General features: G+C 34.9%; 6 protein-coding genes, 1 long non-coding RNA gene and 4 pseudogenes across 8 annotated transcripts; 7 read left to right on the top strand and 4 right to left on the bottom strand.

The window, feature by feature from the left end:
- The first annotated feature begins 23,020 nt into the window (after window positions 1–23,020).
- LOC120171283 lies at window positions 23,021–24,678 on the top strand (annotated as a pseudogene).
- Window positions 24,679–29,940: 5,262 nt separating this feature from the next.
- On the bottom strand, window positions 29,941–32,637 carry LOC120171273 (annotated as a pseudogene).
- A 19,329-nt stretch (window positions 32,638–51,966) lies between these two features.
- LOC120171303 lies at window positions 51,967–54,894 on the bottom strand (annotated as a pseudogene).
- A 221-nt stretch (window positions 54,895–55,115) lies between these two features.
- Window positions 55,116–57,411, bottom strand: LOC120171263 (pentatricopeptide repeat-containing protein At5g27110-like). Its single transcript, XM_039178998.1, has one exon. It carries the CDS (start codon window positions 57,324–57,326, stop codon window positions 55,350–55,352), a length of 1,977 nt encoding a protein of 658 aa, XP_039034929.1. The 5' UTR covers window positions 57,327–57,411; the 3' UTR covers window positions 55,116–55,349.
- Window positions 57,412–58,690: 1,279 nt separating this feature from the next.
- On the bottom strand, window positions 58,691–60,094 carry LOC120171293 (pyrrolidone-carboxylate peptidase-like). Its single transcript, XM_039179017.1, has 4 exons — window positions 59,819–60,094; window positions 59,322–59,426; window positions 59,183–59,230; window positions 58,691–58,968 (listed from the first exon to the last, which is right to left on the bottom strand). Exons 1-4 carry the CDS (start codon window positions 60,077–60,079, stop codon window positions 58,729–58,731), a joined length of 654 nt encoding a protein of 217 aa, XP_039034948.1. The 5' UTR covers window positions 60,080–60,094; the 3' UTR covers window positions 58,691–58,728.
- Window positions 60,095–61,589: 1,495 nt separating this feature from the next.
- LOC120167111 (DNA-directed RNA polymerase subunit 10-like protein) lies at window positions 61,590–63,366 on the top strand. Its single transcript, XM_039176221.1, has 4 exons — window positions 61,590–61,652; window positions 61,750–61,808; window positions 63,066–63,160; window positions 63,264–63,366. Exons 1-4 carry the CDS (start codon window positions 61,617–61,619, stop codon window positions 63,287–63,289), a joined length of 216 nt encoding a protein of 71 aa, XP_039032152.1. The 5' UTR covers window positions 61,590–61,616; the 3' UTR covers window positions 63,290–63,366.
- A 920-nt stretch (window positions 63,367–64,286) lies between these two features.
- LOC120171247 (CRS2-associated factor 2, chloroplastic-like) lies at window positions 64,287–68,652 on the top strand. Of its 2 annotated transcripts, none has more exons than XM_039178990.1 (6): window positions 64,287–65,017; window positions 65,109–65,236; window positions 65,987–66,122; window positions 66,252–66,379; window positions 67,031–67,172; window positions 67,961–68,652. In XM_039178990.1, the coding sequence occupies exons 1-6, from the start codon at window positions 64,387–64,389 to the stop codon at window positions 68,419–68,421; spliced, it is 1,626 nt and encodes a 541-aa protein (XP_039034921.1). In that variant the 5' UTR covers window positions 64,287–64,386; the 3' UTR covers window positions 68,422–68,652. The 2 variants fall into 2 exon arrangements, with proteins under 2 accessions (XP_039034921.1, XP_039034915.1); XM_039178984.1 differs by having other exon boundaries at window positions 65,897–66,122.
- A 4,984-nt stretch (window positions 68,653–73,636) lies between these two features.
- On the top strand, window positions 73,637–74,094 carry LOC120167792. The gene is made up of 3 exons (XR_005520075.1): window positions 73,637–73,789; window positions 73,893–73,926; window positions 74,006–74,094. It is a non-coding gene; the product is annotated as an uncharacterized LOC120167792 (long non-coding RNA).
- Window positions 74,095–74,268: 174 nt separating this feature from the next.
- Window positions 74,269–75,158, top strand: LOC120167455. The gene is made up of 5 exons (XM_039176465.1): window positions 74,269–74,355; window positions 74,457–74,525; window positions 74,617–74,708; window positions 74,794–74,841; window positions 74,926–75,158. Exons 1-5 carry the CDS (start codon window positions 74,284–74,286, stop codon window positions 75,041–75,043), a joined length of 399 nt encoding a protein of 132 aa, XP_039032396.1. The 5' UTR covers window positions 74,269–74,283; the 3' UTR covers window positions 75,044–75,158.
- Window positions 75,159–76,395: 1,237 nt separating this feature from the next.
- On the top strand, window positions 76,396–77,613 carry LOC120171237 (F-box/kelch-repeat protein At1g23390). Its single transcript, XM_039178977.1, has one exon. It carries the CDS (start codon window positions 76,449–76,451, stop codon window positions 77,583–77,585), a length of 1,137 nt encoding a protein of 378 aa, XP_039034908.1. The 5' UTR covers window positions 76,396–76,448; the 3' UTR covers window positions 77,586–77,613.
- Window positions 77,614–84,728: 7,115 nt separating this feature from the next.
- On the top strand, window positions 84,729–102,850 carry LOC120171226 (annotated as a pseudogene).
- The last annotated feature ends 41,329 nt before the right edge of the window (window positions 102,851–144,179 follow it).

Raw genomic sequence — 144,179 nt, 5'->3', positions numbered from 1 at the left:
AAACACCAAACTTAGTTAGAATCTTAATTATTAAGTTAGAATCTTAATTATTAATATATTTAATAAAAAAAATAAGTGATTAAATAATATCACGAAAAATATTTTGGTTTTAAAGATTTTTTTGTTAAAAATATGTGTTTAACGTTTTCTTAGTTACATTTTTAGGTTCTTTGTTTTTTTTTCATTTTTTAATAATAAAAAATATTTAAAAAATAACTTAAAAACCTTAATTTATTTATAAAAAAACCAAAACTTTTAAAATGAAATTATCAAAAAACTATAAAAATTAAAATATCTCATTTCAACTCTCATTACCAACTGTCGCCGACCATCTCCAGCCAACATCGTCTTCGAACACTTGAGTTTTGATAGAAATTACAAGGTGGTTTGAATAGTAGTGATGGTGTGGCTTATGGATGTCGGGATCGGTTGGAACTGACAAAAAACAGTGGCGGTGGTTTAAAATCCGACGAACCTTTGAATGTTTCTCTAAGACAAACGGTGACACTTTACAACGAAAGGTCAATGGGTGTTTGATCGGGGGCCTACACCGGTGCCGATGAAGGTGACAGTTACAGTCACGAATGGTTGGCCGAAGACTATGGAAAGGGGAAAAGAGAAGGGGGAGGGGGGACGCGGGTTGAGTTGTTATTTTTTTAATAAAATATATTTTTATTTGTTTAATTTTTTAAATATATTATCAAAATTACCATTACATGACAAGTGTCACTTAACGGTTAAATTTAACGGCTGTTACGGTCCAAGCACCTAAAAGTGCTCCGATGAAAACGTTAGACACCTATTTTTTTAGTGAAAATTTTCTTTAGACACTAAAACATTTTTCGAGACAAAGTTTATGCACTTATTTTTGTATTAAGTCATATAAATATAGATATTGTTTTCTATTACACTATAAATGTGATAATAAATTTCAGTAGTATTTTGTGTTGCGGCCAAATGTTGAATTACATTTTTAATAAAATGCTCATATTGTGATTTTTTAATTAATTAATTAATTAATTAATTAATTAATTTTACATTATTTAAATTTATTGTTTAAATGAAATTTGGGGAAAATATTTTAAAAATTTAGAGCCAATCAGTTTAGAATATATATTTTCCAAATTTTTAAAAAAATATTTAAGATAGTCATACCATTTTAACTTAAGTAAGTCAATTGAATACGACTAATATCTTCAATTAATATAAAATAAAAATGATGAATAAAAATATTAAATACTTTTTATGAAACATTATAACATAATACTCCTTAAAAAATATTATAAATATGCTCATTAAAATATATTATATATAAGATGAGAAAATTATTTGATATAAACGTTGAGTAATTTTTTTATACAAATAAAAGTAATTAATTTTATTAGTAAATATGGAAAATCTAAGACCATAAACGTAAATTAAATATATAATTAGAACATTTTCTATAATCATTGACACAAGAAATTAATCACTTGAGATCATGTAATGAGCATATAAGGAAAAAGTTAAAATTCATCTAAAATCTCAAACAAAATATAATTACAAATAGATCTGATTGCATCAACAAACGAACCATAATAGAGGATTAAACTACTAAAAGACTATTGATAATCGCAAATTAGAGTCGAGCGTCGTGAGAAAACTATATTCGAATATAAATCATGTATCTAAATCTAATATGAGGATCCAAAGCATGACAAATCAGCATGATAACAAACAAACGACATCTTGATCAGTCGAGGCAACATTAAATCCTACACTGAGAAAATTAAACGAAGAGAATGATCGTTAAAAAAAACCCAAAACGTGTTAAAAGGTAGAGGAAAACATGACCTAAAAATAAAGAAAAATGTCATAAAAGTAAAGTTATTAAAAAATAAAAAAAATAAACGTACAATATAAAAAAATTATAAATATTAACAATCGACGATTAGCACTAAAATTGATATCGATGCTAACTAACAAAAAAAGAAAAAAGAAAAAGGAAAGAAGAGAGTAAACTAAGGCAAAGGAAAAGGATAAACGGCTCACATTGAGTAAATTTTATCATATCTCATTTTCATACTTCATAATTTTAATTTCTAAAATCTATAATTTAAGATTTATATATATTCTATGTATAAAAAAATTACTAGATATATATTCTATGCATCAAAAAAATAAATAAAATTGTACAAACATTAATTTACATATTCTATGCATAAAAAATTTATTCTTATATATATATATATATATATATATATAATTAGAAAATACTGAAATTTAATTGCTTAATTTATTAGATGTTGATCTAGATAACATTAGGTTCATTAAGGACAACAATGGTGTTCTTTTAGTGAAAGATCATGATATTAAGAGGGTTTGTAGTAGTTACTTCTTTGGCTTATTTAATGACAGTGCCTCCCCCTATAGAGATAATATCGTTGATGGGTCAGCCGACCATCATACTACGACCAATGACTGCCCTACAAGTAGGATTGGGTTTGAGGAAGTCAAAATGGCTCTTAGAAAGATGGGGAGGGACAAAGCTGTCGGTCCAGATCAAATTCCTATCACTGTGTGGTTGGCCCTAGGAGAAGAGGGAGTTAAGTGGTTGACCAATATCTTTAATAGTATTTTAGAGATTGCCAAGATGCCAGAGGAGTGGAGAGAGTCTACGGTGATACCAATCTATAAGAATAAAGGAGATCCCCAACGTTGTGGTAACTACAGAGGTATTAAACTACTCAGTCATACCATTAAGCTATGGGAAAGGGTGATAGAAGCTAGGTTGAGATAGGTTACTAGGGTTTTGGAAAACCAATTTGGCTTTATGCCAGACAGGTCTACTACGGAGGCGATTCATCTACTTCGACGGCTTATGGAGAAATATAGAGAAAAAATAGAGATCTTCACATGGCATTCATTGACCTTGAGAAGGCGTATGATAGCGTTCCCCGCGATATGATATGGAAGACCTTAGAAACGAGACGGATCCCAACTGCTTATATCTGGGCGATTTGTGATATGTAATGTAGATCTACTACATACGTTAGGACTATAGTTGGCGACACCGAGGCATTCCCGGTGGAAATCGGACTCTACCAGGGGTCGACTCTTAGCCCTTACATCTTCGCCTTGATTATAGACGACATCTATTGTTCGACACCAGACGGTGTTCCATGGTGTATGCTTTTCGCTGACGATATTGTCCTAGTTGCTGAAACAAAAACTGAGCTGAATAGTAGACTGACTACCTGAAAGACTGCTTTGGAAGAAAAACGTCTAAGGATCAATATTGAAAAGATAGAGTATTTATGTTCAAACTTCAGTGGGAACCAAAACGATAAAGATGTAGAGGTATGCATCGAAGGACATGTTCTCCCCTCAAAGGATTATTTCAAGTACCTAGGAACTATGATACATAAAGATGGAGGTGTAGATGACGACGTTACACACCGTATAAAGGCAGGATGGCTAAAGTGGAGGGTTGCTACTAGAGTTTTGTGTGACAAGAAAGTGCCTCTAAAACTTAAGGGAAAATTTTATAGAATGACAATAAGACCAGCATTGCTGTATGTATCAGAATGTTGGGCAAGCAAGAAGGATCACGTAAGGAGGATGGAGGCCGCAGAAATGAGAATGCTTCGATGGGGATGTGGTAGGACTCTGTGGGACATGACATCAAACTCTGCTATTAGGATGTCCTTGGGGGTAGTGCTTGTATCCGAAAAATTGAGGGAGGGAAGACTACGGTGGTTTGGGCATGTCCTTAGGTGACAACCGTCAGATGCGGTCAGGAGGGTAGAGTCAGTTACAGTCAACGGTGCCAGAAGGAGAGGACGACCAAGGTGGAAATGGGAAGACTGCTTGAGATCTGATTCGAAGGATTTAGCCATTACCGAGGACATGACCTCTGATAGGAAAGTATGGAAACTTAAGACCAGGGTAGCCGAGTAGTGCGGGTCACATCTATAGGGTTTATCATCTATGTCTTCTTTTAATGCCTTTGTAGTAATTTCCATGACTTATACTTTTTATATGTTTCTGCCATTTGACTTTATTCCTTATCGTAGCTTGCTATCGTTGACTTTTGTGTATCATTCTCTGCATGTTTCCTCTTTTTAAATTTAGTCGGGTCTTACGTTTCTGTCTATATGCAGAGATTTTTAGACAAGGATTTATTTGCAGGGATTAGTTCCCATTACAGACGCGCATATAAAGACTGTTCAACTATGTATTTATTTATTTATACATGCATTGCATTTTATCTTTATTTTTAATTTTCTTACTGCCGGAGGTCTTCCACGGAAGCTGCTCTCAGCTTGGCGTTGGGGGCAACCTACTACCCAACCTCCCCTTACCCCATTACATATGAGAATAGGGTTTTGTTGTTGTTGTTGTTATTGTTGGGTTCCTTTTTTTTCCTCACTTAAATTTTTTTCTAATGTTTTTCTATAGCTTTCTTATTTCTCTTTGATTTTTTAGTCATCGACAACACTAATCTTAATATTAATTTCTGACAGTCGATGATTATTATTTTTATTACTTTTTTATATTATGTCATTCTTTTTTTCCTTATTTTTTTTCAATTTTAAATAATAATATATGTCTTTGTGATACATTTTTATCTAATTTTGTGACATTTTTTCCTCTAATGTTGTATTACATTTCTTATGACTTTTGTTAAGTTTTTCGTATATCTCTACTATCATATTAGTGCTTGCACAAATATCCTCAATATATTTATTTTTTGATTGGTTTGTCAGTGGTCATGTATTGTCAGTTTCCTTATTTGGTAAAATGTTGTTTGTCGATATAATTAGAATTGTGTAGCGAATCAACTTGTCAAATTATTTGGTTCGCTCACCACTCCTTCATCATTTCATAAAGTGTCTCGTTCGACAAAAATATATAATTTTATGAAGATTACTGTGTTATTTTGATGTTGGATGTCATTCTTAATTGAAGGTTTCGTTTTTCTTTGTATATTTAGTATTTTTGTTTTATATATTAGTTTTATGGTGATTATTATCTCTGTTTTTCTTTCTATGTTTGAATGCGTTAGAATTTTTTTTATTAATAAAATTCAATTGCCATTGTTAAGAAAAAAAATACTAAATGCTGTTTTTTTATTATAGAAAATAATATTATTTTAACCAAACAATTTGTTGTTTGAGAACTCTGAATTACCTTGTCACTCCATGTGAATGATGTTTGAAGTGACGACAACTAAGCAATAATTAAATAACATAAGGTCCTACTAAACAATTGATTATTTTTAATGACAGAATGATTGGATACGGATTTTACTTGGGATTCAAAGAGTTAATCTAGAAGTGCTGAATAGCATAGGCGGATGCACGCTATGTTATAGTATGTATGTTTCCCTTAAATTCAGGGATAAATACAAATTTTATACTATGAGTAAAATTTTATAATTTTAAAATTTTAAAAAGTGATTAAATTATAAAATTTTAAAGAGAAGAAAATAATTATTAATAAAAATATAAGATATATGATAATTTAAAATATTTAAAAAACAAATATTTCTAACTATCATTCTCTTAGTTTATCACAACTTAAAATTTAATTTCTTTTTAATTAACAATATATTTTATTGATTGTCCACCTCCAAAAATATTTTGAATTTGTCATTTGCGGATTGGCGTTGTAAATACTAAACAAAATAAAGACAAAAAAGTTGAGGAGGTCAATTGAGTTCGGAACATTCTATGTTTGGAGTTGGCTGCTTGTAATAAAGTCAAGGTCAAGGCGGGGACGCACACATGACACACCAAGTAAGACCATTTGTGTTAATTTGTTATTATAACCATTTAAGTTCATTAACCCAAGTTGATGTCCTAACTCTATTGTGTTTGGACAAAAAGAAATTAGGTTTTTCTTGGTAAAAAGAAGAAAAAAACTGACTTTGAATTTTACTTGGTTCATTCTTCCATACAGTTTGCAAAACTTAGATTTTAAATGTAAAGTTAGATTCTTTCAGGGTACACTACATGTTTAGTAAATTTATTACTTTTATTTTGTTTTGGTACTTAATCTTTATTTTTTTTCCTAGAATCATACCTAACGTATAGTTTAGGTTTTATTTTGGTATCTCACCGTTAAAAATTTAACAATGTTATTGATGTGTCACCATAAGATAATGTCATGACATCCTTGAAAATATAAAAAATATCACATTAATAATTTTATTAATTACGAAAGAAGCGAGGGGTCTTGTCACTCACATGGTAGATGCTTATCCTTTCATTGAGGAGCGGTTAAAGGAGATCGAGGAGATGGCAAAGGGGTGGCCACAGAAACTGAAACACGAACTGCATGAGGAGCATGAGCTGGAGCTCACTCGTCAACATTCTTTCATCTGCGATGGATGCAAAGAATCAGGAGAAGTTTGGTCGTTCTACTGCAGAGAATGCGACTTTGATCTGCTTCCAAAGTGTGCCCTGGATAAAGATAAAGAAACCAAAGCTGATGCAAAGGAGGAAGGAAATACAAAAGAAGGTTGGGTCTGTGATCGGTAGGTGTGCACTAGAACTTGATGAATTATGTCCATTATATATATATATGCACTAGTTCCTGCTGCTGCTGGTAGGATCATATATTTTCTATATAATAAAATGTCGATTATATGTCTCCGGTTGTGCTGCATTCAAGTATGAAGGAAGTAGTTGTAGATGCTACACTCCATAAACAGTAATCATTAGAGTTGCTGCTTTGCGAGCAACATAGCTTTTCTCCGACAGAGGATGCGCTGATAGGAAACATTTGTTGCATTCTATGAACCATTGAGCCGACAAGACTCTGCTTCTCATTGCTCATGAATGCTCCCACTGCCTCGAGAAAACCTTCATGCCGCAGAAACATTGCTTTAGCCTCACCTTTAGACCTGTAACATGCATTTCAGGGAAAAGAGCAAGCTCAATTAATTCAATTGTGATGAGTGCAAAAGAAGAAAAGCACCCTAATAGTTACCAGACATGAACAGCAACAGAAATAGTGTCCATAGTATAGGAATGATCCCGAATGAAAAATCCGGCAAAAAATATCCGCTTAAGCCCAAATTGAAGTGCATTCAAGTAAGAGATCTGGCCACAAAAGTAGAGGAAAATGCCCAACAGAACAGCTATTAGTACTAAGTTTCTTTTGCTCTAATATACTAAAGCATGATGATGCATGCAACATACTATATTAACAAAGCATAAGTATATAAACCAGTTAGGCAAAACAAGAGTTAGAATTAAGATCCCAAGATTATTTATTTATTTATTTTTGCTCTCCAACCCAGGGAAGTTGATAATACTTGAACAGATTTCCAAAATAAGGTACCAAGTACCAACCACTCATGAGAAGCAATATCTATCAGCATTGAGGTCAAAACAATATAAATGCCGGGTTGTTCCAAGTTTTCTATTTTAGTAAGATTCAAAGTTATTGTTATTTCTGGATATCCATTTGATGTTCTATATGCCAGAAAACCATCAGCACCTAACCTGACCTATATTGTTTGAAATCATTCGTAAAAGAGAACGGGAGATATCGTAAGATGATTGTTTTATTTAAATATATATGTAATCTATTGCTTCTTCCATAATTTTCCATAATTTTCTATATTTTCATTATTTTTCTAATTTAATCATATATCTGATCTATTAATTGATTATCTCAAATTGCATTTTGCATTGACCTATTACAGGGTTAACCCTACCGATATAGTTTGCTCCATTCACAAACATTAAGATTCAAATTCCTATTATTGTTTAAAAAATGGGTAAAATACCAAATGGTCCCCCGACTATAAGATATTACTTTGTTGAGTCTCTCGACTATTATAAGTTACAAAATGGTCACCCGACTATTCATTCTAAACTCGTCATTTTTCGTTAAAAAAATTAACAATTGTTTGAGCTGGACGTTAACATACTAACTGAGATATGATAAGCGTTTGAAATTATGAGATCATATTTTATCATATTTCAGTCAGTAGATTAACATTCAACTCATAATGCTATTAATTTTTTAATAGAAAAAGACGAGTTTGTAACATAATGAATAGTCATACGACCATTTTGTAACTTTTAATAGTCGTCGAACTCAACAAAAACAACTTTATATAGTCGAATGATCATTTTGTAACTTTTAATAGTTACGAGACTCAACAAAATAATATCCTATAGTCATTAGACCACTTATGTAATTTACCCTTAAAAATCTAATAAATTGTACTTTTTTGTTGTTGATATTTCCCTTTTTTTTCTCTCTTTTTCAAGGTATTGTTTCAATCCCCCATTGCCTTTAACTTGGTTGCTACTATTGCTAATGTAAACAAAATCATGAACAAGATTTTCAAGCTTGTTTTTATTGCTCAATAATTTGAATTTTAAATATTTTAGTTTTTTCTTTAAAAATAAAATAAAATTGGGTTTTTGGTGAGGAATATATTTTTCTTGAAATTTATTAATTTTTCCTTTTTGGGCTGGTTTTTTTTACTTAATAGGGCCTAACAAAATAAATACATGTGCAAGATCTTAAGGGTGCGTTTGATTTATAGAATGTAAGATTACTAGTAGAAATGTAAGATTACCAGTGGGAATGTAAGATTACCAGTGGGAATGTAAGATTACCAGAGAATAAGATTACTGAGAATGTTATATTTTGTGTTTGGTTGGTTTAGCAGGAATGTAAGATTACCGTGTTTGATTAAAGGAATAAAAGATTATATGAATGTATATTTGACCAACTTGTCCTTATTATATATTTGTTTTTTAACAAGTTGGAAAATATCTTTAAAAAAATTAAATTTATAAAATTTATATATTTTTTTTACAAAATTGAAAATATAAAAAGGTTTAATGAAAGGTAAAATTTTATTTTAATCCCTGAACTTCATATAAAATTTTAATTATAGGTTTTTTTTTTTTTGTAAATATAAAACAGTTTAAGGATAAATTTATAATCTAACATTCATAGAATTTTTATTATTCAATGACTGAAGAAGGATATTTTTGGAAAAAAAATTAAGGGCATTTTAGTCCAAAACGCCGGTAATCCAACAATACTTAAGGAAATGAAGGTAATGACATTCCTGGTAATATACCCAAAAAACTACTATTGATAATAAAACATTACCGGGAATGAGATTCCCGACCAACCAAACATGAGAATGTGGATTTCATTCCATAGGAATCTCACATTCTTTGATCCAAACACCCCTAAGGGACTGCAAAACGCTGAAAATTTAGTAAATCAAAACAAAATTACCACAACAAGCGGAAAGGAACTTTATGTTTAGCCATATCGTGCATAGGCAAGTTTCACAGAACATTCACAATATTTTATGATACGAAATAAATTTATAAAATTATAAGGACAAAAATATATTATCATTAGAATTTAAAATTTTCAGGGATGAATGTCTTATATGTTCCCTTTATGTCCATCCCGATGTCCACTGCCATCATCAACGGGATTAGTCTCACCATTCAAGTCTCCCTGCCCGGGCTTTCTGAATCCAACGGGGTCATCATTTCCAGGCATTCTAAATCGTACATAATCCCCATTTTCAGGCATTCTCAACTCTGGATATCAGGCATTCTCAACTCTGGATATCCATTTCCAGGAATTCTAAATTCAGCAGGCTCCACATGTTCACTTACTCTGAACTCACTGTGATCTCCCTTACATCACGACATCAATCTCTCTCAAATCCCTGCCTAGATCGGATTTCTCATATTACTTTCTAGTTGGATTAATTTAAGATCGGATTTTTCTTCAGCGCAAATCCAGGGGCTTCTTTTACAGACTAGTTTTCCCTATTTTTTCCCTCTCTTGCTTGGTTGTTTCGTGTCTTTTGATCTATCCATTTTATTTCTTTTAGCTTCTATTTTGTATGATTTAACTAACATAATCTTATTTTTCTATTAGTTTATCTGAGCTTTTGTTTACGATTTCCTTTTAGAAAATAGGCAATAAATTTTTGGTAGTATTTTTGCTAGTCTCTGTGTTTCCCACCCCTTCTTCTTCTCTATTTTATTTGCTAATTACGTTTATAGTTCCATTGAGGAATTCTTTCCATTGTCTATGTACTGACCGTGAGCTCTTCTTAATTATAGTTATTTTATTTCTCTCTTTTTTCTTTGAATTTCTCTAAGATCTATATCTGTTACAAAATAAAAAAAAAATTCTGTTTGTGTTTTACTTCCATTGAGCTTGAATTATTATTGATCCTTTTGTTTATTTCATTGATCTTTTGTTGCAGATTTCTTGGTATCTTAATATTGGTATTTGTGTTTGATTTTAATTGTTATTTCTTCATTCTTTTTGGCATGTTAAAAACTGAGATTTATTTTTCTTCTCTTTTAACATTAGGCTTTTAGCAATATTAATAACAATAGTATTTTATAAATTAAAAACCTATTTAGTAACCAACTAGGCTTCTTAGTACCCCTCAATTCTCTAGCGTTTTTATTGGTGCATCTTCTGTCTTCTTTAGATTCCTTTTGCATAGTTCCTCATAGCTTCGGCTATAGATGATTACTTGAGGTCATGTCATTCTTTTAGATCCCATAGGGCGTATAGGGGGCAGGCTCGACAAACTGATGTCAATGGGAATAGACTTAGAGTTTATACGTTGAATGTAAGCACATTAAATGCTAGGCTATTGGAGCTGACAGACGTACTAAGTAATAGGAAAATAGATTTTGCTTGTATTCAAGAGACTAGGTGGAAAGGGGCTCGCGCCAGAGAGTGTAACGGGTACAAGTTGTGGTATTTAGGCATAGATAATGCTAGAAATGGGATGGGTATCTTGGTATCATTTAGGCTCAAGGAAAATGTAGTTGAAGTTTATAGATACCGTGATAGAATCATGATGATTAATGTTATTATAGAAGCGGAAGTGGTGAATGTCCTTTCAGTGTACGCCCTCACGTTGGCCTAGGGGAGAGGGAGAAACATTGCTCCTGAGATTCGTTAGATGATGTACTTAGGAGCATTCCGAAGGACCAAAGAGTTTTCATATGGGGAGACTTCAATGGTCGTATAGGTAGTGAAATCGATGGGTATGCCAATGTTCATGGGGGTTTCGGTTTCGCTAGTAGGAACGAGGAGGAGCGTACGTTGCTTGAATTTTCTACTGCACACAATATGGTGGTCACTAACTACTTCTTTAACAAGAGAGATGTGGACTTGATTACGTTCCATAGTGGGGGACATTGTACCTAAATCGACTATATCCTGGTTCAAAATCGGGATCGATGGGCTTGCATTGACTGTAAGGTGTTCCCTGAAGAGGCATGTGCATCACAACACAGATTGTTGGTTTTGGTGTTCCGCGTACGCCACGGGCGGAGTACTTATAGGAGGGCTAAATTAGGTAAACCTAGGATCCTTTAGAATAACTTACATGGAGCGACAACTGATGACTTTAGGAGTAAGGTTTTATCTCATACAGGTTTTGGAACTAAAAACTCGAATAATGCAAATTTGTTATGGAAAAATATGATAAATTCCATCATAGAAGTGGGCAAAAACACCCTTGGGTTGTCGACAGAGAAGGTCAATGATGATAAAGAATCGTGGTGGTGGAACAACGAAGTCCAAACTAAGGTGAAGACAAAGCAAACTTGCTTCAAGGAAATTCTACAATGCAATGACGACGAAGAAAGATCGAGAGCTAAACAAAGATACAAGGAGACAAAGCGGGAAGCTAAGAAAACAATGGTTAAAGCAAAGGATAAGGCATACGAGGAAATGTACATGAGATTAGACACTAAGGAAGGACAAAACGACATCTTCAGGCTTGTAAAATCCAGGGAGAATAGGAAAAAGGATCTAGGTAGCATTAGGTTTATTAAGGACAACAATGATGTTCTTTTAGTGAAAGAGCATGATATAAAGAGGGTTTGGGGTAGTTACTTCTTTAGCTTATTTAATTACGGTGCCTCTCCCTGTAGAGATAGTACCGTTGATGGGTTAGCGGACCATCATACTACGGCCAATGATTGCCCTACAAGTAGGATCAGGAGTGAGTAAGTCAAAATGACTCTTAAAAAGATGGAGAGGGACAAAGCTGTCGGTCCATATCAAATTCATATCACTGTGTGGTTGGCCCTTGGAGAAAAGGGAGTTAAGTGGTTGACCAATATCTTTAATATTATTTTAGAGTCTGCCAAGATGCCAGAAGAGTGGAGAGAGTCTACGGTGATACCAATATATAAGAATAAAGGAGATCCCTAACGTTGTGGTAAATACATAGGTATTAAACTACTTAGTCATACCATGAAGATATGGAAAAAGGATATAGAGGCTAGGTTGAGACATGTTACTAGGGTTTTGGAAAACCAAATTGGCTTTATGCCAGACAGGTCTACTATGGAGGTGATTCATCTACTTCGACGACTTATGGAGAAATATAGAGAAAAAATAGAGATCTTCACATGGCGTTCATTGACCTTGAGAAGGCATATGATAACGTTCCCCGCGATACGATCTGGAAGACCTTGGAAACGAGACGAATCCCAACTGCTTATATCCGGGCGATTCATGATATGTATTGTAGATATACTACATACGTCAGGACTATAGTTGGCGACACCGAGGCATTCCCGATAGAAATCGGACTCCACCAGGGGTCAGCTCTTAGCCTTTACATCTTCACCTTGATTATGGACGACATCTATAGTGCGACACCAGACGATGTTCCATGGTGTATACTTTTCGCTGACGACATTATCCTAATTGCTGAAACAAAAATTGAGCTGAATAGTAGACTGGCTACCTGGAATAGTGCTTTAGAAGAAAAACGGCTAAGGATTAATATTGAAAAGACAGGTATTTATATTCAAACTTCAGTGGGAACCAAAACGATAAAGATGTAGATGTATGCATCGAATGACACGTTCTCCCCTCAAAGGATTGTTTCAAGTACCTAGGGTCTATGATACATAAAGATGGGGGTGTAGATGATGACGTTACACACTGTATAAAGGTGAGATGGCTAAAGTGGAGGGCTGCTACTGGAGTTTTGTATGACAAGAAGGTACCTTTAAAACTTAAGGGAAAATTTTATAGAATGGCAATAAGACCAGCGCTGCTGTATGGATCAGAATGTTGGGCAATCAAGAAGGATCACGTAAGGAGGATAGAGGCCGCAGAAATGAGAATGCTTCAATGGGTATGTGGTAAGACTCTGTGGTACATGACACCAAACTCTGCAATTAGGATGTCCTTGGGGTGGTTCCTGTATCCGAAAAATTAAGGGAGGGAAGACTACGGTGGTTTGGGCATGTCCTTAGGCGACAAGCGTCGGATGCAGTCAGGAGGGTAGAGTCGATTACAGTCGACGATCCTAGAAGGAGAGGACGACCAAGGAGGAAGTGGGTAGACTGCTTGAGATTTGATTTGAAGGATTTTGCCCTTACCGAGGACACAACCTCTGATAGTAAAGTATGGAGACTTAAGACCAAGGTAGCTGAGTAGTGTGGGTCACATCCATAGGGTGTAGAATTTCTGTCTTCTTTTTAATGCCTTTGTAATAATTTCGATGAATTCTACTTTTTATAGGTTTCTGTTAGTGGAATTTATGAAGGCTTAGAACTAGGGTAGCGAAGTAGTGTTGCCTTAGTTTTTAGGTTTTAACCCATTTGACTTTATTCCTTCTCGTAGATTGTTATCGCTAAATTATGCGTATCCTTTTCTGCATGTTGTCTCCTTCTAAATTTAGTTGGGACTTACATTTCTGTCTATATATAGAGATTTTTACGTAGGGATTTATTTGCAGGGATTAATTTCAATACAGAGGCGCATATGAAGACTGCATATGAAGATTGTTCAACTATGTATTTATTTATTTATTTATTTATGCATGCATTGTATTTTATATTTATTTTTAATTTTCTAACTGCAGAAGGTCTTCAACAGAAGCTGCTCTCAACCTAACGTTGGGGGCAACCTACTACCCTATCTCCCGCTTACCTCATTGTATATGGAAATAGGATTTTGTTATTGTTATTGTTGTTGTTTGTTTTATTGAACTGGTAATTTTCAAGTAAGTAGTTTAACAACAAAATTTGATAATATTATTTAATGGATTAACTTTTCAATTTTTATAAAATATGAAGAATAATTTTTGTTAAATTAAAATTAAAAATAATTTCTTAATTCTGATAAAATAGAAGGATTAAATTTGTAATTTGACCAAGCTATTTGTTTTTTTTGAACTACCAAACTAAAAAAATTAAAGTTCGGGTGATAGAGTACTTTAATTAAAATCTCAAAGGAAACTTCAAAGAAATACCACCCTATTTGTCTATTAAAAAAAGAGAAAATAACTTTAGTGACCGAAAATGCCTTATAATATACGATTTTAACCAACTTTTTTTGGATTTGCGAAAATAACCAACAAATTCGCAACACGATCTCAAATTCGCAACGTGAACTCCAATTTTGCAACAAAGTTTCCAAATTCGCAACGCGAATTTCCCAGATTCGCAACTCAGTTTTGAAATTCGTAACTCAAATTTCTTTTCCGCAACGTAATTTTCCAAATTCGCAACACAAAAGTCAAATTCGCAACACAGAAGTCAAATTCGCAAAGCGCATTTATTTTCGCAACGCAGATTTTATTTTCGAATTCGAAACACGAATATTAATTTCACAACACAAATTTAAATAGTATATCCCATAATTCGCAACTCATAATCTAAAACCCTAAATCGTAACTCAGTCTCATCTTCATCTCTCACTCTCTACGGTGACATCTGTCCCCATCTCCGACGACATCCGTCCCCATATCCGACGACATTTGTCCCCATATCCGACGACCCCCTCTATCTTTATCTCTCAGAGTCAGCCTCTCACAGCCATTCACGACCACAAATGGAAAATCAACCACCGAGGGTTAGTTTTTTTTTTTTAATTATTTTTATTTTGAAAATTTTGTATTATTATTAGATTTTTCATATTTAAATTGATGATAAATTTACTCGTAATTTCAATATATAGATTAACCATTTCACTTAGATTGCTTAGTAAATTCATTCGGTTGCTGCCAATACTACTAAACTGTTTAGTCTTGAACTCTGTGAAGTTAGTATTTGTCTTTTGGTTGAAGTAATGCAATTCATTCAAGTATCAATTTGCAGAAGAAGAGTAGTTTTTGAAACTTAAATTCGCAACACGAAATTCGCAACGCGATTTTAGTTTTCGCGTTGCGAATTTCATTTTCGCGTTGCGAATTTCATTTTCGTGTTGCGAATTTAAGTTTTAAGAATAAACTACTATTCTTCTACAATTTTAAACTTGAATGAATTGTATTACTTCAACCAAAAAACAAAGATAAATACTAACTTCACAGTGTTGCGAATTTAAGTTTCAAGAATAAACTACTACTCTTTATGTTGTCCTGGAACCTGCACTAAACCTATGTGTTATCCTTTTAATTGTTTATATAAGTACTTACTTCTAGAATGTTATCTGATGCATTTTTTTGAACTATGATAGAATAATGACTAGGGTGAATACCAGGCTAGTTTAAAACATATTTGGCTATATTTTCCCTGTTTAATATCATGTCTGTTTATTGTGTATAATTTGTAGTTTATGGTATATCTAACTTGGGATGTTTATTGTTTTTGTTGGGAATTTTTTTCGGCTGCATTGACTTTAAGGAATAAATTAAGCCTAGCCACTACAATTGCGTCGACACTTACACATGTACAAAGAAATTTGTTTGAGAATACTTGTTTCGGGCCATGGATGAAAGTACAATATCCAGGTGGAGATGCTATGTTGACTCATTTGTTTTTTCAGACCATGACTAACGATCTACCCGAGGGGATACAACGTGATGATGAGGTGATATAGTTTCATTTTCCACCGGCATATACTTGTTTTGGGCGGGAGGAGTTTTGATTAGTCACTGGTCTACGTTTCGGACGACACGATGAAGTAAGTCTGTACACTAGTCATATCGCCGACCCATCATGGTTATTTCAGGTTTTTCCTGAGCTGGCAAAGGTGAAACCCAGTTTACACGTCGATGATTTGAGAAGATTACTTTTTAAAGATGATTTTACTCGGATGGATGACCTTGATGTTGTCCGAGTATGCCTTTTATTACTTTTGAATGCCAGCTTTTTATCCAAAGAGGGCAGACAACCTATTTCTCAGGATTTAATATTATTGGTAGAGGACCTAGATGCATGGAATGTGTTTTCGTGGGGTTCATATATATGGAAAACTACCTGAAAAAATTGTTGTCTACCTTTGAAGGCCGTCGTAGTTTGTGTGGCTATGGTTCCAAATACACTTTGGTAGGCTTTATTTGGGCCTTTAAGGTAAGAATTTCTATATAATGTTTCCAAAATTATAATTAATTATTTAACAATTACTAAAATTAATGTTTGTGTATTATATTGTTTGTAGATTTGGATATTTGAGGCTTTTCCCAGCATGCGTACATATACCATCAAAAATTCAAATGATATTCCTAGGGCTATTACCTGGAGGAGGATCCGGCTTTTAGAATGGGAAGATTTACTACCATATACGACGATGAATGATGTAAGTTAACACAAATACTACCATATATAAACAAGTTATTACTAGTAGACGTTCAACTTTGTTTGGGCTTTTATATTGTTAGGAGGCAAACTATCCATTACAGAGGCTGACACCCACAGATGATGAGCTTGCTGCTGATTGGTGGCAAGCTAGTAGGCGTTTTAATGGGACGGATGATGAGCACCCCCTACTTCGAGATCCATCACCTGATCGAGCCAATTCTACAGCTCGACACAGAGAGCCATCACCTGATCGAGCCGATTATACACCTCGACACCGAGAGCCATCACCTGATCAAGCCGATTATACACCTCGACACCGAGAGCCATCACCTATTCCATCACATCATCGAGCCTCTTCTCCACCATCACCTCATGATAGACGACCGGCAAAGATGCCACGATATTTATCTCCCCGTTCTCCACCTCAACGGGATGAGTTAGGGGAGTTACGTGCTGAGGTCAGTGCTTTGCGTGATGAGGTCTGTACTTTACGTGACGACAATGGTTCATGGCGTGATGAGGTAAGGTCTTTACGTGGAGAGGTAGCTATTTTACGCGATGACAATGGTGTTTTACGTGGTGAGGTATCTACTTTACGTGATGAGGTAGCCACTCTACGTGAGATTGTTTCATCGTTGCATAATGAGATTCATACTCTACGCAATGAGGTAAGTTTGTTTAATTTTATAAGAAATACTATACTAAAAATGCAAATAATTTTTTTTCGCATTATTTATTTATTTATTTACTGATTTATGTATTAATTTATTTTTAGCGACCCAATAAGGTAGGTGCTTTACGTCAGATTTTTCTTACACAATGAGGTTCATGTATCAGACGTCGTGGACGTGCCATTACGTCTCTTTTTACCCTAATAGTTCCAAGACTGCGTAAGAAGAAGCCTGATCCACCTACCATTGTTCAGGATCCACCTCCCATTGTTTGGGATTCACCTGTCATCGTTCAAGAGGCCTCTCCCATCGTTCAAGAGGCCCCTCCCATCGTTCAAGAGGCCCCTTCCATCGTTGAGGATCCACCACCCACCGTTTAGGATCCACATGGCATACTATGTCGACATATTGGTAAACCTCCTCTTGTGCCTGGTATGATGGATCAGAGTTGGCTTTCGTATCAATTACCGGCCAGTACCATTTCTCAGCACGAGATGAGCATACTACCGAACATAATTATGGATAATACCCTTTGGGCTAAGACCGCAGTTGATTTTTATCTACATGAGCGGAGTCAAGGGTGCTACACTGACATATGTAAAATCGACAATATACATTTGTTTCTTAAGCGGTCTTGGTAGGGTGTTTTATTAGGGGTTGAAGAGAATAACAATTTTGAATGAGGGTAAGTATTATATTCTTCTTATATTGATTTTGATTATTTTTTAAAATTTATTAAATTCACTAATATATGTATTTTTTTATATAAAACAACATAAGGTTAGTATTTATTTTTGCATATTTAAAAGTGTTCATAAAATTTATTTGATGTGCGCAGTTGGATTATTATTTATTATATTGCATGTATTTATCCCTGTTATGGAACGTCGTCATTGGATTCTCATCGAATTTCAGCTCCCATCCCTGAAGACAATAGTATATGACAACATGTTGAATTACATACAATTTTCTGATTTGAAAGATATTATTTGTAGGGGATGGAGCGATCATTTAGCTAAATACTTGGATGCAATTGATTATTGGACTAATTCAGGAAACAAGAAGCCAAATAAGTTAAAAGTTACAATGATGAGAGACGAGACAACTCCACAACAAACGTTGGGAGCCAGAGGGGATTGTGGTCCTCTTGTATGCATGTTCTTGGAACGTATGACGATAAGAGGTAAACAGTTTCTACCTCTGGCAGATAGAGATAGAGGTGCAGTAGGGTTGTGGTTTCGGCATTTTATGGCTAAAGAGATATATGCAAGACGTTGCCTACCTGCATCCAGGTGCTGATATTGTGCATAAACAACCATTTGTTATTGGTAAGTTTAAACAAGTGTTGTTAACATATATACTCTTTGTTTTAGATGAAATATTTATCAAAAGTAGTTTGAAAATGTTTGGTTAAGTACCTCAAATTCAATAATTTCAGCTCATATTTATTGGTTTTAGATGTGTAGAAAATCTCATGGCTATAACGTGTCTGCAGGTTAATCTTTCAATTGAGCTGCATGAAATTGATGTATTTGGATGTAAGCTCCCTATTTTTAGGAGCATTTGGATGTACTGTCTGGGGAAAATTGATGTATCAATGTGCTGTCAAGTGTAAATAAGAATTATTTTTTTTGTTTAATTGATTTGTTGTTTAATTTCAATCTGCATTATGTTGAAGGCAAAAAAGACATGTTGAAGGTACATTACCTTTAAGAAAATTGAATTCGTAATGCGAAAGTCAAATTCGCGTTGCGATTGTTACGAAAGTCAAATTCGCGTTGTAATTTTTATTTTCGCGTGTCGAATTCGATTTTTGTGTTGCGAATTTGATTTTCGCGTTACAAATTTGACTTTCAATTCAATTCAAGACAAACACCTTCAAAAAGATAACAGACAACAATCTGATAAGTGATAATAACTGAACAGATCATAACAATGTTCAAAATCAAGTTACTAATGCATGTCTAACTGAAAATGTATGTATTCACACATAAAATACACATAATACAACATTTGCATTTAAAAATCACCTAAGTTAATAGTCCCAAAAGGTGAAGCCGGTTGTGATTGGGATTTTGATTTGATTGCGATTTTGATTTCCTTTTGCTTGACACCATATGAGCTTTGGGTTTTGATTATGATCCATATTTTGGTAGAGGAAAATATGATTATAATGGCACTGGGGATCTACATGTCAACCTTGTATGACCACTTTCCTTGCACCGACTACATGTCGATATCTTTTTCTCTTCACCCTTAGACGGTATACGATCATGATTTTTTGGTCGGCCAAATAGCCTTCTGTCCATGACTGGTGGCAAAACTGTTTGTAAGTCATCTGGTATGTCCCACTTAGATGGATGTGGAATAGAGTAGACAATCTCGGCATAAGTCTGTCGATATACTTCTGTAGTGTAGCAATCCATAGCATATGCGCTTGAATTATCTTGGTTTAGATGAAGAGCAACTTTTATAACATGGCCACACGGATAACCAGATGTTTTCCATTTCATACAATTACACGTCTTTGCATTTAGATCGACAAGCCCATTTAAGTTATTATCCAATACTTCAAAGAAAGTGTTTGAACATGGTTCAACTCTCCATGACGTTGACTTCACAACACGTTTCGTTATCTTTTTTTTAGTCCATGGTGTAACACGACATTCCAATGTTCTTGTAAATTTAAATAAATAATACTTAGTAAAATCTATTAAATATGATAAGCTACGAATTTAAAGAAATAATACATGCATGGTTTCTTTTCTTGTAGTACCACTGTTGAATAGAGGCTCAAAAAAACTCTATTAACATAGTAATGGGTAATTTTCGGGAATGATGACTTAGAGCGTTGATTGATTCTGCACTATTAGACGTCATGAAACCATATCTTGCTCCAAGTTGATGTACTCTTGACCATCTTTCAAACCCGACATCTTTTAGTGTTTGAGCACATTGAAGCAAAACACGTCTTAAACAATTTATATGCTTATTAAAATCCACTTCCCGATAAGCTTTTACAACCTTCCAGTATATCTATTTGTGATTTTTTATACCAGCATACCTTGATTTTAGATTTCTATACAAATGAACACCACAAAGTCCATGAAAAACATCTGGGAAACACCTTCTAACAGCGTTGTCAATTGAGTTTACCCTATCATATATGATTGTCAGATTGCTAATAGGACCTATGTAATCCTTAAGATGCCCTATAAATCATATCCATGAATAAGAGGTTTCAGATTTGCCAACCCCGTAAGCTATTGGCAGTATCCCATTGTTAGCATCCATGGCTACTGCTAATAAGTTTACTCTAAGGTATCAACCTTTCAAATATGCTCCATTAACTATAATAAATGGGCACATGCAAGTAATAAACGAACGAATCTACAAAATAATATACACAACAAATATAATCATTTAAATGTGAAATGCATGTAACTAACAAAAATGAGTCAACAAAATTATATTGATTTACTAATCGCAGCACCAATGGTGATAAACAATAACTCAAAACGTCCATCTCTATCTGTTTTGATATGAGTTACCGACCCAGGATTTTTCAACTTTAAATTTTGACAATAAGCCGGCAGTTGGGCAAACGATGCTTCTGGCGACTCCCTCAACAATTCCAAGGCATAACATTTGGCTCTCCAAGCTTGAGAATATGAGATACTAATCTTGAACCAAACATTCATGTCAATCATAATTTCATGTCCCCAATATACTCTGTCATTCAAAAACATTAACTCAGCCATAAAACCACTCAACACCTTTTTGTTTGTCTGTCTATGGTGAGGAAAAACTTGGGTTCTTGAACATGTATGTTTATCAATAAAAGTCTTAACTTGAAACATTTCGCAATCTTTTATCCTCTTTGCAATCATACGCCACGTACAGTTTTTGTCAATCATACACTTTGTTTCGAAACGATCTTTGCTTGATTTGTTAACTTTTAGTTGATAGCCATCTTCCACACATTTCGTATACAAAGCTATCTTCAAATCTTCCTTTGTATGAAAACAATCATCTTTCTTGATACGAATAACTTTTGTATAACAATCAACTGCTATATTTACCAACTCTTCTTTCGGTATCTGAAGTAATTCTGGCATATTCCAGTTATACTCCCGTTGCATTTTCTTCTTTTTCTTTTCTTCGGGGATTTTTTCTTTTTCTTTTTCTTATTCAGGGTTATATGAATTACAGAATGGATGTTCAACATGTCCATTCACAGCCGTAACTTCCTCCTCATTATCATCAACAATATTTTCCTCGGCAGCGGCTGTTTCATCATTAAAATTCGGGTATTGACCAATATCAAAATCATTACACGCAGGGTCTGTTTCTTCTTCTAAAATATCATCAAAATCCGAGTATTAACCAAGATCAAAGTCCGGGTATTGACCAAGATCAAATTTTGAATACTGACTAGTACTTACATTTTTTCTGTTGGCTCATCATCGTCTAACTGGTCAATACGAAAACCGAAATTTGGTGCTGAAAGTTGATTGGGATTTGGATTAGGGAAATGTTGTGGGTTTTGAGATTGTGTTTGATATTGTGTTTGGTATTGGAAATGTGGTGAAACAAAATTTTCTTAGTGTTGAAATTGTGGTGGAACTATTAAATTTTGAGGTTAATAACAACATTGTACATTGTGAGCACCATAAACTGGGGCTGAAGAACTTAGTTGATTACTACCCGATATTGAACCAACTTCACTACTTCTAGGTTCAACTACATACAATGTAACATCATCTTGCGAAACACTAATGTAAACAATGAATCGTTCAACAATGTCATTGTCGGTTAACAAATAAACTTTACCTTTTCTCTGATAAGATAGCCTAAATCCACTTAGAGGCTCTAAATTCAATTTCTTTGAAACACGTAACATTAGAGTTTCATAAGTTAACTTTTTTAAAGACAATTTTAGTTGCAGATTCATGGGTAAAGGCATATATTGTAAAACACCTTTAACATTCTCCCATGACCCTCCAAAACACAAATATATCCAAACATGATCAACATTAGATGATTTCATTCTACAAATTGTAAATTAATTTACTAAACAAATGAACTATAAACTAGATATCATCACTAAAAACATACCTTTATTAAGTTGATAGTTGATAATTTGAGAGAGAAATCATTGAAAAATTATATAGAAATAAAATTATGTAAAAAAATTAGAGATGGGAAGGATGTCGTTGGATATAAGAACGGATGTCGCCGGAGATAGTGAGAGATAGAGATGAAATGAGTTGCGATTTAGGGATTTAGGTTATGAGTTGCTGTTGTTGCATAGTTTATATACCCAAAACATTTGTGTTGCGAAAATAAAAGCTGTTACGAAATTAAAATTCATGTTGTGAATTCGAAAATCGAGTTGCGAAAACAAAATTCATGTTGCGAAAAGGAAACTTGTGTTGCAAAAAAGGAATTCGCGTTGCGAATTCAGAAATCGAGTTGCGAATTTGGAAATTGTGTTGCGAAATTGGAGTTTGCGTTGCGAATTTGTTGGTTATTTTTGCAAATCCAAAAAAAATGGTTAAAATAGTATATTATAAGGTATTTTCGGTCACTGAAGTTATTTTCTCTTAAAAAACCACGTCACGACATTGTTGACGTCATTGCTCTATAAAATGCCTTAAGAAAAAAAATGGAAATCTCTGTCCCATGAAGTTATTACTCATTGTGCTATAAATACGCTACAGAGGGTCGAAGCTTCACTTACCATCCAAAAACAAGAAACCAAAACATTTTGTAGTTTCAACAATGGCAGAGGCAACAAACAACGTTGTTGAATCGATCAATGGTGGTTGTCACGATTTTAAGTCCATTATCTCTTCTTTAGGCAGGAATTTCCTCGTACGCAATAACACTAATTAGGTAATTATCTCCCTTTGATCCATTTTTCTTGTTTGTTCTTTTTTGTTGTTATTTTTATCAATCTTTTGTTGAAACTTTAAAGGGTTATGTATATGTACGTATGTGAAAAGGAGAATTGTCTTGAGTCTGGGATTTTCTGTTTTTAGAAGTGAAAACTGTAAAATTACTAGTTTTTTTATTTACCATTTTTAATAATGAATGTGTTTTTTTTCTTTCTTTTTTTGGTCTGTTTTAAGATTACTATTATGATATGAAATGTTAGTTTAATACTTTAATATATATATATATATATATATATATATATATATATATATATATATATATATGAAATGTTAATTGAAGCCTGAAATATTGATTTTATAGGTTAAAATTGATAGCTTTAAGGGGAAAAAACTTGGATTGTATTTCTCAGCATCATGGTGTGGTCCATGTCGATGATTCACCCCGGTTTTGATCCAGGTTTACTCCGAGCTCTCTCCAAAAGGCAATTTCAAAGTCATTTTTGTCTCGGTAGACAAAGATGAAGAGTATTTCAATGGTTACTTCTCTAAGATTCAATGGTTTGTGGTCCGTTTCTCCGATTAGGAGACCCACAAACGCTTGGACAAGTCATTCAAGGTGATGGGAATACCTCATCTTGTGCTATTGGATGAAAATGGTAAAGTCTTGACTGATAAGGGGGTTGAGATCATTCGAGAGTATGGATAGGAATGGTACCCTTTCACCTCCGAAAAGATCCAAGAACTAAAAGATTTTGAAGAAAAGGCCAGGAAGGAACAATCCATCAAAACTATCTTGGTTTCCCCATCACGTGACTTTTTAGTTACATCTGATGGGAATAAGGTAACTTTGATGAATGGATTGATTGTTTAAAATGGGTTTACATACATCGGTACTATTCGGATCCGTAATTTGTCCTTAATTTATATTCTAGGTACCGATGTCCGAACTCAAGGGAAAGACTGTAGGTCTTTGTTTCTCAATCTCTTCGTTCAAGCCATCTGCTGATTTTACTCCAAAACTTGCTCAAGTTTATAAGAAGTTGAAAGATAAGTGAGAGAGTTTTGAGGTTGTTATCATATATCTTGAAGATGAAGAGGGATATTTCAAGGAAAGCTTTGCGGCACTGTGGTTGGCATTGCCTTTCAAGGACGAGCCATGAGAAATTGGCTAGGTACTTTGAGCTCTTGATCCTTTCGACTGTTATTATTGGGCCGGACGAAAGAACTCTACATCCAAACGCTGCTGATGTTATTGAAGAACATGGGATCGAGACCTACCCCTTCATCTCGGAAAAATTTACCAAGTTTGAAGAGATAGAGAAGGCAAAAGAGGCAGCACAAACTCTCGAATCGATTCTGGTTTCATTGGATCTGGATTATGTCATTGGGAAGGATGGGGCTAAGGTATGATTGTTTAGTTTTCCTTAGACACTGGTAATTCCAAGATCATGTTAACCTCAAATTGTGGCTTGACCGGAATGGTTTAACCTTTTGCCGATTTGTTCTTGGTTTTTTTCGTTCACTCGAACTGTTTGGTGTAATCACCAGACATGCATTGTTTAGGAGCGAGGCTATAAACCTAGCCTCCATATTTATGATGAATGATAAATCTGTTGGTTTTTTGGCAAATTTTGAATCCCACATTGGTTTTGTATAAGGAGGAGTAGAAATTCATTTTTGTACTCTCCACCATTGTCTGTACTGAGATGTTTGATTTTTCTGCCTGTTTGAGTCTCCGCCATATTTTTCCATTTAAGGAAAAATCCTAACACCTCATCCTTTGTCTTCATTGTATACACCCAAACTCTCCGAGAAAAATCATCAACAAAGGTGACATAATAGTGTGTTCCTCCCAATGAAGTTGTCTTGGAAGGCCCTCATACATCTGAATGAACATAATCCAAAATACCTTTAGTATCATGGATTGATGTTCCAAATTTCACCCTCGTTTTCTTCCCTTTGATGCAATGCTCACAAAAAGCTAATTTGCAAGCCCAAGCACCCTTCAATAATCCTTGATCTATCAGTAATTTCAAGGATTTTTCACCAACATACCCCAAGCGCATATGCTATAACCTGGTTGCTTCTGATTCTTGTTCATCAGTAGAAGCTGCCACTGTTGCTGTCCCAACAATTATACTACCCAGAAAGTAATACACATTGTTTCTTTTTCGGATTCCCTTCATTATCACCAGTACACCAGAGATAATCCTCATAATCCCATCTTTTGCCCTCATTTATAAACTTTTGACTCTAAGGTTCCCACAGAGATGAGATTTCTCATTAAATTTGGTACATAATGGACATCTGTTAAGGTTCTGATTGATCCATCTTGATTCCTCAAGCGAATTGAACCAATCCCAAGTGTGTCAAGAGGGGAATTATTTATTGTGTAGATAATTCCACCTTTTAGTTCTTTAAAATCAAAGAACCATTCTTTATTGGGGGTCATATGATGGCTACAAGCTGAATCTAACAGCCATGAACTGGAACAGCTGGTTGATGGCGTAGCAGCGAAAGCGAAATCTGAATCTGCATCATCATACTCGACCACATTTAACTCTGAGGCAGCATTTCCCTTTTTAGGTTTGCCTTTATTATTTAGCCTGAGACATTCTTTCTTCCAGTGCCTTTTTTCTCGAGAAAAGGCACATTCATCTTTGCTCAATCTGAACTTTGACTTCGATCTCCCTCTCCTTCCTTTATTCTGACTCTTTGAACGACCTCTAACAACAAGAGCTTCTGTTTCGACACTTGTATTTTTTTGTTTGTCTTTCTTTCTCAATTCATAACTATATAAGACAACAATTACTTCACTGAAAGACACATCAAACTTCTCATGAAGTAGAGTAGTTTCAAGATACTCAAACTCATCAGGAAGTGATCCCATCAACATCAGAGCCAGATCTTTGTATTCAAAAGTCACGTCCATATTCACCAGATCAGTCACCAGCTGATTAAAGCTAGTAATGTGATCATTCATAGTGGTACCTGGTATATAGTTGAAGCAGAACAATCTATTTTTTATGTAGAGCTTGTTCTGTCCTTTTTCTTCAAAAATTTATCCTCCAGTGCCTTCCACAATTTACTTGCAGAAGTTTCCTTAGAAAATGCATACTTCTGCTCTCTAGAAAGACATGATCGAATAATACCACATGCCAATCTATTGCTCATTTTCTATTCTTTCTCCTCAACATCATCCGGTTTCTCTCATTCAATAGTAATGTCTAGACCATGTTGAAATAGGGCATCTAGAACCTCACTTTGCCACATGTCGAAATGACCAGTGCCATAAAAAATCTCCACTACAAATCTAATATTTGTCACAGTATTTCTTGCTAAAATTGAAGATGAAGAAGCTGTTAACGATGATGTGGATGTTTTTGTGTCATCTGTCATTTCTGCTACAAATTCTGTTTAATAGCTGTCAATGCGGAATGTCAATTAGCCCAAGGAAATTTTTTTCTGATGTGGAAGATCAGTCTAAGCCGTAACCACAGAGCATACTAAAATAAACCAAGAGCTCTGATACCAATTGTTGTGGAATTCGGGTTAATTTCTACCAATAATAACAAATTCACCTTGAAAACTATTATCTAGGTGACTAGTGTGAAAACGATTGTACTAAAAATCACCCCAAGGTAGATTCCTAGGAAAGAGTGGAGGGGTCACAATGGTCCCTCTTAAAACTCACGCTTCTTAGACAAAATTATCAAGACAAGTAATTTTAATAGGACAATAATTAACAACAACTATACCCGACAATAGATATTAAATAGATATAAAAGAGAACACAAAAAATTTAACGAGGTTAGGCCAAAATTATACCTACGTCCTCGAACACTACTAAAATAATATTTCAGTAATAGATGAAATATTACAAAGAGAGAGAAAGAGTACAAATAGCCTTTAATATAGAAGAAAACTTATATTTGTGGGATACTAAACTAAGGAGGAGGAAGACTCTATTTATAACAAAAGAATTTCTCCTCCTTATACAAAACCAATGTGGGATTCAAAATTTGCCAAAAAACCAACAGAAAGATGGCAAGGTCGCCGATTTTGGTTCGAAATCCTCTGGTTTATAGGTTTGGAATGTGGCTCTACACAGATCTCTTTTTAATTGGAAAATTAATGTTTGGAAATCGTTTTGCTCGTTGCTTAACAGTGTAAGTGGGAGCGTTTCTAATGTTGATTCTATTAGATGGTGTGGGTCTTCCTCTGATTGGTACAAACCGAAGATTTATGCTCTTCTTTATGTCCTGCGTCCTCAGAGTCCAAAGTCACTTGGAAATTGCTATGGCTTAATTTGGCTCAGCCAAAAGTCGAGGCTTTTATATGGCGAGCGATATATGGCAGAATTCCTATAAGACTTGAGCTCATAAAACGTGGTTCCAGTCGTATTAATTCTAATCTATGTGCTTTTTGTTTGATTGATGTTGAATCTGTGCCCCATCTTCTTTGTTTCTGTCCTGTTTCTTGGAGAGTGTTGCAGCGTTGGTTTAAGCTATGGAACCTAAATTTTGTTATGCCAAATTCCGTCAAATCCCTGCTCCACTCGTGGATGGCCATCCCTGTTGCTGCTCTATCTTCTGGAGTCTGGAAAATGGCTTTTTTTAATACTTTGGTATATTTGGTTGTATCGAAATAAGGTTGTTTTAAGGGTGCTATCCTTGATAAAAACCAGTTATTCGATCAAGCCCTTCTGAGAATTAGCCAATGGTGTAAGTTTAAGTGGCCCCACTCCTTCAAATCGATTTTTTGATGTTCTGTTATGTCCTACAACTCGTATATCCCAGATTTTGTGTTCTAAGACTTTGGTCGATGTTTGGGTTGAACCGTCGCCTGGTTATTTGAAGTTCAACATTGACGGGGCGGTTAGGGGCAATTTTGGTGCAACAGGAATTGGAGGCATCCTAAGAGATCACAAAGGTACCATTCTATTAAAATTTTCCAAATCTGTTGGGCTTCTCGATCCTACAGGGGTTGAGATTCGAGCGGTGGTTGAAGCGTGTCATTTGTTTTCGGTTTCTAAGTGGTTTGTATCTCCTTGTTTTATTATAGAATCGGATAGCAAAGTGGTGGTTTCATGGATCAAAAATCCATCCTGTGCCCCTGCTTGTTTTAGGGGCGATGTTTTGTGTTGTAGTTGTTTATGTTGTGAGAATTCTTGGAAGATTCAGGATATTCCTAGGGAAGGAATAGGGCAGCAGATAGCTTGGCTAAAGTAGGTATCAACCTCTTTTAGGTGTTGGTCACTCGTTGTTTTGTGTTGCTCCTGCTATCGTGTTCTCTTCATTCATGCATGCTGTTGTGCTGCTCGTTTAGCTGGTGCTGTTTGGATGCAGTTGTGAGAAATTAAAATAGCAGCTTGTCTTCCTCGTTTGCTGGCTACTGCTGCAATTCTCCAAATGGTTTTGCTTCAGCAGCCTTGTTCATATTTGGTTATCGCATCGCAGTTATTTTGCTGGTGCACTTTGCATCGTCACGTTATATTCTTTTTCCTCCACCTAGAAGTAGGGAAGTTTTTTAACAAGTCTCGTGTCGATGTATTCTTTTATATGATTTTATTATTCATTGAATCATACTCTTCTCTTTAAAAAAAATAATTAGTTTAATTATTAAATTATTAAATGTTATAAAATATTATTAAATATTTTAAATTGTTCCAAAACGATCATTACAATAGTATTATAAGTGTAAATGTTCGATAAATTTAATAATTATTTAATAATGTTTTAATAAATTTGTATTGCATAGTTTTTGAATCTGTAATGACAAATAATTATTTGAATATCTTTTATTAAATCTATTTATATATATAATATTTAAGGTAATTTTAGGAATTTCATTGATATCTGAATTTTGTTTAGATATTCGGTTAGCTCTTGTACTTGGTATAAGACAACTAGTTGGTATATACATTCTTTTAACATATTTGATATTTGGAAAAGCATAATGCAATGTAATAAAAATAAATCACATAGTAATAAATATTGTTATTGAGAAATTGTATTTAATCAGTTGATAAATTATTCATTTATATATATATATATATATATATATATATATATTTTGTTATGGATTTTAGACCTACTAAGAGTAATCTCATTTCTTTCCTTAGAGTTTCCTTCTTCACCCTAAAATTAGATTTAGAGTTTATAAAAAAAATTGTTATTACTTATATTACAATAAGGAAAGAAAGAGATTTAGAATTTATCAAAAATATACATAAATATTTTTATTTCCGCATAGTGCAGTTATTGCTTGTATTTTTTATTTTATTTTTTGAAATTCAGCTATACATACCATTTGTACTCACGTGTAAAGCAATTGTTGAGAATGACGTAAATTCAGAAACCCTATATTCTGCCAATTCAGCTCTCTATCTTCTATTTCTTCTTTCTCTTTTTGCCTCCACTTTTGTGTTTTCTTCTCTTTTCATCGTTACATCCTTGTTCATTATTGTTTCGCCGGTGACCTGAGCTTCATCGGAAGTTCGCTGACAGCTTGATTTAGCTTGTTGATTTTGATAAATAATCTGATTTTTAGAACATAATATGCTTATTTGACCTTCATACTTGCTTGTTGTGTTGTGTGATTCTTTGTCAATGAAGGGCTATACTTTATTGCTTTGTTAGAAAGACCACAGGTTTTGCATGTTCAGTTCAGTTTACGTTATGTTTTTGCCTTGTAATCTTTAAAGTGAATGTTTAATCTTAAATCCAAAAAGCAATACGTCTCTAATCCCTATATATGGAGTATTGATTTATTGATGTGCATCTAATGGATGGTGCGTTTGTATAAATATCTCACAACCAAATAATCTGCCTTAATGAACAAGACAGTCCTGTACTCCTGCATTGAACTCTACCAGATAATATGCTTGTATAAGAAGAATGCCTATAAACTAGGATGAGACCTAAATATACACTCTATACTTGATAAGCGAATGGTGTGAGGGGTCAGGAGAACCATGCCGACCACACGAGGACAGACCAGATCAATTTTCCAAGACTAAAAGCTCAGCATGCATCATTATCGGATTGGACTCTGTTATTTGCCGGCTTGCCATTCTGTAAACAACCGATTGGAGGGACAGTAGGGGTGGTCAGTTCTCCGAAAGTTTGCCAGCAGAATGGATCGTAGAGGTGGTATCGTTCCTGCAGGGGCTTTAGTTCAATGGAAGTTAAGGTTACACCTACACACGGAAGGCTATTGCTGCAGGCGAAGTGAACAGGTTTTACAGTGTATGTTCCTTTTATTTTTTCATAGGTGATTCCTGATAGAGGGACTGCAGTTGTTTCGTTCGAACACGTCCTTTTGTCACAGTAGAACTGGTCAATCACAATTGGGAGTTGGACCTCAGAAACTTGAATGTTTGAGAACAGAACCCCCTGAACAGAACCTGATCCACCCTGCCATGTCTTTATTCTGACACCATTCATTGTGTTATGCATAATGACATCTCGAACAGTGACGTTCGAGACGCAAGCTTTGGTATTATCCCTTCCTAAGCTGCCGATGCTAATTCCATGACCTGGTCCACAATTCACATTGTGAATGTATATATTTGAGCATCCTGTTTGTATGGAAACACAGTCATCTCCAGCAACAATCATTGGAATTTTGGGACCAAAACAAAAAGTTCTAGCTGTTAGCGAACACAGTCATCTTCAAGTTTGGATATTGCTGGTATCCACTTGCCAAATTATTATTGGTGATGATGAATGTGTGGAATAACATTACCGCAGTCAAGATCGCTGCTGTGAATTAGCACATCATTGGAGTTTTGTAGGTGGATTCCATCTGTGTTGGGACTGTCACCAGGAGACGAGACGATAATATCATGCACCACAACTCCCATGCAGTTATCAAACTTGAGATGGCACAGAGGACTGTTTTGAATCGTTATGCCTGTGACTGTCGCGTTAAAGCTCCCGTAAAATCTTAGTGCCTGTACAACGGAAGGTAATAAAAATGTCTGTCAGGGCTGCAAAATCATGGAATTTGATTGGTTTTTTCATAGTTCCAAGTGCTCCTTACAGTTGGTTTGATGCTTGGCATTTTCCAACTGAGTTCATTTCTGATCTGTCATCCAATGTACAGGAGAAATATTATTAGTTTACAGAAATCGACACAAAATTTCAGGGACAACTGGAAACTGAATTAGGTGACTACCGGCATCGGTGGCCTTTCTTAACTGTGTTGTTCAACGGGACTATGAGTTTCCATTCATCGTCATACGGATCTTCATATGGGGCGTCTTGCCACCACACTGAGCCTCTTCCATCAATGATACCTTTTCCTTGAATCGTTATGCCTTTTAATTTTGAGAATTCAAGCCACTGTAAAATACCTTTTCCCCAGGATCTCGAGTCCGTCGGAGCAATAATTGTACCATCCAGCTGAGAAAAAACAAAATCAGTATTATCTGCATGTCATTGACTCAGCTGTCCAACATAGCAGGATTAATTTCAGCACATGGTTTTACCTGAAACACAATGTTTGCTTGACAGTATGGACCAGAAAATGAAATGGGTCCAACAAGGAACACAAATTCGGCTGGAACAACAACAGTTGATGCCTCCACCTTACATGCAGCTGCCCACGCATCTTGAAATGCCTGCTTTGAACCATAGTAAGTCAGCTTTGCGGCTAACATGATAATAACTAAAGTCTAAAGTCAGAGAATTACAGTTGAGAGTTGGTTAACTGTATGCTATGGTAATTATTGCACCAATAGCGGCCAAACTACCTAAAGAGAATCATTCTTTATTTTAGACTGGCCCCACTTGGGTTAGTTGTGCTTTCTCTCTTCTTTCTACCACATATTTTGGTGCACTTCTCATGACCATACGTTAACCAATAAATTCTTCTTTGCCACTTATTTTTTTAACTTTTCTACTAAATTACTCTTACCCCTAAAAGTTCTTTCATGTCCAAAACAATACTTGGAAATAAATAGTTTGAGAACTATGGATGAGAAGTTGAATAAAAAAATACGTTTTTTTAAGCAACACGCTGTAGCATTGTATTGAGCATTATGGATGAGAAGTTGACATCCTGACCTTAGTATCATCAGTTTCCGCATCGCTTTGAGCGCCGAAATCGAGTACGTTGAATTCGCTCGACTGAGGTCCGTAACTGTAACCACCGTAAGGTGTAGGGATTGAAGGGATAACTTCCTCATTAGGCTTCGGAGACGGAAGAGGTGATGGGGTGGTGGCTTTGTGGGATTGGGGAGGAGGTTTAGGCTTCGCATTCGATCCTCCATTGCGGTAACTGCGACGACCGTGGCCGTGACCGTGACTCGCTCCTTTCTTCTTGGATAGTGATGCAGTAGCATATCTGCTCTGCCTCCAATGCTTGCCTCTTCTTGCAATGCATGTCTCCAACTCTCCATACTAGAACACCATACGAGTAATGCAATTAAAATCATGAATGTGATGTTTTTAAAGCTAATTCCATCCATGGTTTTCTCTTGGAGTTTCTCAAGGAGAGAAAGACAAACTTTTGGTTTGAGAGCCAAAATATGGTTGGTGTTTAAAAAGGGAGAGGATTCCCAAGCAATGAGGACTGCTCAGACATAAAGCTAAAATGTGATAGATCAATTATGCATTTTAGTATAATATCATATGATTAAATTAGGGGCTGCTGTTGCAGTGGCTGCCAGCGTTACTATTATTTTATTTTAAGGGTAAATTTAATTATATATATATTTTTGGATAATTCAATTTTATTATCCAAGTAAAATTTGCTACAAAAAATACCGTTCACATAAACCTTATATACAACCTACTTACAAAACAAAAGATCGGTTACTCTATACCCCAAGAATTACATAAAAAAATGTTAATACTATCAGACATATTAATATTTTTCCCTCTCATTTTGATTCCTACAGATTTTTTGATGCAAAAAAAGAGGTCTTCATCAATAAAAATAAAGAGAACTGTTGATATGTTAACCTTTTTATTTTTTTCAATGGTGATGTGGTATTAACATACAATTACATGTCAACATCACTATTAAATTTTTAACGGCATAGGACTAAAAAGGAACAAAAAAATAACATTAATATGATCTTTTAAAAAATAATTAAGTGATTAAAATAAAATTATAGAAATAAATGAATGACTTAATACATAGTTTACCCTTATTTGGGTACAGATTTCTTTATTCGTATAATATGTACGTAAGAATGTTTATTTTAATGTAAAAGAAGCCCAAAAGGGGACACGTGAACTGGTCTATTTTGTATGTGAGGACTGATTTTGACAGCTCTTCCTTATGCAACGTTCACGGGCTTAACTTCTCCTCTTTAAACATCATCAATTTAATAGTAGTACTTCCACCTTTTATTCTGTTATCGACCATTTTGTATTTAATATATTCTAAACAACATAAATATAAAAATTTAAACTTGGAACAAAAATTAACAGATTAATCGTACCAATGTTAAACACGTTGTACAATACCATATTCTCATGTTGTGATAAATAAATTTTCAATTTTTATAACATGTTTGATGAACATGAACATAAATGCTAATATTCTCATGTTGTGATAAATAAATTAATATGTTAGGACTAAAATATAAGAAACAGAATTTATAGAGATGGTAAGGCAACTAATTTATAAAAGGATAAAATTACACTAATCCAAAAATAAAAGGGGTCTAAATGTAATTTGGCCAAAAGTAACAAAAATAAAAGGACACTTAATAAAAAATTAACTCTAAAAATAGTTGTTATCAATTTGTTTAATAATTTATATTCAAGGGGAAGAAAAGAAAAAAAAACGATTTTAATAAGGGTTGAACCCACCACCTAAGAGTTAATTTTTAATCTGCAAGCAAGCAAGTTTATGATTTTTTTTTCGAAAATGGGTACTTTGTATTGATAAGATACAAGGTACGCCATCCCATGGGCCTCATTAAAAAAACCTCCTTAAACCTATTGGATGAAAAAGAGTGAACCAAGATGTGGAAAAAACAGAAAGACAGAAATTAAATCCTGAGATACAACACATATAAACCAACAATAAAAACACATATGGAAGAGCAGCATTACACATAGCCACAAGACCCCCTGCGAAAAAGCACTAAAACAGAACTCAAGAATTACAACTATAAAATAGAACAACCTCGAACTTCCAACTAAATCGAGAACAACATGGGAACTAATCTGGCCATAAAAGATCAACCAAATCTTCAATCTGTAATACCCGCAGCTCCTAAACTAACAACCAGCTCCAAGAGCTTGAATTCAGTATAACTAACACCAGCAAAATTCCAGCCAATCAACCCTACCACAAAAATCTCCGAATAACCAAACAAATTCACCACAAACATACCATATCAACCAATGATAAAACACAAACCAGAAAAATCAACAAACAACAATATCTACCACCCAACAAGCCTCCACTATATAGCCCTAGACTCACTTCAGCTCAGACAAAAACTACACAAATTCACACTTAAAATACCTAAAACACTCATCGATCAAGACAACACTCTGCAAATCGAACTAAAACACAAAGAACCCAAACTCAAAAAACCAACACCGTTAAAATTCATTGAAATATTTACAAAGCCCGAACGCAACCTTAAACGCCCCTACAACACTATTGCACCCCTCGACACATTTCGAACGACAAAAGCTCCTAGAGAACCCCAGTTTCAGGACTACCAAACATAATACCAAGTTGCTTATCTAAATACACTGCCTCCTGCGCTTCCACAAAAGCTTCAACCACCTTTACTTTAATACAAAATCTGAAATAGAAATACCTGATAATTCAGAGAACAATAGATCCAACTTCTTCAAATTGAATTTCTTTAGCGCTCGATCTCTTCTTCTCTCAACTTTAGATAGGACTTTGCCCTGAATATCTAACATAGATCCGAATTTCTGCATCTTCATATTAAAACTGAAGGACCGTTGCGGCAGGACCGACGTCTCCTCAAAGTCACGCCCAGCTTGCTCAGACATTGAATTCGTCTTATTAAATGAATTTACTTTTGCACTAGCACATGCAAGAATTGAACCCACTTTTAATTCATCACCCTTCCCCCCTGGACTAACATTATCATTTTAATGATTCTTGCTATCACAACAATCATACTATAAATTTGAGTTTTAAATTTTAATGTTATTTATTATTTTAAATTATTGGTTATTTTATATTAATTTAAATAAAAAGTATACATTATATTTAAATTTATTTAATAATTAAATTATTTATTTGATTCAAACTTGATTGGTTTATATTTAATTTTGAACCTAACCTGAATTCGAGTTGATTGGTCTTACATTACAATACATTAAAATTAATTTATAAAAGAATACAATATTTTGTATTTTATTAACTTTTGAATCAAGCATGAGTAAGTGTGTACGAATCTCTGTGACTTCGATATTAAATAAATTGTTATTATTCATTGAGGTATCGGGTTCGAACATCGATAATATTAGGGTTACGAGCAATCAATGTCAAATGGTTGAAAATATTCTTTAAATATATACTATTTTGTATTTACCTCAGTTTCATTGACCAATAATAACGATATTAATAACAAGAACATTTTTGCCGTTTGCAACTTCCCTCCGTCCACCATTAATTTATAATACATATAAGAACAGACGTCAAAGCTTAATTAAGTTTAATTTCATCAAACATATAGGTTCGACATTCATTATAGTAATCGTATTACACTTGTTTCTCGTTTTGGTATTTATTTTTTGTTTCAATAATTAAATTATTATTTTATTTTAATTTACTTTAAAATTTTAATTAATAGTCTAAGTGATTATAAGATAGTATATATTCAGAATCTTTTTAAGTCATTGACAATGTATACACATTTTACAGACGTTACTACTCAAACCCAGAACCTCTAAGTAAAGCAACAATTATTTTAACCATTGAAATCGCTTAATGAATTCAAAATTTAATTAATTTTAAAAATATTAACACTCAACAAATAATATTATCTATACATATAATAGACACATGATATATTTGTTATCGATTAAAATCATCCTAATTCGTTCCTTTCATTGGGTTTAGAAATAGCTCTAAAAGTGGTTTATCCTTTTTACTCTTTCTTCATCTTTGATTTATAGGTGGTGATACTAGCTTTGATGTTGATAGTTGTAATTGATTTTTTTTTGTTACGACATATCTTTATTTTCTTTTTTATTTTTATCTATCTTTTGGCACGTTCAATCTTTGTTAGTAAATTGTTTAGTCATTATTTTTGTTTATGTTTCTCAGGGTTAAATTTGACATCACCACGACTGATCAAAATAATATCATGTTGATCTTCTATGCTTTGTTTCCTCATATTGAGTTTGGATACGTGATTTACGTTTGTGGATAGTTTTCTTACGTTCGTTCAATTTTGATTTGTGATTTATCGATTGCCTTTCAGTACTTTGATCCCCTTTTGTGATTCGTTTTCTAATGTGGTAAGATTTGTTTGTGTTTATCTTTTATTCGAGTTTTTTTATTAAGTTTTAAACATTTCCCATCACGTGATATTAAGTGTTAATTTCTTATATCAATGATTATGTGTTTAGTTTATGATTATAATTACAAATTTTCATTATAATTTTAAACATTTTTTAATAAAATAAATGAATTCTAAAAAAATATTATTCTCTTTTAACCTCTAATTTAACAAATTCGATTCATACTCTTGTGCCTTTTTCTTTTTCATTTTTGAGTGAATGCTGTAATGTCTCGAAATTGATGGCATAATAGCTGAGAGACACACACATATAACCTATGTGACTATAAATAAATAAATAATACTAATTCGTAGGTGTAGTCCAAATAGACCACTTGATTTTATTACAAGAAAAAAAGACCAGTTTGATTTAATATAAAAAAGGAATTAGAATAAAGACAAGACAACAGCAAATAATGTTAGAGAAGGAAAGGACCGGCTTCCAACACGTCGTTTAGTGCACGCATGCCATTAACTTAATTAATATTAGTGCTCGTGAACTTTGTTCCGCTCGTGAATAATTTATCCAACCGTCGATTATTATTATTATTATCATTAATTTCGTTACGCAACATATATAAGGTTTTTAAAAAATCTTTTTCACTTTTAATGACAGAATTCTAGTTAATATTATATTTTAAATGAGTCAGACGAATTGAATAAAAATTTAAAGAGAAAAGATTGAAAAGTATTATTTCAAGAGTTTTTATTATTTCGGAATTTTTAATATAACTTTAAATTTAATGAGATTTTACCCTTAAATATTAAAAAATGTTATTTTTATATTTAATTTTTTAAACTTTATTTAACCCTTAAAATTTTATTTTTTATCAAGTTAAATCGACCAAAGTAAGAAATTTATCATGGAAATCGATTAATAAAATAAGATATGTAGTTTTTGTGCTACTTTTTAAAATAAGATTTTTAAAATATTTTTTATAAAGATTAATTTATTAAATTTAAAATTATAGGAGATTTACAAAGTATTTTTATAAAATTCATCGTGAAAAATAATTAAAGATATCGTCAAAAAATTTGTTTGTAACTTTCTCTGTCACTTTTCCGAAAACTAAACGAAAAATTTATTTTTTTCTACAAACGAAAATATTATTAGGATGTAAAAATCTTACATGGCATACTTAAATGATATTCATATATAAAATTTTTAAATTTTAAGATTCTCTTACGTGTCATATGCCACGTTTATACATGGACGGGTTTGGTAAGTGTAAAAGATGGGATATATTTTGCTGATTCCTACATTTACAAAGGCAAAAGGCTAATTTCGTCTTCACCACTTTGTTTCTATTACAAAACCACCTAAATTCACGCTCTACCAAAGACCTCCAAATTGTCACGGACTTAAACCATCTTTCATTCCCCGCCTCTCCTTTTTCTTATTCTTTACATTTTCTTATGCTTTTCATGTCTTTATATATATATATATATATATTGTCGACACCGTTTTTCGTCCGGACGGGGAAAGATCGATACCGACTTGGGGGTTTCTCTTTGAAAATCGTTTAAAAAAGTGAGGAGTCGCCACCAATTATTTAAGGTGAGATTGAAACACCGTAAAAACCAGGTGTTTTTAATAAAATATTTTATTTTAATAAAATATCGAGTTTTAGGGTCTGCGAAAATCCAGAAATCAGGTTCGGGAGTCAGTTACGCGTGGGGAAGGATTAGCACCCCCACAAGCGCCCAAAAATTGGTACTTAGTTGATTACCATATATTTAAAATTAGAAATTTTGAGTTCGATCTTTATTTAATTTAAAAATCATTAAGGATGCATATTTTGAAAAGGATATTCGTTTATTGAGACCGATAGCATTCGCTCCCGAGCGTAAATGCGGGAGATCAACTATTATGCCTAATAACCGAACATTGTCTCGTTTTTAGAAAACATGATGTGGTTTTGAAAAGGATGTCGACTTATTTAGGGAATTACCAGTAGTCACCCCTGAGCACGATCGCGGAGGATATACTATTAACTCCTTAATAAGTGAACAGTGTCTTAAATTTTAAAAAGAGAAAATAACCTCTGTGACAAAAATGCCTTATAATATACGAATTTAACCAACTTTTTTTTGAATTTGACAAAATGACCAACAAATTCGCAACTGGAACTCCAATTTCGCAACCCAATTTCCAACAGAAGTCAAATTCGCAACGCGATAGTCAAATTCGCAACACAAAGTCAAATTCGCAACGCAGAATTTCAAATTCGCAACTGAATTTCAAATTCGCAACTGAATTTCAAATTCGCAACAGGTTTTAGTTTCGCAACACAAATATTTTGGGTATATAACAACGCAGCAGCATCAACTCATAACCTAAATCCCTAAATCGCAACTCATTCCATCTCCATCTATCACTCTCTCCGGCGACATCAGTTCCTATATCCATCGACATCCTTCCCCATCTCTAATTTTTTTTACATAATTTTATTTCTATATAATTTTTCAATGATTTCTCTCCGAAATTATCAACTATCAACTTAATAAAGGTATGTTTTTCTCTAAGTTAGTGATGATATCTAGTTTATAGCTCGTTTGTTTAGTAAATTAATTTATAATTTGTAGAATGAAATCATCTAATGTTGATCATGTTTGGATAGATTTGTGTTTTGGAGAGTCATGGGAGACTGTTCATGGAGTTTTACAATATGTGACTTTACCCATGAATCTTCAACTAAAACTGTCATTAAAAAAGTTAACTTGTGAAACTCTAATGTTACGTGTTGCAAAGAAATTGAATTTAGAGCCTCTAAGTGGATTTAGGCTATCTTATCAGAGAAAATGTAAAGTTTATTTGTTAACCGACAATGAAGATGTTGAACGATTCATTGCTTACATTAGTGTTTCGCAAGAAGATGATGTTACATTGTATGTTGTTGAACCTAGAAGTAGTGAAGTTGGGTCAGTAGCGGGTAGTAATCAACTAAGTTCTTCAACCCAAAATTTAATGGTTCCACCACAATTTCATCACCAAGCAAATTTTGTTTCACCACATTTCCAATACCAAACACAATATCAAACACAATCTCAAAACCCACAACATTTTCCTAATCCAAATCCCAATCAACTTTCAGCACCAAATTCCGATTTTCGTATTGACCAGTTAGACGATTATGAGTCAACAGAAAAAATTTTGAGTACTAGTCAGTATTCGAAATTTGATATTGGTCAATACCCGGACTTTGATCTTGGGTAATACTCGTATTTTGATGATGTGATGGAAAAAGAAACAGACCCTGCATATAATGATTTTGATATTGGTCAATACCTGAATTTTGATGATGAAAAAGCCGCTGCCAAGGAAGTTGTTGTTGATGATAATGATGAGGAAGTTACGACTGTGAATGAACATGTTGAACATCCATTCTGTAATTCATATAACCCTGAAGAAGAAGTCCCGAAGAAAGGAAAAAGAAGAAAATGCCACTGGAGTATAACTGGAATATGCCATAATTACTTCAGATATCGGAAGAAGAGTTGGTAAAGATATCAGTTGATTGTTACAAAAAAGTTATTCGTATCAAGAAAGATGATTATTTTGATACAAAGGAAGACTTGAAGATAGCTTTGTATACGAAATATGTGGAAGATGGCTATCAACTAAAAGTTAACAAATCAAGCAAAGATCGTTTCGAAACAAGGTATATGATTGACAAAAACTGTACGTGGCGTATGATTGCAAAGAAGATAAAAGAATACGAAATGTTTCAAGTTAGGACTTTTATTGATAAACATACATGTTCAAGAACCCAAGTTTTTCCTCACTATAGACAGGCAAACAAAAAGATGTTTGGTGGTTTTCTGGCTGAGTTAATGTTTTTGAATGGAATGGTATATCAGGGACATGAAATTATGACTGACATGAATGCTCGGTTCAAGATTAGTATCTCATATTCTCAAGCTTGGAGCCAAATGTTATGCATTGGAATTGTTGAGGGGGTAGCCAGAAGCATTTTTTGCCCAACTGCCGGCTTATTGTCACAATTTAAAGCTGAAAAATCCTGGGTCGGTAACTCATATCAAAACATATAGAGATGGACGCTTTGAGTTGTTGTTTATCGCCATTGGTGCTGCGGTTAGTAAATAATTATAATTTTGTTGACTCATTTTTGTTAGTTGCATGCATTTCACATTTAAATGATTATATTTCTTGTGTATATGATTTTGTAGATTCGTTCGTTTATTACATGCATGCGCCCAGTTATTATAGTTTACGGAGCACATTTGAAAGGTCGATACCTTGGAGTAAACTTATTAGCAGTAGCCATGGATGCTAACAATGGGATATTGCCAATAGCTTACGGGGTTGGCAAATCTGAAACCTCTGATTTATGGACATGGTTTATGGGGCATCTTAGGGATTGCATAGGTCCTATTAGCAATCTAACAATCATATCCTATAAGGCAAACTCAATTGACAACGCTGTTAGAAGGTGTTTCCCAGATGCTTTTCATGGACTTTGTGGTGTTCATTTGTATAGAAATCTAAAATCAATGTCTGCTGGTATAAAAAATCACAAATGGACATACTGGAAGGCTGTAAAAGCTTATCGGGAAGTGGGTTTTAATAAGCATATAAATTGTTTAAGACGTGTTTTGCCTCAATGTGCTCAAACACTAGAAGATGTCGGGTTTGAAAGATAGTCAAGAGTACATCAACTTGGAGCAAGATATGGTTTCATGACGTCTAATAGTGCAGAATCAATCAACGCTCTAAGTCGTCATTCCCGAAAATTACCTATTACTATGTTAATGGAGTTTTTTCGAGCCTCTATTCAACAGTGGTACTACAAGAAAAGAAACCATGCAGGTATTATTTCTTTAAATTTGCAACTTATCATATATTTTACTAAGTATTATTTATTTAAATTTACAGGAACATTGGAACGTCGTGTTACACCATGGACTGAAAAAAAGATAACGAAACGTTTTGTGAAGTCAACGTCATGGAGAGTTGAACCATGTTCAATCACTTTTTTTGAAGTATTGGATAATAACTTAAATGGGCTTGTCGATCTAAATGCAAAGACGTGTAGTTGTAAGAAATGGAAAACATCTGGTTATTCGTGTTGTCATGATATAAAAGTTTCTCTTCATCTAAACCAAGATGATTCAAGCGCATACGCTATGGATTGCTACTCTACAGAAGTATATCGACAGACTTATGCTGATATTGTCTACCCATGTCAATATCCTTCTGAGTGTGACATACCAGATGACTTACAAACAGTTTTGCCACCAGTCATGGACAGCAGGCTACCTTGCCGACCAAAAAATCACGATCGCATACCGTCTAAGGGTGAAGAGAAGAGGATATCGACATATAGTCGGTGCAAGAAAAGTGGTCATACAAGGTTGACCTGTGGATCACCAGTGCCATCACAATCATTTTTTCCTCTACCAAAAAATGGATCCTCATCAAAATCCAAAGCTCATGTGGTGCCAAACAAAAGGAAATCAAAATCGCAATCAAAATCAAAATCCCAATCACAACCGGCTTCACCTTTTGGGACTTATTAAATTAGGTGATTTTTAAATGCAAACATTGTATTATGTGTATTTTATGTGTGAATGCATACATTTTCAGTTAGACATTCATTAGTAACTTGAGTTTGAATATTGCTATGATCTGTTAAGTTGTTATCATGTTGGGATTTTCTCTTGTGTTTGATTGTTTGGATAGTTGTTCTCTTGCTTCTTCAAGTGTCATTAGCTTGTATTTATAGCTTGGAATGTGTTTGATGTTGTATATAACTTGTTGTTGTATGTTGTGATCAATGCGAAAGTCAAATTCGTAAACCGAAAAATCGCGTTGCGAATTTGACTATCGCAACGCTTATTTCGCGTTGCGAATTTAACTTTCATGTTGTACATTATTTGAATATTGTTGGGTACATTATTTGGAAAATAATGTTCCGGACTTCGTTAGAAATAACCTTTTTTTCATCGGATTAATTTCGTTTTTGTGGGTACATTATTTGAATATTGTTATGTATAAATTTGTTGTGTATGTATGTTTTGGTTTGATTATATTGTATGTATATTTTCATTCAGATGAGATGGGTTGTGTATAGCAAAACAATCTATCTCTTCCATGTGAGTACTTTATTCCAACCATGTGACAAGTGTGACAACCCCATCAACTCACAACTCAGCTTTAAAATCAATCAATATTATCTTTTAGCTTGATGGTTCATAAAGCATGTTACTTGAACAGTATGAATCAATTATGCAATTTCCATGTTCAATTTAACACTGCATTTCAAATTCATTTCATATGTAATTGGAGTTTGAATTTAAATTTCAATTTGAGTTTGAATTTCAATATAAATTTCGGCTCCACTATAAATATTAGCCCAAGCCAATATGCATGTTATCATTGATTATTCCTAATTTCCATTGTTTTTTTTTCAACTTCAAACGCGAGGGAAATCCCAACCATCGTAATTTTTGGTCAACTTTAAAGCATCAGAAACGTTTCAGGCGTATGATCTGGGTGGTATACGAGAAATGCAACAAATGGCAACTAAAAATCTCGATAATTGAGGGCTACAACTTGTAATAATAACAAAAATAATAAGTCTAAAATGTTTCCGAGTACCACCCAAATCATAAGTCCGAAATGCTTCCGATGCTCATCAAAATCCAAAGCTCATATGGTGTCAAGCAAAAGGAAATAAAAATCCAAATCTCATATGGTGCCAAGCAAAAGGAAATCAAAATCTACAACTTGAGTTTGAACATTGCTATGATCTGTTCAGTTGTTATCATGTTGGGATTTTATCTTGTGTTTGATTGCTTGGATAGTTGTTCTCTTGCTTCTTCAAGTGTCCTTAGCTTGTATTTATAGCTTGGAATGTGTTTGATGTTGTATATAACTTGATGTTGTATGTTGCGATCAACGCGAAAGTCAAATTCGCAACGCGAAATAAGCGTTGCGATAGTCAAATTCGCAAACCGAAAATCACGTTGCGAATTTGGCTTTCGCGTTGCGAATTTGTACCTTCAACAGGTCTTTTTTGCCTTCAAACATAATGCAGATTGAATTTTTTAGAAACAACAAATCAAATTTTACAAATCAATTAAACAAGCAAAAAAATAATTCTTATTTACACATCAAATTAAACAAATCAACTTTTACAAATCAATTAATAAAAAAATAAATATTATTTCCTCATCAATTAAACAAATCAACTTTCAATGTAAAATTCAATTAAACAAAGCAAAAAAAGTGTACCCCAAACTGTTGTTTATGCACAAATACATCAATTTCATGCAGCTCACTTCAGGATTAACCTGCAGAAACCAAACATTTGCTCAAACAACACTTTCTACACATCTAAAACCAACAAACAGTAAATTACTGAATTCTAGGTACTTAACCAAATATTTTCAAACCAATTAAAGAGTATATATGTTAACACTTGCTCAAACTTACCAATTGTTTATGCACACTTTCAGCACGCGGATGCAGGTAGGCAGCGTCTCGTATATATTGATCTGGTCATATAATACCAAAACCACAAGCCTACTACACCTCTATCTCTATCTATGGGAGGTAGATACTGTTTACTTCCTGTCGTCAAACATTCCAAGCACAAGCATACGAGAGGACTACAATCTCCTCTGGCTCCCTGCGTTTGTTGTGGCGCAGTCTCGTCTCTGATAATTGTAATTTTGAACTTCTTTGGCTTCTTGTTTCCATAATTTGTCCAATAATCAATCGCATCCAAGTATTTAACCAAATGATCGCTCCATCCATTTGCAATAATATCTCTCAAATCAGACAATGGTATGTAATTCAACATGCTGTCATATACCATTGTCTTCAGGGATGGGAGCTGAAGCTCGACGAGAAGCCAATGACGACGTTTCAAAACAGGGATAAACACCTGCAATCATAAATAATTGCGCACATCAAATAAAATTTATGAAAACCTTTAAAATATTCAAAAAATAAATACTAACCTTATCGACCTCCCACCACGCAGGATAAAGTTTAGCTTTTCCATTACCCAACGTATATGAAACATCTCTCTGATCCTTCAAGTGAGCTGCGTGAAAAGACGTCGGCATAATAGTCCATCGAGTATTTCTTTTCCTCAATTTCCTTATTATTAGAAGACGTGACACCCATACATCAATATGTTGTTTTATAAAAAAATAAATATATTAGTGAATTTATTAATAATTTAAAAAAATTAATCAAAATGGAATATAAGAAGAATATAAGACTTACCACCCCTTCGAGATAGTCATTATCTTCAGCCCCTAATAAAATACCCCACCAAGACCGTTCAAGAAACAAATGAATAGCATCATCGATTTGGCATAGGTCAGAATAACACCCCTTGCTCCGCTCATGTAGATAAAAATCAACTGCGGTCTTAGCCCAAAGGGTATTATCCGTAATTATTTCCGGTAGTATTTTCCTCTCCTGCTGAGGAATGGTACTGGCCGGTAACACATACGATATATGACGATATATGACGCCATGTGAATCGGGATCTTGAACAACGAGCAGGACCTCTTGAACGATGATAGGGGCCTCTTGAATGGTGGGAGGGGCTTCTTCGATGATGAGAGGGGCCTCTTGAACGATAAGAGGCGCCTCTTGAATGATGATAGGTGCATCGAGCTTATTCTTACGGAGTCTTGGCACTAGTGGGGTGAACGGAGACGTAATGGCACATGCACGATGTCTGATGCGTGAACCCCGTCGTACAAGAAAAACCCGACGTAAAGCATCTACCTTATCAGGCCGCTGAAAATAAATTAATACATAAATTAGTAAATAAATAAATAATGCCGAAAAAGGTTATTTGCATTTTTAGTATAGTATTAAACAAATTAACCTCATTGCGTAGAGTATGAACCTCATTCTGCAACAATGAAACAATCTCGCGTAGAGCGACAACCTCATCACGTAAAGTAGATACCTCACCGCATAGCGCACCATTGTCATCGCGTAAAAAATTCACCTCGCCACGTAAAGATTGAACCTCATCACGCCATGCACCATTATCTTCACGTAAAGTACCGACCTCATGACGTAAAGCACCGACCTCATCACGTAATTCCCCTAACTCATCCCGTGGAGGTGGAGAACAGGGAGATAAATGTCGTGGCCTCTTTTCCGGTCGCCTATCATGAGGTGATGGTGGAGAAGAGGCTCGATGATGTGATGGAATAGGTGATGGTGGAGGTGGAGAAGAGGCTCGATCAGGTGATGGTGGAGGTGGAGAAGAGGCTCGATCAGGTGATGGCTCCGGGTGTCGAGTTGTAGAATCGGCCCGATCAGGTGATGGCTCTCGAAGTAGGGGGTGCTCATCATCCGTCCCATTAAAAAACCGTATACTAGCTTGCCACCAATCAGTGGCAAGCTCAACCTCTGTGGGTGTCAGCCTCTGTAATGGATAATTGGCCTCCTAACAATATAAAAGCTCAAACAAAGTTAAACTTGTACTAGTAATAACTTGTTTATATATGGAATTATTTGTGTGTTAACTTACATCATTCATCGTCGTATATGGAAGTAACTCTTCCCAATCCAACATGCGGATCCTCTTCCAGGTAATAGCCCTAGGAATATCATTTGATCTTTTTATCGCATATGTCAGCATGCTGGGGAAAGCCTCAAATATCCAAATCTACAAACATTAGTAATTGTTAAAATATTAATTATAATTTTGGAAACATTATATAGAAATTCTTACCTTAAAGGCCCAAGTAAAGCCTATCAAAGTGTATTTAGAACCATCGCCCCACAACCTTTTTCGGTCCTCAAAGGCAGACGACAACTTCTTCTAGGTAGCTTTCCATAGATATGAACCCCACGGAAATAGGTTCCATGCATTTAGGTCCTCTACCAATAATATTAGGTCCTCGGAGATAGGTTGTCTGCCCTTTTTGCCTAAAAAGCCAGCATGCAAAAGTAATAAATGGCATACTCGGACAACATCAAGGTCATTCATCCGAGTAAAACCATCTTTATCAAATAATCTCTTCAAGTCGTCGACGTGTAAACTCGGCTTCGACTTTGCCAGCTCAGGAAAAACCTGAGATAACCATGAAGGGCGGGCGATATGACTAGTGTACCGACCTACATCATCGTGTCCGAAGCGTAGACCAATGATTAAGCAAAACTCCTCCCGTCCAAAATAAGTATGTGCCGGAGGAAAATGAAACCATATCTCCTCATCACCACGTTGTATCCCCTCAGGTAGATCGTTAGTCATGGTCTGAAGAAACAAATGTGTCAACGTAGCATATCCACCCGTATGTTGCACTTTCAGCCATGGCCCGAAGCAAGTATCCTCAAACAATTTTCTTTGTAGAGGTGTAAGCGTCGACGCAATTTTAGTGGCTAGGCTTAATTTATTCCTTAAGGTCAATGCAGCCGAAAAAAATTCCTACAAAAACAATAAACATACAGTTAGATATACCAAAAACTCCTTATTATACACTATAAACAGACATGATACTAAACAGTGAAAATAAAGCCAAATATGTTTCAAACTAGCACGGTATTCAACCAAGTCATTATTCCATCATAATTCACAAAATGCATCAGATAACATTCCAGAAGTAAGCACTTATATAAACATTTAAAAGGACAACATATAGGTTTAGTGCAGGTTCAAGGACAACATAAAGAGTAGTAGTTTATTCTTGAAACTTAAATTAGCAACACTGTGAAGTTAGTATTTGTCTTTGTTTTTTGGTTGAAGTAATGCAATTCATTCAAGTTTCAATTTGCAGAATAAAAGAAGTTTCTGAAACTTAAATTCGCAACGCGAAAATGAAAATCGCAACTCGCAATTTTCATTTTCGCGTTACGAATTTGGTGTTGTGATTTAGGGTTTATTCAACAAAAAGACAAAACAAAGACAAATACTAACTTCACAGGGTTAAAGACTAAACAGTTTAGCAATATTGGCAGCAACCGAATGAATTTACTAAGCAATCTCAGTGAAATGGTTAATCTATATATATTGAAATTACCAGTAAATTTATCATCAATATAAGAAAAATCTAATAATAATACAAAAATTTCAAAATAAAAATAAGAGATTAAAAAAACTAACCCTCGGTGGTTGATTTTCCATTTCTGACCGTGAATGGTTGTGAGGGTTGCTCTGAGAGATGGAGATAGACGGATTTCATCGGAGATGGGGACGGATGTCGTCGTAAAGAGTGAGAGATGGAGATGGGACTGAGTTGTGATTTAGGGTTTTAGGTTAGAGATGTTTTGCGATAATACTGCTTACATTTGTGTTGCAAAATTAATATTGTGTTTCGCTTAAAAACATTTGACTTTCGCGTTGCGAATTTGACTTATGTGTTGCGATTTACAAATTCACGTTGCGAATTTGACTTTTGTGTTGCGAATTTGACTTCTGTGTTGCGATTTACAAATTCGCGTTGCGATTTACAGATTCGCGTTGCGAATTTGGAAACTGGGTTGCGAAATTGGAGTTCGCGTTGCGAATTTGTTGGTCATTTTGGCAAATCCAAAAAAAGTTGGTTAAATTCGTATATTATAAGACATTTTTTGTCACTGAGGTTATTTTCTCTTTTAAAAACAATGCAATTAAGCAAAATTTTATTTAATCCTATTTATACTAAATATAAATTAAGGCTTTTTCTAACTTAAAGTGTTAAATTATGAAAATTAAGGAACCTAGGGGCTCAAATTTAAAAATGTAGTCTCTAATATTAATCCGATTTAATTTTAATTAATTATTGAATCGAATAATCGAGATGGTCCCTCGAGCGTTTACGCGAGGACCGACTCGAAATATCCCCTAAATTAAAAGACTATTTTGAAATCTAAGCTAAAATGGAGGCTCTATTTAACTTATTTAGTTATGTCAATATTTAAAGTCTAATTGAAGTTCGGGAACTAAAAGTGTCAATGAACTAAAATACCGAGATTTAAAAGACTTAAAAATCTAAAGACCTAAATTGAATGTTTTTAAAGTTAAAGGACTAACCTAATTATTAAACTAAAATTTTTACAAAATATTAATCATTAATTAATTTTAATCGAAGAATTGATTCGAGTATTCGGGCGTATAATGTTAAAACTCGACTCGAATTGCTCTCTAATTATACTGTAGTGTCGTCCTAATTTCTAATTTTGATTCGAATATTAATCCTAATTAAAAATAAAATTAAAAAATAAATTAAATAAATACTAAAATTTAAAAATTACAAATATTACAAATATTAAAGAAAATTAAAATATACAAGGATCTAAATATAATAAAATTTAAATATAATGACTAAATTGTGAGAAAATAAAAGAAAGTAACTCAATAAAAAGTAAACAGGAACCAAAATGCAAGAAAATAAAATTCACTAGCTAAATTAAGACTAATAAGAACTAAATCAAAATAAAATAAAAATATGTGCCTAAATACAAATAAATAAAAATAAAAGGTGCAGTGACCAAAGTGTAAAAACACGCTAAAATTAAAGGTAATGAAACAGTAAATTTATCAGAAAAATAAAGCATGTATATAGAAATGGTGAAATATCAATTTTGGTCATTACAGTGACTAAAATGTAAAATAACGAGAAAGTTAGAGGCATTTAAGATGTAATTTTACTATTAATTTAGCCTATATATTCCAACTTTTACTCTTTTTTTGTTTCATTTTTACCCAAAAAAAAAGAGGAGTGCTCTCTCACAACCATTCTACCGCCAGTCACCGGTCGGCCGCCACTCCGGCCTCCGTACACGGTTGTCGGAAATTTTTAAATCGACCCAAATCACCAAAAACAATAGATCTACCCATTAGGAACCCTCCTCGAGACTAAAATCACCAAATAAAGCCTTAAAGTACCCAAAAACACCTCGAAACCGCTTGGTTTCCCCGGATTCCAGCGACCTTCGACGAGGCTCTCTTTGACTCAAGTAAGCCTCGATTCCTATTCCTTTTATTTTTTACTATAAAATACATATTATTTATGATTTTTATTATTCCGAAATTAAACGAAAAAAAATCAAATATTATTGTTATTTCGAAATGAAATAGAAAAAAATTAGACGTGGTTTCGAAATGAAGTATACAAACCGAAAAAAAAACTACCTTGCAACATTGCTTTTTATTTATACTGGAAACCAAAAAAACCCCGTTTCTTTTCTTGTTTTTCTTGGCTTTTATAGCCAAAAGTTTACATAATTTAATCATAAAATATTACAAATGTTTCGGTAATTTTGTGCATGTTTTTGCCGGAATCAAGGGATGATGGGAGCATGTGAAGTGGGTAAACTGCATTTGACTTCTGATTTAAAAATTGGAGATTATATATATATATATATATATATATATAATATTTAAGATTCATATTCAAATATATATATATATATATATTGGATAATGCAAATAGGAAAGAAAATTTTATTATATTTAAATAAGCTTTTAGTTTTTTTAATTAGGTAGATATTAGGGGAGGTTAAAAATCTTATGATAATCATTTATATTTTATTTATTAATTTACGAATAATTTTTTATTATAAAATTTAAACTATAATTTATAATTTTATACATTTGCAGTCACATGTTCTTCTATGTTTTCTATCTTCTTATCTTTTTGTTTGGTATTTTCTCGTATTTTTCAAAAGAATAATATTATTCAAGTTTCACTTTTTTAATATGAATGTATGCACTTTGAAAGATTATATTAATTATGGGGATAACGTCCACTTTTAAAATTACATTAATCGGAATAAAATTATTTCTAAGATAATAAATTGCATATGACACAATAATTATGTTACCATTTTATTTATTATTATTTACTTGTTAACTCTAACACTGTCATTTTACGATAATATTTTTAGCTAACGGTTTATATTTATATTTGAGAGTATTCGGATTTATGTTTACCAATTATAAATGTTAAAAGTGAGAAAAAAACCCATATGTGCCAGGGCCAAGCCATGAAGTAAACTCCTCAAGGCTTGATTAATACAAGTGAGTGCACTCACAAAATTCTGTAATTTTGTCTTTGAATTGTTAATACACACAAGTTAATTATGTTTTGCAAGTTGAAATGTCCTCCATTGTCCGGATTTAGGACCCTGTACGCTAAACCCCGACTTCACCCTCCCTCCTCTATAGTCATACAGAATTTCGATTATTTTAGACACTAATCGAATCAGACATCAAATGAGCAGTAAATTTGAAGATTTTTGTTACCTACTTTTACATTGTAGTATCCTTTGTACCTAAAAAAATGAGGCAAATGTATTTTGTGAAGAGAAAATTCACACGAATCGCTGAGAGCTGTAAATGTGACCTTAGAATAAGTCATCACGTCACACTCCCATGCGTGACCTTATATGTAAGGTTGAAAGGAGGAGGGAAGTGTGGAAGCATATTTATCACATATCATGTGTTATTTCCCAAGTTTGCTTTTGAACTCAAGAAAAATCCATGCCCTCCATCCAAAAATATGGGATCAGCTGATAGATGATTAATGTCAAAATTCAACTCTAAAGTATTAAGATTTGTAGTTAAATATTGTCTTCTTTTATTGTATTATTTTTTTAGTTTGTTTCTTTATGTTTATAAGGTAATCTCGAAGAAAAAATTGGTCTGATTTATTTCTAAAAAAATCTTTTAAAACTTGACGTCGAACAATTATGAAATTCGAATCCCAATATCGGTTGTGGAGGAGTATTGAATTTGATGAAATATTGAAATGGTGACAGCTTCAGAAAACCAATTCATATGATCTGTTTTTCTCTTGCCTTGTAAGCATAGATGTATAGTGAAAGAAACCAGTTGTGCACCACAAGAACGTGGCTGAAAAAAATCAAAATCAATCTTCTTTTTAATTGTCTATCTATTCTTTTCCCATGGACTTCATTGGGTCGACCACCAAACTTTTTTATAAATTAGTTCAGACCAACCAACTTTCCAATTTGAAAAACAGTAATATTAATATATATATATTTCTCTTGGAATTTTTTGTTATGATTCTCGGTTAATCTTTTTATGTATGAACCATGAATCGATCTGTATGTCAGTGGTCCCTGATTGTCCTTGTATCTTCATCTATTTCAAGTACTAAATTCGATCTCTTGAGAGCCACATCATGTTTTCTGGTGTATTTTCCCACATCGAAACCGGGTATCAAACACATAACATGGTCGGAATGGCTGTAGACTATATTCGTATCCGATATTCACTCGAGTAACATGAGTTGAAAGTTACTAAATGGACCCTCATGGAAGAGTAGTCTCAATAAATTGATTATCAATATAACATCAATTACATCCGCGATTCCCATAAAAATTTCAACTTGTGCCTCGAACCTCCTCTTGGACCTCTGGTGCTCTGATTTATGCAGTAATTACTGTAAACGTTGTTATTGATATGCCTATATGGGGAACTTAGAGTTCAGTATGAATAATACGATCTCCGTTGCGTTCGGCTAGCTCGGCATTATTTTCGTTATGATCGATGAGAATATAGCCTTTGTCATGGGAATTTAGGCAGTCTGCTGATGGATGAACAATCCCAGTGCCAAAGCCTTGAGCAGAGTTGCAGTAGGTCTCCGCAGTGCCATCCTTCTTCTCTAAGTACATATTGCTGAGGACTATATTGCTACAGGGAGTGGTATCGCTGCATGCGAACTTCATTGCTTCCTTGCTTTTCGTTGTCCCGCTAATGTTCCAGTACATAATCTGGCTTATTTGGACTGCCTATGTCTAAATAATTAAAAAAAACGAGAACAAGAATTCACGTGATCAGTGTTCTCATTGACTGAGAGAGTCCTGCAAGAAGCGGGATGCAAATTAGATATGACAGATAAGAACTTGGATAATGCACCTGGTTTTGGCAGGTTTTCGGTGAATCGCAGCAGAATTGATCAATAATGATGGGGTTCTCAACATCTTCCATCCTCACATTTTCGAAACGCACCCCACGTACATAACTGGAACCACCTTTTATATAAAAATCACAAGAAAATACATGTCATTCTCAAATAAATGGATCTGAGTGGCTCGAAATGCAACTCCATATTCAATTTTTTTGAGAAAAAGAGGAAAAAAGAACATACCTGCCAAGTTTTAATCCTGACACCATTTTTAGTCTCCCTGAGTAATGCTGTATCCAAGACCACCTTTGTGACAATGGCATTTGAGTTATCCTTTCTGAGGCTTCCAATGCTAAGTTTCCGAATTTAGCATCAAAGATAAAATATTAAAAAAGAAGAACTAAAGCATACAACAATCAGTTTGCACCGTAGGGGATGGAATGGTAACAAAAATCGTCTCTCCTGAGTAGATTAGAGAAAAATCCATTATTTATAGCTAACACAAGGTTTGGAACACACCTGACACCGTGTCCTGGTCCACAATATATTCTCTTCATCTTGATAGCAGATGAACCGTTAACAATGGAGATGCAATCATCCCCTGAATTTCATATATACACATTCAGCATAATAAACCAGTCAATATGCAGGCATGCAATAGTTCGTATATTCATTTCTATAATGTATTCTTTCGAGCTTCACTTAGGGTTTGTTATGCTCTTCACAACAAAACCATGCAACGAAAGACGAAAGACAAGGTTTAACAACCTGTTCCTATTTTGGAGTCTTGAAGAATGACATTAGTTGATCCAGTGATGTGGATCCCATCAGTGTTTGGACTGTCTCCTGGACAGGAGACTTGTACTTCAAATACTCGAACCGAATCACACCTGGAAATGACGAAATTCATCTGTTGGCTGTTCTGAATAGTAAGACCTTTTACCTTAATAAATGAGCTTGAATCTATAGTCAGTGCCTGCAACAAACTCATATGTTAAATCTAATTTGAGATACATTTGATAGTTCATATACAAAAATTGGGCATGCTGCTTATTGGAAGCATGATTAGCATAATTGTGGAGAAGGATCCTTACGGTTGGTGCCCCTCTGCAAGGCTGCCAAAGTAAAAGTAAACAGAAGAAAAAAAAACATGTGAATCTTCTATTTGTTTGATTTGTAACTTAATGGGAAATTTTGTGGAGAGAATACTAAGGAGTTACATTTGACTTGTTCTTTTTGCATGAAGTTGCCCACCATTTGCTGCCGGAGCCATCAATAACTCCATTTCCTTGGAAAACTACTCCCTTCTGCTTAGAAAAATCAAGCCAGAGTCGTGAAAGATTCGGGTCCCAGTCATTAGGTTCATCTGGTGCTACTATTGTTCCATCAATCTGAATAATATCAATAATGATTAATATAATAAGTAGAAAAAGCTACTGCAACTAAGGTTAAAATTAATGTCAATGTAAAATTAATATTTGCAATTAATTAATCTGTAAGATAATTGAGATGTTATTTCCATTTTGATGTACTGTATTACCTGAACAACCAACCTATCTGCACATGGCCCCTGAAACTTCGTAGCATTAACTATGTAGCGGCGTCCAGGAGGAACCAAGAAGGCTGATTTTGGAGTAGAACATGATGTGTTCCATGCTTTTTTAAAAGCCTATGATGAAAATATTGAACAAAGACAAAATTCTAATGTATCAAATCAGAAATTAGCTTATTTTTATGACAAGGAAAACATATTTTGTCCAACAGTAATGCACAAAACATTTAAATTTCCAGATCAGATCAAATGCTTAAGTTGGTCAAAAAATAATATTTACAGCTAACTATCTACTTATCTTTAAGAAGGATCATGTCTCAAAATACAATGGAAACAGAGTGCTGATTACTGCCGAGTAGTCTTTACCAGTAGAACCTGTTATCTTGACGTATCTTAAAAGAACCATCAAGGTAAATTGCAAGGGATTAAAAAGAAATTCTCAAGCATATACTTCGGTGTCATCAGAAACTCCATCTCCAACTGCACCAAAGCTATCCACATTCACAAGAACCTTGCCACCGCGTTCACTTATCCAAAATGGGTCTTCAACAAGCTCTTCAAGTATGTTAAAGTTGTCATATAGCATGTTTCCAGCAACTGCATATGCTGTTATCAGCAAACCAAGGAAGGAAACCAGGAACAATTTATCCATGGTTCTTTTCTGTTTATTTGGGAGATTGATTTGAGTTGTATAAATCCAATAAGACACAGATTTGATTTATATATGCAGATTAGTTTTGAAAAAGAACAGCTTTGTGGGCTACATGGCTTAGCTTAAATGTAGATGAAGGTGCTACATTTTCTACATGCCCACACTTGAAGTACAAGGTTAAATGTATTTTTAAGTTGTTTGCTTTACTCTTCAACCAGTAGGCAACAATTGACCAATCAAAATGCCCATGGATCATGTATAATCTCTCCATGGAAGTGGATAAATGAATCAACAAAAGGAGGTATATAATATATATATATTCGGTAAACTCAATTTTTTAAATTGCAACATGAAAAAACACCATGCATGCATGCATGGATAACCTGTGGGGCAATAAATACCTTAAAAAGGAATTTGAATGAGCAAATAGGGGGAAACAGGTCCTTTTACAGTTACAAGCCAAGGGCTTCTAGCTAAAGCAACTGCTCTTTAGAGGATTTAAGCAGAAGATGAAGATTTCGCAAACAGATTTCAGCTCATGGAAATAAAGGTGGAACAGATCATCAAGCATTTTTCTTAAGATTCCATTAACAGGTTTCGGTTTCAAGTTTTATCTGTATAAGAAATGGATGTTAACGGTAAGTCTTCACCTCAATCGAACTGTGACCTATCTCCCTCATCAACTTTCTAGCCATAGCAAGTTCTCTAATTTGTAACGAGGCTTCAAATTCCCCAACTTCAGAATAAAAATTTGACACTTGCAAATAAATAGCAAAATCTTCCTGACCAAGTTCCATCAAGACCTTTGCCACTCTTTTACCCACTATTTCATTCTTGTGGACCCTACAACTCCGCAGCAATGAGCACCACATTACAGAATCACCCCCTCCTGGTGCCTGTTGCAATAACTCCACAGCTTCACTCACCAGACCTGCACGGCCTAAAAGATCTATCATACACGAAAAATGCTGCCGTTCTGGGAAAATGCCATAAGATTTCATTAAGTTAAACACGAACTTTCCTTCTTCAACCAATCCTGCATGGTTGCACCCATTTAAAACACATAAGAATGTCACCTTATCAGGTACTAAGCCCTTCCGGATCATTGCTTCCAACAGACGGACACTTTCACTGCCCAAACCATGACGGGCATATCCGTTGATTATAGATGCGAAGCAGAAAATGTTTGGCGAATGAAGTAATTCGAAAACATTGCGGGAGAGTTCAAATTGCCCACATCTTGAGTACACATCAATAAGAGAACATGAAACTGCGACATCAGATTCATAACCGAATTTTATAGCACAACAGTGCAATAGTCTGCAGCTGTCCAAACTCACCCAAGTAGACAGCGACAATGCTTTTAGTGTCGAAGAAAGAGTAATCTCATCAATCTTAATTCCTTCATCAACCATCAAACCAAACATCTCGAACACTTCATCAGTTATACCACAATGCAACAAGGAGGTTATTAATGAGTTACAGCACTCCAAAGTTCTCTTAGAAGCACTCCAATATATAGACAGGGAGCTTTCAATGTCGCCACATTTCCCATACATGTCAATTAACGCTGACTGAATATGAACACTCCCTGAATCAATACCTACTTTCGTTATAAAACAGTGGATTTGCCTCCCTAACAGAATATCCCTTCTTCTACTGGATAAACTCAAGAACCCCAAAAAGGAACGAATCGAAGGTTGTTTATCCCAGAAATGCATCCTACTAAATAACTCAATAGCATCACACAACAGATCGTTTTCTGCATATACAGAAATGATAGAGTTCCATGATATCACGTCTTCAATCGGAATTAACAAAAACGCTTTCCTAGCATCTACGAAATTCCCACAAGTAGAATAAAAGTCCACCAAAGCATTGACAACAAAATCATTGCATTCCACCCATCCAGCCTTAAGCACATGACAATGCAGCTGCTTTCCTTCATCAAGAAACCTCCCATTACAACAAGCTCGAATCAAATAACAAAAACTAAGTCCATTTGGCTCGACACCCTCCCATTTCATTTGGCCGTGCAACTCAAATAACTCCTCTAGTTTACCAAGTTCCAAAAACCCGTTTAACATCAAATTCCATACAGGTAAATTTCGTTCAGGCAATTGATCGAACAACTTCCAAACCACACCAACAAGTCCCATACGAAGATAAAGATTGACAAGTGAGCTCCCAATAAACAAATTGAATCCAAACCCAAGTGAAATCACCCTGCAATGTACTTGAATACCTTCTGTATAAAATCCCTCATTCCCACAAACAGTAATCACAGAAGAAAACGTGGGTCCAGTTTCTTTGATTTCACGTGATACCATTTCCTTATAAAGATACAGTGCTTGCTTTGGATTCCCATATCGACCGTGCCCAGAAATCAGCAAGTTATATGTAATGCTATCTCTTATAGACATTTGATCGAAAAAGTTTTGGGCATCGTCGATACGCCTGCCTTTGATTAATTCGTTAATTCTTTCATTATTGCAGTAAACACCCAGGTGAGGGTTTGGATCACAGTAGGATGCAAAGGTCTTGTAATTAGGTGGTGCTAAGATTGTCAACGTACGGACTGCTGATAAAAATCTACTACTAGGCCGCATTGATCGTGTAGCATTTCGATCACGTTGCCATGGACACAAAATATTTTGCAGGTACCCACCAGATAAGAACCAGAATCTATGGACAGTGGCTACCCCTCGGGCCGGGCTATTTTTCTCTCCGCCAAACTCGACCCAATTTATATATATATTGAGAGAGAACACGAAAATAGATGGACTGGCCGAACATACTTATCAAATTTCACATTATTTATAGGATAAATTACACGTTTAATACATAAATTATCACTTGTATTCCGTTTTAATACCTAAACTTTAATTTTTTTTTCAAAACTATACTTACCATTTAGTTTATATTTCAATTTGATATCTTGTCGTCAAAAACTTAACAACAACAATGACATGGAATTATTTTCCCTTTTCTTTTGATATTTCACGCATCTTATAATGTAAATTACATGTCAACGATGTCGTTAAGGTTTTAATGGTGGAGTATCAAATTGAAATATAAACTAAACATTATTTATGATTTAAAAAAAATTAAACTAAAATAGAACAAAAGTGATAGTTTAGGTACAAATATATAGTTTACCCTTATTTATATATAGATTTCCCTTAAAAGTTTAAATATAATATTTTAAATATTTATTTATTGAAGATAGAAGATAAGATTAAGAGACGCACACCGTTGCCATCCAAGTAACTCGTACGTGTCTTCGGTACACATCGTGTACGTTTATTTTTTTGTTGATAAAATTAGTATAATTTTACATTTTTTGTCCATATTTTTCATTTTCTTTCATTTTAACTCAACATTTAAAGTTTTGAACGATTTTTGTCATGTCAGCAGATTGCACATCCTGTAGGGCATACATTCCAGAGGATGTGTTTTACGTAACACGGTGCGTGCGTTTGTTCTTTTTTGATAAAATTTATATAATTTTTACATGTTTTTAGCATCTATTTTCCCTTTTATTTCCTTTTAGCTTAATTTTTAAAGTTCTGAGCGACTTTTGTCACGTCAGTAAAGACGAGTCTATATACCATACTTTTTAAAAGACGTTTTCCATGAAATACATTTTTATCTTATGTGGTAAAAAATGTCAATTCGAAAAATAATATAAAACTAAGTGTTAATTTTCTGTATATATTTGAGTTAAAAAAACCAAGACATTCTTGGATTTCTATGTACCCGATTTTGGGTTCCAATCTTTAAGGTTCAAATGCAACTATTTTCATTGCAGATATCCCACTTGACAGATACAATTCCTAAAATACAAAGGTGAAGCAATGGCAAAGGATGTTCCCAACTCTCATCATTGTGTAGTTTAAGATAACAGAATTAACGTAAATATGAGAATAATCATATCATTTTGCCAGAAAGCTTCCGGTCGAAAATCGGGGTATGCCGTTATATCGCAGAATTAACGTATATCGCTTGATACTAGCAGGTTGATGCAATGGCCGCCAAAACTGTAGCTATAAATTGCATCTGTGACTCTTCGTTGATTCTCGAGAAGAGGGGAACGTGAACGAATAGAGATTTGTGACCCTTCTGTTCGGCAAAGCGGAGAGAGTGATAGTAGACATAGTTGCATACGAAAAGGCCAGCGTCGTTGGATATCGTCGCATCATACCCCTTTTTCTGTAAGAACTTGAGAATCGCTTCAATGGAACAAGTCGTCTTCAAGAACCAAAAGATTCACCAAGTTAAACACAGTTTCCGAAAGACAAGAAAAGCAAACAAACTAATTGAAATTTAGGGATGCATGACTAGTTACGGATAGGCATCGATGGTGTCGGTAACACCAGGTGACCGTAGGCACGAGATAGGCTTCTTTGATGTAGTGGTGTGTAAAACATAAGAAATCTAAATGTACAGGAAGATCACAAAGTACCTCTCGTTTCCGCGAAATTCCTCCGTCGTCGGCAACAATGGGTTGTTGCCGCAGACATCAAAGGGAAATAATAAACACATGGATATAGATACTAATAGAATAATAGAGATTTTCTTAAGAACAAAAGAAGTGCATCCACCATAGGTTGCCATCCTAGCTCATCGGGACAAACGAAAGTAGCTTCGTTTACAGCCTGCTGTTCAAGGGCGAATTTCCGTGCTCCGCTGTCGACTCCCAAGTGAAGCTAAAGAAACAATAAAATTGAGGTCCATTAGATCAACAGATGTTTCATAGAACGCATGAAAGTTGACACTATCAATATTCAATAGCACGTACTCCGCATAATTCCTCTATAAATATATTTCCCCGGCCAGAGTTATTGGACGGTTATGGATGATAAACCATTTTTGATTAGCTGCAAAGAGCATTCAAAGCAAAACACAATGGAAAAGGATTAATGGAGACGACTGGACGTATCTTGTTCTAGTTTAATGCAAAAACCGAGAATCGACAAGCTGTCAATGGAATCAACATCACTAAACAACTTTAAAAATGTGAATTTCAGAAAGTTTCCATTTCTAAACAGCTAAATGAGCAAGATATGAGTAAATCTAAAGATATATAACAGAAATTGACCCATATCACATTTTTCTTTTTGTTGCCATTCCCTGAGGTGCCTGATTCCAGGACATTGTAAAGCTCCGGAAGAGCACCATCGCCTGCAGTCTCAAGAACGGTGCAACTCCCTAACGTAACACCGGGAGGCAACAACCTTTTACTCTGAACGAAACTCATCAGGTTATTAACTATAGTTTCCGTCGGATTTTCGGCAACTCCTCGGAACTTTTTAAATCCGGTTATGTGGATATTTACCTCCTTTCGTCCTCTAGACCCCATCTTGTCTTCGGCACAGATGCAATTCCCAATTCTCAGTAAACACTATCTGCAACGCCTGTCTATTTGCCGATCCCCAACGCCTGTGGAACACCAAACACAATAAAAAGCAAAATCTTACATCAGTAACAAGAATGTTACATCAATGGTCTTAAAAACCAGCAACAAGAAGAATCTAGCATTGGCCCCTTTAAAAAGGTCTTAAAAAGAAATTACAAGAATATGTCCTAAAGTATGCAATGAACCACTAAATATTCGGTCAAATAGAATCAAAACCCCCGTCTGAACACTACAAGAACAGAATCAAACACAAGTGGTCAAATTGAAAGACAGAAATAATGATTCCAAGTCCATTTAAGGAAAAGTAAATGTTCAATCAAAAACAGGACTTTAATGGAACAATGATTGTGTTGTTCCATATCACAATTTGACTAAAAAGTCAAACATAAACAGACTGAAAACTAATTGGTTTAAATCAATCAACCCACACTAATAAAACAATTACACAAGCGCAAAAACACCAGAATGTATTATCCAGAGTTTGGGATAATGATTCAAAGATGCAGAAGTTGAAGACAATCGAACATAAAATGTACCTGGTAATAGAAACAAGGTTTTGTCTCAGCTTCAAGTACTCCTTTGAATGAAACTGTCTCGAGCGTTTGACTAGATATGCAAAATGTATAACGCAATTTCCACGATCCTCGAATTTTTCTATTCCCTAAGGTTAGATGTTGAAGCAAACCCAGATACAGACACAACTCTGAACAGTGTTCCCCCCCGATACAGACAACTTTTGACAAATTGACCCTGAATTTAGCTTTCGTCAGCCTGGACCCTTAATTTTTTAATTATAATTGGATTAAATATTAATTTGATAAAAAAGAATTAGCATGATTAGTTTGACCCATCAATTATTTTATTTTAAATTTTAAAATAAAAGACAAATAACAGTAGCAAACACATTGAAGTCCTTATTAAAGTAAATTATTTAAATTAATCAACAATTAACTAATCTAATATGATGAGACACTAAATTCCTCAATCAAGGCCAAGAGTTCAAATCCTAATGCTTACTAATGGAACAAATTGAATTGGAAATGTCACCCCATATTAAACCTATGCAGTACCCAAATATTTAAAGTAGTTATCGAAAATGTTAACAAGGCATATTATAGCTACGCCACTCTTTTTATTAACAATTCAATCTAATTAAAAAGAAAAACAATTCAATAGAGAGTGACTAAAATAGAATGAAACGAATTCCATTAGTGATAAAAATGAAAAATTTTATAGTACAGTGATAAAACCTGGAACACGCTAATGTTGGAATTTACCCATTATTTTTTAGATCCATTTATACCTATTCAAACCCTCCAAGCATCGTGTGTGCTTTGGAGATTTGTACGGAAATCCCGCCATCGATGAGGTCTATTTTAGATCAACATAACAAATCCCTGTTAAAACTTAGTAGGGAAGAAGAAGAGAGCAAGCAAAGGAAATAAAGCTTTAAACCAACACCAAAGAGAAGACGAGCAAGATGATAATCCCAGTTCGTTGCTTCACATGTGGGAAGGTGTTTTCCCCTACTTCTTTCTTAAGTGGATATAGGTTTTTTTTTTTGGGTGAATTTGTAGCGCTTAAATTGTTTATTTGGATTTGGGTATTTGCAGGTTATAGGTAACAAATGGGACACCTACCTTGATCTTCTCCAGGCCGACTATACTGAAGGGTTTCCAACGATCTTCCTTTCTCTTATTTAATTTTTTTTCAACTGCATTGTTGCCATGAATATTCTGTTGTGTTTTCTCTTTTAAGTTGGGTGGATTTTTCTTTTCTTTTTGTTGTTGTTGCTTGATGAATATCTTTCTGGTGAAATAGCCGATAAGCTATCGATTGATGTTCATTCTATTGAATGGCACTCAATAATCTTTTTGATCCGGAAAATCTGATCTGAAATAAGATCAAATATGGATGGTTAAACCAAAAATATAAATCTTTTTCGATGAAATAGAGGTTACAACAAGGGACAGCTGAAATTACAAAATTTCATAATGCGTGGAATTAAATATTAATAGAAAATATTAAAAAAATCTAAATTACACGGGAATTTAAATTTTTCAGAGTATGATTGCACTCCTTCGGTCCATCCTTAGCTACAACTTCTGCAAGTTTAAATACCAACTTTCCACCTTGTACAAAACAAATGGTGAAAACTCTGGACTCGTATCATCAATTACAAGTTACTTCTCCTAGTGGAACGATTCATGTTGTAGAGAGTAGCCTTTGAGCTTAACTGACAACCCTTCTCCAAGTTTTCTTTCAACCATTAATCTTAGCTTTTATCAGTTTTCCACATTGTACCCGGTTATGCCAACTGACCCGGCTGGAATAAATACATGCATTTGATGCCCCTATTTACCTTTAAAGGGGTTGGGATTCTTGGTAGATGTGATAAAGAAGCATTCTATATTGCCACATTTTTCTTGCATAAATGTCTAGAACTAGACAATTACCCTTGTTTTCTATTCTGTCTGATTGGATGTTGTAGTGATTTGTGTGATCCAAAGCATGCACGATTAGGAACATTTTGAGGCGTGAGCGGAGTCATAAAAAAGGAGGGTGCTTGAAATATTCATTGTAGAATCAACACTGTTGAAAATTCGAGGGTGGATATGGTATGCTCGAGTGCTGGAGTTGGAGAGATATATTTGTAAAACAGGAAATGCTTTAGCAAAGGCCAGTTACATCCTAATTACATTTTTATTCTTAATTTAAATGGTATTAGTTGAGAATCCATTGAGTGATTTTAGTGGTAAAAAAGATCGTTGTTCTCACTAAAAGACCCGGGTTTGAACATAACAGATACTACATTGTAATCAATTTAGGAACCCCATTTCTACACCCACGTGGAGTATAGACACGTGTATCCAAGACATGCATTTGATAAAAATTGCGTTGCCAATTTGTGTGATTGTTTGGCATGCAGCGATGCTCTTGATGCTTTGGGATTGGTTCGATATTGTTGTAGGAGAATGCTTATGACTCATGTTGATCTCATTGAGAAGCTTCTGAACTACAACTGTAATCTCTCGTCTCTTTGCCCTGCACTCGAGTTTCTCTGCAATTTTTTTTGCGCCGGACTTGTTTGGTAACGGTTTCCGCTGACTCCGAATATTTGTTGCAGCACTGGAGAAGTCCGGGGCCAGTTGAGGAAAGTAGGAAACATGTGGAACTTACCCTGCAATGCCATGTTTCAGTTATGCGTCCGAAAAACAGTCTTCCTCTCAGCAGCATATGGAGGAAAAAAAGAAATAATGATAATAACATGACAATCATTTGTAAATGACACCGTACCTCACCTATTACATGCTTATATGTGAAATATAATTATATTCTAAAATAAAATATTAAAAATTGAAATAAAATTATCAATCATATATTTGAAATTAGTTGTATCCAAAGAAATATCAACAAAGATCAATAATGTGTTTTAATAATAAATTATCTTTTAAACATTGTAATTTAGTCGCTCAATTAAAATATTATTGCAATTAGGTCATTCATCATTAAATATTAGACTAAATAGTGATATGATTTGATTGTAGTCCCCCTAAGCTTATATATTCTATCAATTTAGTCATTATTTTAAACAATTCAATACATTTAACCTTTCATGTTTAAATTTTTTTATCATTTTGATATTTATTCTTCTCTTAAATTACATGTTCTTCTCCCACAGATATTATATCACTTTTCTATAATAATAATAGTTTAACATTAATTTATTAATGTTTTATGACATAATGTAGTTATTTGATTGTTGCTTTGATATAATGGATTCACTTGATTTAAAAGTATCGTAAAAATTACTAAATTGATAAAAAAAAATTAAATAAAAAAAGTTAAACTTATTGATTTGTTTCATATTAGGATCCAATTGATAAAAATATACAAATTTTATGATTAAAATTATTATTATATCAAGTCATGTTATACGTCTATTTCAATTTTAATGGTCAATGACTTGTTTGTAATAGTAATATTTTAATTTAGTGATTAAATTATAAAGTTTAGAAAAACGTGATCCATTTATTACACAACACATAAGTAAATGACCTAGTATGTATTTTACCCAAATATCTATCTATTGTTGAACGACTCTTTGTAATCTACTAAAAAAATCTAGTAGTACAATCTTTTCTGGTTGGTTTTGGCTCGCTCAGCTTCTTCATTGAAAATCCGAAGTGAAGAGAACTTCACTCTCTCTTCAAACTGGAACTGAAGAAAATTCAACATTTTTATTTTCAATGCAAATTCTAGCGTCACTCCCTGGCCTCAATCTCTTCTCTTCCCTTCCTTCAAACCCACGCCAAAACGACACCGCTTCATCCACTCCTTCTCCCTCCCCTCCGATCCCCATCCCCAAATATCCTCCTCCCCGTCCCCGAAATCCCCCTTCCAACCCCGCCCTCTCCTTCCCTCACCGACGCACCAACTACAGGAAACCCGTCAAGAAGGGAGTCATCCAATCCGACGGTGACCGATGCGTTATCGTTGGCGAAAACGGCGTCTCCTACAAGCTTCCCGGCGCTCCTTTCGAGTTCCAGTACAGTTACTCCGAGACCCCCAATGCCGAGCCCATAGCTATCAGGGAGCCGGCTCATTTCCCTTTCGCGCCGCCGACGATGCCGCGGCCTTGGACTGGGAAGGCTCCGTTGAAGAAATCAAAGAAGAAGATCCCGCTTTTCGATTCGTTTAACCCTCCTCCCCCTGATAAAAAGGGCGTGAAATTCGTGGAAATGCCCGGGCCGTTCCCATTCGGGAAGTATCCCAAGGAAGGGAGAACGAGAGAGGAGATATTAGGGGAACCGTTGAAGAAATGGGAGATTAAGATGCTGGTTAAACCTATGTTAGCAGATAACCGTCAGGTTAATCTCGGTGAGTTCTCGATACTATACGTGTTTTTTTAAAAAAGGTGTTTTGATTTGGAGATTAACGTTCTAATTAATTCTGTTTTTTGTGGACTTAGGGAGGGATGGATTGACGCATAACATGCTGGATTTGATACACACGCATTGGAAACGGCGTCGTGTTTGCAAAATTAAGTGCAAAGGAGTTCCCACCGTCGACATGGATAACGTTTGTCGTCATATTGAAGTAAATGCCTCTTTTAACACTCTTTCTGTTTTCAATTGTTTATGTTCCTTCAGAACCATGTTTCCTATTTGTATTTTTGTTCACAGAAGAGCATTGCCCTTTGGGTTTATATGTATACTCGTCTTAGTTTTGATAATAATGTCCGAACTAGCGCTTAGAGTATACTTTTTCAGGATGAAGTAGTAAGTTCGTTTATTTATTTGAATCCGAGATAATATTTCTTGCATACTTTGTTAGAAAAACATTAGTTTTCTGAAGTGTAAGACCCCTTATGAATTGGTTTAGAAGTTGAATCTCTCTTTCTGTGATTTTAGAGAATGCACCCCCACACTTTCTCCTTGAGAATGTAGATTCAGTATATTTTGATTGATTGCGCTGTTGGAAGAGAAACATATTCTGTTAGCCAGTTAGTTTCTTATACCCCCAGATCCAGTATTCACTTCAACAAACAAAGCTCTCAGGAAGTAAGTTGGCATCCGGCATTTGTTACAAGATGTGTTTATATGACTGTAGCTTTTAAGTGCAATATTTATTCAACCTTTTTATGTGTCCTTTTTAAAAAATTGCCTTTTATATTTGAATGGACATTTCACATTTCTTACTCAGGAAAATAGACAAACCTCTTATTTCCTTCTCTCTCAAGTTTACTCTTAACGTCAGGAAAAAACTGGGGGGAAAATCATTCACCGAGTCGGTGGTGTTGTTTATCTTTTCCGGGGACGAAACTACAACTATCGTACTCGTCCACAGTACCCAGTGATGCTTTGGAAACCAGCTACTCCAGTCTATCCAAAACTTATCCAAGAAGCTCCAGAAGGATTGACAAAAGCTGAAGCGGATCAGTTTCGGAAGAAAGGGAAATCACTTTTGCCCATATGTAAATTAGGTAATTGATTCAATCATGGTTTGCATTGTTGGCAATCTTGTGCATTTGTTGCTTGGTTTCTAGGGAGATTTTACCATATGCATTTGCCTTTTCCAGAAGTTAGTAACCTTTTTTTTGTTAATGTTGCAGCAAAAAATGGTGTGTATGCTTCCCTAGTGAAAGATGTTAGAGATGCTTTTGAAGGAAGCCCATTGGTAAAGATCGACTGCAAAGGGATGCATGCAAGTGACTACAAGAAGATAGGTGCTAAACTCAAGGTCTGTAACATTCTTTTGCTATTTCATGGGCTTTATAATTTTCTTTATTTTAATGCCTAAATTGGTTTGAAATTATGGAAGACTTGTTCGAGATTCATTTACCGAAACCAAGAGAATATAAAAACTTGCGGCACTAGTTTAACATTTTTTTAAATGCAAAAATTTGAGATAATAAGGATCTTGAATTCGTTCTTTGGAGGTTTGAGCTCAAATTACTATATTTAATGATAATGGAGGGACTAGTAAGTTAAAAATATAGATTTGCACTTAATTTTTGAATGAGATAATTTATTTTTATGCTAAAACATATGAATGCCACCAAGAACTTTTTCTTAATTGTATCTTCAAGTGTAATACTTATTATGCTTCTTAATTGTCCTGATTATTGACTGGCACTTAATACATACTCAAAATAATCGTGTATAAAAACATATGAAATACAAGAAACTATCATAGCCCAATGCAGTATTATCAAACTCAAGAGCCGCTTTAAAAATGTAAAGACCAAACACCCCCATATGTGGTGCTTAGCTGAACATGAGGTGTACAGACAAGATATGAGTTCAGAATAATATCAGTTAATTTTGGCCATTCTACTAATTTCTTTATGGGTTTCCTTATAAATGTGGCCTATCCTTTCTTATTTATCAGGAATTGGTTCCTTGCATTTTGTTATCTTTTGATGATGAACAAATTTTGATGTGGAGGGGACGAGAGTGGAAATCCATGTATGGGGACACTTCAACTTTACTTCCTGCTAAAGCTGACATTTCAGGTGGTATAGATAATTCAGGTATGCATTATAAAGAGTATTAGGGTACCTTGTGTATTGCTTTTTTTTTGAAAAGCATACTGAGATGGATGCCCTGAGGATTGCCCCAGATGATTTTTGTGACTGTTAGAAGTTCCCAAGGGATTCTATTTGTTATTTTGTGGAAAAATTAAGATATTGGGATGAAACATAATTATGTGGTGGGATATGTCATAGGTTTACAAGCAAGGCCTATCACAAACAGTGTCAGGGACCGAATGTTCAATTTGTAAAGAATATTTGTTGCAACTCATTTCTAGCTGTTTTATGATTTATGTATTCCAAATCAAATTCAAGAAAGTTTCTTCTGGCCATTACGAGTCAGGGCAGCATGACTCTAATACCATTCAAGTTATGTAGACAGTTACTTGACCAGATGACTGTTTGGATTCTGGGTAAAGGCTGTAATGTATGAGTATGCAGTCCCAGAATTTGGTAAATCTACAATGGCCTGTATTATATGCATGAGTATTCTGTCAAGAAGAATTTGGAAAAGTTGCTCTTTCCACATATAATATGGGCCATTGCAGCTTTTCCAAGTTCTTGACTGTATAGTCGATTGTCTTCTTAAAATTTGAGATTGATGTGGAGAAGGTGCTAGCCATCTTTTCTAGTTTCCCTGGATAAACTTGCTCGATTGTTATGTTCTGTTGTATTGCTGCTTGTTGCTTTGAAGTTCATTTTTAACAATGCAGATTCGACTTTCAATGACAATTGCTTATGCGTCGCAGCCAAGTCTAACAAGGATAACGGTACACCGGATGTCGCAGCCAAGTCTAACGATGATAGTGGTACACCGGATGCCAAAACGGTTGTATCTAGTCCAAAAATGATGTCCCTCTGGAAGCGTGCAATTGAGTCAAGCAAGGCATTGTTGTTGGAAGAGATTGCTCTGGGCCCAGATGCTCTTCTGGAAAAGGTGGAGGAATTTGAAGGGTTGTCACTGGCCACAGAGCATTCCTGTGAAGCATTAGTCTTGTCCGGTGAAGATGGTTCTTCTGGAAGTTCCTCGGCAGAGTTTGAAGGTGGTTCTTACGGTGAGGATTTTGGTGATGAAAATGATCTTTTCAGCAATGATGACATTGTTGAAGATGAATATTATAATGACGAATCATTTGAAGAGGTTGAAGAGGTCGATTCACTGATACCGCTAGGGTCATTACCTGTTGACAAGATTGCAGAAAGGCTCGGAAGGGAATCGAAAATGAAGTCGAAAAGGACAGATCATTAGCCAAGGTCACTAGGTCAGTCTGCTGATCTGCAATTTATGTAGTTATCTTGTATCTACTGATATTATTTTCACCATTACAAGCTGATTATACATGTCTCTAAAAGGCAAGCTGCATCTCCTATTGCATAGCTGTAGATTAAATGTATATCCCATTTGAGGACTTCAATTTCTCATAAATAAAAAATTTACTGTTTGAAGCATAATATATATTAAATACTGCTAATTATTTTATGTTTTACATGTTATGCTTCATCAGGGAAATGTTACATATCCATGCAGAATTCTACTCTTTTGACGTTAAAATATAATTCAAATGAAAATCAATTAAATTGTGTCGCCAACAAAAAGAGCTGTGGTAAAAATATCAAAAGCGTCTACTTGATGAATATGTTTTTATTTCTTTATTTTAAAAAAGGGACAAATCACTGGCATTTCTATATAGAAGTTAGGCACATAGCTAGGAAAATGGCAGGCCAGTCGGGGGGGGGGGGGGGGGGGAAATTCTTCACGAGCTTCCATCATATTATTTCCTGAATTAGGATCATTGCTACAATGTTTTGGGAAGATATCGAGAATATAATGTTATTTTAACTTTTCCGAGGAAGACGCAAGGATAAATCACTTTATGAGTAGGACGCAGAGATCACAATACGTCTTTCCTATCATTGACCTTTTTTTTACTCTACAAAGCTAAAGACGCATAACAATCCACGTTTCTTTCACCGGAAAATTAAAATCGGTTAGTGTTTCAAGCTTCTTTTCCTTGTCACTATAACAATGACCTTAATTTAAAAAATAATATAGGAAAATCTTTTTTTCTCACTGTCATATCTGGGCGAGAAAGTCGCACTTAGGGCAAGTTCTGTTGTGCGGCGGTTAAAAAACAACGTGACTGGTTAATCAAGTGACCGGTTATGTTATATTATTTAACCGAAAATATTAACAAATACAATAACATATTAGGTAGCGATTATATAATGTAATAGATATCGTTTATATAATAAAATAGATTAATTACTTAATTTGTTATTACAACATATTAGGTAAACGTCTAAAATGTTACCAAGGATAACATAACCGGTTAATTACTGGAAATATTATTAAGCACAATAACATATTAGGTAACGCTTATATAATAAAATAGGTTAATTACTTAATTTGTTATTACAACATATTAGTTAAACGCCTAAAATGTTATCAAGGATAACATAACCGGTTAATTACTGGAAACATTATCAAGCATAATAACATATTAGATAGCGCTTATGTAACATAATAGGTTGCACATTATTAAAGCTGATGGGGCCTTAGAAATCTGAAGATAACAAAATAGGTAATTACTTACTTAATTTGTTATCAATTATGATAAACTTACCTTAGAAATATATGTTAACAAAATTTAAATTACCTATTACATTAAAATACATACTGATTTTTTTTAAGGTTGTTAATAATGTAAACGGTAAAAAAAAATAGGTTCTACCTATTACATTAAAATAGCTACCGGTTTTTTAAGGTTGTTAATAATGTAAAAGGTAAAAAAAATAGCGCTACCTATTATATTAAAATACCTACCGGTTTTTTTGAAGGTTGCTAATAATGTAAACGGTAAAAAAAAATAGGCGCTACTTATTACATTAAACTACCTACCAGATATGTTGAAAGTATCGATTCCATTTAAATAAGTATCGACACTTTTGGAATTTAAAAGAAAAGCAATAATAGCGCCTATAAAATATCGATACTTTATAAAAATGTATCGATACATAACAATATAGCAGGTAAAAATATGAAAAAATCAGTTTTATTATGACAAAACCGGTAAAGAGCTACAGATATGTTAAAAGTATCGATATTTTTTGTACATGTATCAATATTTTACAATATAAAAGGTAAAAATATGACAAATTAGTTTCATTATGACAAAATCGGTAAAAAACTACCGGATATGTTGAAAGTATCGATACTTTATAAAAATGTATCGATACATAACAATATTAAAGTTAAAAATATGACAAAACCAGTTTTATTATGACAAAACCGGTAAAGAGCTACAAGATATGTTGAAAGTATCGATACTTTATAAAAATGTATCGATACTTTACAATATATAGGTAAAAATATGATAAAATCAGTTTCATTATGACAAAACCAGTAAAGAGCTACTGGATATGTTGAAAGTATCGATATTTTATAAAAATGTATCGATACTTTACAATATAACAGGTAAAAATATGACAAAACCAATTTCATTATGACAAAACCGGTAAAGAGCTACCTGATATGTTGAAAGTATCTATACTTTTTGTACATGTATCGATACTTTGTTGAAAGTTATGTAATTTATGTTTCAAAAAATTTTAACAGTGTTTTATGTTTTACACCTACAATATTAATTTAATAATTTCATTTACATAAAAAATTATTTGATTGTTTAGATATTTTATAAAATATTATTTAAAATTTAAATTTAATAATTTTAACCAAATATAATAATAAATATGTAATATCTATGTTTATTATTTTTAATTTAATAATAATAAATAACGTAACATAAAAATAAATCATTAGACGCATATAATTACTAAATTAATATCTTAAAACTCACTCAAAAGATAACCTTAAATTAATTTTTTTTACAGTGAAATAAGTATGGACACTTATATATATGTATCGATACTTATTGATAACCAAAGTTTACCGGTTACCAAAGTTTTTAATAGTTTTTCATGTTTTCTACCTACAACATTATTAGTCTGTCAACATAATAGGTAGCGCTAAACCGAATTTATTAAATATCTTTTAATATATCAAGTAACACCGTATATTAATCGTATATTAATCCGTCTTTCCTGAGACAAACCCGCACTTAGGTGGTAGTTTGGGAGTTAGTTATCAAGGCTAACATTGCATATAAACTTATAATTAATTTCTAATGATGAATGAATGATGAAGGTTTTTTTTTTAAAAAATCTCTATGAATTCTCATTTTTTAAAAGAAAATAGTATTAGAGCTAATTTCAATTAAAATTCTCAAGAGATTATTTTACTGATATTTTTTCTCTAATATTAAATTTCATCTTTTTTGTTTAATATAATATTGGTACATGTTTGACTTTTATTTCGTTATCAATAAAGTATTTAAAATTTTATTACGTTATTATTTTAAGGTAATCCTGTTAATGGCTTTTGAAAATCTCTGTCAACCAATAATTACTTAGCTCTCGTGACGTTAATTTTTAATTAATATTAACATTTTATAATAAAAAAATACACTAACTTTCAAATTTTCTAAAAATCCTATATTTTATAGTTTCCCAAAACCTCCTAAATTCATAAATCTCTAAACTTATAAATCCACTTAAACAGCCAGAGATCCGTTGACGAGCAAGGATTGGGCGGTTCAGTTTTGGTTCGAGCAGTGGTGTAATCTCACTAACAAGAACGAACATGCAATGATTGAGTGAAAAAAAAATGATCTCGTCCGACCGGGTTAACGATTAAGTGTTACAATTATTTTGTTTGGGACGATAACGTGCAAAGATAATGGGACGATCGATCAGTCAGAATCCGGCGATAAAAGGGATGACCGACGGTGGTTGATTCAACAGTGACGTGTGAAATTTAGAGTTTTGGGGTTTACGAATGATTTTGAGTAATTTAAAGATTTCAGGGATTTAAAAGGTGTTAAAAGATGGGCAGAATGGCAGTTAAATACGTAGAAATACCTATTGTTACTCATAGGCTTAGTGTGAAGGATTGTACCCCTCTCATTGATAGAATTACTGCTAGGCTTCATAGCTGCTCTTCTAAGCATGCTGGGAATTTAATAAGTGAATTTTAATCTCCAAAACTACTGATGTGTGGCCCCATGTCACCAAGCTTATATTGTACCCAAAGATGAGTGTTTTCAGGGCTTACAAATATCTCTTGTATCATCTCTTTAATAACAATTAACCGTATATGATCCAAAAATTTAATTATTGTTTTATAATCTTAAAAACTTCGATAGTCTAACGAGAAACTTATAAAACGAGACCAAAATGGAAGAATGTAAATACGGCTTCGTATAGATGGAAACTTCAGTTGTTAGTTGGTCGTAACTACTATTGCACTGTTGTATTTTAGTACTGGTTTACTGTTTTCTTGAATAAATAATACAACACATTTATAAAACCAAAATTATAAAATAGTTTTTTTAGTACTATTATATGTCCTAAATATTTTTTTAAAGTAAAAACTCTAACAAAAGGATAATATATATATACACGTAAGTATATTGAAATATAACTACGAGATCAATGTATACTAAATAAAGTTTACATGGTTTTGACAGTTGTATAAAAATTTTATTTTAACAAATTACGGATAACTACAGGTTTGTTTTTGCATAAGGATGTTGAAACTTCTTTGGTTTACTTATTTATTATTAAATCTTTTTCAATATATATATATATAATTCAATCGTAAGTGAAGATTACAATTCTCGAGACCGTCGTTATCTCATGGTTGGCAATTCATTTGGTCTGGTTTTTCGGATAAAATCTTTGTTTCTCGAGAATAAAAATCTTCCTCTAAATTTCAACAACAAATAACAAAAATTCAATTCAAAAAACAAAATATATAACTATTTTCATTTCTATTATTGTTGTTATTGTCATGGTCGCCGTCGTGGTTATCATTATTATTGTCATTGTCATTGTCATTGCAGTTTTCTGGAATTTGAAGACATTCTGAAGGTTCCGAAGCTCATCGACCACCTCCGCTACCTTTCCGTCGGCACACCGGTCTCGTGCCCTGCATTGGCCTCCCCTCTTCCCCAGCCGGCTTCATAAAATAATTCCCTCCGGTCAAAGGTAAATTATAAGCGTCTTTATCTATAACATTCGTCTGGATTTTGATAATATATTTCTGAAAAAGATGTTACATTTGTCTTCATCTAAATTCATCGACAAAATTATGAGATAACCAAGGTAGCAAGTAGGATTAAATTTCATGAGTTTTGTTGTACAGGATCCTCAACACATTTTTGGAAGCCAATCATGACTGCCGAAACCACCGCCACCTCAAGCTACTGGTTGAATTGGAGGTTCTTCGTCTGTGGAGCTTTCATCTTGTTCTACTTGGTCGTGGCCACAATTTTAATTTCAAAATTCGAAGGCCGGAAAAGGTCGAATCATCGAGGTACAGGAAACCAGACGGCAAGTCCCGGGGAGGTATATAAGGAGGAAGCTTGGAATACAAGTCTCAAAAGCATTCATCCCGCTTGGCTGCTCGGGTTTCGGATGTTGGCTTTCATCACGCTCTTAACGTTGCTCGTGCTCAATGTCGCCATCGACGGATTCAGCATTTTCTTCTTTTATACTCAGTGAGTATATATCTCTACAGCTTACATATTCTGCATTGATTGTAGTTCTGTTCTACCATTGTGGACGTGCCTGATGATGTATTCTCTATATGTTCCTGAACAGGTGGACATTTACTTTGGTCACGACATACTTTATGGTATTTCTCTGATATGTTCATTTCGAAGTACGATAATTCATCGGTTTTCAATTGCTGATCTTCTCTGTTTTGATTGCAGCTTGGATGTGTAATCTCCATATACGGATGTCAAAAACACTGGGCACAAGCTCGTTGTGATACCGTCGATCGTGTAAGTTCAGATACCGAGCAGGGCGCCCATGAATCCAATGAGTCTGACCTTTCGGATGACCGCGAGATAGCCGACCGATGGATTTATGCATTTCAAATTATGTATCAAGTATGTTTTTCCTTTTTTCTAATCAGTTTCCAAAAAGTTGTGCAAAATAGCTGAACATCATCTTAACTGCCTTTGCACAGGCTTCTGCAGGTGCATCAATGCTCACTGATTTAGTATTTTGGATGATTCTGTTTCCATTTCTAAATTCGATACCGTACGGTGTCGATTTGGTAAGTACGAGTCCGTTAACTCGAATTGTCCCGAGTGTTTTTCTCTTCTGTTCAGAACTTGTGTTGATGTGCATATGACTGGATCCATTTTTTTACTGCAGATGCTTATTATCTGTATGCACTCTGTCAATGCTGCTTTCCTACTCTGTGACTCAATTTTGAATTGCATGGTGAGTTTTACTTATAATGCTCATAGTGGCATCTCATTTCGAGTATCTTTCCGATCGATTACGAAGCTGATTTTACTGTTTTCCGTCACAGCGGTTCCCATTTTTCCGAATTGCATATTTTTTCTTATGGACCAGCATCTTCGTTATATTCCAATGGCTCGTCCATGCTTATTATAACCTTTGGTATAGTTCCATATCTGTCTTACGATTTTTATCTCTGTGTTGTCAAAGGTTTTATTCTCACATTGTGGCATCCATCTCTTTGCAGGTGGCCATATCCATTCCTTGACTTGACACCGTTTTATGCTCCGTTCTGGTACACATTTTAATCTTCATGCACGACGTATGTTCTACATGTACATTCCTAACCGTGTCTCCGTTGCTATGTCGGTCTGAACAGGTACCTTGCAGTCGGAACGATGCACTTACCGGCCTATGGCGCATTTGCTTTTGTAGTTAAATTCAAAGAATTTTCTTTCTCAAGGTTGTTCCCTGACTCCTACCGGAAACTCACGTAAAATATAGGTGATCATCGGTGTAGAAATTCTGGGCTAACACCGACAGCTACTGTATTCAATTAGCTAGCAGGAAGAGTACAAAAACTTGGTGTTCATGAAATTGCAAGCTGTAGAATCCCCGTTAGGCAGTTTTATCAAATACCAGGATCTTATTTGTACAATAACTTATAGGTTCTTCGGTGATATTTACCGGAGAAATATGTGTGTGAGGCGTGTATGTTCTTCCCTCAGCTATGCCAACGTGAAATAAAATCCCCAAGGCAAGCAGGGTTTCTGTAAATTAAATCAATTAAATAGATTCTATTCATGCATCTGCACTAGATCTGCGTGTCATATCTCCGTTTTTTTTATTCTCTGTTGAAGAAATTATTATATCATACAGTGTCGTGGACAAAATTCATTTCAGGACTAGGGGTGTAAATGATTTGAGCCCAAAAGAATAAAGTTATGTTCGTGTTCATTTATTTAGTTGTAAATGTGTTTATGTTTGGTTCGTGTTCATTTAAATTTTTAATATCGTATTCGTTTGTTTATATTTGAAAGTGTTCGTGTTCATTCGTTTAATGTTCTCGAACATGTTCGTTTAATATTCGCGATCATGTTCGTTTAGGCATTTAGTGTTCACGAATATATTCGTTTATATATTCAGAAATTAAACAAAACCAACTAAATAAATCTTATATAACATCTACAACAACAATAAAATACAATCTTTAAGCTCCAAATTTCACCATATGTTCAATTTAGTCCATATATTCACCAATGTTAAAAAGTAAAAAAAAAATTAAACGAGCTTCTAAACGACTTATAAACAAACTATTAAACGAGCTTGTTAATAAACATGAATGAACAAGTTGATAAACAAGTTTGTTCATGAACGTAAAAGAACCGAACACACATCTATTCATATTCATTTATTAAATTAATATAAAACTTTTATTTAAATTTAATTATTTAACTTAACAAATAAACATATAAAAAAATGATTCACGAACTATTGCTCAGACGCTATATTCATTTATGTCCTATCTACGACACTAATGCTTAATCTTTGCTTAAACTACCTGAGCACCTAAAAGTTAGGTATACTTAATCTCAAAAAAATGTATTGTATTTCTTTAATAATTAATATAGAGTACAGATGAATTAAGCAGTTACGAAAAACTGGAAAAATACAAAAATGATGGTGTATTTATGAGATTAAGATGAGCCACAAGACGACAACAAGTATGCATGCACTATCGCTATATACACATGACTTAGTTTCTAGATTCTGCTCACGAAAACGTGAATATTGACGACAACAAGGAACAATCGTCATTAAATTACATGGTTTATAAATAATCTCCTGTCTCGCCCTCTAAAATCTCACTAAATACATTTGGTTTTAATTTCACAGATTACGATGAAGAATGAAGAAGAAGCTGAAATTCGAGGGGATGTCTTAGAATCCATCCTCTGTCACGTTCCTCTCATCAATCTCCTCCCAGCCAGCCACGTCTCCAAATCGTGGAACCACGCCGTCTTCTCCTCTCTCCGCCACTTCAACCACCCCAAACCCTGGCTTATTGTCCACTCTCGGAACTCACGCCCTCCGTACTCCGCTGCTGGCACCGTCGCCTACGACCCACGATCCAACATATGGGTTCGTCTCCACACCCGAAACCCACCCTTGGATTACGCCTCAGTTCTCCGCTCCTCCAACTCCACCCTCCTCTACGTGCTTTCTCTCTCTAAATTATCCTTCTCTTTCGACCCGCTCCACTTGACGTGGCACCACGTGGACCCACCCCTTGTTTGGCGAACCGACCCTATCGTCGCCATGGTTGGCAGCCGAATCTTTATTGCCGGCGGTACATGCGACTTCGAGGACGATCCACTCTCGGTCGAAATCTACGACGTCGACGCTCGCAGGTGGTACACGTGTGAGTCCATGCCAGCAATCCTCAGAGGCTCCGCATCTTCCACGTGGCTCTCCGTCGCAGCCAGTTCTAAAACACTGTTCGTCATGGACAAAAGTTCCGGTTCTACGTATTCTTTCGATCCCACTTCCAGGATTTGGTCGGGACCGTTCAATTTGCATCACGATCAGAACATTTTCTTTTCAGCGATTGGGTTGTCACGAGACAAGCTGACAATGGTGGGTTTACTCGGAAACTCCGAGAATGTTAGAGAGATCAAAATGTGGGAACTAAAGGGAGAATCGTTTGATGTTTGTAAAGAAATCGCGGTGATGCCGAAAGACATGGTGGAAAAGTTGAAAGGGGAACATGCAAGTTTAAATTCAATAAATATATGTTGGATGGCTGATTTTTTGTATATATACAATCCCCAAGAGCCCGAGGAATTGGTGATGTGGGAGATTTTCGGTGAAGGGCTTTGCCGGTGGAGAAGTTTAAAGAACGCGGCGGTGAATGATCGGAGTAGGGTGGCGGAGAAGATGGTGCTTACGTGCGCCGACGTGGGGTTGGGTGATCTAGGGAAAGCGGTGGGGTCAGAGAATGTGCGTTTCAGTATTCTTAGTGATGGGATTTTACAGTGATTATCTGAACAGTTTGTTTAGTACGATGTATTTATTTAATAAATACAAATTTATTAATAAATTATTATTATTTTAATTTAACTTAAATTTAAGTAAATGTTATTCCTTATTTAAATTTATAATTTTTTTTACTAATCAAACTACTCAAATGGTTAAAGATTTATTGTTGTAAATTGGATTTTGAGTTTGAATACTACGTATATAAAATATAATGTTTATTATCAAAATATTAAAAAAAATTAAACAAATATTATTTTATATTCATTCCAAATTTATTAAAAAATTTGTAAAATTTTGGATCATGACACAGAGACAATGGAACATACTTGTACTCATTTACTAGGCTGAAGTATTAGATTAATCACCATCATTTGTGTACTATATAAATTAGCCCAAACCCTCTAACCATTGGACTCTTGGATCCTACATAAGACTTCAATTTGCTTATCATAAAATGCCCAAACTATTGGACTCTTGGATCCTACATAAGACTTCAATTTGCTTATCATAAAATGCCCAAACTCAAAAGTTGATAATTGAGTACAAATCAATTTATCTCAATAATTAAATGAATTGTTATTATTTTTAAAGGTAATGAGTTCGAGTATCAGAGACTGTAATGATGATTTGATGTTCATTATTAAATGGTTGAGAATATTTAGAACAAATATTACTTTGTAATCACCTTAATTTAATAAAAAAATGATAATTAGATTTATGTATAAATTATCTTCAAATTTATACAAGATAAAATACGCGTGTTGTATGCTTTATTTACATAATTTATTTATTTCAAATTTTGAGTTAATTGAAAATTTTAACCATTTATTTTATATAAAAAATTTTAACAGTTAATTATAAAGTAATATAGATAAAATTATCGAATGACATAATATAGTTACTAGAATAGTTTAAAATTTTACATACATGAAAATATAATTATATTAATAAATCCAACAATCAAATAATTAAAATGTTCATCACATAAAAATTACAAAAATATATGAAATTACTTTAAAAATTGCACGTGACCTGTCAAGAAACTTACCTGCAAAATATAAGTATTTTTCTTTTCTGCTCATAGATATTATATTGTTCGCTTTCTCATCACAATCTCATGCATCTCTTCAGTCCAATCACCGAACTTTCAACGATCTCTAAAAAAAAAACCCAAATTTTATAAACTTTTTGCAATTCAAATAAAGTTTTCGTTTCCACTGTTTTGAAAAGAAAAGAGAAATGAAAAACGAAAACTGAAAAACAGTGTTTTCTACTACGTTGTCTGCTGCATCTGTTTATGTGTCGACCTTGGCCTTTTGTTTTGGCCTCTGTTTGTTTGGTTCTTTCTTCCTTTGTTTGATTGATTTTCATTTTTCTTTTTTGGGTTTAAAGGTAAATTAAAAAGGCGAAAGCAATAGAAAAAAAGTTTTCTGAAAGATAATGGTGGTGGAATCAGTTGTGAAGAGCAAGGAAGAGCTAGAAGCCAAGAGCAAAACTACATGGAATTTGTGGGGATCATCCAAAATGTTTAGTGATCGAATGCCAGTATTCCCAGATCTCTAGGTGTTGGATCATAAACTTGATCCATTATGGGAGCCTAAACCCAAACCCAAACTAAATTGATGTCATTACTTACATCATTTAATTAAAGAAGTCATTGCTTACATCATTTAATTAATGATGTCATTGCTTACATCAATTTAGTTAGGTGAGAGTTAGATATTTGTTGAATTTGTAATGGTTTAAATTAGTTTATTTGTGTGGTGTAGGATTGTTCTTGAGTAGTATAAATGCCCCTTCCCATTTTAGTTTTAAGCATCAAGAAAAATTAAGAGCTTCTAAGTGAGTGAAGAAGCAAAGTCTTATAAGAGTGAGTTGTAGTTCTTGTTTTTGAGTGAGAGTACTCTTGTAATATTTGTTTGAGTTTCAATAAAAGTTGTTTGTGTGAGTGTTTTATTTCCAACAAAGTGGCATCAGAGAGAGTTGGAAAGATCGAAGGTCTCGACGAGAGGAAAACGACGCCGCCAGAATTTTCTCAATCTGAGTTCTGACGCACCGCCACGCACCGTCGGAAGACTGCTGCCAGAAAATCGAGTTGACTCACCGAGTTGAGCCGAGTCAGCCGAGTTGGAGCCCTTGACCGAGTTGTCCAAGTCCCTCCAAAGTTTTTTTTTTCATCGTTCCGGATTCATCCGTGCAATCGGATTTTACAAAATCTCATTATATTGAGAGATATGGCAAATGGTATGGCACCATTCCAAGTTCCGACACTCAACAACAACAACTACGACAATTGGAGTATCAAAATGAAGGCACTTCTTGGATCACAAGATGTGTGGGATATCATAGAGAAAGGCTATAACGAGCCTGCGGATGATGATGCTTTTGCTACTCTTACACCAGATCAAAAGACAACTTTGAAGGATTCAAGAAAGAGAGACAAGAAGGCTCTCTACCTCATCTATCAAGCATTAGATGATGATGGTTTTGAAAAGATTTCAAGTGCAAGCTCTAGCAAGGAAGCGTGGGAGAAGCTGCAGACCTCTTACAAAGGATCCGAGCAAGTGAAGAAGGTTCGTCTCCAAACATTAAGAGGTGAATTCGAATCCTTAAACATGAAAGCATCTGAGTCTATTTCAGATTATTTCTCAAGAGTAGTAGCTGTTTCTAATCAATTAAAAAGAAATGGTGAAAAGTTAGACGATGTGAGGATAATAGAGAAGATACTCCGTTCGTTGGATCCCAAATTTGAGCACATCGTTGTGACGATTGAAGAAACTAAAGACTTGGAAGAAATGAAGATCGAACAGCTCCAAGGATCATTGCAAGCATACGAAGAGAAGCATAAAAAGAAGCATGAGTTTACTGACCAACTCCTCAAGCTGCAACTCAAGGATATGCATGAGAGCCAACGCAATGATAGAAACCAACGTGGCCAAGGCAGAGGTAGAGGCCATGGACGAGGTGGAAGTCGAGGTCGTGGACGAGGCTGGAATTACAACAATAACAATTCCAACAACAACTATGATAAAGGAGAAAGCTCAACACGAGGCCGTGGAAGAATTAATCCAAACTCAAAGTATGACAAATCTCAAATTCGATGTTATAATTGTCAAAAATTTGGGCATTATGCTTCAGAATGTAGAGCTCCCAACAACAAAATTGAGGAGAAGGCCAATTACGTGGAGGAAAAGACAGATGGCAAAGAAACTCTTCTTCTAGCACGAAAGGAAACTGATGGTGGCCAAGCAAATTCCTGGTATCTTGACAGTGGTGCAAGCAATCACATGTGTGGAAGGAAAGACATGTTTGTGGAGCTAGACGAGTCAGTAAGTGGAAATGTTTCGTTTGGAGATGATTCCACAATAGCAGTGAAAGGGAGAGGTAACATTCTTATCCGTTTGAAAGATGGGAGACATCAATTTATTTCAAATGTCTACTATGTGCCCATTTTAAGTTTAAGTTTAGGGCAACTGGTAGAGAAAGGTTATGATATTCATATGAATAATTATAATCTTTCTATAAAGATGATAAGAATAACTTCATTGCTAAAGTGCCGATGTCAAAGAATAGAATGTTCTTGATCAACATACAAATGATGTTGCAAAGTGCCTGAAAGCTTGCTACAAAGATGCATCATGGCTTTGGCATCTTCGATTTGGGCATCTCAATTTTGGAGGTCTAGAGCTATTATCTAAGAAAGAGATGGTGAAAGGACTACCTCACATCAACCATCCTGACCAGCTCTGTGAAGGGTGTCTAGTCGGGAAACAATTCAGGAAAAGCTTTCCAAAGGAGTCAGAGACAAGAGCTAAGAAGCCACTTGAGCTCATTCATACCGATGTGTGTGGACCGATCAAGCCAAGCTCTCTCGGTAACAATAACTATTTTCTTCTCTTCATTGATGATTTTTCAAGAAAAACCTGGGTATATTTCTTGAAACAGAAGTCAGAAGTTTTTGAAGTCTTCAAGAAGTTCAAAGCAGCAGTGGAGAGAGAAAGCGGTAGAAAGATCAAAGCCATGAGATCCGATCGAGGTGGAGAATTTACTTCCAAGGAGTTTCAAGAGTTCTGTGAAGCAAATGGAATTCGTCGACCAATGACAGTTCCTAGATCCCCCCAGCAAAATGGTGTGGCAGAAAGAAAGAATAGAACAATTCTTGACATGGCACGAAGCATGCTCAAAAGCAAGAAACTACCCAAAGAATTTTGGGCGGAAGCAGTATCGTGTGCAGTCTACTTGTCAAATCGATCTCCAACAAGAAGTGTATGGGGAAAGACACCGCAAGAGGCATGGAGTGGAAGAAAGCCTGGCATTTCCCACTTGAGAACCTTTGGAAGTATAGCCCATGTTCACGTACCAGACGAGAGAAGAACGAAGCTTGATGATAAAAGCGAGAGTTTTATCTTCATCGGCTATGATGCTAATTCGAAGGGCTACAAGTTGTACAATCCAGACAATAAGAAGTTTGTGATTAGTCGAGATGTGGTCTTCAACGAAGAAGGAGAATGGGATTTTAACTCTCATACAGATGACTTCAATTTCTTTCCTCAGTTTGAAGAAGATGAGCAGATAATGAGGGAGCAACTAGATGAATCTCAACAAGAGCTTGCAACTCCACCCACTTCACCAACATCAACCACTCAAGGAGACTCATCACCTTCATCATCGTCAAGTGGGAGTCAAAGTGAAAGAGTTGTGCAACGCACAAGAAGCCTTAGAGATCTCTATGAGGTAACTGAACGACAAGATAATCTTACATTATTTTGTCTGTTTGCCGATTGTGAACCAGTGAGCTTTCAAGAAGCGGTACAAGAAAAGAAATGGAGAGATGCGATGGACGAAGAAATCAAGGCCATCGAGAAGAATGACACATGGGAACTTACCTCACTTCCCAAGGGACATAAGGCGATAGGTGTCAAATGGGTGTACAAAACAAAGCAAAACGCCAAAGGAGAGATTGAAAGGCACAAGGCGAGGCTAGTTGCTAAAGGCTATAGTCAAAAGGCTGGAATTGACTATGATGAGGTATTTGCTCCTGTTGCTAGATTGGAGACTATCAGACTAATCATTTCTTTGGCAGCTCAAAACAAGTGGAAGATACAACAGATGGATGTAAAGTCCGCCTTCCTAAATGGAGTTCTTGAAGAGGAACTTTACATTCAGCAACCATCAGGCTATGAAGTCAAAGGGCATGAAGACAAGGTGTTGAAGTTGAAGAAGGCTCTTTACAGGCTAAAACAAGCACCAAGGGCATGGAATAGCCGAATCGACAAGTACTTCCAAGAGAATGGCTTCAACAAATGTCCCTACGAGCATGCTCTATATATTAAGATCAAAGATGAAGATATTTTGATCGTGTGCCTCTACGTGGATGATTTGATCTTCACTGGAAGCAACCCAAGCATGTTTAATGAATTCAAGGATGTGATGATGAAAGAATTCGAGATGACAGACATGGGGCTCATGGCGTACTACCTTGGCATTGAAGTTAAGCAACAAAATGATGGAATTTTCATTTCACAGGAAAGCTATGCAAAGGAGATACTGAAGAAGTTCAAGATGGAGAACTGTAAGCCAATAAGCACACCGGCAGAATACGGGATCAAGATGACCAAACATGAAGAAGGCGAAAGTATAGATCCAACATTCTTCAAAAGTTTGGTAGGAAGTCTACGCTATCTAACTTGTACGAGACCCGATATTCTTCACGCAGTTGGATTGGTTAGTCGCTACATGGAATCCCCAACAACCACCCATTTTAAAGCCGCAAAGAGAATTCTTCGCTATCTGAAAGGTACAATTGACTTTGGCTTGTTCTATTCAGTTTCTAATGATTACAAGCTTGTTGGATATAGCGATAGTGATTGGGGTGGAGACATAGATAATCGAAGGAGCACTACTGGATTCGTATTTTTCATGGGAGATATTGCATTCACATGGATGTCAAAGAAACAACCGATTGTCACATTGTCCACTTGTGAAGCGGAATATGTTGCTGCTACCTCATGTGTTTGTCATGCAATTTGGCTTAGAAATCTATTGAAGGAGATTGGTTTGATACAAGAAGAGCCTACCAAGGTTTGTGTCGACAACAAGTCAGCCATTGCCTTAGCGAAGAATCCAGTATTCCATGATCGAAGCAAGCACATTGATATTCGCTACCACTATATAAGGGAGTGTGTTGTAAGAAAAGATGTGGAAGTTGAATATGTGAAGTCACAAGATCAAGTTGCTGATATTTTTACCAAGCCACTGACCAGCGAAGACTTCTTAAGATTAAGGAACCTACTAGGGGTCACGAGATCAAGTTTAAGGGAGGGTGTTGGATCATAAACTTGATCCATTATGGGAGCCTAAACCCAAACCCAAACTAAATTGATGTCATTACTTACATCATTTAATTAAAGAAGTCATTGCTTACATCATTTAATTAATGATGTCATTGCTTACATCAATTTAGTTAGGTGAGAGTTAGATATTTGTTGAATTTGTAATGGTTTAAATTAGTTTATTTGTGTGGTGTAGGATTGTTCTTGAGTAGTATAAATGCCCCTTCCCATTTTAGTTTTAAGCATCAAGAAAAATTAAGAGCTTCTAAGTGAGTGAAGAAGCAAAGTCTTATAAGAGTGAGTTGTAGTTCTTGTTTTTGAGTGAGAGTACTCTTGTAATATTTGTTTGAGTTTCAATAAAAGTTGTTTGTGTGAGTGTTTTATTTCCAACACTAGGATCTCAGAAATTCAGGGAAAAAATATGGCTGCTTGTTTCTTGTGAAAATTCTCTCGTTTTTAGCTCTTTGTCTTAGCTCATTCGGTGCTCATTCTACTACTTACCCTTTGATTCATATTCTCTCTTCTAGATAAAAGTATTATCATTCTGGGTATTAATCAAGAACCAGTTTTGAGAAACTTTTATTTGAAGTGCAAAGGTTAATAAAGGGAAGTTACTTTAAAGGGTAATGGTGGGTTCAGCTTATGTGGTTCTGATTATGAAAGGGACATGACAGCTTGTGTTCTTGGATAAGGCGAAGAGAGAGACTTCAGCTTCATGTGAATGATGGCTGGTCATGGTTTTGTTGATCAGATGATAATTGGTTTTCCAGAGAAAGTAGAATTTGAATGAGGTGAAAGATTCTAGTTTTTAGCTCTCTGGAGATGAAGAGTTTGATGATGTTTAGCCTGGGCTCACTGTTTTTGGCATTGATGGGGATTTCTTCTGCTACTCTTTCTCCGACCGGTATAAACTATGAAGGTTAGTTTTTTACTCAAAATTTCCCCTTTTTCCTTTTTTCTCTCATTCTTTTAGTAGTTTCCAAGTTCATAGCCTTGAAAAAAGGCTTTTTTTTTTGTTGTTTCTCAAACAGTATAGTGGAATTCGTTAATTACTGTTCTTTTTTGTAGTATTGATAGTTTCCAATTGACAAAATCCACAAGATAATGTTCTCGAACTTTTTATTTCATGAGATAATGCTTTGGACATATTATTTGCTGAGATAGGGTGAATTCTACAGTGACAAAAGGAGGTCGCCATGCAATCCGGGCGACCAAGGAGTGATGCATGTGGGAGCTGTGAGCTGTGGGATGCATGTGGGAGCTGTGCATGGGCCATGCACGTCGAATGGTGTAGGTCGCCATGGAGTCCCGACGACATGGTAGGTCGCCATGGAGTCTCGGCGACCAAGCTCCTGGGAGATTCTGCACCGCAACCAAGCTTTAACCCTCTGCATCCCTCATGCATGCGTTGCATCCATAGCTGCATGCGTTGCATCCATAGCTGCATTATTGCAGCGTTAATTTAGCTGCTAAATGCATCAAATATTGTTGTTCAATTGCAGCCTTTCAATGCTCAATAGTTATACGATTCAATGCTAATATTATTTGCAACAGTTAAATTTAATGACTCTGTCCAACGCTCATTTGTTTTATATAAAGGATATGGGGTTTAGGGTAGAAGCAGAAGCAGAACCAGAAGCATAAGCACATATAAACTTTGTCGAGAGAAAGAAAAGGAAGAAGAAGAAGAAAAGAAGATAAATGCTCAAACATAGTTCGTGAGGTAATTTTTTATTGTTTAATTTAGTTTATTATATGAAATTATTAGTTTGTTAGTTTAGGGTAAAACTAAAATCTAGTTAATTAGTTTGTTAGTATAAATTATTAGTTTGTTATTTTAAGTTATATTATATTAGTTTGTTAGTTTAAGTTATATATTATATTATATAAAAAATTAGTTAATTAGTTTCTTAGTTTAAGTTATTAAATATAAAAAAATATTAATTAATTTGTTAGTGTCTTTAAACGTATATTAGGTTGTTCGTTGAAGTTGAAGTTATATTATAAAAAAATTAATTAGTGCTTAATTAGTTTGTTATTTTAACTAAGTTATATTATAATAAATAAATAGTTTATTAGTTTAAGTTATATTATAATATATTAGATTATATAAAATTAATTTGTGGGAGCTATTGTTGTTTAAATAAATATTTTGTTTACACATACATGGCATTATTCCACAACATTTGCCCACGTACAGATTGATTCGAAGAAAGAAACAAGGAAGGAAAAGAAAGGAATGGAAGAAGGCATAAATACGTGAGTAATTTATTATTTTTTGTTGTTGTGTATGTGTAAATTAGTTAGTTAGTAAGTTTATATTAGATTATATAAACTAATTTGTGCGAGATAATTTCCGTTTAAAAAAATATTGTGTTTAAAAGTATTTAGTATTGTTTTAAAAAAATATTTTGTTTAATTTATATTGTATGTGTAGATTAGTAAGGAGTAAAAATTAATTGAATGAAATAATCCGGCCAACGCATTATCTCGCGAAATAATTCTTTCGAGAACATTATCTCGACAGTTTTGCCTAACAAATTTGTTTGATATTTTTAAAAAATAAAAAATATTATCAAACTAATCATTATTATTAGTAATAATTACTAAATGATTAGTATCAAATCTAAATCATTAAATATTTATAATAAATAATCATTAGTAATCATGACTAAATCATATTATTATTAAATCATTAAATATCAAATCATTAGATTAATAATAATTATTAAATCATTATTAGTAATATTAGTAATCAATCAATCAAGTTAAATAACAAATTTTATTGATCATTAATATAATAGTATATTATATTATATTTAAAGATTTATGAAATTATCTTATTTAATTTTTTAATCTAAATTAATTTATTTTTTTATTTGTAGATAAAATGAGCAACAACTTTTTCACGATTGTCCATTATAATGAAAAGATTATGAAAAATGAGGTCGGAGTAGTTTTTCAGTCTGAAAAACCAATAAATATGATGTTCAAAAAATACATCACATTTATAGAAATGAAGCATAAGATATAAAGAAAAATTCGAGCTGCAGTTGATGGTTTGAGGTATAGGTTTATGATATGCCCCAACCCAGTCAAATATGCTGCAGTTCCACTTGAAGAAGATGATGATATTGGAACCATGGTTGGATTACATGAGTCAACCAATATAACAGTTATTGAGTTATTTGTTGATGTGCGTAACATATGTGATGTTCCTGGGTCTTCAAGAGGTGTGGCTCAAAATCCATCTGAAATGGCTTTATATAGTCAGTTTGAGGAGCTGATATACAGGTTCCCGAACAGTTTTATGGCACTAGTAGAAAGTGTAAATGAAGTTGGGGGGAGATCTGCAGCAGCAGAGTATGAGACGAGAAACATACCAGAATTGGTTGTTGATATTGACGCTGAAAATCGATGGGGAGAAATTCATGATGATTCAAGCGAAGATGAAGAAACCAAAGAACCCGTTTTGGGCGGCGACAAAAATATTTTTGGTGGAGGTGCAATTGATGAAGTTCCTGCACCGTATGAAGCTACTCCTCACATGCACGAGATAGACTATGATGCGATGAGGGCACCTGAATTCCCAGACATGCCACATTTACCTCTGTACCAAATGACTGAATCATTCGATAATTCTGGTGAATTTTCAGTTGGGGTGCAATTCAGAGGAAAAAATGAAGCTACGCTGGCGATTAAAGAGTACTGCATCAAATGCCATGTTGATGTCCATGTTGCAGAATCCAACCAGAAAACCCTATACGCGAAGTGTGTAAAATATGGCCCAGAGTGCAAGTGGAAGATCAGAGTGTCAAAAAATCAAAGGCACAATGTTTGGGTCATCACGAGGTACAATGGTCAACACATGTTTGCGAAACTCCATTGAATAAGACCACCGACTATTGGACTCCGATGTAATATGTGAATATGTAAAGGCGATGGTTGAAAAGAATCCAAGGATATCTTGTTCAGTGTTTGATGCATCTATTCGAAGCCAATTTGGATATCAAGTAAAATATGGCAAGGTGTGGAATGCAAAGATGAAGGAAATGAAGCTGACGTATGGAGATTGGGATACATCGTACAATAAGCTACCATATTTGCTACAAGCAATGAAGCAATTTATCCCAGGAACCATAGTGAAGTCTCAAACCATGCCCGCATATGACGAAGAAGGTCAACTTCTGCCAGGGAAGAAAATATTTCATAAACTATTTTGGGCATTCAAGGCATGTATTGAAGGATTTCCATTTTGCAAACGTATGACCCAAATAGATGGTACGTGGCTGTATGGTCAATATAGGCATGTACTTTTGATGGCAGTTGCTCAAGATGGTGAGCGAAATATCTTCCCAATTTCATTCTCCATTGTTGAGGGAGAGACAACAGAGGCTTGAGATTTCTTTCTGACCAATCTACGTCAATATGTTGTCGTGAAGAGACAATAGAGGCTTGATATCCGATAGAGGAAAGGGTATTTTGGCGGCAATTGAACGACCAGGAAGTCGTTGGATACCTCCGTATGCATATCCGACATTTTGTAACCATCATATTGGCAAGAATAGTATCGACCATTTTCATAACGCACACATTCGTAGCGAGGTAGTCAGCATGGGTAAGTTTTATTTTTAATATTTGTGCATTTTTTACGTGGTTTTTTTAATTGCGGTTTAACACAATATATTATGAAATAGGATACGAACTACGTCGACCAAATTTTGACAAGAGATTGAAGAATTTGAAGGTATTTTACGATGATCAGCGTGTTTGGAAATGGGCTTCAAAAATACCGCGGGAAAAATGGTCGCAAGCATACGATGAAGGTCGGAGATACGGACATATGACCACAAACCATATTGAGGCCATTAATTCAGTACTAAAAGGTACACGCCATCTCCCAATAGCGAGTGTGGTGAAAGAGACGCACTTTAGATTGGCTAAAGTTTGGTCAGACAAAGGCAAGAAAATTGAGTCTCATAAATAGAGGTAAAACTTGGGCTCCTACAGTGGTGGAATCAATGGAAGCAAATGAGCGATTGGCAACATCAATGGTTGTTCATAATTTCGACCGAGTTGGTCATACTTTTGTCGTGTCGTGCATATGTCGTAATGTCGGAAGAGAATACCAAACATTTAGAGTTGATTTACGACACAAATGGTGTGATTGTGGTCGTTTTCAGACATGGAAATATCCATGTGCTCATGCAGTCGCTGCATATATGTATGCAGGTGTAAGCGCATACACTTATGTTGATGAATGCTTTCACCTACATAGGATATTAAATGTCTACAACTATACGTTCAGATAGATCCCGAATGAATCATATTGGCCCAAAAAGGATCATGATGAATGGCTACCAAATCCAATGCTTCGCAGAAGTCCAAAGGGTCGACATGAGTCCACTCGTATTCATACCAGTATTGATTTCCATGCTAGAGAGAGGTCAAGAAAAGAGATGCGGATTATATAGGGGTGAAGGCCATTCAAAAAACAATTATCCTAATTTACCAAGATATAGGCCTCATCATTAGTAATCATACATGTTTTCTATGTATTTATCCGGATTTAATTTTGAAATGATTTATAATTCGAGGACTTAAACAGATTTGAAGGGACGTGTGGTTCAACTAACACTATTTTCGTTACATAACTAATATTGTCCCGGCATACATACCAGAGTTTGTGCAGTCTGAGGCACCCATCTATTATTAATATTTAATGATTTGATAGTAATGATTAGTAATAATGAAATTATTATTAATTTTTAATGATTTGATAATAATGATTAGTAATAATGAAATTATTATTAATTCTTAATGATTTGATAGTAATGCTTAGTAATAATGAAATTATTAATATTTAATGATTAGTAATAATTAATAATAATGAAATTAGAATACTAATTTGATACTAATAGGGTGATAAATTATTATATCTTCACATTGAAGTTGAATTTATGTAATTTTTGTCGATAAATTATTCGACTGGAGTTTTTAAATAGAGGGACCTAATTGATATGACATTTATAATTTGAGGACTTGAACAGATTTGAATGGATGTGTGTTTCAATTAACCATAAAAATGATTTAATAATAATTTAATAATGATTTAATAATAAATTTAATAATGAATTTAATATTTAATGATTTGATGATTTAATAATGATTTGATAATAATCATTATAGTAATGATTTGATAATAATCATTATAATAATGATTTTAATATTTAATGTTTTGATGATTTAGTAATGATTTAATAATAATCATTATAATAATGATTTAATAATAATCATTATAATAATGATTTAGTAATAATCATTATAATAATGATAATAATGATTTGATAATAATCATTCTAATAATATTTAATAATAATGATTTAATAATAATCATTATAATAATGATTTAATAGTAATGATTTAATAATGATTTAGTAATGATTTTATAATAATGATTTAGTAATGATTTTATAATAATCATTTAATACTAATGATTTAATAATTATTACTTATTATTATAGAATAATAACAAATGAGTGTACAAGTGTGGACTACTCGAATTTAAATTTATACATAGTCGAATTTATTAATGATTTTTAAATATTTAATGATTTGATACTAATGATTTACTAATTATTATTAATATTGATTTATTATTAATATTTAATTATTTGATACTAATGATTACTAGTAATGAAATTATAATAATGATTTGATACTAAAAATCATTGTTAAGGTTAAAAAAACTAGCCTAATTTCAATATATAATTTGTAACAAATAGCAAACGAGTTTACAATTGTTGTCGATGTCGGGGTGTTGTTGAATGATAATGTCGGGGTGGACGTCTGATACGTTATGGCCGTTGCGGTTGCTTAGGAGTATGGTACTCATCCTCCTCATTCATTGGGGGCATTTGAACTACCATGTGTTCAAAGTCATACGTCGATGAAAACATAGGAGAATAGATGGGTGCCTCAGGCTGCACAAACTCTGATATGTATGCAGGGATAGTAGAATCATCAACTGCGTGATGCAACGATCCCGCATCGCCGAACGGTTGTGGTGCGCTATTATCCACATCGGTTATTTCCACTTCAGGTTGTAGAGATGAACTCCCACTCGGTAGAGAGTATTCAGCTTTACCAAATCTTTTCTTAAACCTAAAAAATTGTCGCCTCTATACCATTGTTGTGAGGAACGACTTTCCCTTATCTCAAAAATAAGCAAGGTAAGCCGAAGTCTCAAAATTAAAGTCGTCGTCTTGAATGTCGTCAAGAGTTGGCATGAATGAAGTCCTATTTTTCCAAGCATTAATGTAGGTTGCATGCTTCTCAACCCAATTAACATTTTTTTACGACGACCATCAAATCTGTGCAGGTCATCATGCGTCTCAACCCAATTCACCTGACGATGACCATCTAAGTTTTGGAGGAGGTCATGATCCCATGGACTCCGCGGAATAGGTTGGTGGAAGTGGAATTGCCTAAGCACTCTATCCCCAAATTGGATCTCAACAAAAGCAAAATTGATCAATGGTGTAACATCACACCAATATTGAAACTCATCTAAAATATCGTGCGATATCAACGCAAGAATTTCTTCATTCATGTATGGTCTCCAATTAAACTGTAAAATTACAAAAACAATAAAATTGATTTAAATCAAATAATATAGTTAATTTAAATAATAATTAAAAATAATAGATTATATATACCTCCTTTTTGGCCTTAATGTCGATCTTCAGCCTGAACTCTTTAATGTTGTTGTGCACCAACCCCGTGCCTTCAAATTTATGCCTCCATCTGTATATCAATCAAAACAAAAATATTACCATTTTGTTCAATAATATTAATCAAAATAAATATTTTCTAATTAATATTTTATATTAAAATAGAGGATTTATATTACCTTCCGGCAAGTGGAAAGTCAACCGCAGTCCGACTAATCGGTGTCAAAAATGGAAGTCTATGCCAAGCCCATGATTGTAGCAGCAACAGACATCCACCGATTTTTGTTGTATTATTATCATTTACGACTAATGACGCCTTGCACATCTCACGATACAAGAACGCCAATATCGCCGATCCCCAGCTATATTGCCTACTATTCTCAAAATTTCTTAAAAAAAGAAGATATTGAGTGTGAACATAACTACCGGATTTATCAGGCATCAAAATTACCCCAATCAACTGTAATATATATGCTCGTGTTGCGTATATAATTTCGTGCTCCGTACTATTTGGTTGAAGCTGAAATTCATTCTTCAACCATGACAACCTCACACGCCACCCTCTACACTCTGGTGGTACGGGTCCTTTCCCAAGAAAAAGAATGCAAAGTTGTGCCACATTATTAAACTCATGTGACATTACCACCGGCATCCCATTAGTTTGGACCACGAGTTGCATTACCACATCCTCCAGAGTTATCGTACATTCGCCACACGGCAAATGAAACGTGTGCGTTTCTGGTCAACAACGTTCAATCAATGCACTAATCAAACCTGAGACCAACATGTAATCTCGCACAAATGTTACATACCAAAATCCAGCCTCTTGCAAGTTTTCTTCAATTAATGGGTGTGGCTTGGGCACTTTATGTAGCCGAAGACGAAGGACTCGCTGCTCGTCCTCCTGCAATTAGATAATGCAAAAAATTTATCACAATCATCACAAAAATAATATTCAAATATTTATCAATTATAATTTATTAAACAAACATTTTATTCACCATTATTCCTAAGTGACTTGAAATATGTTCATTGTCAAGTCTCAGCAGTGGAATTTGGTCAGCCATTGGAATGAATCTGTAAAAAAAATTAAATAACAATATTTAAAAATCATTTAATATAATCTAATATAAACTAACTAACTAACTTACTAATTTACAGCACAACAAAAAAAATTTAATATAATAACTTATAATATAATAAACTTATAAAGTAAACTTTTTAAAATATAAGTTAAACGTAAACGCTAAACCCTTAAACAACTAATAAAATATTCTTTTATATAACTAAAACTATTAAATTATTTTTTTCATTATAATATACTACTAATATTACTAACTAATTTTTTTATATAATATAAATTCAACAAACTAATATAACTTAACTAATTAACTAAAACAAACTAATTAAATAATTTTTTTATAACTAACGAATAACAAAACAAACTAATTAATTATTTTTAACTATATAACTATCAAACATACTAATTAAATAATTTTTTTATTAACCCTAAACTAACAAACTAATTAACTGATTTTTGTTTTAACCTAAACCCTAAACTAACAAACTAAAATTTATAATAATAAACTAATTTAAATAATAAAAGTTTACCTCACAAGAGTCTTATCTCCCTTTCTTCTTCTTCCTTTCCTTTCCCCCTTTCTTTCTTTCTTTCTCGGCTACACTATCTTCTCCCTTTCTTCGGCTGCAATCTCTTCTCCCTTTCTTTCTTTTATGTTCTCACGTTAACCACCTCCCATATATAACACAAGCTGCCTCAATTATTTCACCAATAATTGTACAATTCACGGGTTGAAATGGTTCACATGCATGCATCAATAATTGCTGCATGAAGTAGCTGATTTCACGCTGCAATTGCAGCCCATATAGCTGCAGCGACATGCAACGGGGAGCAGGAGGGGACGACATGCAGTGGGGAGCAGGTTATCACGTGTCCATGCAAAAAGACAAGGTCGTTGGGAGTGCATGGCAACCTACAAGGTCGCCCGGAGTGGATGGCGACCTATGGGTTGGCTTGCATGTGCCATGCAACGTCGTCGTCGTTTATTCTCGGAAGCTGCCACGTCGTAGGTCGCTCGGAAGGCATGGCGACCTACGGCTAAACTGTGCATCACCCTATTTCAACAATTAAACTTGGGAGTACATTATCACGTGAAATAAAAATTTCGAGAACATTATCTCGTGGAAGCAGCCGTTTCCAGGTTCATATATTCTTTTTGTTTTTTCAAGAGTAAATGCTTCGAATGTCTGTCTGAACGGCCACCATAATAATTACATAGTGACGCATTAACCTTTTTTTCAAGTCTTTTCTAACTGGAGGATGCTTACTTTCTCTCCAGATGAATTTGTTTTTGAAGTCCTTTTTGTAATGATTTTTAATTCACTTATTTTCCTTCTGCATATATGATGGATTTTTTAGCAGTGGTTGCTTTACTGGCCATAAAATCTGATCTGAACGACCCGTATAATGTTCTGGAGAATTGGGATTCAAATTCTGTGGATCCATGTAGTTGGAGGATGGTTACTTGCTCTCCAGATGGCTATGTTTCTGCTTTGTAAGTCTTTTTCTTCTTCTCTTCACATCTTTGCCTATTTCTAACACACACTGGTATAGGAAAATAAACCCAGTATTTATGTGAACTCTTTGTATTTCCTCCTTGAACAGGGGACTTCCTAGTCAAAGTTTGTCTGGTACTTTATCTCCATTGATTGGGAACCTTCCTCATTAGGGTTTCCTCATTGATTGGGGACTTCCTAGTCAGTGTAAGTTATTGCCTATGTTGACTAAGTTGCATATTAATTTAACTAATCTTTTCATTAGGGTTTCCATATTTTGTGACTCAAATTTCCTGCATTTTTTGTTAAGTAATTACTTGTTTCTTCCTTTTTCATGTGTAGGTTGCTTCAGAATAATGCCATTTCAGGTCCAATTCCAGCTACCATTGGAAAGTTAGGGAGGCTGCAGACTCTAGATCTCTCCAACAATACTTTCCATGGTGAAATACCTACTTCCTCGGGAGACTTGAAAAACCTTAACTATTTGTAAGTGTCAATTCTTTTTACTAGTTTTGCATCTTCATCTGCCTGTCGGGTTTCTTTCTAGAAGAGCTATTCTTACATGTTTCCCCCCTTGTTTTTTCGGGACGTATCAGGCGGTTAAACAACAATAGCCTTACTGGAGCCTGCCCGGATTCTTTTTCAAAAATCGGAGGCCTCACTCTTGTGTATGTATCTGGACTTGTTTATCTAATATTTTGATGTCTTGCAAATGCTATTTGTAAAGCCTGAAATTTACCTTGTTACTAATCTGCATGTTATTTCACTCACCCGTCCTCGATAAACCGTTTTTTAGGGACATGTCTTATAATAATCTGAGTGGTTCCCTGCCGAAAATATCAGCAAGGACTTTTAAGTGAGTTATTTCTTTCCCTGGTTCTGTTAAGGGATTATAATGCATTATGCATTATGAGTGTAACAATTGTTTTTTAGTTATAGTTTCCATTTTTACTTTCAGAGTTATTGGTAACCCTTTAATTTGTGGGCCGAAAACAGCCAACAACTGTTCTGCCGTCTTTCTGGAGCCTCTTTCTCTCCCACCAGATGGTCCAAAAGGTGACTACCACTGTGTTAGAGACGCAGTTTCTCATCAATATTATGACATTTCTCTTCTTCATTACAGTTTATTTTCATGTCTGAATATCTGGATCCTAGGTTTCTTAGCTCAATCAGACTCTGGATCAAAAGGCCATCATGTAGCTGTTGCTTTTGGTGCTAGCTTTGGTTCTCTTTTCTTCATCGTACTGTTTATAGGGGTTCTTGTTTGGTGGCGATATAGACACAACCAGCAGATTTTCTTTGATGTTAATGGTCAGCTTCTTAAAATTCCCTCATCTTATTTTTGTTGTTATTATTTATTTTACATTTTAATTTGTATGGTCAGTGATCCTGTACTGTTGTATAAGCTTTATGCATCCGTAATATATAAACACTCGTCAGGAGCAAGGGCTCCTAATTCACACGTAGTACTGCTGCCCTTAAATTGTCATCGATGCTAAGCTATTGACATGAAAACTATTTTGTTGGAGCTCTGGATGATACATATTAAATGCCTCGGGAGAGGTGGAAATGAATTTTAGAAGCATAGAAGAACATATTGAATAAATTGTTTACTCTTTTTACTTTCTCTGGTATCCTGTAATTACTAGCCCATACTTGTTGCACGACAGAACAATATGACCCGGAAGTATGCTTCGGACATTTGAAAAGGTATACGTTTAAGGAACTTAGAGTGGCCACTGACCATTTCAACTCGAAGAATATTCTCGGGAGAGGTGGATTTGGGGTTGTGTACAAGGGTTGCTTGAATGATGGGACTTTGGTAGCTGTTAAAAGACTGAAGGACTACAATATTGCTGGTGGTGAAATTCAATTTCAGACCGAAGTAGAGACAATAAGTTTAGCTGTCCATCGCAACCTTCTCAGGCTTTCCGGATTCTGCACGACTGAGAATGAAAGGCTCCTGGTCTACCCTGTTGGATCATAAACTTGATCCATTATGGGAGCCTAAATCCAAACCCAAACTAAATTGATGTCATTACTTACACCATTTAATTAAAGATGTCATTGCTTACATCATTTAAGTAATGATGTCATTGCTTACATCAATTTAGTTAGGTGAGAGTTAGATATTTGTTGAATTTGTAATGGTTTAAATTAGTTTATTTGTGTGGTGTAAGATTATTCTTGAGTAGTATAAATACCCCTTACCATTTTAGTTTTAAGCATCAAGAAAAATTAAGAGCTTCTAAGTGAGTGAAGAAGCAAAGTCTTATAAGAGTGAGTTGTAGTTCTTGTTTTTGAGTGAGAGTGCTCTTGTAATATTTGTTTGAGTTTCAATAAAAGTTGTTTGTGTGAGTGTTTTATTTCCAACAAAGTGGCATCAGAGAGAGTTGGAAAGATCGAAGGTCTCGACGAGAGGAATCCGACGCCGCCAGAATTTTCTCAATCTGAGTTCTGACGCACCGCCACGCACCGCCTGAAGACTGCTGCCAGAAAATCGAGTTGACTCACCGAGTTGAGCCGAGTCAGCCGAGTTGGAGCCCTTGACCGAGTTGTCCAAGTCCCTCCCAAGGTTTTTTCGGCGTTCCGGATTCATTCATGCAATCGGATTTTATAAAATCTCATTATATTGAGAGATATGGCAAATGGTATGGCACCATTCCAAGTTCCGACACTCAACAACAACAACTACGACAATTGGAGTATCAAAATGAAGGCACTTCTTGGATCACAAGATGTGTGGGATATTATAGAGAAAGGCTATAACGAGCCTGCGGATGATGATGCTTTTGCTACTCTTACACCAGATCAAAAGACAACTTTGAAGGATTCAAGAAAGAGAAACAAGAAGGCTCTCTACCTCATCTACCAAGCATTAGATAATGATGGTTTTGAAAAGATTTCAAGTGCAAGCTCTAGCAAGGAAGTATGGGAGAAGTTGCAAACCTCTTACAAAGGATCCAAGCAAGTGAAGAAGGTTCGTCTCCAAACATTAAGAGGTGAATTCGAATCCTTAAACATGAAAGCATCTGAGTCTATTTCAGATTATTTCTCAAGAGTAGTAGCTGTTTCTAATCAATTAAAAAGAAATGGTAAAAAGTTAGACGATATGAGGATAATAGAGAAGATACTCCGTTCGTTGGATCCCAAATTTGAGCACATCGTCGTGACGATTGAAGAGACTAAAGACTTGGAAGAAATGACGATCGAGCAACTCCAAGGATCATTGCAAGCATACGAAGAGAAGCATAAGAAGAAGCATGAGTTTACTGAGCAACTCCTCAAGCTGCAACTCAAAGATATGCATGAAAGCCAACGCAATCATAGAAACCAACGTGGCCAAGGCAGAGGTAGAGGCCATGGACGAGGTGGAAGTCGAGGTCGTGGACAAGGCTGGAATTACAACAACAACAATTCCAACAACAACTATGAGAAAGGAGAAAGCTCAACACGAGGCCGTGGAAGAATCAATCTGAACTCAAGGCAAGACAAATCTCAAGTTCGATGTTATAATTGTCAAAAGTTTGGGCATTATGCTTCAGAATGTAGAGCTCCCAACAACAAAATTGAGGAGAAGGGTAACTACGTGGAGGAAAAGACAGATGGCAAAGAAACTCTTCTTCTAGCACGAAAAGAAACTGATGGTGGCCAAGCAAATTCCTGGTATCTTGACAGTGGTGCAAGCAATTACATGTGTGGAAGGAAAGACATGTCCGTGAAGCTAGACGAGTCAGTAAGCGGAAATGTTTCGTTTGGAGATGATTCCACAATAGCAGTGAAAGGGAGAGGTAACATTCTTATCCGTTTGAAAGATGGGAGGCATCAATTTATTTCAAATGTCTACTATGTGCCCAATATGAAAAGTAACATCTTAAGTTTAGGGCAACTGGTAGAGAAAGGTTATGATATTCACATGAATAATTATAATCTTTCTATAAAAGATGATAAGAATAACTTCATTACTAAAGTGCCGATGTCAAAAAATAGAATGTTCTTGATCAATATACAAAATGATGTTGCAAAGTGCCTGAAAGCTTGCTATAAAGATGCATCATGGCTTTGGCATATTCGATTTGGGCATCTCAATTTTGGAGGTCTAGAGCTGCTATCTAAGAAGGAGATGGTGAAGGGACTACCTCGCATCAACCATCCTGACCAGCTTTGTGAAGGGTGTCTAGCTGGGAAACAATTCAGGAAAAGCTTTCCAAAAGAGTCAGAGACAAGAGCCAAGAAGCCACTCGAGCTCATCCATACCGATGTGTGTGGACCGATCAAGCCGAGCTCTCTCGGTAACAGTAACTATTTTCTTCTCTTCATTGATGATTTTTCAAGAAAAACCTGGGTATATTTCTTGAAACATAAGTCAGAAGTTTTTGAAGTCTTCAAGAAGTTCAAAGCAGCAGTGGAGAGAGAGAGCGGTAGAAAGATCAAAGCCATGAGATCTGATCGAGGTGGAGAATTTACTTCCAGGGAGTTTCAAGAGTTCTGTGAAGCAAATGGAATTCGTCGACCAATGACAATTCCTAGATCCCCCCAGCAAAATGGTGTGGCAGAAAGAAAGAACAGAACAATCCTCGATATGGCACGAAGCATGCTCAAAAGCAAGAAACTACTTAAGGAATTTTGGGCGGAGGCAGTAGCGTGTGCAATCTACTTGACAAACCGATCTCCAACAAGAAGTGTATGGGGAAAGACACCGCAAGAAGCATGGAGTGAAAGAAAGCCTGGCATTTCCCATTTGAGAACCTTTGGAAGTATAGCCCATGTTCACGTACCAGACGAGAGAAGAACGAAGCTTGATGATAAAAGTGAGAGTTTTATCTTTATCGGCTATGATGCTAATTCGAAGGGCTACAAGTTGTACAATCCAAACAATAAGAAGTTTGTGATTAGTCGAGATGTGGTCTTCAACAAAGAAGGAGAATGGGATTTTAACTCTCATACAGATGACTTCAATTTCTTTCCTCTGTTTGAAGAAGATGAGCAGACAATGAGGGAACAACTAGATGAATCTCAACAGGAGCTTGCAAATCCACCCACTTCACCAATATCAACCACTCAAGGAGACTCATCACCTTCGTCATCGTCAAGTGGGAGTCAAAGTGAAAGAGTTATGCAACGCACAAGAAGCCTTAGAGATCTCTATGAGGTAACTGAACGACAAGATAATCTTACATTATTTTGTCTGTTTGCCGATTGTGAACCAGTGAGCTTTCAAGAAGCGGTACAAGAAAAGAAATGGAGAGATGCGATGGATGAAGAAATCAAGGCCATCGAGAAGAATGACACATGGGAACTTACCTCACTTCCCAAGGGACATAAGGCGATAGGTGTCAAATGGGTATACAAAACAAAGCAAAACGCCAAATGAGAGATTGAAAGGCACAAGGCGAGGCTAGTTGCTAAAGGATATAGTCAAAAGGTTGGAATTGACTATGATGAGGTATTCGCTCCTGTTGCTCGATTGGAGACTATCAAACTAATCATTTCTTTGGCAGCTCAAAACAAGTGGAAGATACAACAGATGGATGTAAAGTCCGCCTTCCTAAATGGAGTTCTTGAATAGGAAGTTTACATTCAGCAACCATCAGGCTATGAAGTCAAAGGGCACGAAGACAAGGTGTTGAAGTTGAAGAAGGCTCTTTACGGGCTAAAACAAGCACCAAGGGTATGGAATAGCCGAATCGACAAGTACTTCCAAGAGAATGGCTTCAACAAATGTCCCTACGAGCATGCTCTATATATCAAGATCAAAGATGAAGATATTTTGATCGTGTGTCTCTATGTGGACGATTTGATCTTCACTGGAAGCAACCCAAGCATGTTTAATGAATTCAAGGATGTGATGATGAAAGAATTCGAGATGACAGACATGGGGCTCATGGCGTACTACCTTGGCATTGAAGTTAAGCAACAAAATGATGGAATTTTCATTTCACAGGAAAACTATGCAAAGGAGATACTGAAGAAGTTCAAGATGGAGAACTGTAAGCCAATAAGCACACCGACAGAATACGGGATCAAGATGACCAAACATGAAGAAGGCGAAAGTGTAGATCCAACATTCTTCAAAAGTTTGGTAGGAAGTCTACGCTATCTAACTTGCACGAGATCCGATATTCTTCACGCAGTTGGATTGGTTAGTCGCTATATGGAATCTCCAACAACCACCTATTTTAAAGCCACAAAGAGAATTCTTCGTTATCTGAAAGGTACAATTGACTTTGGCTTGTTCTATTCAGTTTCTAACGATTACAAGCTTGTTGGATATAGCGACAGTGATTGGGGTGGAGACATAGATAATCGAAGGAGTACTACTGGATTCGTATTTTTCATGGGAGATATTGCGTTCACATGGATGTCAAAGAAACAACCGATTGTCACATTGTCTACTTGTGAAGCGGAATATGTTGCAGCTACCTCATGCGTTTGTCATGCAATTTGACTTAGAAATCTATTAAAGGAGATAGGTTTGATACAAGAAGAGCCTACCAAGGTTTGTGTCGACAACAAGTCAGCCATTGCCTTAGCGAAGAATCCAGTATTCCATGATCGAATCAAGCACATTGATATTCGCTACCACTATATAAGGGAGTGTGTTGCAAGAAAAGATGTGGAAGTTGAATACGTGAAGTCACAAGATCAAGTTGCTGACATATTTACCAAGCCACTGACCAGCGAAGACTTCTTAAGATTAAGGAACCTACTAGGGGTCACGAGATCAAGTTTAAGGGGGGGTGTTGGATCATAAACTTGATCCATTATGGGAGCCTAAACCCAAACCCAAACTAAATTGATGTCATTACTTACATCATTTAATTAAAGATGTCATTGCTTACATCATTTAAGTAATGATGTCATTGCTTACATCAATTTAGTTAGGTGAGAGTTAGATATTTATTGAATTTGTAATGGTTTAAATTAGTTTATTTGTGTGGTGTAAGATTGTTCTTGAGTAGTATAAATACCCCTTCCCATTTTAGTTTTAAGCATCAAGAAAAATTAAGAGCTTCTAAGTGAGTGAAGAAGCAAAGTCTTATAAGAGTGAGTTGTAGTTCTTGTTTTTGAGTGAGAGTGCTATTGTAATATTTGTTTGAGTTTTAATAAAAGTTGTTTGTGTGAGTGTTTTATTTCCAACATACCCCTATATGCCGAATGGCAGCGTAATGACTAGATTAAAAGGTCAGTTTACCGAAGTTGAATTGTAGTTGCTGTTCTTGACTTTATTCTGGTCCTACGGATATGCTACTAGCCTACTAGGCTTTGAAGCAATAAATCTTGATAGAGTTTGACATCTACACGTTACTGGGTTTTGTTTTAATTCGTGGTTTCATATTAGATCATATTCATGGTAGGCCAGCTTTAGACTGGTCAAGGCGGAAGAGGATAGCCTTAGGTACAGCTAGGGGGCTTGTATATTTGCATGAACAATGTGACCAGAGAATTATTCATCGCGATGTCAAAGCTGCCAACATTTTGTTGGATGAAGACTTTGAGGCTGTTGTTGGAGATTTTGGGTTGGCAAAGCTTTTAGACCACCGAGATTCTCATGTTACTACGACGGTTCGTGGTACTGTCGGTCACATCGCTCCTGAGTATTTATCAACAGGTCAGTCGTCTGAGAAGACAGACGTATTTGGGTTCGGGATCCTGCTCCTTGAGCTGATCACAGGTCAGAGGGTCAAACCAGAAGCACGTAATGCTTGATTGGGTAAACACTCTCTTTTTTAATGTACATTTTGGGTGCACTGAGCAATACATGTTTATAACATAAATTCATGCGTAATGAGTCTTAATTCGTAGATTCCTTTTCGTTTAAGAATGTTGTTTGTGTAGTGCGGAATAATATGTAATGTTCTGCAAAACAACCGAAAACATCAGTTAAGGTTATTTGTTAACCTCGAGTATTTAGATAAGATTTCGTCAGAGCAACCTCACTGAGTAATTTGTTTTATTGTTTAAATACCACTTATGCTTTTCTAAGATCCTTTTAGGATCATATTTTCATACCTATATCCGAATAATGGTACCGTAGATCCTTATACTGTTTGTCTTTTGTTCGATAAATTGGTTAACTTGTCTTGCAGGTAAACAAGCTACATCAGGAAGGAAAACTAAGTCTGCTGGTGGACAAGGGTCTAAAAGGCAATTTTGACAGGATTGAGTTAGAAGAAATGGTTCAAATTTCTCTCTTATGCACTCAATTCAACCCTCTACACCGTCCGAGGATGTCTGAAGTATTAAGGATGCTAGAAGGTGACAGTCTGGCCGACAAATGGGAGGCCTCACAAACGGTTGAGACGCCAAGGTCCCGATCATGTGATAACCCTCCTCCGCAAAGATACTCTGATTTTGTAGAAGAATCTTAGCTCGTGGTGGAAGCCATGGAGCTTTCCGGTCCAAGGTAATGGATGCCATCTTCAACCTTCGGTGCATAATCGTAGCGGTATGAATTGCCTAAACAAAGAGTGATTGATGTTGAAATGTTGATAGCGAAGTGCTTGTATCCCTCTGTAAAAAGAAAAGAAAGAAAAAAACAAATGAAAGCTTCTTGTTCTTTACTACTAAAGAGCTGAGCCAAAGTTGAGCTTGTGGCTGCTATCAAGAAATATTGGAAAAATGTTATTTTTATATATAATTAAACTGTGATATGAAATTATATATATAATAAAATCATATTTTAGAATTTTAAAATTCGTACATATATTCTGTAAACGTAACTGCTCAAATTTAGAACTTTTAATAAAAATAACACGATCTTTTATCACTTAAATAATTTAATAAGCTCTAAAAGCGATGAATTCGGAGCTTCTAATCAATGTTTATTTACATAAAATAAAGAAATTAATAAATGAAGATTAAAAAGAAAAATATATTGCTTAAAAGATTTTATATAATTTTTTGAAAAATATTATGTATCTATTGGAATATGGTTATAAAGATCTATATGAAAATTAATATTGATCCAGCTTTCCGCACCGTGAGCCAAATATTATGAATTATATTGATTTATGAGGTGAATTACATGTTTAGTCATTAAATTAAAATTGTTTTTGTAATAATCTAATTTCAAAAAATTATAAAATAATCTCTAAACATGTTTTAAAAACATTTAAAATATTTAACTATTATTTGTCGTTAATTTTTTTAAATGATAACTTGACATGTTAATAAGGGTTAATATCTTATTTCATCCTTTAATTTTAATCAAATTATTTATTTAATAATTTTTAATTTTTCTTAACGTTAACTCCAAAAAAAATCTAAAAATATTGTGAGAAATTTGTAAATAGAAAAAGAACAGAGTGAGATCCACATATAAAAGATTACACAAGAGTTGAGATTCAAAGTGATTCGACCTTATTTATTTTCACATATGAGAAGAACATTAATTCACTATAACCGTAAAAATCACATATAATACAAATACATTATATTTTTTATATTCCAAAAATTTATATCTATACCAAAATCTGGTGTATCTCAACTCACTTTCCTAATATATTTACAAAATTATCTCTGTAATGTAAACCTCAAAAGTGACAAATACTACGAAAGAATCAATCACTTCACAATAGTTTTATCTCATTATTCTCAAGAGTAAGACATACTCCCTATTTATAGAGTCAAATACTTTATCACCAAGATTCTTTATTCAATAAGAACTCTTACTAAATAAACTTAACTATCAAACTCAATTACAATTATCTGAACGTTGAATTCTTGAGAAACAATGAGAGTTAAATCCAATAAAGGGATCCATAACACCAAGAGAACATTAGATTATATACACTCTAATCTTTGGAGACCGTGTGAAGTATCTTTTAGAGAAAACTCGGACGACAAATTTAGTATTGTGGAAATTCACCAGTGAATGGTCTCATCGATCTTAAAGAATTGCTTTGTCAAAAACTGAACAAAGCCAAAAATAAGGTTTATCATGTTGAAAGTTCCCCCCATAGATTAGCAATATTCATGCTCAAAAGCTTGATTTACCATATCAGATCAAAACCAAAAGAAAGATGCATGTCAGAAATCAATGTAATCTATAATTTAGACACTAAATAATTTACATTGTGTATATCAATTATGAAAGTTTGAATTAATATTAATTTATGTGGAGCTATAAATTTATACGTACAACCTATAATGTATAAGAATATATGTTGACTTATACGGTAACTATGAATCCATGTGTACAACCTTTAATTTATATGTTAAACCCGTCATTTTATTCCACAGCATAACATAACATAGTATAGATTGTATTGGAATTACAAATAAGTATTGTAAAATCCAAGACTTTTTAACGATTGCTTTCTGGTACATATATTCCTAGAAAAACAATCCACAAAGTAGACGTGTTTAAATAAAAAAGACTGATGATGGGGCTATTAAGTATAGCTACATTGCATGGTTTCAACCGCAGCGGAAGCCGGCGGGTGCCGGCGTACGACAGGCGTTCAGTACTCTTATAACTTGAATGGTGCCGAAAAATCTGCAAAGGCAACGAGCTGCTCCAGTAGGACCAGTACCCAAGATGGCCAAATCTCTGCAACATACACTATTTACTGGATCTGGGATAATCATGATCGGAAGAGACAGAGGAAGACAGGAAATGAACAGGAGGGGGTTACAGAAATTTGGCAGCGGAGCTGGCGACGGAGTTGGAGTTTGAGAGGTAACCAAAGTAAAGAAGACAAGGTTGAGAGAAAGAAGAAACACAACTGAAGCTGAAGCCTTAGAAGCCATATCTCCAACAAAATACCCTAAACTTACTCCACTGATATTATATTTTATGGTATAATGAAATGTGATGCAAATGATAAAAAAATGCAAAGGTATTTATAGGAGGAGAAGATCAACCTTTGGAGCTGCATCGCCATGGTTGCATGTAAGTACAGCACATTAAGTAGGAATCCATAGTGGAAATTAGATTCAATTTGGTATAGAACAAAGTTACTTCTTTCGCAACTTGCAATATGTTAATCACAATTCTTTTCTAACTAATAGGTTAAATTATACTTGACCAATATTAATGCAATTAATTAGGCAAATCTCTAATCGCCATTTATCTTCTTATTTTTAAGAGAGGGATTTTAGTTAGGTTTGGTCAAATCTTACAAAGTATAATTTAACCTTTGAGATATAATTTTAGGTTACATCAAGTTAATATGCGATAATTTTAGGTTAGATCAAGTTATTCTTAAACTGTGGTAGAATTATGATAAATGTCTTTGTAGTATTTAAAAATTAAAAGAATAAAATATGTATTACTATTTTAATTCTATTTGTGAAAAAAAGGAAAATTTCTATTACTATTGCCTCAGATAATAGTCTATTTTGCTTGAATTGTTTTTAATAAATTTAAGATGATGCAAGTGGTAAGAGACCAACCTACAGTCATAGGATAGCCACATTAATCTTTTCCTTAAAAGTAAAATTAAATTAAGAGATAATAAAACTCTCAAGTCGCACAGGCAAAGTGAGGGGAACCCTAGGTGACGTGCGAAGTAAGGAATACACAACTAAGTCGTCGAGATATTAACATAAAATAATTATTTTTATGGCTTAATACCCAAATAAATGCTCAAACTATAAAACTTTGAAAACCTTCATTTCAACCCCTAAACCCACGCCGACTGCCACCCTTTGCCGTCGACGAAGGTCCACCCGACCTCACCTCCCCCCGGCTACCAAAACCCCTATGAAATCATGATTGATCGATAGTCGATCAACGACAAATTGACGTTTTATATCTTGTAAACCCTAGGATGAAAATAGCAATTCTATGCGATTCCGACGGCTAATTGGCAACAACTACGGCGACGTATAACTAGGATGATGGCATGGACTAATTCAGCGGCGGTGGTCATGGCCATAAAGGGCGGCAGCGATGGGTTAGTGTTAGGATTTGGGAATTGTAGGGATTTTGAGTTTTTTTTTTGTAATTTAAAAGAAATTAGGATTTTTTTATAAATATTTTAATATTTTTAATATTTTATAAAAAAAACTTCAAAATTACCAGATTGTGACACATGTCACTTAACGGAGAAAATTAACGGTTGTTACCTAAAGTGGTCAAGTTTGTAATGTTAGGCACATGGATAGGCCAAAAAATATTGTATGTACCAATTTGGGTAAAAAGGATATAGTTTGGGCTCTTATTTGGGTATTAAACCTATTTTTATTGATTTTGATTTTTAACAAGTTGAAATAATAATGTATTTATTTTACAATAATAATGTAATAGGTTTTCATTTGGTTATGAGTTAGTTAGCATTAAGTTGTTGAGCTTCAGTTATGAAGATGTTAGGCTTCTGTTATAGTTAGTTATATGTGTCCATAGAGCTATAAATAAGCTTAGTTGTAACAGCAGAAGCATCTTTCTTATTAACTAGGTTTAGAGAGCATATTCTCTCTTATCTCCTTCCTTTTATTCTTGTGTTGCGTTTGTGAACCTTAACATGGTATCTTTCACCAATCCTGGTTGTTGTTCTACCACTGTTAAGTTGTTTCTTCCGCTGTTAAATCGTTTCTTGCTTCATCTTGTTCATCATGGTTGATCTAATTACAGATCTAGTTAGAGGTTCTAAAAATGTGTCACCGAATACCTCTCCCATGAGATCCATGTCAGTTCCGTTGGGGATTAATAGGATTCAGAATATTCCCAAGCATGATACTGTCAAGCTTACCGAGAGTATCTATCTCCTTTGAAAACATCAAGTTGCGTTGATAGTCGATGGCTATGGATTAACAAGTTTTCTTTCCAGTGATGCAATTCTACCAGATGAGTATGTTGCAAGTATGTCTGGTCAGACTGAGGTTAATCTGGCTTTCTTGATTCATAGGCAGCAAGATAAATTGCTAGCCTATTGGTTGCTCACCACGATTGGGACTGAGGTTCTTCCTTATCTTACTGGTCTCACAACAACCTTCTCCATATGGTATGTTGTTTCTCGGTTATTTGGTGCTCGGTCTACTGCCAAGATTTCAGCCCTTAGGCATAGTTTGCATACTCAAAGAAAGACTAGGTTGACTATTAATGAATATCTTGCAAAGATTAAGTCTATCTGTGATTTACTTAATGCATCTAGTAGTGTTGTTACTGAGCAGGAACATGTAAGTATTGTTCTTGCTGGTCTCTCGATGGAGTTTGAGTCGATCATTGCTATTATATCTCATGAGATTCTATCTTTAGACACTCTGACTGATATGTTAATGGATTGTAAGGCTTGACAGAAAATGTTCTTGAATGAAGGTGTTATGGTTATCTTGACCTGATTACCTAAGGAGGTAAATAACGTTGAAGTGGATGCTAAAGAGAGTAATGCATCACAACTGCATTCAGGTCAAAATCGGGATCAACAAGGAGGTGGTTATCGTGGCCGAGGCCGAGGACGGAGTTCAAACAGACCTCAATGCCAGTTGTGTGGCAAGTTTGGCCATGTGGTGAAAAAGTGCTATCACCGCTTTGATCGTGACTTTACTGGTTTAACTGGAGGTGAGGAGCAAACTGGTGATGTTCAGAAACAGTTTGCTCGAATAAATCCAGTCAAACATCAATCTGGAGGGCAAGTGTTCGCTCATACGTTTCAGTCTTTCTCACCCATTCCTCATCCATTTGTTCCTTATTCACACTCACCGATGTTTTACTCGACTGGCCCTAGTATACCAGGAATGACTAGTATGCCTCATGCTCCAGGATACTATCAGTTTTCTATACCTTCTAGGCAACCATCCTTTAATTCCATGACTCCTACAATGTTCAAATCTTCTGTTGCTCATAGTTCAACTCACTCCTAAATGCCTCCAGAAACTACTTGGTATCTCGATACATGTGCTACGCACCATGTCTCAAACGATCTATCAGTTTTTAACTCATGTATTGTTTATACTGGTGTGAATACCTTACTCAAGGGAAACGGTGAGGGGGTCAAAATTGATCATGTTGGTCGAGGTTTCTTACTTACGAGACAGAAACCCTTAGTTTTACAAAACATGTTGCATATTCCTAATATTAAGAAGAAACTATTATTTGTCTCACAGTTCACACATGATAATAAAGTTTTTCTTGAGTTTTATGCTTCTGAGTGCTTTGTGAATGATGCTCAGACCAGAACGTTTCTTCTTCGAGGGAAGCTCACAGATGAGGGGCTATATCAACTATTTTCATATGATGATCAGCATTCTTGTGACAAACAGGAGGCAGGTTTTCAAGTCCACAATGTTTCTGGTTCGTAAAATGCGTTGGAGCTGTGGCATAGGAGGTTGGTTCATCCTTCTTTGGATGTAGTTCTTTCTGTTATGAAGTCTTGTAATATCCCTTTAAATAAATCTAAGCTCACTCATGTTTGTACTGCTTGCATGCAAGGCAAAGCACATAAATTGCCCTTTTGTAAGTATTTGACTTGTACAATGAGCCTTTTCAATTGACTGTGTCTGATGTTTAGGGACTTGCACCAGTTGTTTCTTCAGATGGATTTGCTTACTATGTTTCATTCATCGATGTTTTTAGTCGATACACGTGGGTTTATTTACTCAAACGTAAATCTGAAGTCATGCAATGTTTCCTTGATTTTGTTAAAATGGTTGAAGTGCAATTCGGATATAAAATCAAGATGTTGCAGTCTGATGGAGGTGGAGAATATCAAGCTTTGAGGTCTTGGTTCAGAACGAATGGGGTTCTGCATCGTATATTCTGCCCTGACACTTCTAAACAGAATGGTAAAGCTGAGATGAAGCATAGGCATGTGGTTAAAATGAGCCTTGCTATGTTGTCTCAAGCCTCGTTGCCATTAAAGTTCTGGAGCTATGTTTTTGTGTTAGCAGTATACCTGATAAACAGTTTTCCTACGAGTATTTTGAGTGGTCTATCTCCCTTTGAAGTTCTCTATAAACAATCTCCAGATTACTCCCTTATTCGTGTATTTGGCAGTGTTTGCTTTCCTTGTTTACACACATTTAATCAACATAAACTGCAAGTTCGTTCTCAAAAGTGTGTATTTTTTTGTTATAGTTCCTCATATAAAAGATACAGGTGCTTGGATGATTCAGGCAAGGTCATTCTCTCTCGACATGTTGTTTTTGACGAGGAAGAGTTTCCTTATAAGAAAGCGAGTTGTGTTGATTGCTCATGTACTCGAGGTAAGTCTGATATAACCACTGGTGTGTTGCCTCTTGTTGTTCCTCGTATTGTTAATGGCTCTACTCGTGATGCTGGCCACAGTAAAGAAGTCGTTGTTACATCGAACAATGAAGAAATAGTTCCCTGTAATGATGATAGTTCTCCTGTAGCTTCTGTGGTTCCAGAATGTGTGGAACCACCCAGTACAATTTTTCCTGTAGCTTTTAGGTTTTCAGAACATGTTGAACATCCATCTACTGCATGAGTCTGTTCCCTCAGTTATTGAGCATGTTTCAAGGCTAGTACATGCTTTAGAGTACAATATATCTATCTTAAGTGATCCTCAGCCTGCTCCTCAAAATTTTCATCTCATGCTTACGAGAGGAAAAAATGGGATTCAAAAACCAAAGGCACTTTAGGTTGCCTGTCTAGAAAAGGAACCATATTCCATCAAGGAGGCTATGTGCAATCCTCACTGGGCTAAAGTGGTGCAAGAAGAATATGAAGCTTTAATGAATAATGGAACTTGGTCACTAGTTCCTCTTCTAAAGGGACGACAAGCAGTTCACTGCAAGTGGATCTTCAAGGTGAAAAAAAATCCGGATGGGACTGTGTCTCGTTACAAGGCTCGCCTCGTAGCCAAAGGGTTCCTTCAGCATACTGGAGTTGACTTTCATGAAGTGTTTAGTCCAGTGGTTAAGCCAACCACTGTTCATGTAATTATCTCGCTTGCCTTGTCTAAGGGATGGCAGCTTCGCCAAGTTGACATCAACAATGCATTTTTTAATGGGGTACTGACTGAAGAAGTTTACATGAAGCAGCCCCGGGTATGAACAAGGAAATGAAGGAATGGTGTGCAAACTTAAGAAAACTATCTATGGTCTGAAACAAGCTCCTCGAGCCTGGTTTGACAGTCTTCGAGTGTATTTGATTTCGGTGGGATTTGTTTTGGCACGATCGGATTCGTCATTGTTTGTTCGAAAGACTACTGATAGCATAGTGTATATGCTAGTTTATGTTGATGACATAATCTTAACAGGGAGTAATGCAAATGAGGTTCAAAGGGTGATCAATGATTTAAACAAACAATTCACCTTGAAATATCTTGGTTCCCTTAGTTTTTTTGGGCATTGAAGTGTGTTATGATGCTGATGGATTAGTTTTGAGTCAAAAGAAATACATTCGTGAATTGTTAGAGAGATATGGCTTTGGTGATGCGAAAGAGCTCCCTACTTCTATGGTTTCTACAAGCAGGCTTTCAGTAAATGGGGTGAGGTCATTACAAACACTGCTGAGTATCGCAACATAGTGGGGGCTCTTCAATATGTAGTAGTAACTCGTCCGGATATTGCTTACTCAGTAAATAGGGTCTGTCAATTTATGCAGGCACCATGTGATATACACTTTCAGGCGGTCGAGAGGATCTTGCGTTACCTTCAAGGCACTGCTGACTATGGGTTACGGTTTACTTCATCATTAAGACTGTTGTTAACTGGTTTTTCTGATGCCACGTGGGCCTCTGATGTCGATGATAGACGATACACTTCGGGGTTCTGTATCTATTTTGGAGGGAATCTTATTTCATGGAGCTCTCGTAAGCAGCAAGTTGTTGCACATTCTACTACTGAGGCTGAATATAGGAGTGTTGCCTCTGCTGCTGCTGATTTGGTATGGATTATGGCCTTGCTTAAGGAACTGCATATTGTCGTGCATGGCCGAGCAACTTTGTGGTGTGATAATAGGAGTGTTGTAGCTGCTTGTGCTTCATTCAAAATTCAAGCATGTTGAGCTCGATTTATTTTTTGTTCGTGAAATGGTGGCTGCTGGAAAACTGCAAGTGCATGAAGTTCCAGCCTATGAACAAGTTGTTGATGTGTTAACAAAGCCACTCTCTACACCTATGTTTGTAAAACATCGTCAAAAACTCTTAGTCACTCAATTGTTTAGAAGGTTGGAGAGTATGGGGAATGTTGATCCTTAATATACTGTTTAGAAGGTTGGAGAGCATGGAGAATATTGATCTTGAGTCAATATGTTGTTTAGAAGCCTGGAAAGCATTGGGAATATTGAGACTTGATGGAAATGCAGAATATGGGTGAATGTAATAGGTTTTCATTTGGTTATGAGTTAGTTAGCATTTGGTTGTTGAGTTTCAGTTATGAAGCTGTTAGGCATCTGTTATAGTTGGTTATATTTGTCCATAGAGCTATTAATAAGCTCAGTTGTAACAGCAGAAACATCTTTCTTATTAACAAGGTTTAGAGAGTCTATTCTCTCTTATCTCCTTCATTTACTCTTGTGTTGCGTTTGTTAACCTTGACAAATAAGTCTTAGTTTCATAATTTTGAAATTTCATTGCTCATTATTTTAATTTAATAGTATTAAATGTGTAATTTAAAAGGAATATAAAACACACTAAATTCCTTAAGTAATATCAGAGGTTCGAATCTTAACGTTTGTGAATAGAGTAAACTGGATTGGGAGTGTAGACACTCATTTTCGTCCAGGGCTCGTTTAGAAAACGGTTTGAAAAACATAATATATATATATATATTAAAAAATCTTTTTTTGAATATATATATATATATATATATATATATATATATATTATAGTTTTAAAACACTTTGAATATGTATATATAATATATAGTTTTTGAAAACATATATATAATATATAGTTTTTAAAACATTTTGAAAACATATATATAATATATAGTTTTTAAAACATTTTGAAAACATATATATATTATATAGTTTTTTAAAACATTTTGAAAGAATATATATATTATATAGTTTTTAAAATATTTTGAAAACATATATATAATATAGTTTTAAAACATTTTGAAAACATATATATATTATATAATTTTTAAAACATTTTGAAAGCATATATATATAATATATGGTTTTTAAAATCATTTTGAAAACATATATAATATATGGTTTTTGAAAACATTTTGAAAACTTATATAATATATGGTTTTTAAAAAAAATTGAAAATATATATAATATATGGTTTTTAAAAACATTTCGAAAACTTATATAATATATGGTTTTTAAAAAAAAATTTGAAAATATATATAATATATGATTTTTAAAAACATTTTGAAAATTATATAATATATAGTTTTGAAAACATTTTAAAATATATATATATATATATATATATATATATATATAATATAGTCTTAAAATATTTTTAAATATATATATATATTATTATTATCATTATTTATTTTTATTTTATTTTATTTTATTTTATTTTGGTCCAGGGTCCAATGTGTCCAAATGGGCAAGAGCACAAGTCAAGGTTAAGGTCTAGAACAGGGTCTGACCCAGCCCCAAAAGGAAAATACGGCTTCCAATGATAGTCAAACGCGCAGCCGATTAAGGACCGTTAGATATGGCCCTCTGATCTAACGATCCAGATTTCACCAGAGGAGCCCAACGGCGTTTCAACGGCGCCGAGATTTTCGGCCAAGGAAATCAGGACTGACCCATCTCGAAATCCTTGGCCAACAACGAGCAGTAACCATGATAATCGGAAATGGCCACCGGTGGAGGGGATATAAATACCTCCACCGAGCCACCAAGGATCATCGGCAACCAAACACAGAATCAAAGGAGCCAAAACCATAGCCAACAAACCCACAACGATAATCGAGCCACAACAGAAGCAACCGGAATCGAACACAAAAACACACAAAAACAACCAACACAGAGAACACAATACCACGATCCAACGATCGGAGAACCAATCAGCAACCAAAACAACAAAATACCAAGAAACCAAAGCCGAAAAGACGCATCGGAAAGGTAAAAATTCGAACGTACTTTTGTATATCTACGCCGATTTGCCGCTTTGTTGAAAAATTGGGCTACGAAACGGTGTTTACGAGGTTGGGGGAACCTTTTGGGTGAGTTTGGGTTTCGACGGTGGTCAGCCTGGTGGTCGATTTCCCTCCGGTGAGGGAATTCTAGAGAGAAGATGGCTTCTCTCTCTTAGAGAGAGTGAAAATGAACAAATGAGAGGTTGAAAGCCTTTTGGGCCGATTTTGGGGCATTTATACCCTTCCCGAAACTACGTCGTTTTGGGGAGGGATTTTCGTGTAATTTGTGAGTGGGTAAACCCCGTCTGTAGCCCTCTGGTTTGTAACCCTTACATTTTAGTCACTGAAGTTAAGTTTTAGTATTTTTTAATTTGGATTTCCAATTTTATTATGTTTATATTTTAGTCACTATTTGGTATTTAGGATTAATTATTGTTTGGTCCTCCTTGTTTCTTGTTTATTTTATTTTAGTATGTATATGATTTAGGGGTTATTTGCATTTAGGGTGCCTGTATTATTTAACATTTTGCGATTTGGGTTTTAGTTTATTTTATAATTAATGTGTGAACCTTTAACATTTTTTTTCAAAATTAACCTTTTGTTATTATTTCCTAAATTTTTATTATTTTTTATTTTATTTTACTTTATTTCGTTTTTATTTTTTATTTTCATTTTATTTTTTTATCATTTTTTACTCAATTTCTTTTATCTTTATTCGTCTATTTTATTTATTTTATTATTATTATATTAATATTTTTTTCATATTTATTTTTATTTTACAATCTAATAATATTTTTGACTTTTTAAGGGAATGTTTTAATCAATCGAAGGTAAGTAATTTGAATCGGGTTTTTAAATTTTAATTTTAATTTCAATTTTCGCAATTAATACAACCGACAAATTAATTGGTACTGAAAGGGCAGTACAAGGGTGTTAATACTTCCTTAACTGTAACCGACTCCCAAACCCGACACATTTCTGGTAAAACGCAGATCAGGTAAGATCATGTCCAATCAGCCTAAATATTTTTTAAAATGATCGATGGCGACTCTAAATCATTTTATTCAAGTCGAAGCCAAATTTCGAGCTCAACCGAAAGACGACCCCGACAGGGAGGTCACCCCATAATGAACCTCTATAAAACTCAATTTAAACTAATCTATCAATAGATCAAATACAAGAGATTAATTCAAAAATATATATGTATAAAGCAATTTCACCTTTAGTAAAGCAATTCAAAGTTATTTATATATATATATATATATATATATATATATATATATATATATATATATATATATATATATCGGTTATATAGAGATGGATAAAGTAATGATTGTTATTTTTAGAGATCTTAAGTTTATGTACGATGTTTATAAGAATGTTTTAAAAAAAATTCAAATAATTAAAAGTTTTTCGAAGATATACATTCTTGTAATTATTTCAAACTTAAAAAATATATACATCTAAGACATCTCACTGAACTATTTGGTTTTAATATGAAGAATAAAAGGCCAAATCAAAGATAAGGTTGATCATAAGCATAGCTTAAAAAAAAGCAATTACTGTAAGATTTCTTTTAAAAAATATAATTAATGAAGGACAAAAAGTCACATGAAAGTTATGGTACGTACGTGCCCAGAAAACAATCCACAAAGTAGACTATTATATTGTATGGTATAATGAAATGTGATGCAAATGATTAAAAATGCAAAGGTATTTATAGGAGGAGAATACCAAACGTTGGAGCCACTCCGTGTTTAAAATATTATTGACTACGTCGGCACTGTTGCATGTAAGTACAGCGCATTAAGTAGGATAAATTATACTTGCAAAATGTAACTACTTAGTGTAAATTATACTTTACCAATATTAGGCAAAGCTCTAATCACCACAAGGGGAGGATGTATTAAGGTCGTATAAGAACAATTTCAAATCCATTATTTTAAAAATATATTAAATTCTGAAGGAAAAAATTTATTAAATAGTTTAATGTATTGAAGGGATAAGAAACATTAAAAAATTTTACATGCCCACTTTTTAAAAAGAAAAAATATTAATATTTTAGACCATCTTTTTTTAATTTCTAAATCTGCTACTTATCGTCGTTATTGTTTTTTTAGTTGGGGTCTTCTTGTTTTTAAAAGAGATTTTAATTAGGTTGGGTCAAATCTTACAAAATATAATTTAACTTTTGTGATACAATTTTAGGTTAGATCAGGTTAATAAAAATTACAATATTTAGTAATTCGCAATCCTTGACTTACTCTTACATATGCGATCAAACTATAAATCACTAATCAATTGAGTGATATATTTAGTAATTGAAGTTTATAGCTATAACAATCAATTTTCAAATGTTTACTAAATTTCAAATATATGATAATGATATATTATAGAATAAGAAACCATGATAAAAGATATATTAAATTTTATACCGAGTTAATGTTATGAATTAAAATAATAACAAGTTATTGTTTTAAAATATAATAAATATTAAATATCTCTAAACTATAACCGTTATTTTTCTTTTCTCTAAACCACTGTTTCTCTCTTTCTTTCTTTCCCATCTTTAGGACGTCATCAGCCTTAGTATTGATTGCCACCATCCCTATTGGTCGACCATATCCCTATACACAATTAAACACAACACAGCATAGAACTTTAGAATAGGAAAACATTTAAAAATTTTCTTTCAAATTTGTTCTTCTGGTGATAGAGAAAGATAATATTGTATTCGACTAATTACTATTGTTGTGCTTAATTTTGTCATTGTTTCTTGTTGTATTTTGGAAGACCGACGTCTAAAGTTACTCAAAACACTAAGGATATGACGAATATGTCTAAAGGAAACTATTCACACAAGCTTCAACAAAAATTCTTGTTCTACTCATCTAACTTCATGTCTAAATACGAGTAAACAAGTTCATTCCTCTATTTTACTTCATTATTTTTATTATTATTTTAATTCTTGAATTAATATTTTGTTTAATAATCTTAAGATAGATTTCATTTTTATTTACGATTCTAATATGAGAAGAACAGAGGCATATTTTTTTTAATCTCACGCCAAAGTGAAATTTCATATCGATTTGCAGGTTTGAATGCAAATAGCCTCTTATTCTTGTTGACTTCAAAACCCTGCTGATTCCAAATGGTTTTTGCACATTGGGAATTGAGGATGCGTTTAGCATTGATTTTGGTGCAAGTGCACTTCAATACATACGACATACGAGAACATATTAACAAAACAAAAGGAAAAGTGAAGATGCTGGTTGTGGCAACTTGAATATCATCATACCCTTGAAAATTATCAAGGGGAGCAAGTTGGTTTTCCACGCAATCACAAACGGTGACTTAGAAATGTGTTCGTGCTTAAATTGATGTGATGAGGTGGCAAACAGTATGGCTCCTATTGGAATGCTTTCCCTCCCTCAATATTGTAAATTCCAGTGTTATTAATGATTGTTTTATGGTGCGTACGTGCCCAGAAAACAATCCACAAAGTAGACGTGTTTAAAGAAAAAAGACTGATGATGGGACTATTAAGTAGATGCATATGCACTCAATATTGCATGGTTTCAAGGGCAACGGAAGCCTTCAGGGTACCGACCTACGGCAGACAAGGCTGAATACTCTAAAAACGACATTGGTTGGATCCGGGATTCCAGCGGATTTGAAAACTATGCTAAGGCAACCGACAGACTCAGCATTAGTACCGACACCAAGCAAGGCATTGCAACAATTCGTTGCTGAACCTGGCTGCAACGGGAACATAACCGCAAAAAGACATACAGCCCTTAAGTATACGAGGTTGCAGGTACTTGGCGACGGAGTTGGAGTTTGAGAGGTAACCAAGTAAAAAAGAGAAGGGTGAGAGAAAGATGAAAGATAAGTGGAGGTGAAGCCATATCTCAAACAGAATACCCTAAACTTACTCCACTGCTATTATATTGTATGGTATAATGAAATGTGATGCAAATGATTACAAATGTGTTGCGGAAGACGGCTATCGGATAGAGCAAAATCGCAACTGATAATTTGAGAAAATAAAATTGAAGATAAAAGAGGCACAAAATTTACGTGGAAAACCCCTAAAATATTTAGGGTAAAAACCACGGGCAACGGTAGAAGAATTTCACTATGAGAAAATAGGAATTACAACCTCTCTCGATCTACCAAGGAGAAAACAATGATAATTCTCTCTAGATAAAAAGGAGAAAAACAACTCTCAAGAAACTCTCTAAAATCTCTCTAGTATTGGAAGAAAGCTAGAATGCTTTGGGATGATTTTGAAGCTAAATGAGCTAGGGTATTTATAGTTGAAAACTAAGGACTAATTTGTAAATACCCTAAAGTTTAATGACTAAATTTTGATTTAGCCATTGTCCAAAAAAATCAACAAAACAACTCATTTTTTTCGGTGCATTTAATATGCACCTTTCGGTGCTTAGTCAACAATCTCCCACTTGAAGATTTGATTGGAACAATCATATCTTCACACCATTCTTTCTACCTTGTACCATCATGTTGCTTACGTCTCTGACAGGCCACAAGAGGATCGACACCAAGTAAATTTATCGGTATTGATCGCCTTCGTCATGAAATCTGCTATGTTGTCTTTGGTATGAATCTTCTGCATATCTACCGTCCCTTCTTCCACCTTTTCACGAATGAAATGGTATTGAACTTGTATGTGCTTTGTCCTTGAATGAAATGCTGGATTCCTTGCTAGATGCAAGGCGCTTTGACTGTCGCAAAATAGAGAAACATACTCTTGATTGTGCCCAAGCTCCTCCAATAGCATCTTCAACCAAATTGCTTCTTTACTGGCTTGTGTAGCTGCTACATATTCTGCCTCTGTTGTGGACGTAGCCACGACTGACTGCAATTTTGAAACCCAACTTACAGCTCCACCAGCAATTTTAAACACATATCTTGTAGTAGATTTGCTTTTATCCAAATCCCCTGCATAGTCAGAATCTACATAACCATTGATTAGTAAGTTTGATCCTCCGTAACATAATGCAACATTTGAGGTCCCTTTGATGTATCTCAGGATCCTCTTCACTGTATTCCAATGCTCTTTGCCTGGATTCGCCATGTACCGACTAACCACTCCCACTGCTTGTGCAATGTCTGGTCTTGTGCATATCATAGCGAACATTAAACTTCCCACTGCTGATGCATACGGTACTCGAGACATCTGCATCCTCTCTTCTTCACTGCTAGGACTCATACTGGAGGAAAATTTGAAGTTAATAGGAAGAGGGGTAGAAATTGGCTTACAATCTTGCATGTTGAATCGTGATAAGATCTTCTTCAAGTAATTCTTTTGTGAAAGCCAAATCTTCCTATTACTTCTATCTCGGTGAATTTGCATCCCTAGAATCTTGTTTGCTGATCCCAAGTCCTTCATTTCAAATTCCCTAGCTAGTTGTGCCTTCAATTCTTCAATATGATCTTTGTTGGGTCCTGCAACCAACATGTCATCCACATACAACAGCAATATAACAAAATCGTTATCACCAGACCTCTTAAAATAAGCACAAGGGTCTGCATTAAGTCTATTGTATCCAATGCACATAATGAAGGAATCAAATCTCTTATACCAACACCTCGACGCCTGCTTTAGACCGTACAGAGATTTGTTCAACCTGCAAACCAAGTTCTTCTTTTCTTTTTCTTCAAATCCTTCAGGCTGGAGCATGTAAATCTCTTCTTCAAGATTTCCATGAAGAAAAGTTGTTTTAACATCTAGTTGCTCTAGATGTAAGTTCAATGTAGCACACGTTGCCAAAACTACTCGAACTGTTGTTAGTCGAACCACAGGAGAAAATATTTCATTGAAATCAATACCTTCTTTTTGAGCATATCTTTTGACCACCAATCTTGCACGATACCTCTCAACTTGATCGTCACCATTTCGCTTGATTTTGAAGACCCATTTGTTACCAATTGGCTTCCTTCCTTGTGGTAGTGGCACAAGGTCCCATGTATTATTTTTATGAAGGGCTTCGATTTCCTCTTGCATCGCCATCATCCATAGTGAAGCATCTGAGCTGTTTATTGCCTCTTGGTATGTTGATGGCTCACCGTCCTCTGTTAAAAGGCAGTATGCAATATTACCTTCTATAACATAATCTGAGTGCCAATTGGGACGTCTTCTCACACGATCTGATTGACGAGTTCTTGGAGTTTCAGAACTCTCTGGTTCTTGTTCATCATGTGCTGGTTCTGCTTCAGAAGAATCTCCTTGTTCAACCTCCTTTTCCACATGTATATGTGTAGTCTCTGACTTTTCAGCGCTATCATCGTCTTCTTTTCTTTGTAGCTTATCTTCTACAAAGATAACATCCCTGCTAATGATCACTTTGCGGGCAGTGGGATCCCACAAGCGATACCCCTTGACTCCATCAGCATACCCCAAGAATTTGCATTTCCTGGATTTTGGATCCAGCTTTGAGATTTCTTGGGAGTTGTACATCACGTACACAATACTTCCAAATACATGGAGGTTTGAATAATCAGCTGGTTTACCAGTCCACATCTCCATTGGTGTCTTCAGCTCTATTGCAGTTGATGGAGCTCGATTCACCAAATAACAGGCGGTATTGACTGCTTCTGCCCAGAATGATTTTTCTAGGCCTGCATCCCTCAACATTGCTCGTGTTCTTTCTAACAAGGTTCTATTCATCCGCTCTGCCACTCCATTTTGTTGAGGAGTGTTCGCCACTGTGAACTGTCTTTTGATGCCTTCTCTCTTGCAAAAGTCATCAAATTCTTCGCTTGTGTATTCTCCTCCATTATCTGTTCTGAAACACTTGATCTTATTTCCAGAATCAAGTTCCACTCGCGCTTTGAAGTTTTTGAAAGTTGCAAACACATCTGACTTCTTCCTAATAGGGTACACCCAACATCTCCTGGAGTAGTCATCAATAAATGAGACAAAGTATTTTGCTCCACCTAGGGATGTGACCGGTGCTTGCCATACGTCAGAGTGAACCAATTCTAGAACACTTTAGCCTCTAGAATTTGATGTGTTGAATTTCAACCGGTGTTGCTTACTTGTTATACAATGCTCACACAAAAGAAGTGATACCTTTGTTAAGCTGGGAAGTAGCTTTTGCTCCACAAGGACTTTCATTCCTTGTTCTGACATGTGTCCAAGTTTCTTATGCCATAGCATTGCAGAATCTGAACTACATGAGGCAACATAAGCTTATTCTTCTAGCAAAGTCTCTCCCTTCAGCATGTACAAGTTTGCAGCTATCTTTTCGCCTTTCAGCACCACAAGCGCTCCACGGAGCACCTTCATGATTCCTTTTTGTGTTTCAATCTTGCTTGCATTATTATCCAACAATCCGTAGGATAATAAATTTTTCTTCAGGCCTTTCACGTGCCGCACATCTCGAACAACTTTAATTGTTCCATCATACATCTTCAATTTGATGGTTCCCACGCCAACGATATCTAAGGCATGATCATTGCAACTATAAACAGATCCTCCTGAGACAGGTTCATAATGATGGAACCATTCTCTTCTTGAGGTCATGTGATATGTTGCTCCTGAATCAATGAGCCATATATCTGCAAATCGTTTTCTTCCTTCCACGGTGGTTGACGCTTCACAGCATAGAGCATCTCCATCATCTGAAGTGTTTGCGGTATTGCCTTGTGGATTGGAGTTTTTATTGAGACTCCAACAATCCTTCTTCAAGTGACCCTTCTTTCCACAGTGGTAGCACTTTAAATTCTTCTTGCTTCTCGACTTCGATCTACCATGTTTGTGACTGCTGCTTTGGCCACGTTCTGTTGATCTCCCTCTCATCGTTGTCAATGCCTCTGCTTGTTGCAGATTTACTTGTCCGTCTTCCTTGTTCTTGCGCCGATTTTCTTCTTGTAGAACAGCAGCTGCAACGTCATCGAAGACTAGACTGGTGACATTATTGTTTGTCAAGTTGATGATGAGTTGATCATACGAATCCGGTAGACTTTGAAGTAGAAGTTCAGCACGTTCTTGTTCTCCTATTTTACAGCTTAAGGATGTAAGCTGAGAAAATAAGGTGTTCAGTGTATTTAAGTGCTCTGTCACTAAAGTAGATTCTGGCATACGGAGAGTGTACAATTTCCTTTTAAGGAAAATTTTATTGTGCAACGATGTGGCCTCGTACAATTTGGTGAGATGATCCCATATCTCATCAGCTGTCTTCTTCTCCTCGATGCTTGACAATACTTCATCTGCTAATGCTAGATGAAAGTTTGCCATAGCATTTTCGTCCATATCGTTCCATTTGTTGTCATCTGCGAAATCCACCGGCCTTTCATTGATAGCCGCTAGACACCCGTCTTTTCTCAAGATGGCATTCATCTTCAATTTCCACAGTGAGAAATTTCTCCCATTGAATTTTTCAATATCAAATTTCGTTGTCATAGCTTCTATTACGGATAGCTCCCACTATTTCACTATCGTGAATAGTTCTCTGGAACCTTCAAAGAATGGGTAATACCTTCTTACTTTCTTATGTTGGAGGATCCACCTTTTGGTGGCAACCACAAAGACAATAAGCATATATTACACACTCTAATCTAGCTCGGATACCAATTGTTGCGGAAGACGGCTATCGGATAGAGCAAAATCGCAACTGATAATTTGAGAAAATAAAATTGAAGATAAAAGAGGCACAAAATTTACGTGGAAAACCCCTAAAATATTTAGGGTAAAAACCACGGGCAACGGTAGAAGAATTTCACTATGAGAAAATAGAAATTACAACCTCTCTCGATCTACCAAGGAGAAAACAATGATAATTCTCTCTAGATAAAAAGGAGAAAACAACTCTCAAGAAACTCTCTAAAATCTCTCTAGTATTGGAAGAAAGCTAGAATGCTTTGGGATGATTTTGAAGCTAAATGAGCTAAGGTATTTATAGTTGAAAACTAAGGACTAATTTGTAAATACCTTAAAGTTTAATGACTAAATTTTGATTTAGCCATTGTCCAAAAAATCAACAAAACAACTCATTTTTTTCGGTGCATTTAATATGCACCTTTCGGTGCTTAGTCAACAAAATGCAAAGGTGTTTATAGAAGGAGAATACCAAACTTCGGAGCTGCTCGAGGTTTAAAACTGAAAAAAGAAATTAAAATAAAATTTTAGTTTTAATTGAGATGTTAAATAAGATATTCTCTATTAATTTAATATGTCGTTATTTTAATAACATTTAACAGTAGATATTATTTTTGAACAAAAATTCAAAATTTAATATTTATTTTATAAATTTTAAAAATTTAAAGACAAATAAGATAATTTTAGCAAAATTGAATTATAATTTATGAATTTTTATCATATTTTATATGTAGTGTATATAAGTGCATGCTATTAATGGTGTATATCAATATGTGACATTCATTGTAGATTCATAGTAGTAAAATATACATTAATTTTTATACCGAGTTAGTGTTATGAATTAAAATAATAAAAACTTATTGTTTTAAAATTGTCATGGCTGAAGGCGAAATGGAGAGAGAATTCGGGGGAATATTGGAGTTAGGGTTCACTGATTTCGGAAATTTGGGAAATTAGAATTAAGGGTTGGAGTCGTTAGGGATTGGGAAGGAGATGAATTGGGACGAAAGGAAAGTGATCAGTAAAAAGAATAATGGGGCTAAGGAATTATCTGATGTAAATGTTGGGGAAAGGATTATGGATCAGCCCAAGAGAGAGGTCCAGATTGGTGAATCAGCTGAAGAATTCACTACCCAAGAGAACAACCCACCTACGGAGCCCACTGAGAATGTCGTCGGAAGGAATCCAGCTAAGGAGTAATCTGTTATGCTACCAGACAAGAACATGATTTTTAACATGTTGAAAACGTTAATGTATTTATTTTATAATAATAAGTCTTAGTTTTATATTTTTGAAATTGTATTGCCCATTATTTTAATTTAATAGTATTGAACATGTAATCTAAAACGTGGCATGCTGTTGGCAAAGTAGGGGTGGAGATTCGCAACTAAAAAAAGTGCGCTATGGAGAAAAGTTATTGTTTCGAAGTATGGGGAGCTTAACCAAAACTGGAGAATGAATCTTTCGGAGTCAAGGAATATGTCAACTATTTGGAGAGGTATAGTTAAAAATCTGAAAAGCTCTAAAATTGCTAGTTGGATGGGAAGCGAGTCTTTTCGGTGGTTGATTGGGAATGGTAAAGCTGTACTGTTTTGGGAGGATTTATGGTGTGCTAATAAACCTCTTAGAATTGTGTTTATCCGACTCTATAGGCTTGCTATTAACAAAGGTGTGGTGATGGCTAATGTGGCTGTGAATGGGAAGTTTGAAACTATTCAATAGGAAAATGTTTTCTGCAGGCCTCTCCTTGAAAGGGAACTCAAAATGCTAGACGACTTAACGGAAGCGTTAATCGATGTTGCACTATCTCCACACTGTGTGGATCCATGATTGCACTGGGCTGTTTTCTGTGAAGAGTTTAACTAATCTGATCGTGAATGCTGGAATAGAGTTTTCGATCTCCAAGAACAACGGTCATCATTTCCAAGGTCTTAAATCATAGTTAAGAATCCAATTCATTTATTAAGCTAAATAAATAAGTATTGTAGACACCCTTTTTTTTTATTTTTTTTGTCAAAGTTAAAAAATATTATTAAATTATTATTATTATTATTATTATTATTATTATTAGTATTATTAAGTGTATTTATATTTTTGTGCAGGCCAAATGTGGTCCAATTATAAGCAACCCAACAGACCCAGATCAATAACAGTACCAAGCCTCTCCACCGACGAGTCACTAAGGCTAGTCACCTCTGAGCAAGTTGAAACATCATCATCACCATGTCGGCCACTGAACAGCAAAAACAAACAAATAATATCAGCAAAGTCAAAAGCATATCACCTAAATTATACCTAACCTGTCAATATCCTACCAAAAACGAAGAAAATGCAGATGCATCCATTAAGATTAGGTGGAGATATCAACCATAAAATAGGCAGAGGATTAGAGAAAAAAAAGGGGAGATATCAGAGAGCATTCGAATAAAAAAAAAGATTGAAAGAGGGATTGGGGAAAATCCTGGCAAACGACACACTGTAAACTCTATATTCAAGCAATAACAAGGGTATCAATTATTTACTATTTTTCCTATTATTTTCATCATTTTTAATGCATTTTTCTTTTGATTGTTCACTTTAAATCCTTGCATGTTCGATTAGGTTGAGTAAAATTTCTTTTCGATTCTCTTAGGGTATGGAAATATATATATATATTAAAAAAAACCAACATAGATATACATTTTTATTGTTTTCGAATATAACTTAGTTGCCCACAAATAACAGAAAATAATATGAAAAATAATTAGAGAGGGGAGAGTACAAGAAAAAAAAAAGAAAAAACTGTGAGAAAATACTGAAAAAAATCCATTCGAAAAGCTTACTTTAAATCGAAAAGAAAAAAAAACCCCGAAAGAGTAGGAGTAGGGGTGTCGTTTAACTCCTCAACGGATCCTATGACAAAGGCCATGGTGAATTCCATCTTGTGCCTTGTCTGCTAGAAAGAGAAAGAAAGGAAAAGATGAGCTAGAGTGTAAAACGGCAAGAGGGGAAGTAAAGAGGAAAAGGAATGTGGCCTAGGGATTTAGCAAATGGGAAAATACACAAGGATATTGTACTGTTTTGGATAGTAAGGTTCCATACACCTAGCTTATGGAATAACCACACGTTTAATCCCTGTTGATTTGTATCCATACCTTATAGTCATTAAATGAAGTCTTATTTATCTTATTTTGAGTTTTAACATTTCAGTTTTATATATTATAGTCCTTAGATCAATATTTTTGTATTTCTAATTTTTCTCCATGCTTTATCCGAATTCAATTTCAGTCCTAACTGGTAATGTAATTAGTTTCTGTTTGTTTATACATTTGATTTTTAATTTTCTGCATGTTTCTTTTTAGTCCTTATGCATTTGTATCCTTATTTCAGTCATAAATTAAAGTTATGTTTTTTTTAAGTTTTTTTTAATATTATATTTTAGTCACACTATATATGTTATATTATTATTTGTTATAATGTTCGTAATTATTGTATCTTAGTCATTGATTATATTGTTATAATATTTTTGGTTATGTTCAATTTAACCACTAAATTTTTAAATATCCTATTTTAGTCATGTTATTATTAAAATTATTTGTTTCAATTCGACCATATATATTATACATATTTTTTTCCTTAATATAATCGGTATATTTTCATCAATATTTAAATTTCATCTATGTTGTGCATATTTAATTTTTAAAACCTTGAGATGAGCACCTAGGCTATTTTTTTTTAGTTTTAGTGGCACATTTTTAAATACTTGATATCAATCAATTATTTAATTTCACCACTATACGAGGTCCACCATTATTTAGAAGCATTCATTCCATTTTGGATGTATTTGCTTGTTTGGTTTTGCTATTGTTTAGATTCTTTGTTAATTATATGTTTAATATTTTACTATTTATGTTGAGTTTTTAATTTACTTTATTTATCTAGTAAGAATTAATATTATGATATTTGTGTGTGTATATATATTACTTAATACGTATTAATAATAAATTTTAATTATGATATTTTGGTTGAACTTATTATATTTTAGTTCGTTTGACATATACATTTCCTTAATATATATACTCAAAAATGGTCTTCAAATTTATATTTTTATTATTCTACTCTTTAATTTTGTTTGTGTCATTTTAGCCTTTTAATTTTCTAATTTTGTTATTTTGATTCCTAAAGTTTTTTATTTTGGTCTTTATAAGTTTAATAATTTTTTTGCTATTTTGTATTTAGATTTGTAATATTTATTTGTTTACTCCAGTCCTTTGAATTTCCTCATTTAAGTTATTAATTTAAAGCAATTAATTAATATTAATAAATGTATCTATTTTAACTTGATATTTGATTCAGGATTTTCACTATTACGACAACGTGTAAGCGAAACAGTACCCTTTTGGGCGCTGTGGGGGTGCTATCCTTCCCCACGCGTACCGACTCCCGAACCCGTTTTAATCGAATCTTTGGTAAATGCTGACCAGCTTTTGTCTTAAAATGATTTTTCTTAAATTGTTTTTAAAAGACGTTTTTAGGTATTCGACCTACCCAAAGGTTAATGGCGACTCTTTTTAATTCTTTTTAATTTATTTCAAATTACTCCAAAATCACCCATTTTCCAAAATTAAAAGTCGTAACAGTTTTTAAAACAATTAAACGATTGTCCCCGCCAGAAAACGGTTACGACAGCTTGGCGACTCTGCTGGGGATCTTTTTTAGAGAGTCTGTAAGTCGCTTACACATTGTCGTTTGGTAGAATTATGAGTTCGAGTCTTTAGTTACTTATTATCCTTTTATTGAAGTTTTTAATTGCTTCATTTTATTATTTTTACTAACATTTTTATCTTTGTTTTCAGATTTGTCCAAAGTTTTGTCGAATGATGTTTTCCTATTGAGTCAAAGGGTTGAATGTTCCTCCTCACCACACGTCACGAGCATTTGCATAACATAAGCTCTATACCCGAGCTCCGAACCTTTCTAAGTGGGGGCGAAAGCGACGCCTTCGTGAGAATTTATTCTCCGTGCAGGCCTAGCAAGTAACCTTCGGGATTCATATACCTTATGTTTTCGTGAGAATTTATTCTCCACATATACATAAGGGAATGTATCCTCTCGAATTGAACTCGATCCGTTTAAGCCTATAATGGGTGAGGATTGAGGGTTTGGCAGCCCAAGGGGGCACTAACATCAAGGACAATTCGAGTACCTTTTTCTGTTAGAAACGCAACTACGCATATAGTGAACCGTAGAACGATCACCTGAGGTATAGATATATCGAACCTATGTCTGTCAGTAGGTACCCAAAATAGGTGTACAAAGGAGGAGCGTTTTCTGAACCTTTTCTTTTTTACTTTAATATTGTTTAATAACAGCATGCGAACTAGATACCATGTGGTTAGGATTAATTTATTGAAAAATCATTGTGGGTATATAACATGTTTGGGTAGATATCATGACGGGGTAGGTGTTATATTCATCTTTAAATGAAATTTTTATTGGTATCAATTTTCTTACTTGTGCTAATTCATTTTTATTTTTTATGTTTTTTTTGTTATTTGCATTGCATCATTCAAGATTAAGGGTGTTGATCTTCAGTTAATCGTCAATTTGGAAAGCTTTCATAATGGATGAAAGGATTTAAATCAAGTAGTTCAAAACTCTGAGGTACGACAGTGGGCTGAAGCATTGCAAAGATTGGAAGGGGGCAGTTTGCCAGCTGATCAATGTCAGATTTAGGGGTTATGCTTCCGTTTCTCTTAAAAGAAATGACACCAGGACTTACGAGACATTTGGGAAAAATGGGAGTCGAGTAAGAAGAGGCAGTTTACCAGTGTTATGGGATATTTCCTATCTGCTATATGTTGATATAGATGATGAGTTGATCCGAGCCTTTATTCAATTTTGGAATCCAGGGTACAATTGTTTCACTTTCAATAAAGAAGACATGGTTCCTACCATCGAAGAATATATTGCCTTGTTGCGCATAGAGGATGCTCAGAGAATCGGATTTATTCCAAGTCCATCAAAACTCAACCCTTCAGAATCAAATTAGCCAAAATCGCAGGAGTACGTGAGGAATGGGTGGTTGCTCGTAAACAAAAAGGGTGAAAGTGAAGGCATTTCTTGGATTGCTATTAAGGAATCATTCAAGTCATCCTGACGAGAAGGTGCGATTTGACCTCTTTGCACTGGGTATTTATGGCCTAGTCATTTTCCCAAAGGCCTTTGGATTTATTGAGTCTGCAGTTGTGGATTTATTCGAGCAATTACAAAAAAGGGTCAACCTTGCTCCTGTAATTTTAGCAGAGACTTTTTGATCCTTGAATGCTTGTCGAAGGCTTGGAGGTGGTCGATTTTCAGGATGCGCGCAATTACTATATGTCTGGATCTGTAGCCACTTCTGGAAAATTGAAAAAATTTCATATCATCGGTTTAGTACAAGTTACTCGCCTTTGAGAGAATTTCTAGAGAAAGATTGGCCAAAAGGAGTCTAAAGAACATGTGGATAGATGCCCTTAAGAATATGCAAGACAAGGATATCGTTGGCGTGCCCTTGGCAAATACAAAGTGAGTCCTCTATAAGTGCGGTGACTATAATTGGGTGATGTTGCCTCGGTTTATGGGGAGCATTGGGTACGCACCACTTTTGGTTATGAGGCAATATGGTGGCCATCAATTTATCCAGTCACTGCTGGACTGCACTCATCTGAGTTGTATTCTACGGGAACAATTACAAGAAAAACATCTCGAATGCAGTTAGGGATGGAAGAAGACTTTCTGTACTAGAGTCGATGCAGCCAAGGTAATGTTGACGCCAAATTATGAGGAATGGAGGTCTATAAGAAAGAATGAAAATATTCCTCTACCTGACCAAAGTAAAGATATAACTATGGAGGAACGAATTCAGATAGTCCCATGGAGATAGAGATCTTAAGAGCAGAATTCGAAGCTGAGAAGAAGGTTGGTCGAAAGAACTAGAAGAGATTCGACAAGACAATTCATGTTGTATTGATGTTGACTTTCATGCCGCACAATTTGCAATGCTAAGAAAGAGAAAAGAAAAAGTAGATTCGGAGTTGAAAATCTGAAGAAGGGTTCTACAAGCTGCAAAAAATCTGGATAACAATTGGGTCAAGTAGAGCATCAGCCCAGTTAACCAAAAAGTTAAACGAGAGAAACATCGAATAGAGATCGAAGGAAAAAAATGATCGTCTACTCAAGAGCTTGGAGAAAGGGAAAGAAAAAATAGAAGAGCTTGAGCTTGATAAGAGGGAGCGGATCATAAGATACAACGGCCGAGAGTCGCAAAGCTATGGAAGAACTAAAAAGGGAGAAAGATCGAGTCAAAGAGCTAGAAGCTGAGAAGACCATCACGATCAGGGGATTTGAAACTGAAAATAATATGCTTGTCGAACTTGATATTAGAGGACAAAAAATCGAAAGAATTTGATATTAAAAGAAATAGGTGGGAATTAGAAAAGAACACTTCAATACTAGATTCGAAGCAAGACAAGAGACAATCAACAGCTGGATGAAAAGGTGTAGAGATAAATATACAGGTCTTAATCGAAGGATGCAGGAATACAAAAACGAGACTTGAAGAGGATCTGCTCAATATCGGACTAAATCACAGAATTCATGATTATATCCTGCAACTCATCCTTGTTCCGAGGAAGGATTATTAGGACCAAGTAACATTCAGGAAATTATGAAGAGAATGCCTTACTGCGAAATCAAATTCGAAAGCCTGGAAAGCACACTGCAGAGTTGTCAAGTACGAATCACTGAGCTAGAAGGAAATCTCCAGGAACTATTGAACAGTGGCAACATCGCATGATTTCTATGAAGAACAGAGTGCAATAGAAGCAACATGGTAGTCGCGGCTATAATACATGAGTGAAGTTGCCAGATACATTGGGGAATTAGCTGTCGAAGCAAAGGTCATCGAGCATCACATCAATCCGGTTTCTGAGTTTGGAAGAAGATGTCTTGGTTGATTAAGAAGTTGTCGAACTTAATCGGATGGCTAGGCCTTATCTGTAGAAGTGAAACTATTGTGTAATAAAACTTGTGTTCAATGGAAGTTGTTCTATGATAATTAACTTTTTGAGATCAATACCTTTTACATTCATTCTGCATTGCATTTATTTTAAATATTTTGCATTATACATGCATTCATTCATTAAAACTCAAAATAATGTAAAATATAATTTTCAATCATTGAAGAAATGAGAGAGAGATTAAATAAGATGGAAGCAGAGATAACAAATTCGCAAACTGGTCTACTACAAAGGATGGAAGAAATGTTTAAGAAACATGCTATAGGTAGAAGGATCACGGATGGCAAAATAACGTCATCCGAGCAAGATTTATCATATCCTCCAGGGTTTGAACCAGGGGCATCACATCCTGCGGGGTTTACTTCTGATCCCCAGCACCTACCAAGGTTTACACCAGAATCTGGTCTCTCATGGTTTCACACCTGTACACATCTCTGCTCACCCTTCGGTACCTCAAGAAGCACGACCTCATGTATATGTCAGCAATGAGAATCAGCAACACCACATGGGATCTGCATTCCCAAACAATTATCAGCCTGTTACTGAACACTTAACTCCAGATCTAAATGAGTTAGCTGAAAAGGAAAAAGCCAATGAAAAATAACTCAACAGTTGAAGAAATTGGAAGAAATGGTAAAATCAGTAGAAATGATTGAACCGTTCTATGGGTCTGACGCCAGAGAGCTGAGTTTGGTCCCAGACTTGATCATCCCTATAAAGTCAAGGTTCCTGAATTCGAAAAATACAATGGATCCACTTGCCCTTCCTCTCATATTACTAGTTTTGCCGGAGGATGGCTGGCCATGTGAATGATGAAAAATTATTGATTCACTGTTTCAAGACAGTTTAACAGGTTCTGCCGCCAAGTGGTATAACCAATTAACTAGAGCTCACATCAAATCATGGAAGGACTGGCAAAAGCATTCCTAGAACAGTATCACCATGTTACAGATAGCTCCTGATCGGTGGACTCTTCAGAATATGGAAAAAAGAAGTAATGAGACTTTCCGACAATATGCCCAAAGGTGGCGTGATATTGCTGCCCACCCCTTTACTCGAAAAGGAAGCTACTGTAATTTTTGTCAACACTTTGAAAGCTCCAACTTGGGGCACTTGCTTGGAAATGCCACTAAAAATTTTGCTGATTTGATCATCTCTGGTGAGCTCATCGAAAATGCTATAAAAAGTGGCAAGATTGAAGTAGCAGAAGGGTCTAGCTCCAAAAAACCCGTATACTAGAAAAAGGAGAATGAAGTTGCAAGTGTATACCACAAGAATACTGCAAATAGTGTCACAATAACACAATCAAAGGCGGAGAAGAATGACATGAACACCGTCAGAAATGATTTCAAGGGACCTCGCAGAGAGAAAAAGTATCATTCACACCACTACTCGTACCCTATTCAGAGATATACGCTTCATTATTAAAAGCAGATGTGGTACGCCCCTACCGTTTGACTCCTCTTCAACCACCGTACCCTCATTGGTATGACGCAAATGCATATTGTGATTTCCACGATGGAATTGCTGGCCATTCTATTGAGAATTGTTTTGCCTTCAAAAAGATAGTGCAAAATCTGATTAACAGGAGGATTACAGTTTGACACAATAGAAGTAAAAAAAACCCACTACGAATCATGGAGGCAAAGGGATAAATGCAATCCATAAGGAGAATAGGAGGCAAAGAATGACGTTCATGAAATTAAATCTCCCTTCAGTGGGTATTCCAACACTCTGTCAGGCTGGCATGATTCGACAAGATCCTAAGCCAAAGTCCAATGAGTGTGGACACTATTGCAAATATCACCAAGAAGAAGGACATGAAATTCAGCTTTGCCCTGAATTCAGGGGGTTATTACAAAGATTGATGGATCATAAGGAGGTAGAGTTCTTTGAGGAAGATAAGGAAAAAAGAGAAGAAGATGTCTTCATGACAGAAAATTCTGAGCCCGTTCATAGAACAAGTAAGCCAATGGTCATTACTGTGAAACCATCAGCAATGAATTCTGGGTCGTCAACACCAAAAGTTATAATCACAGCTCCTTTACCATTCCCATTTAAAGACACCCGCAAGGTGCCTTGGAACTACACTGCCAATGTTTCATTAATAAGGGAATCTGGTTCGCTAGAGAAAATAAAGGTAGTTAAAGGTGAAGCACCAGGAGGCAACTTGATAACTGAAATAGTGAATGAAGTTGGTCACTTCACAAGAAGTGGGAGGTGCTATTCTCCCGAGATATCAAAAGAAGAAGACAAAGTGAAGAAAAAGGAAAAGTTGTTGTGGTACCGCAGAGAGATATCAACGATGAACCCCCACCAATGATCAATAAGCCGGTAACAGAAACACAAGCTCAAGAATTCTTGAAGTTTCTAAAACATAGTGAATATAGTGTAGTTGAGCAACTACACAAGCAACAAGCACGGATTTCGATTCTGGATTTGTTAATAAATTCAGAGGTACATCGGAATGCTTTACTGAGAGTACTCAATCAAACGTTTGTGCCTGAGGATATACCAGTGAACAAGTTGGATCGAATTGTAGGGCACATAGCTGCTGACAATTACATAACTTTCACTGATGATGAAATTCCTGATGGAGGAATGGGATCGGTAAAAGCCCTCAATATCACAACTCACTGTCATGGTCATGTCTTACCAGGTGTTTTGATTGACAATGGGTCTGCACTAATGTTATGCCTATGGCCACATTACGAAGGTTACCGAGGACAACTCACATATGAGGGCCTACCAAAACATTGTCAGAGCCTTTGATGGAACTCAGCGGGATGTGCTTGGAAAGATAGAGGTACCACTGTTGATTGGACCAACTGTCTACAATATTGATTTTGTGGTGATGGACATCAACCCTTCATATAATTGCTTGCTTGGGAGGCCATGGATTCATTCTGCAGGGGCAGTCCCTTCGTCCTTACACCAAAAATTGAAATTAGTGTCAGATGGTCAGTTGATTAGTATTGGGGCAGAGGAAGAAATTATTGCTTCTGTGACGACTGACGCCCCATATATTGAGATGGATGAGAATGCTCTAGAGTGTTCCTTCAGAGCCTTAGAATTTGTCAATGCTACTTTTTTGCTGAAGGAAACAAGATTCCTCGCCCACGTTTATCTGATTGTACTAAGATGATTGTGCGAGAGACTCTAGGAAAAGGAGCCAAGATAGGAAGGGGTCTTGGTAGATGCCTGCAAGGGACTTTATATCCAAATTTGTCATGATGAAGAGCGATCGCTTTGGGCTAGGATTTAAGCCTGATTTTCAGCAAAGAAAGAAAGAAATGAAAAGAGAGGTGAAATAAGAAGAGCTAGACTAAAAGGAGAGGACATTCCATGGGAGCATATGTCTTTTCCTCCTGATGAGCTCTTTCAAGTTTGGACGAGTGTTTGATATAGAGCAACAGTTAACCAGAGAGCTTGACGAAGAAAAGCAGATGAAAGACAGCAACTTGTTCAATGAAGCTATGGAGGGTTTGGTCATTAACATGATAACTGGGGATGAGTAATACCCAGTACTAATCCTTATACTTGTGCCCGCAGTATTAAGGAATTTTCATAAGGGCAGCTATGTTAACTCTACTTGCTTTCAATAAAAGACAATCTTTTGTTTCTTAAATGACCATCATTATTTTATATTTTCATTCTTTATTCTTATTCTTTACATTCATTTCATAAATTTGGTTCCTCCCAAATATATTCGATTCAATTTTCCCTTTGCAGTGTCACCATATCAATAGCATGAATGTTATGAATTTAATACTGAGATACATTGAGCAACCCATATGTCTGGAAGAAATCAATAAGTGTCAAGATGAGGTAGAATGTGATATCCTAACGAACTATTAAGATGGTAGAAAATGAGGACAAATAGATTTTACCTCACCAGGAAGAAACTGAGGTTATAAACTTGGGAACTAATGATGATAAGAGAGAAGTAAAATCGGCAGCACTTTCTGTTGAGATAAGGCAGACTTGATAGATCTCTTCGAGAATTCAAGGACATCTTTGCATGGTCTTACCAAGATATGCCAGGGCTGAGTACAGATATAGTAGTGCACAAGCTCCGATAAAGCCTGAGTGTAAGCCAGTTCAGCAAAAGCTCAGAAGAATGAAGCCATAAATTTTATTGAAAATTAAAGAGGAAGTGATGAAACAGATTGATGCAGGGTTTCGTCAAGCGGCAAAGTATCCAGAATGGGTTGCCAACATAGTCCCTGTGCCAAAGAAAAATGGTAAAGTTCGCATGTGTGTGGATTACAGATATCTTAATAAAGCAAGCCCGAAGGACAATTTTCCATTGCCTCATATAGATACTTTAGTGGATAACACTGCTGTCATTCGTGGTTTTCTTTTATGGATGGCTTCTCGGGTATAACCAATAAAAATGAACATTGAAGACATGGAAAAAACCACATTTGTGACTATGTGGGCATATTTTGCTATAAAGTGATGCCATTTGGTTTGAAAAATGCTGGGGCAACTTACCAAAGAGCTATGGGACTCTTTTCCATGACATGATGCACAAAGAAATTGAAGTGTATGTGGATGACATGATTGCCAAGTCCAGGACTGAAGGTGAACACATTCAAAACTTGAGGAAGCTTTTCCAAAGGTTGAGGAAATATCAATTGAAACTCAATCCAACTAAATGCACATTCGGGGTAACGTCAGGGAAACTCTTGGGTTTCGTGGTAAGTCAAAAAGGAATTGAGATTGATCCAGATAAAGTAAAGGCCATTCAAGATCTTCCATCGCCTCGTACACAGAAAGAAGTTCGAGGATTCTTAGGAAGGTTAAATTATATATCTCGATTCATTTCACAATTAACTGAAAAATGTGACCCAATTTTCAAATTGCTTCGAAAGAACAACCCCGAAGTTTGGAACTACGAGTGCCAAAAGGCTTTGGAGATAATCAAGGGATATTTGTCTAATACTCCAATTCTGGTATCACCAGTCCCTAGTAAACCATTGATCCTTTATAACGGTCTTTGAAATTCAATGGGATGTGTATTGGGGCAACATGACGAATCTGGAAAGAAAGAGAGAGCTATCTATTATCTAAGCAAAAGTTCACTGATTATGAGAGTCGATACCCGCCAATTCAAAAGCTATGTTGTGCTTTGGTATGGACTACTCGAAGGCTCGGCAATACATTATACCATACTACTTGGTTGATATCTAGCTTGACCCTTTGAATTTTTAATGGAATCACCAGCTTTAGCTGGTAGATGGCTAGATGGCAGATGTTGTTATCAGAATTTGACATTGTATATGTGAACCAAAAAGCAATCAAAGGGAGTGCCATAGCAGATTTCCTTGCAAGTCGTGCCTCAATGATTATGAGTCCTTAAATTTTAATTTCCAGACGAGGATCTGATGTGCATCACAACCAAGGAGGAAACAAATTCAGATGATAAATCTTGGAGGTTGTATTTTGATGGAGCATTTAATGCTTAGGACAAGGAATTGGAGCAGTACTGATTTCCCCAGAAAATGTCTATTATCCTTTTACAAGCAGATTGGAGTTCTTTGCACCAATAATATGGCAGAGTATGAGGCTTCTGTCATGGGGTTAAGAGCAGCTATAGAAGAAAATCAAAGTGCTCCAAGTATATGGAGACTCCTCACTAGTGGTGTATCAATTGCGAGGAGAATGAGAGACGAAGGATCTAAAGTTAGTGGAATACCGAATATTGATCCTTGAATTGGTAAAAGAATTTGAAGATGTCACTTTCAATTATCTCCCTCGAGAAGATAATCAAATGGCCGATGCTTTGGCCACACTTGCTGCAATGTTCCAAGCAAATAGAGAGTTGACATGATGCCAATTAATATGCAATGTATAATACCCGGCACACTGTTATGATATCGAAGAAGAGGTAGATGCCATGGTATTATGATATTTTGCAATACATCAAGCATCAAACTTACCCACAATGTGCGTCTGAGATCGATAAAAAGAAAATAAGGAGAATGGCTGCCGGATATGTATTAGATGGGGAAGTTCTGTACAAAAAGGGAGTGATCAAGTTTGATGAGATGTGGATGCCCGAGAAGCAAAAGGTATACTTGAAGAAGTGTATGAAGGGATATGTGGAACACATGCAAATGGGCTTTCTATGGCCAGGAAGATCATGAGATATGGATACTATTGGGCCACTATGCATTCAGACTGTGTTGATTATGCAAGAAAATGTCACAAATGTCAAATATATGGGGATAAGATTCATACATCTCCGTCACCTTTGCAAGTGATGACCACACTATGGCCGTTTTCTATGTGGGGCATGGATGTCATTGGGACAATTACACCAAAGGCTTCGAATGGACATCGTTTCATATTTGTGCAATTGATTACTTCACTAAGTGGGTTGAGGCTGCCTCGTATGCAAATATCACGAGATCTACAGTTTGTAATTCATAAAAAAGGAGATAATTTGTCGGTATGGATTGCCAGAAAGAATTGTCACAGATAATGCCACTAATTTGAATAACAAGATGATGATAGAACTTTGTACTCAGTTCAAGATAAAACATTCTAATTCAGTGACCTACCGTCCAATGATGAATGGAGCAGTGGAAGCAGCAAATAAAAATATTAAAAGGATCATCACAAAGACCACTGATACTATAAAGATTGGCATGATAAATTACTTTTGCCTTGTATGCATATCGAACTACAGTGCGAACTCGATAGGGGCAACACCTTTCTCTTTAGTATATGGGATGGAAGCGTCTTGCCAGTGGAAGTAGAAATCCCATCACTTCTAATTTTGAAAGAGGTGAAATTGGATGAAGCTGAATGGGTTCAGGCTCGGTTTGACCAATTGAATCTCATGAAGAAAAGAGATTAAAAGCTATTTGCCATGGTCAGATGTATCAGAAACGGATGATGAGAGCTCATGATAAGAAAGTTCATCCAAGAGAATTTCGAGAGGGTGATCTAGTGCTAAAAATATCCTGCCAATTCATAAAGATTTCCGAGGGAAATGGATGCCTAATTGGAAGGTCCATATGTTGTCAATAAGGCCTTCTCTGGGGGAGCGTTGATCTTGGCAGAGATGGATGGAGAAAATTGAAATCCAGTAAACTCAGACTCTGTCAAGAAGTACTATGCTTGAAGAAAAAAAGGAACAAAAAAATATGAAAAATGAAAAAGAAAAAAATGAAAAAAAAATGAAAAATGAAAAAAGAAATGAAAAAATGAAAAGAGAAAAAGGAGGGTTTGAGATGAAAATCCGTAAAGGACATCTTGAAACCAAGGAAGACTTTGAGTTGAAAACCTGAAAAGGCTGCTCAAAAGCATTTGAGATTAGGCATCAGACAACTAATCTTCTTGAGGGTCTGATATTTTGAGAGAAGCTTCATATCTATAGACATTTGGCAATTCTCGAAGTCCTCCAGACAGAAGCTCAACTCATAGTTATATCAAGTGGATTGATTCAGGAACATTCGTGCTAATGATCCATAAGGACATTTGACTTATGGTTTTAAATTTCCATTATTCATGTGATTGCCATAACTTTGTAAATTCAATTTCTTGTCAGAAATTCGAAGTTTGTTATTTCAAGTTCCAATTTTATTCATTCTTCTTATAAGTAGATTGACATGTCATTAAAAAATAAAAGATTTTTGGTATTACTCTGAATTAATACTTCCATATTAGATATTCTAGCCCTAATGATTGAAAATAGTATGATATGACATGGCTAAAGAAAATGCATGTGAGTTGAGAAAAGAAAGCACATTGAAAACACTGATATTTTGATACGCTGACAAAGATGAGCATTTCAAAAGGAAACAGAAAAGGATTTGCATGGGAACGGAGAAATGAGAATTTGCAGAAATAGCCCAAGCAAAATGTGGAGTGCAAACGAAAGGACCAATGACGCATTAAAATGAAAATTTACAGGACCACAAAGTTCATAATATTAAAATGCCATCATGCATACATCAGTAAGCATCTATAAATAGGAACATGCTCATTCATTCATATTCATTGAAATGCTTTGACAGAAATTTAGAGAGAGTCAATAACAATTAAGATTCACCGCAGAAGGAGGTGAACCAACATTTCCAATGGAGAGTTCATAATGAGAAGAACTCATTCGAGGGAGAAGAAGTTCATAATGAGAAGAGCTTGTTCGACTTATCACTCGATTTATGACATTTTGAATCAGTGACACCTCGCTTGAGGGATTGATATTTTCAGGAGAGTTCATAATGAGAAGAACTCATCCAACGAGGAAGAAGAAGTTCATAATGAGAAGAACTTGTTCAAATTCGCATCAACATTTTCAATGGAGAGTTCATAATGAAAAGAACTCGTCCGATAGAGGGAGAAGAAGTTCATAATGAGAAGAGCTTTTTTGACCTATCACTTGATTCACGACATTTCGAATCAGTGACGCCTCGCTTGAGGGATTGACATTTCCAATGAAGAGTTCATAATGAGAAGAACTCATCATAAAGGAGAAAGTTCATAATGAGAAGAACTTGTTCCTTTCAAATTCACCACAGATGGAGGTGAACCAACATTTCCAGAAGAGTTCATAATGAGAAGAACTCGTCCTAAAGGAGAAAGTTCATAATGAGAAAAACATGTTCTTTCTAAGTCCACCGCAAAAGGATTTGGATCAACATTTCCAAAAGAGTTCATAATGAGAAGAACTCATCCACGAGAAAAAAGAAGTTCATAATGAGAAGAACTTGTTCAATCTAACGACGAAGGAAGAATAAAAAAATGGTTGTCTGTTTCGTCTTTGCCCTATTCTTGTTAACACAAGAATGTGCAAAGAGGGGCAGCTGTAGACACCCATTTTTTTTTTTGTCAAAGTTAAAAAATATTATTAAATTATTATTATTATTATTATTATTATTATTATTAGTATTATTAAGTGTATTTATATTTTTGTGCAGGCCAAATGTGGTCCAATTATAAGCAACCCAACAGACCCAGATCAATAACAGTACCAAGCCTCTCCACCGACGAGTCACTAAGGCTAGTCACCTGAGCAAGTTGAAACATCATCATCACCATGTCGGCCACTGAACAGCAAAAACAAACAAATAATATCAGCAAAGTCAAAAGCATATCACCTAAATTATACCTAACCTGTCAATATCCTACCAAAAACGAAGAAAATGCAGATGCATCCATTAAGATTAGGTGGAGATATCAACCATAAAATAGGCAGAGGATTAGAGAAAAAAAAGGGGAGATATCAGAGAGCATTCGAATAAAAAAAAAGATTGAAAGAGGGATTGGGGAAAATCCTGGCAAACGACACACTGTAAACTCTATATTCAAGTAATAACAAGGGTATCAATTATTTACTATTTTTCCTATTATTTTCATCATTTTTAATGCATTTTTCTTTTGATTTGTTCACTTTAAATCCTTGCATGTTCGATTAGGTTGAGTAAAATTTCTTTTCGATTCTCTTAGGGTATGGAAATATATATATATATTAAAAAAAACCAACATAGATATACATTTTTATTGTTTTCGAATATAACTTAGTTGCCCACAAATAACAGAAAATAATATGAAAAATAATTAGAGAGGGGAGAGTACAAGAAAAAAAAAGAAAAAACTGTGAGAAAATACTGAAAAAAATCCATTCGAAAAGCTTACCTTAAATCGAAAAGAAAAAAAAAACCCCGAAAGAGTAGGGAGTAGGGAGTGTCGTTTAACTCCTCAACGGATCCTATGACAAAGGCCATGGTGAATTCCATCTTGTGCCTTGTCTGCTAGAAAGAGAAAGAAAGGAAAAGTGATGAGCTAGAGTGTAAAACGGCAAGAGGGGAAGTAAAGAGGAAAAGGAATGTGGCCTAGGGATTTAGCAAATGGGAAAATACACAAGGATATTGTACTGTTTTGGATAGTAAGGTTCCATACACTAGCTTATGGAATAACCACACGTTTAATCCCTGTTGATTTGTATCCATACCTTATAGTCATTAAATGAAGTCTTATTATCTTATTTTGAGTTTTAACATTTCAGTTTTATATTATAGTCCTTAGATCATATTTTTGTATTTCTAATTTTTTCTCCATGCTTTATCCGAATTCAATTTCAGTCCTAACTGGTAATGTAATTAGTTTCTGTTTGTTTATACATTTGATTTTTAATTTTCTGCATGTTTCTTTTAGTCCTTATGCATTTGTATCCTTATTTTCAAGTCATAAATTAAAGTTATGTTTATTTTGTTTTAAGTATTTTATTTTTAATATTTATATTTAGTCACATATTATATGTTATATTATATTTGACTTTAGTTATAATGTTCGTAATTATTGTATCTTAGTCATGATTATATTGTTAATATTTTGGTTATGTTCAATTTAACCACTAAATTTTTAAATATCCTTTTAGTCATGTTATTATTAAAATATTATTTGTTTCAATTCGACCATATTATATTATACATATTTTTTTCCTTAATATAATCGGTATATTTTTCATCAATATTTAAATTTCATCTATGTTGTGCATATTTAATTTTTAAAACCTTGAGATGAGCACCTAGGCTATTTTTTTTAGTTTTAGTGGCACACATTTTTAAATACTTGATATCAAGAATCAATTATTTAATTTCACCATATATGAGGTCCACCATTATTTGAAAGCATTCATTCCATTTTGGATGTATTTGCTTGTTTGGTTTTGCTATTGTTTAGATTCTTTGTTAATTATATGTTTAATATTTTACTATTTATGTTGAGTTTTAATTTACTTTATTTTTTATCTAGTAAGAATTAATATTATGATATATTTGTGTGTGTATATATATATATATTACTTAATACGTATTAATAATAAATTTTAATTAATTTATGATATTTTGGTTGAACTTATTTATATTTTAGTTCGTTTGACATATACATTTTCCTTAATATATATATACTCAAAAATGGTCTTCAAAATTTATATTTTTATTATTCTACTCTTTAAATTTTTGTTTGTGTCATTTTAGCCTTTTAATTTTCTAATTTTGTTATTTTGATTCCTAAAGTTTTTTATTTTGGTCTTTATAAGTTTAAATATTTTTTTTGCTATTTTGTATTTAGATTTGTAATATTTATTTGTTTTACTCCAGTCCTTTGAATTTCCTCATTTAAGTTATTAATTTAAAGCAATTAATTAATATTTAATAAATGTATCATATTTTAACTTGATATTTGATTCAGGATTTTCACTATTACGACAACGTGTAAGCGAAACAGTACCAATTTTGGGCGCTGTGGGGGTGCTAATCCTTCCCCACGCGTAACCGACTCCCGAACCCGTTTTAATCGAATCTTTGGTAAATGCTGACCAGCTTTTGTCTTAAAAATGATTTTTCTTAAAATTGTTTTTAAAAGACGTTTTTAGGTATTCGACCTACCTAACCCAAAGGTTAATGGCGACTCTTTTTAATTCTTTTTAATTTATTTCAAATTACTCCAAAATCACCCATTTTCCAAAATTAAAAGTCGTAACAGTTTTTTAAAACAATTAAACGATTGTCCCCGCCAGAAAACGGTTACGACAAGTATCAACAAAATTTTTATGTTCATTTAATAAACTAGCGAACACAAACAAACATATGTGTGTTCGATTCATTTATATGCACAAATAAATTCATTTATAAGTTTGTTTATCGACTCGTTTATAAGCTCGTTTATTATTTCATTTATAAGCTCGTTTATCGACTCATTTATAAGTATGTTTACTCAGATCTCCTTTTTCTTTTTCTTTTATATTTTAAATATTGATGAAGATAAATACTAAATTGAATATAAAGTAAAATTTAGAGTTCAAATTGTAAAGCTTATAGAACTTAAGGACTAATGGTATAATTTCACCATTTTTCTTTTACTTGAAAATAAACGGGAAAAGAATGTTGATTTTTGAGCATTAAACAAACATATTTATAAATATTAAATGAACATGTTCTCAAACGTTAAACAAACAAACAAGCACACCTTTAAAAATAAATAAACGAACATAAATCGAACATAAACATCTTCAAAAAAACAAATGAACACGAACATAGATTTATCCATTCAAACAGTTCATTTATATTCCTAGTAAAAATATTAAACCCTTTTCATTTTTGTCTTCTCTTCGTTCTTTCTTCCATAGCAAGCTCCATAAGTCAAGAAAAGTATTATGAGGTTTGTCCATGATTTTCATAGACCCTAATATGTCTCTAGTTCCCCCTACAAACATCTTTGTGTTAAGAAATCTTTGTATTTCTTGTTTGGCTAGGAAAAGAGGTGGAAAAGCATTATAGGGCAAGAAAAAAGGAAGATGCGAGTGATGGTTGAGTAAAGGAATTTTATCTCGGCGTTTTTCCCAAAATATCACCTATACCCTATATATTTCTCTGCAGTAAGGCGCGTCTCCTGCAGCGCGCTTTACACTGATCTGGCGCCACGTGGGGTAAGACGCGCCCTCTACAGTGCGCTTTACGTTGATCTGGAGCCACGTAGGGGTTTAGCGCGGGGTAGGGGCCGCACTTTACCTTTAAATTTGACACGCGACAGAAAGGCGCGCCCTCTGCGATGCGTCAAAAAGGCGCGCCCCCTGCGACGCGCCTTAGGTTTAATTACCCACCTATCCCGGTCGTTCACACCCCCACCCCCTCCCTATAAATACCATCATTCTCAACCACTTTCATCACACCAAATCCTCTCAACTTCTCTCAAACACTCTTATATTCACTTATAACTATTTTAAGGTATATTTTATTATATTTAATATTATATTTTTAATTTATTTAAGTATTTAAAATTTTTAATATGTTATTTAATTAATTATTTTTGCATATATAAAATGGAAGGTGGTCTACTTCGCTTGGATGGAAATCATATATCGCGACATTTTGTTGAAATGGTAACATTTTAATGTTTTAATTTAATATAAAATGGTAACATTGACCCTCATATCTACCTTTTATTAAGGTCAATGTAAGATAGAACCAGACCTTATTGCTGCCTTAGTGGAGCGGTAGAGGCCAGAGACCCCCACATTCCATCTTCCGTGCGGAGAGTGCACGATTACACTTGAGGATGTTTCTATACACCTGTGGCTTCCGGTGGATGGAGATGTGATATCGGGGATGGCGCACGGTTCATGGACTACTTTGTGTCGGGAGTATCTAGGACGTGTTCCGAAAAGTTTTAACGGTGGTCGAATACCATTAAATTGGTTAGATGCCAATTTTCGGGAGTTGAGCGAGGACGCCTCTGATGATGAAGTTAAAATGTATGCAAGGGCATGCATACTGCAGCTGATATGAGGGTTGTTGATGCTGGACAAATCGCTCAACCAAGTTCACTGTATATGGTTGCGACATCTTGGCGACTTTCATCTGGTCGGATCACTAAGTTGGGGCTCGGCAGTTTTGGCTTTCTTGTACAGGGAGATGTGTCGAGCCACTGACTATAGGAAAAATACTATCGGCGGATGTCTCCTGCTGCTGCAGTCTTGGGCATGATATCGATTGCCCTTTTTATGTCCCGTTGTCAAGATAGTAGGTATACGAGATCCACAAAATAGTTATAGTCTTGACGTGTATGCGAGCAAGCTGCTATCACATGAGAGCATGGATACTTCAGAGCTTGAAAAAACCCGTAGTCGCACGTTCTGTCCTGTAGATTTACTCTTAACGACACAGCTTCAATCCCTTGAAGAGGTCACGTCAACTTTGTGACACGAAACATTTCATGTCTTCTAGAGAATCTTGTTACAGACATTCCATTTGATGCAACAATTTTTTTTTGTAGATCTGCAACTAATCTAGGGTAATAGACATGACTGCCTTTCATCCAGGTTTGAGTTTGTCCCCCGAGCTTCACAAAAAGCACCCCCAAATAAAAATATGAAGTTTTTACCAAAGTCGCTATAGGTAAGTGACATGCACCCTTTAAGGTTGAATTGATTGCCTCATCCAAGTTGGTCGTCATGTGTTCATATCGATATCCACCATCATATGCGTTCATCCACATTTCTTTATCGATGAAGCTGATGTAATCGTTTCCTTCATCGTTTTTCGCCCGCGAATCTTGAAGCATTGATTCAAATGTTTGAGGAAGTAGTTCGTAACCTGATCAAAAAATGTATAACTTACTAACTTACTTTCTTTGCAAAATTAAAATGATCGAAAGAAAACAAACTACATCAGTTTCACTTACCCATACACACAATTAATTAACGCTCATCATTCTTCTTGTACCTTCCATGGTAGTTCGCAGCAATGTGTCGGAGATAATACATATGTTGGACAAAGAGTGGTTTCTACATTGGACCCAAAGACTCT

This window comes from Hibiscus syriacus, unplaced genomic scaffold (genome assembly GCF_006381635.1).
Source record: "Hibiscus syriacus cultivar Baekdansim isolate YM2019G1 unplaced genomic scaffold, ASM638163v2 tig00003041_pilon, whole genome shotgun sequence".
In the NCBI taxonomy this organism is placed as follows: Eukaryota; Viridiplantae; Streptophyta; class Magnoliopsida; order Malvales; family Malvaceae; genus Hibiscus; species Hibiscus syriacus.
This window is presented reverse-complemented; position numbering and strand designations above follow the sequence as displayed.

Excerpts from the sequence above, each read along its gene's own strand:
- LOC120171263 (XM_039178998.1), bottom strand. The coding sequence starts at position 57,326 with ATGCGGCCTAGTAGTAGATTTTTATCAGCAGTCCGTACGTTGACAATC.
- LOC120171293 (XM_039179017.1), bottom strand. The coding sequence starts at position 60,079 with ATGGGGTCTAGAGGACGAAAGGAGGTAAATATCCACATAACCGGATTT. Across the intron at positions 59,427-59,818 it reads AAAAGAAAAATGTGATATGG|CTTCACTTGGGAGTCGACAG; the intron begins GTCAATTTCTGT and ends TTGTTTCTTTAG. Across the intron at positions 59,231-59,321 it reads AGCTAGGATGGCAACCTATG|CAACAACCCATTGTTGCCGA; the intron begins GTGGATGCACTT and ends TGATGTCTGCGG.
- LOC120167111 (XM_039176221.1), top strand. The coding sequence starts at position 61,617 with ATGATAATCCCAGTTCGTTGCTTCACATGTGGGAAG. Across the intron at positions 61,653-61,749 it reads GTTGCTTCACATGTGGGAAG|GTTATAGGTAACAAATGGGA; the intron begins GTGTTTTCCCCT and ends GGGTATTTGCAG. Across the intron at positions 63,161-63,263 it reads GAAGCTTCTGAACTACAACT|CACTGGAGAAGTCCGGGGCC; the intron begins GTAATCTCTCGT and ends TATTTGTTGCAG.
- LOC120171247 (XM_039178984.1), top strand. The coding sequence starts at position 64,387 with ATGCAAATTCTAGCGTCACTCCCTGGCCTCAATCTCTTCTCTTCCCTT. Across the intron at positions 66,123-66,251 it reads TTTGCCCATATGTAAATTAG|CAAAAAATGGTGTGTATGCT; the intron begins GTAATTGATTCA and ends TTAATGTTGCAG. Across the intron at positions 66,380-67,030 it reads AGATAGGTGCTAAACTCAAG|GAATTGGTTCCTTGCATTTT; the intron begins GTCTGTAACATT and ends CTTATTTATCAG.
- LOC120167455 (XM_039176465.1), top strand. The coding sequence starts at position 74,284 with ATGCTCACTGATTTAGTATTTTGGATGATTCTGTTTCCATTTCTAAAT. Across the intron at positions 74,526-74,616 it reads ACTCAATTTTGAATTGCATG|CGGTTCCCATTTTTCCGAAT; the intron begins GTGAGTTTTACT and ends TTTCCGTCACAG. Across the intron at positions 74,842-74,925 it reads CCGTTTTATGCTCCGTTCTG|GTACCTTGCAGTCGGAACGA; the intron begins GTACACATTTTA and ends CGGTCTGAACAG.
- LOC120171237 (XM_039178977.1), top strand. The coding sequence starts at position 76,449 with ATGAAGAATGAAGAAGAAGCTGAAATTCGAGGGGATGTCTTAGAATCC.